Genomic DNA, 119,399 nt, shown 5'->3' with positions numbered 1-119,399 from the left:
ACCAACAGTGTAAAAGTGTTCCTATTTCTCCACATCCTCTCCAGCACCTGTTGTTTCCTGACTTTTTAATGATTGCCATTCTAACTGGTGTGAGATGGTATCTCATTGTGGTTTTGATTTGCATTTCTCTGATGGCCAGTGATAATGAGCATTTTTTCATGTATTTTTTGGCTGCATAAATGTCTTCTTTTGAGAAGTGTCTGTTCATGTCCTTTGCCCACTTTTTGATGGGGTTGTTTGTTTTTTTCTTGTAAATTTGTTTGAGTTCATTATAGATTCTGGATATTAGACCTTTGTCAGATGAGTAGGATGCGAAAATTTTCTCCCATGTTGTAGGTTGCCTGTTCACTCTGATGGTAGTTTCTTTTGCTGTGCAGAAGCTCTTTAGTTTAATTAGATCCCATTTGTCAATTTTGGCTTTTGTTGCCATTGCTTTTGGTGTTTTGGACATGAAGTCCTTGCCCATCCCTATGTCCTGAATGGTAAAGCCTAGGTTTTCTTCAAGGGTTTTTATGGTTTTAGGTCTAACGTTTAAGTCTTTAATCCATCTTGAATTGATTTTTGTATAAGGTGTAAGGAAGGGATCCAGTTTCAGCTTTCTACATATGGCTAGCCAGTTCTCCCAGCACCACTTATTAAATAGGGAATCCTTTCCCCATTGCTTGTTTTTCTTAGGTTTGTCAAAGATCAGATAGTTGTAGATATGCGGCGTTATTTGTGAGGGCTCTGTTCTGTTCCATTGGTCTATATCTCTGTTTTGGTACCAGTACCATGCTGTTTTGGTTACTGTAGCCTTGTAGCATAGTTTGAAGTCAAGTAGTGTGATGCCTCCAGCTTTGTTCTTTTGGCTTAGGATCGACTTGGCGATGCGGGCTCTTTTTTGGTTCCATATGAACTTTAAAGTAGTTTTTTCCAATTCTGTGAAGAAAGTCATTGGTAGCTTGATGGGGATGGCATTGAATCTGTAAATTACCTTGGGCAGTATGGCCATTTTCGCGATATTGATTCTTCCTACCCATGAGCATGGAATGTTCTTCCATTTGTTTGTATCCTCTTTTATTTCCTTGAGCAGTGGTTTGTAGTTCTCCTTGAAGAGGTCCTTCACATCCCTTGTAAGTTTGATTCCTAGGTATTTTATTCTCTTTGAAGCAATTGTGAATGGGAGTTCACTCATGATTTGGCTCTCTGTTTGTCTGTTGTTGGTGTATAGGAATGCTTGTGATTTTTGCACATTGATTTTGTATCCTGAGACTTTGCTGAAGTTGCTTATCAGCTTAAGGAGATTTTGGGCTGAGACAATGGGGTTTTCTAGATATACAATCATGTCATCTGCAAACAGGGACAATTTGACTTCCTCTTTTCCTAATTGAATACCCTTTATTTCCTTCTCCTGCCTAATTGCCCTGGCCAGAACTTCCAACACTATGTTGAATAGGAGTGGTGAGAGAGGGCATCCCTGTCTTGTGCCAGTTTTCAAAGGGAATGCCTCCAGTTTTTGCCCATTCAGTATGATATTGGCTGTGGGTTTGTCATAGATAGCTCTTATTATTTTGAAATACGTCCCATCAATACCTAATTTATTGAGAGTTTTTAGCATGAAGGGTTGTTGAATTTTGTCAAAGGCTTTTTCTGCATCTATTGAGATAATCATGTGGTTTTTGTCTTTGGCTCTGTTTATGTGCTGGATTACATTTATTGATTTGTGTATATTGAACCAGCCTTGCATCCCAGGGATGAAGCCCACTTGATCATGGTGGATAAGCTTTTTGATGTGCTGCTGGATTCGTTTTGGCAGAATTTTATTGAAGATTTTTGCATCAATGTTCATCAAGGATATTGGTCTAAAATTCTCTTTTTTGGTTGTGTCTCTGCCATGCTTTGGTGTCAGAATGATGCTGGCCTCACAAAATGAGTTAGGGAGGATTCCCTCTTTTTCTATTGATTGGAATAGTTTCAGAAGGAATGGTACCAGTTCCTCCTTGTACCTCTGGTAGAATTCGGCTGTGAATCCATCTGGTCCTGGACTCTTTTTGATTGGTAAACTATTGATTATTGCCACAATTTCAGAGCCTGCTATTGGTCTATTCAGAGATTCAACTTCTTCCTGGTTTAGTCTTGGGAGAGTGTATGTGTCGAGGAGTTTATCCATTTCTTCTAGATTTTCTAGTTTATTTGCATAGAGGTGTTTGTAGTATTCTCTGATGGTAGTTTGTATTTCTGTGGGATCGGTGGTGATATCCCCTTGATCATTTTTTATTGTGTCTATTTGATTCTTCTTTTTTTCTTTATTAGTCTTGCTAGTGGTCTATCAATTTTGTTGATCCTTTCAAAAAACCAGCTCCTAGATTCATTAATTTTTTGAAGGGTTTTTTGTGTCTCTATTTCCTTCAGTTCTGCTCTGATTTTAGTTATTTCTTGCCTTCTGCTAGCTTTTGAATGTGTTTGCTCTTGCTTTTCTAGTTCTTTTAATTGTGATGTTAGGGTGTCAATTGTGGATCTTTCCTGCTTTCTCTTGTGGGCATTTAGTGCTATAAATTTCCCTCTACACACTGCTTTGAATGTGTCCCAGAGATTCTGGTATGTTGTGTCTTTGTTCTCATTGGTTTCAAAGAACATCTTTATTTCTGCCTTCATTTCGTTATGTATCCAGTAGTCATTCAGGAGCAGGTTGTTCAGTTTCCATGTAGTTGAGTGGTTTTGAGTGAGATTCTTAATCCTGAGTTCTAGTTTGATTGCACTGTGGTCTGAGAGATAGTTTGTTATAATCTGTGTTCTTTTACATTTACTGAGGAGAGCTTTACTTCCAACTATGTGGTCAATTTTGGAATAGGTGTGGTGTGGTGCTGAAAAAAATGTATATTCTGTTGATTTGGGGTGGAGAGTTCTGTAGATGTCTATTAGGTCCGCTTGGTGCAGAGCTGAGATCAATTCCTGGGTATTCTTGTTGACTTTCTGTCTCGTTGATCTGTCTAATGTTGACAGTGAGGTGTTAAAGTCTCCCATTATTAATGTGTGGGAGTCTAAGTCTCTTTGTAGGTCACTGAGGACTTGCTTTATGAATCTGGGTGCTCCTGTATTGGGTGCATATATATTTAGGATAGTTAGCTCTTCTTGTTGAATTGATCCCTTTACCATTATGTAATGGCCTTCTTTTTCTCTTTTGATCTTTGTTGGTTTAATGTCTGTTTTATCAGAGACTAGGATTGCAACCCCTGCCTTTTTTTGTTTTCCATTTTCTTGGTAGATCTTCCTCCATCCTTTTATTTTGAGCCTATGTGTGTCTCTGCAGGTGAGATGGGTTTCCTGAATACAGCACACTGATGGGTCTTGACTCTTTATCCAATTTGCCAGTCTGTGTCTTTTAATTGGAGCATTTAGTCCATTTACATTTAAAGTTAATATTGTTATGTGTGAATTTGATCCAGTCATTATGATGTTAGCTGGCTATTTTGCTCGTTAGTTGATGCAGTTTCTTCCTAGTCTCGATGATCTTTATATTTTGGCATGATTTTGCAGCGGCTGGTACCGGTTGTTCCTTTCCATGTTTAGCGCTTCCTTCAGGAGATCTTTTAGGGCAGGCCTGGTGGTGACAAAATCTCTCAACATTTGCTTGTCTGTAAAGTATTTTATTTCTCCTTCACTTATGAAGCTTAGTTTGGCTGGATATGAAATTCTGGGTTGAAAATTCTTTTCTTTAAGAATGTTGAATATTGGCCCCCACTCTCTTCTGGCTTGTAGGGTTTCTGCAGAGAGATCCGCTGTTAGTCTGATGGGCTTCCCTTTGAGGGTAACCCGACCTTTCTCTCTGGCTGCCCTTAACATTTTTTCCTTCATTTCAACTTTGGTGAATCTCACAATTATGTGTCTTGGAGTTCTTCTCGAGGAGTATCTCTGTGGTGTTCTCTGTATTTCCTGAATCTGAACGTTGGCCTGCCTTGCTAGATTGGGGAAGTTCTCCTGGATAATATCCTGCAGAGTGTTTTTCAACTTGGTTCCATTCTCCCCATCACTTTCAGGTACACCAATCAGACGTAGATTTGGTCTTTTCACATAGTCCCATATTTCTTGGAGGCTTTGCTCATTTCTTTTTATTCTTTTTTCTCTAAACTTCCCTTCTTGCTTCATTTCATTTATTTCATCTTCCATTGCTGATACCCTCTCTTCCACTTGATCGCATCGGCTCCTGAGGCTTCTGCATTCTTCACGTAGTTCTCGAGCCTTGGTTTTCAGCTCCATCAACTCCTTTAAGCACTTCTCTGTATTGGTTATTCTAGCTACACATTCTTCTAAATTTTTTTCAAAGTTTTCAACTTCTTTGCCTTTGGTTTGAATGTCCTCCCGTAACTCAGAGTAATTTGATCGTCTGAAGCCTTCTTCTCTCAGCTCATCAAAGTCATTCTCCATCCAGCTTTGTTCCGTTGCTGGTGAGGAACTGTGTTCCTTTGGAGGAGGAGAGGCGCTCTGCGTTTTAGAGTTTCCAGTTTTTCTGTTCTGTTTTTTCCCCATCTTTGTGGTTTTATCTACTTTTGGTCTTTGATGATGGTGATGTACAGATGGGTTTTTGGTGTGGATGTCCTTTCCGTTTGTTAGTTTTCCTTCTAACAGACAGGACCCTCAGCTGCAGTTCTGTTGGAATACCCTGCCTTGTGAGGTGTCAGTGTGCCCTGCTGGGGGTGCCTCCCAGTTAGGCTGCTTGGGGGTCAGGGGTCAGGGACCCACTTGAGGAGGCAGTCTGCCTGTTCTCAGATCTCCAGCTGCATGCTGGGAGAACCACTGCTCTCTTCAAAGCTGTCAGACAGGGACATTTAAGTCTGCAGAGGTTACTGCTGTCTTTTTGTTTGTCTGTGCCCTGCCCCCAGAGGTGGAGCCTACAGAGGCAGGCAGGCCTCCTTGAGCTGTGGTGGGCTCTACCCAGTTCGAGCTTCCTGGCTGCTTTGTTTACCTAAGCAAGCCTGGACAATGGTGGGCGCCCCTCCCCCAGCCTCGCTGCCGCCTTGCAGTTTGATCTCAGACTGCTGTGCTAGCAATCAGCGAGACTCCATGGGCGTAGGACCCTCCGAGCCAGGTGCGGGATATAATCTCGTGGTGTGCAGTTTTTTAAGCCGGTCCGAAAAGCACAATATTCGGGTGGGAGTGACCCGATTTTCCAGGTGCGTCCGTCACCCCTTTCTTTGACTCGGAAAGGGAGCTCCCTGACCCCTTGCGCTTCCCAAGTGAGGCAATGCCTCGCCCTGCTTCGGCTCGCGCACGGTGCGCGCACTCACTGACCCACGCCCACTGTCTGGCACTCCCTAGTGAGATGAACCCAGTACCTCAGATGGAAATGCAGAAATCACCCGTCTTCTGCGTCGCTCACGCTGGGAGCTGTAGACCAGAGCTGTTCCTATTCAGCCATCTTGGCTCCTCCTCCAAAAGATGCTATCTTAACAATATTGACTATTTCAATCCAAGAACATGAAATATCTCAATTTATTTAGATAATCTTTGATTTTTCTATTCAGTGTTATGTAGTTTTCTATATCAAAATTCTACACTCTTGTTTAGATTTATGTTTATTTTATTATTTGTGGTATTTACTTCTAATTTCATTTTTTCATTACTGGTGCATAGAAAAACAATTGACTTTTGTATAGTGACCTTGTATTCTATTACATTACCATACTCATTAGTCCTGGAAGCTTTGTTTGTAGGTTCTTTGGGGTTTATTCAATAATGGCAATTGTTAATAAAGACAACACTAATTCTTTCTTCCAATCTATATACCTTTTATTTCTTTTTCTTGTCTTATTGCAGAAACCAGGACTTCTGGTAAGATGTTGAATAGAAGTGCTGAGAGGAAACATCCTTGTCTTGCTCTTGATCTTAGGGGGAAAGAATTCAGTTTCTCACCTTAAGTATAACGTTAGTTGTGGGTTTAAAAAATATTCTTTATCAAGTTGATAAAGTTCTTCTTTATTCCTAATTTGCTGAGAATTTTACTTTTTCTAAATCAGAAGTCAGCATTGGCTTTTGTCAGATGATTTTCCTGCACCAACTGACATAAACATATGATTTTTCTTCTTTATCATGTTGATTTGGTGGATTACATTGATTGGCTTTTGAATCTTGAACTAGCCTTGAAAACATGAAATAAACGACATTTAGTCATGGTGTATACTTTATCTTATATATTGTTGTATTTGATTTACTCATATTTTGTCAAAATTTTTACCTTAACATTCATTAGATATATTGTCTATGTTTTTAAAAAATATGTCTGTTTGATTTTGGTATGAAGGTAATAGTGACTTCATGGAATTACTCAAAAAACATTTTCTCTGCCTCCACTTTCTAGAAGAGACTGTGGAAAATTGGCATTATTTATTACTTAATTATTTGGTAGAATTCACCAGTAAAACCATCTGGGCCTGTTACTTTAATTTTTTGAAAGGCTAATTATTATTAAATTATTTTTTTAATACATATAAGGCTATTCAGTTTCTTTATTTCTCCTTGTGTGAGTTGTGGTACATTGTATCTTTCAAGGAATTGACCTATTTCATTTAAGTTGTTATCAAATTTCTGGGCATAGAGTTTTTCCTATTTCCTTATAATCTTCTTAATATCAGTGGGTCAGTAGTTATGGCCCCTTTTTCATTTAGGGTATTGCTAATTTGTGTGTTCTTTTATTTTTCTTCTTTCTCTTTCAAGAGGTTTATAAATTTTACTGATCTTTCCAAAGAATCAGCTTTAAACTTTGCTGATAGTCAATATCAAATGTTTTTCTACTTTCAATTTTATTGATTTCTGCTGATATTTATTTTTCTTCTGCTTGCTTTGTTTTTCTTTCCCTAGTTTCTTATGACAAGGCTTATGTTATTGATGCCAAATATTTCTTCTTTTCTATTGTATGCATTTAATGATTTAAATTTGCCTTCAAATATTACTATGTCTGCATGTCAAAAATGATAAGTTGTATTTCCATTTTCTTTCAGCTCAAAATATATTTTAAAAATTTCTCTTCAGACTTCTTCTTTGACCAATGTGTTATATAGAAATTTTCACATATGCTGGGATTTTCCAGCTATCCTCTGTTCTTGATTTCTGGTTTTAACTTCACTGTGATCTGATAACATACGTTGTATAATTTCTATTTTTAAAAATTGGTAAATGTGTGGTTTATGCTCCAGAATGTCTATCTTGGTGAATGTTTCATGTGAGCTTGAGAAGAATGTATATTCCATTGTCATTGGGTGGAGTATTCTATAAATATCAATTAGAGAAAGTGGTTGATAGTTCTGTTTAGTTCCTCTATATTCTTTCTGATATTCTGTGTTCTTAAACAATTACTGATGAAAGGGCATTTAAGTATTCACCTATAATAGATTTGGTGCTTTACCTTTTCAGTTCTAAAAGTTTTTGACTCATGTATTTTGATGTCTTTTTGCTCCAAACATACACATTTATATATTTTTTATCTTGTAGAATCAATATTTTTATCGTTATGTTATACCCTTTTTTATACTTCATAATCTTCCCAGTTCAGAATTTAGCTTTGTCTGAAATTAATATAATTGCTGCAACTTTCTTTGGATTAGTGTTAGCATGGTATATCTTTCTCCATTTCTTTATTTTTAAGCTGTGTACATGGGTTTTTATTCAGATAGAAACTATAAACAACCTATAAATGAATCCTGTGTGCCTCAACAGTCTTTTAATTAAATGTATTTGGACCATTCATATTTAAACAACCTTTAAATGAGTCTTGTTTTTTATAACCTTGACAGTCTGTCTTTTAATTGAAGCAACTGTTTTCTATTTATTGCATTTGTTCTTTGTTTGCTTTCTTCTTTTTTGTATTCTGTGGCTTATAACTCCATATTGTCTCTTAGCATACCAGTTTTTGTTCTTTTTTTTTTTTTTCCAGTGTTTGTGTCCCTGGGTACTTGAGATTAGGGAGTGGTGATGACTCTTAAGGAGCATGCTGCCTTCAAGCATCTGTTTAACAAAGCACATCTTGCACCGCCCTAAATCCATTTAACCCTGAGTGGACACAGCACATGTTTCAGAGAGCACCGGGTTGGGGGTAAGGTCATAGATCAACAGCATCCCAAGGCAGAAGAATTCTTCTTAGTACAGAACAAAATGGAGTCTCCTATGTCTACTTCTTTCTACACAGACACAGCAACAATCTGACTTCTCTATCTTTTCCCCACATTTCCCCCTTTTCTATTAGACAAAACCACCATCGTCATCATGGCTCGTTCTCAATGAGCTGTTGGGTACACCTCCCAGATGGGGTGGCAGCCGGGCAGAGGGGCTCCTCACTTCCCACAAGGGGCGGCTGGGCAGAGGCGCCCCCCACCTCCCGGACAGGGCAGTGGCTGGGCGGGGGCTGCCCCCCACCTCCCGGACGGGGCGGCTGCTGGGCGGAGACGCTCCTCACTTCCCAGACGGGGTGGCTGCCGGGCAGAGGGGCTCCTCACTTCTCAGACGGGGCGGCTGGGCAGAGACGCTCCTCACCTCCCAGACGGGGTCGTGGCTGGGCAGAGGCACTCCTCACATCCCAGACAGGGCGGCGGGGCAGAGGCGCTCCCCACATCTCAGACAATGGGTGGCCAGGCAGAGATGCTCCTCACTTCCTAGATGGGATGGCAGCCGGGAAGAGGCACTCTTCACTTCCCAGACTGGGCACCGGGCAGAGGGGCTCCTCACATCCCAGACGATGGGTGGCCAGGCAGAGACGCTCCTCACTTCCCAGACGGGGTGGCGGCCGGGCAGAGGCTGCAATCTCAGCACTTTGGGAGGCCAAGGCAGGCGGCTGGGAGGTGGAGGTTGTAGCGAGCCGAGATCACGCCACTGCACTCCAGCCTGGGCAACATTGAGCACTGAGTGAAGGAGACTCCGTCTGCAGTCTGCAATCCCGGCACCTCGGGAGGCCGAGGCTGGCAGATCACTCACGGTTAGGAGCTGGAGACCAGCCCAGCCAACACAGCAAAACCCCATCTCCACCAAAAAAAATACGAAAACCAGTCAGGCGTGGCGGCGCGCACCTGCAATCGCAGGCACTCGGCAGGCTGAGGCAGGAGAATCAGGCAGGGAGGTTGCAGTGAGCGGAGATGGCAGAAGTACAGTCCAGCTTCGGCTCGGCATCAGAGGGAGACCATGGAAAGAGAGGGAGAGGGAGACAGTGGGCAGAGGGAGACTGTGGGTAGAGGGAGAGGGAGAGGGAGCCAGTTTTCATTCTTTAAAAATTATAATAGTTATCCTGGAGTATACAATATACATTTTAAGCTAATCTAAGTTCACTTTCAAAAAACACTCTGCCTTCACATGTAGTGTAGATATCTTATAATAGTGATTATTCCCAATTCTTCCCAGCTACTTTTTGTTTATTTTATTTATTTATTTATTCCACTAACCAAGTACATTGCTACTATTATTGCTTTAAAGAAGCACACACACCCCTTAACCTAAAATAAAAGTTTTAAAAAAAACTAGTATTTTTAGTTCAGCTAAGAATAATCTACTTTCTTCCTTTTTTATGTTGATTCAAGTTTCTGACCTATATAATTTTTTCTTCATAAATATGTTATTTTAGCATTTCTTGAATGGCAAGTCTTTTGGCATTAAGTTCATTTAGTTTTGCTTGTCTGATAAAGTCTTTGTTTCTCTTTTATTTTTGAAGAATAGTTTTGCTCTCCATTCTAGGTGGCTGTGTTTTTTATTTTAACACTTTAAACATTTTACTCCACCTTCTTGTTTGCAGGGGTTTCTGATAAGGAGTCTGCATTAATTCTTATTCTCACTCCTCTGTAGTTAAGATAATTATTTCCCTCTGGCTTATTTAAAGATTTTCTCTGTCCTTGATTTTCTGAGCCTGGAATATAATATGACTCATTTGCTTAAGTGGAGTTTTTGTTTGTTTGTTTGCTTATTTTTTCATAGGAGCATTTGGTTTACCTTGCTTGGTGTTCTCTAAGATTTCTGGATCTGTGGTGTCATGCCTGTCATTAATTTTGGAAGGTTCTTAGTCATTATTATTTCAATTTTTTTATTACATTCTTTTGTTCTTCTCTTCCTGTTATTCTTATTCCGTATGTTATGCCTTTTGATATTTTCCCCCAGTTATTTGATGTTCTGTTTTATTTTCTTCTCTTTTTTTTTACTTCTTGCATTTTAGTTTGTGAAGTTTCTATTGAAAAATTTCCAAGCTCATTTACTCTCTCCTTGGTCATGTTGAATGTAATAATGAGTCCATGGAAGGCATTCTTTATTTCTCTCACTTTGTTTTTGATTTCTAGCATTTCTTTATTATTCTTTCTTAGGTTTTCTCTCTACTTACATTACCCATCTTTCTTGCATGTTGTCTACTTTTTCCTTTAGAGCCCTTATCATGTATTTTAGATCTTCATAGTTATTAAAATTCTCTGACTGATAATTCCAATATCTGTGACATATCTGAATCTGGTTTGATGCTTGACTTCTGTATTCAGATTCTGTTTTTTTCTTTTCAGCATACCTTATAATTTTTGTTGTTGTTGAAAGCTGTACATGTTGTATTAGGTAATAGAAAGTAACATAAATAGGCCTTTAATGCAAGAATTTATGCTAATCTGGTCAGAGACTTCAAATTCCTCTACTGTCCTTGTTTTTGTCTCTCCTTTTGACTTTGGGTTCCCATAAGTACTCTTCCTCAAAAAGTCTGCATCTGACACTCTCTCAGCTGTAATCCACTGCTATTATACTGGAGCCCTGTTGGTATGGTGGTAATTTAGGGTGGAGGAAGTTTTCTATTATCTACTAATTAGTTCTCAGTCTTTTAGTTGGCCCATGTCTCAAAGCTGTGACCATCACATGATTTTCTCCTTTAGTATATTTTCCCCAGTTCATCTCCTTTCCCTGCCTGCAGAATTGCCCATCTGTTCATTTGAAGTCCTGACCCGTGTTGACAATTTTTCCTTCTTAGTTGAGATGGAAAGGGTAAAGGTGACTGGATAGAAAGGATTCCTTCCCCTGACCTAAGACTCTAGCAAAGTTAGTTTTCTATGAAATACAGGCCTTTGTTATGGAGAAGGATGTGAGTGTATTTCACAATGATTAATTTTCCCTTCCCCCTGCCAGAGCCAAGAGGAGATCCTTTTTGAATCTTCACCATGAGAATCTGGTGAGGTTCCTGTATGCAAAATCCATGAAAGTGTGGGAGCTCCTATAAGACTGTGACCCCTAGGAATTTCTCACTGTCGAGCTAGTCCATACTCAGCTCCCAGCAGTTCATCAAAATTGCCATTCGAGTACTCTAGTTTATGGCTCCAGTGCCTCCTGAAAGGAGGCAGATCTCAGCTGTGTCTTAGCTGTAATATCTCCTCAGATATCCAGGTGGCAACTTGATTTGCAACCTCAGTTCTCTAATGGGTCCAAAAAAGTTATTGGCTTTTAGTTTGTCCAGCTTTTTCTGATTCTAAGGATGGAATGACAACTTCTAAACTCCTTTTGCTCTGATTAAACCTTAAAAAGACGTTGTACAGATTGAACACTAACAGTAGCATCCATTCATTCCTAGTTTGGTTAGAAATAAGAAACTTAGCTAAAATTGCCCAGTAACAGAAAGCCTAGAGTCTAAATTGTTCTGTGGGATAAACATTCTAAATCAAGAAATCAACAAATCGAATGAAAGACTAGAGAAATAAATTTGAAAAATATTTCCATTGTTTTCCTTCCTTCCCCCATTTCATCTTATATTTTACTTTCATCCTAAAGGCCTTTCCTCTCCCCACCTCCTATCTCCAGTCCACAGAATTAAACTCTGGTCACTCAGTTCCTCAATTCCTTTGAAAAAATTGAGATAATTAAAAAGCTCGAGAAACAAAAGTGAAAAATTCTTGACTTTTAAGTTCCAAAAGGTATACAATAGAAATATTTGCATGCACACTTGGAGAGCAGATTTTTTAATTTCTTAAACTAGATATAGCTTTGGGCTGGTCAAATTCAAAGGAAGGAACCACACAGGAGTGAAATTAGCAGTGAAACACTTAACAGTCTTGTCTGAACAATGCAGGAAACTTTCTGAGAGTTTAGAACCAAGATGCGATGTCCATCTTGTTGCAGTTTAGTGAGGTTTGTTGACAGCAATCAGCTGGAAGTTTATTGATCATCGAGAAGTGGCTTAGCAATTCTCCCACCCAAAATACCTTTGTGGATAGTCCCTCATGAAAGAGCAAAGAAAAAAGATAAAAGCCTCTAGAATAGAAGAAGAAGAAGAGGTAGAAATAGTACAAGAGAAGAAGGGAACATTAGAGAGAAATTGGGGGTACAGTGGGGGGTAAAAAAGTAAGCCCTTATATTTAGGCAAGTTGAGGCGATATGGAACCAGCTAGAAAACTCTCCTCTGAGCCACAATAATGCAACAACACAGCATGCCTGAGGGCATGCTTTGCTGTCATTTCCAACGAAGGCAGAAAATGTTTAAATACAGATGTGTTCGGTTATCAGGATGGAGGAATGCTGGAGCTAAACCTCAGTTGCTACACAGTAAATGAAAGGAACTTCTCTTAAGCAAAGAAGAATAGTGCAATAAGAAGGATTGGAGCAACTACCTGGGTTTAAGTAATTCTGACAATCACCAGCTATATGACTTTGACTACCTATTAGAGTTACCCATCTCTCCTCTGAGCCTTAGTTTCCTAACAGATAAAGTGCCGATGATATTATCTCTACAATACCACAGACATGTGGTGAGGGTCAAATGAAAATGCTTTATAAACTATATGCTGGTGCTGCTAACGTATTACATTAAGGGTCCACAGGCCATAAGAAGCTAGAGTAAGCTCATTTCCAGGGCAAGAGTGAAGGAGCTATTGAGGCTAGGGGTCCAGAAGCCAAATGAGGAAAAAATAAGATGGCTTATAGATGGCCAATGAGAAGACAGGAAGAAAGTCCAGACTCTGGTGGGAGCACAGCCTATTCTGAAGCTATTTTGAGGATCCTTGAAAGCCTCAAGAGTGACATCTAGAAACTGCAACATCCACTTCTAGTCTTTGATAAGAAAACTCTATCGCCAAAGAAAAATGCATACTCTTCCTGCATACTCTTTCTCTGTTTTCCCAACCCTATTGAATAGATCTTCCTATTTTCTTAATCTAATCTACTTTGTTTAAAGTATGAAAGTTTTCTCTTTTTTCTTTTTTTTTTTAATGTTTTATTTATTATTATTATACTTTAAGTTTTAGGGTACATGTGCACAATGTGCAGGTTAGTTACATATGTATACATGTGCCATGCTGGTGCACTGCACCCACCAACTCGTCATCTAGCATTAGGTATATCTCCCAATGCTATCCCTCCCCCCTCCCCCCACCCTACAACAGTCCCCAGAGTGTGATGTTCCCCTTCCTGTGTCCATGTGTTCTCATTGTTCTATTCCCACTGAAAGTTTTCTTTTAGTGAATACTGGGATCCCATGGTGAAAGTTTTCTTTTAGTGAATACTGGGATCCCATGGTGGACTTTGGTTAAGAGCCCATTTTTACCAGTCACTTCTCACAGCTACAGCATAAGGAATGGGAAGGCTTGAAGTCAGCAGACTGAATTCAAGCCTTAGCTCCCTCATTCATTAACTCTCTATTCCTGGTTGAGTTGCTTAAATGTTGTGACTCTCAATTTCAAGAGGTCTTTGTGGGTGAATCATTAACTTCTATCTCAGTTCAGTGGCCTTCAGGTTTATATTGTGTCTCCCTACCCCCACCCAGTACAAGTGCATAGGCTTTCCTTTGGGCTTACAGATGTCTCAGAGATATATGTCTGTAGATTGCTGGGGAGGAGGGAGTGTGTGTCCAACAGAAATATTGCAAAGGCATTTAACATATCCTAGCCTCAGTTCTACTAGGCAGTGAGTGAGTGAGGTACTCATGCTTTCTGAAGTCTTCGATGGCATCCACAGAAATAAGAGTTTAAAGTTTGAGTTGCTGGAAGTTTCCTTACATAAAAGAGTCCTGCACCACCATAAAGATCTCAAATCCCTCTATTGCATGATCTGTCCCTTTATTGCTAATGGTGTTTAGTGTGTGCTTGAAGAGAGGTGAGCTGGTTGACTGGCCAAGAACCTGTGTTTATTATTCTTTATTTATAATTTAAAAACATCAATTGGAACTAAAGCTTTCTTCCTTCTGTGCTCTAGTTTAACATTCATTAGTCTACCAAATATATATATATATATATATATATATATGTTATGTTAATATATATGCTACGTTAATATATATTATTTATATATATATATATCAGTCTGTCTGTCCACAGGCCAGACACTTGGCATAATTGACCACTTATTCCCAGCATCTGGCTCCAGATCTAACGCAACACAGTGTCTACTGAATTCTTGAATCTGTTTAAGTAAGGGTTAGGTTTGCTTGTGGAGCTCTAAATGCTTTTCTATGATTTGTTTTAATATTGGAGAAAATGGATACTCATGTTCCCTAAATTCTCAGCTGGTTCTGCATGAATAAGACTTTACAGCTTGTGCTGTGCTGGAGATGCTCTTCCTCATGAGTCCCCACTGGCTAGAGTAAGGGTACCAGGTGGCCCTTTTATATAGGACCTCTCTTGGAAAAGCCTTGGGGATGAGGTTTTGATTTATTTGGAATGTTTGAGGCCCCGGAGAATGTAAATTTTGCCTAGTTTGATTTCTCTAGTACATCACTATCTCCATTGTGAGTCGCCCTTGGGTGAGGATTTATTCTAGGAAAACAGAAAATGCCAGCCAACTGGTGCAAGTTCAAGTTCTGCCTTCACTCCTTTTTCTATCTCAATCTTATTATCTGTATAATGAGAGCCTTATCCTTGTCTCCCTTGAGATTGTTCTGAGGACCTAGTGAGATAATGGTTGGGAAATTGTCTTGTGGCAAGGGGCTACAGTGTGAAAGCAGTGATACAGAGCATGAATGATGACTAAAATAATTCCAAAAAAAGGGATTGTTGAAAACATTTGATTCCATAATGTCTGACTGTTAAGCTATTCTGTTCAAACAAGATTTCTGAAAAACCTGAGTGATAAATGTTCTAAAATTCCATGGTGATGAAATGTTCTGAGTGATGCCCAGCAGGAGCTACATAGCCTTTGGCCCCAGGAGATAGCACTACACACAGATCAAGGCAACCTTACTGTCCAGGTAACAGGCATTTATTTCACTGAACTTCAACGTGCAAAGTCCATTCTTAGCTTGATGAGATTTAGCTTTATATAGATCAGGAAAAAATATCCCGAGGCTTACATTTTTGTCATTAAATATTAAGCATACTTTGTTCATTTCTCCATCACATTGAATTACGGTGAGTTCTGCATAAACCCATCTCCCTTTCAAGACTGGAAACTATTTAAGGGATAGTACAGGGCTTATTTCAAGATTTTTTTATGTCTAGCATAGTATCTGGCACATAGTAAATACTTTATGAATGTTTATTGAATAACTGGTAAACATTTCATGAATGTTTACTGAATGCCTGTCAAAATCTTTACCAGCAATGTTTTGCTTTTTTCAGTTTTTTTTCTTGTCAGTTAACAACTTGTCTTAGTTACTTTTAGCCACCTTATGATGTTCTTAGAGAACTTTAGATATGGTTTTATTTTTGCCATTGACCTTGTTAATCCTGAAAAATGCCCTAGTAGTTCTATTATGGTCTGGAATGCAGATACATGTGTCCTTTGGATCTCGGCTGTTTTGTTTGTTTGTTCGTTCAAAGGCTTTTCTGATTAAAGAGTCCACACTTTCAGCCTAGTAGAAAGTGTGCCCTGAGACCATACTGCCACCAGGTCTGAGGCCCAGCCTAGTCACTGATTTGACAGCAAATCCTTATTCTTCCCTTGGTGCTCATCTGTATCTCAAACCCCAAATCTACATGACAGTCCTGGGACAGCCTCCACTCCATGTTCTCTATGACAGTCTGATTCAGCTTCATCTTAAGTACATAATTATTTCTGTGTATTCTCCCCAATACCTTAGTCACATTTTCTTTTTACTCATGAGCTTTTTGGCTTGCAGTCCAAAGTCTCCCTCCCCCTATATGGCTTTTTAGATATCTCAGGGGAGCTAAGTATGATAAAGATGTTAAGAATTCATATAGATGCTTCACAAACTGAATCCTAGTTCTCCTAAGTCCTGGGTAGTTCCCATATTTAAAAGTAAAAACTGTCCGGGTGCAGTGGTTCACGCCTGTAATCCCAGCACTTTGGGAGGCCAAGGTTGGTGGATCACCTGAGGTCAGGAGTTTGAGATCAGCCTGGGCAACATGGAGAAACCCTGTCTCTACTAAAAATACAAAAATTAGCCGGATGTGGTGACGCATGCCTGTAATCCCAGCTACTCAGGAGGCTGAGACAGGAGAATCACTTGAACCCAGGAGGCGGAGGTTGCAGAGAGCTGAGATTGTGCCACTGCACTCCGGCCTGGGCAACAGAGCAAGACTCTGTTTTTTTTAAAAAAAAGTTAAAGCTGAAATTCCTTAATTTGGCATATGAGGCCTTCAGAATATGACCCCAACCTACCCTTCTGGTTTTATCTCCTTCAATCCCCACCTCTTCCATGTCCTGGAGTCAGCACAACTGAATCATTTTTCGTTACCTGATCAGTCCTTTTGCTTTCATACCTGTAGCTACATTGTTTCTTCTCTTTGGAATTCTTTCTTATCATTCAGACAATCTCTTGTGTTTTAAAAACAGTTTGCATCACAGGTCCCCTCCTCTTAAGACTTCCCTAACATCTCCAACAGTCTCTCTCTCTTCCCCTTTCCTTTTCTTTCTTTTTCTGAGTTCTTCTTTAATTGTGTGTAAACACCACTTACCATAAAGAACTGAAACCATACTGTCAAATGCTTGTTTTTACCACTAGGCTTGTAGCTTCCTGAAGCCAGACAAGAAAGCTTTTTTAATCTTTATTTCTCCAGGACCTAGCACAGAGGCTAGTTCATAGCTCTTGCCCATTATGTGTTTTCTGATTTAGCCAAATTTGAAAGGATCCAGGAGTATCTCAGATTATGCCCTCAAAACACTGTCATGATGACTGTAGAATTGCCAGCATCTCTAATTAAACTGTGTATGCTCACCATCTTTAATAAGCAGTTTTGCTAGAATCTGGGATAAATTAACACATCCAGGAGAGAACATCTATTTCTCCTGGGCTATCTAATCCTGAGGCCACTTTCCCTCCCCACACAGTAACTTATTACTTGACATGTCATAAACATACTCCAATAGGGAATCCAGTTTCAGAAGCCCTGGTGCTCTAGTATAGGAAGAAAGGGATTATAGGAAAAAGATTTTAAGTGTGTCTTGGATTCTATTTTCTCAAGGGGCTTTCTATTGCCTTCATTAGGTGGAGATTCACAAAGAAACCAAAAGGTCAGTAAAAAATTCTCAGCCCATACTACTTTCTGGCCTTTTATTTAGGCATATCTTATCCTTGTTTGTCTATTTATCCCCAAAAATAGGGATAACACTCCATCCAGTAACTTTATTTAAAGCTTCAGACTCCCAGTTGTATGAAACTGCTATTCCTCTTTTGCCTCTTATTTAAGGGGCAGGTCTCTAGGAGCCAAGTGTTTGTGAGTTTACACCTCATATTCCTGCCTAGTGTGGATGTTGACAGCCTCAGGAGAACTCTTCCTACATGGTCAGGAAAACTTCCCACCAACAGCCCTGCACAGAGCATCTTTGACCTCTTTATTTCTCAGGGTGTATACCACAGGGTTCAGTAGGGGAGTGATGACAGTGTAGGTCACCGAGATCAGCTGGTCATGTTCTCTGGTGTTCTCTGACTTGGGCTTGAGGTAGGCAATGGAGGCACAGCTGTAGTGGACAATGACCACAGTGAGGTGGGATGCACAGGTGGCAAAAGCCTTCTTCCGGCCCTCAACTGAAGCAATCTTGAGGATTGTAGAGATAATGAGAACATAAGAAATGAAAACCAGACCCATAGGTACAACAAGCACCAGCACACTGATAATCAAAGTCAGGATTTCATTGACAGTGGTGTCAATGCAGGAGAGCTTCATCACAGGGCGGATGTCACAGAAGAAGTGGGGCACCTTTCTAGCACAGAAGGGTAACCTGAATACAGATGTCACTTGCGTTATTGCTACAATCAGCCCAATGCTGCAGGCCCCCAGGACAAGTTGGATACGCAGCCTCTTGTTCATAATAACCATGTATCTCAGGGGGTTGCAGATGGCCACATAGCGGTCATATCCCATTGCTGTGAGCAGGAAGCAGTTAGTGATGCCAAAGGTTACAAAAAAGAACATCTGTGTGGCACACCCTGCCAATGATATGGGCTGGCTCATACCTACGAGGCTGGAGAGCATTCTTGGGAGAATGACCAATGTATATACAGTCTCTGAAGTGGACAGCATGCTCAGGAAGAAGTACATGGGTGTGTGAAGATGAAGATCCATTCGGATGATGGTCACAATGATGATATTGCCTGCTAAGGTTAAGATGTATAGTGCAAGGAACACGCCAAAAAGGGTGATCTGCTGCTCATGGAAGCTAGAGAAACCTTGGAAAACAAAGTCAGTGATGAGAGTAAAGTTCTCTCTTTTCATGGATTGGTTCCCAAATCTGAAACATAAAAGCATAAAAGTCACATAGTCCCAGTAAAGCAGTAGAAGCACATTTCTGAAATTGATTGAAGTTCAATAGTTCTCAGTTACAAATCTGGTGATGTATTTCCTAGTGGATTAAGTTAATCCCTGGGTTTACTTATCTTTACTTAAAATATTTTTACTCTGTGACCATCTGTTATAATTTTCCATGCATCATAGAATCATATAGTCTCACTTTTTCACTGTATAACCATACATGCTCCTACTTCATATCTACTCTTCCTCCCTGACATCTGGAATGGCTTCTCTTTTCTCCTCTTATTTCTTTCCTACTCTTCAGAGATGAGTGCACATTTTCAGGCCTTCATAAAACCGTATTACACTCAGAGGTTCTCATGTTTATTTGGATTATTTTTACCCCATTATTGCTGCCTCACCTCATACAAACACTTAGCAACTTTATAATACCTTTTACATCTTTTCATATTTCACTAGCTCCAAATTATGCATGGATTGGGTGCTTGAAAATAATTTGTTTAGGGATGGACTAGTGATGTCTTTTCTTTCAAGACTATGAATCATCCTCCTTGCGCATCCTTTAAGAATTAGAAGCAAAGTAGAAAGGTTCATCTTGTCTTCAAGAAGAAAAAGGAAAATCTTAGCCAACCACCAGCCTCTCCCCACTTCTGTCTGAGTGATGGAAGTCTGCTGACAGTTCAGAGCACTGATTCACGTATGTTATAAACTATGCTACATCTTTACCTTCCCTAAACTAGAAGGCAAATTTATAGCCAATACAACTTTGTGAGTAAGCCTACACCCACTCTGCAGAGATAAACAATTGTATCAGGAAAGATACAGCAAATTTAAGTGTCCCTCACCTAAAGCAAAAGCAAACCCTGAATATAAAAAAACAGCTACACCAAAGATACATCATTTTGTTGAAGGAAGGGGATCAGTTCAATTTATGTAATATTTCACATTTTTATCTCTTTAAACAGTAAGCTTCTCTAGGGTATTTAAATTATATTCTGATTTGCTTATGCATATTCAGAAAGAGAAGTTTTGCATAAAGTAAATCACATCAATGATGAAGGTTAGTACGCACGGAGACTTTCTTCAAGTTCATAAAAATCTATTTAAAAGAAGTTGATGACCAGCTGTTAATCATTTACACTAAGAATGCTAAAAAGAAAGTAAAGCTGCAATAGAGAATATTTTCCAATAAAGAAAATCATTTGATACTAAAATATATGTCTAAAGACATTTGTCTTCTGTGAGGCTTCTGAGCAAAAACTATGTAGTAGTCCAGCCACGGAGTGGTATGGTGCCTCTATGGTGAAATCAGAAATGCTTGGCAGAGCTTTTAACTGTTACAATAATGAGCACAGAAGCTCTTGGCCATTCACGATGTGAAATGTCCTGCAAAACTTGTGGTGATTCTGCCCAAGGAAGAATTCCCTTCTTCCAAATACCAATAAAGTTCCCATTGAGAAACACACGGCTAAAATATCATCTTATCTGGCTGAAACTTGTCTGTCTTGAGGTAGAAGAATGGCTATTATGATTTGGTTAGCATCCTCCCCACTCTTGGAAGTCTATAATTCTTCAAAGGAAATGGAAGGAAGAGCAAATATAGCTTATGAAGACCTGTCCAGCTGTGATAGGACCTGAAATACTACAATAAATTAAAGTCAGCTCATATGTAATGAGCCCCATTTCAGTCCTTCTTCTAAAGACCACTCACATGACTCTGCTTAGCACTGAGGCACAACGGGAAAGCTGGGCTGGAGGAGGCCGAGGAGTAAAGATTGAAATGTCAGGCTCCCTTGGCCACAATGGATAGGCATAGGGTGACCAAGGTGAGCAAGGTGACCAAGAGTGCCTACGGCAGGACCTGAGGCTGAGCAGGCAGGGCATAAACACACACTAGTAGGAATATAGTCAGGTTTGAGAGTCATAGGCATTCTTGATAACCCCTCTGTGTGGAAAAGTCTTTGAAGCCAGAGGAGATGCTCTCCCAGGATCAGGCAGCTGGGCTTCTGGGGGTCACTCCCTGAAGACATTCTGACAGCCACCCCCCTGGGGCTGGGAGGATGCAGGTATCAGGTACCTGGAGGTCTCATTATGTATAGGGCTCATTTACTCAATTCCAGGCTAGCGCTTGGGGAGCCTGGGGAAAGTTTTTGCTTCAAGTTGAAATAACATTTGAGGAAGCTGGTTTATTTAGTTGATTTTTAATTGTTTGAATAAGTACATTGTGAGTGTGTATATGTGCATGTGGTTTATTTTTTATTTTTTATTTTTTTACAGATGTATCTTAGAAATCCATATTGAAAAATCTAGGCAGCTCAAGCTTAGAGCCATACCACCTTGGATTTCAGGAAGTTTAGGGCCTTTTGCTTATAGGCAGGAACTCTATCTAGTATAAGAATCTGGTTTTCTTTTTGGAAAAGAAGTATTTAAATATGGTCGTCATTCTGCAGAGGGCAGTTCATGCTGCCTGTCCTTGCCCTGTGGCATTCAGGATTGGAAGCACACCATCTTTAGATCCAAAGATTCTCTCCTGGAGGCTAGGAAACAAATTAGCTTTTGAACACTGTTCTCTTTACCCGGATTTTTCTTCCCTTTATTTGGTAAGCTTCTAACTGTCTGTCAAGACCCAACTCTAAACTTACTTCTCACTGAATACTTTCCATGAGTTGTTTACTACTTCTTTAAAAATTTCTTAGTCTTTCATGTGATATTTATTTATCTGCATCCATTCATTCTTTAAGCACTTAGCATATGTCAGGCCCTGTGCTAGTTGCTGGAAATACAGAAATGGATGAGGTGCTGCACCAACCCTCCAGGAGCTCAGGGTTTAGTTGCAGGTGATAGACAATCATAATAACTGAAATGTAACTGTAAGTGAGACAGGGAGGAGACAGTCCTTGATTAGACTCAGGTTGATTATGAAAAATTACATTGTATAGGTAAAGTGAGAACAGATTACAAAAGAGTATTTGAATGTATCACTTTTAAGAGCCTCTCAAGTGATTCTCGCTTATCTCTCCTGTTCTTAGACTCTAAAGTTCCTTAGCAAGTGGCGTCTTAAGGAAGTGATACTTTTTTTTTTTTTTAAAACCGCTAACCATTTTTTTCCCTTTTCCGGTCTTTCTGGTGATTTTCCTTCCTTGTTGAAAAAAAGAAAACACCATACCCTGCACTGGGATTTGGTACATTGACCTGTGAGTGGTGTGAAGATGGATTTGAAGTTGGCAAAAAGAGGAAGAAAAACCAGCTAGGCTGCTGATGTAACAGAGATAATTGGGACTGATCTAGAGGGGTGGCAATTGGCCCAGAGGGGAGGGATACATGTGAGAGACATTTGAGGGAAATCAATAGGGCTTGTAACTGAATCAATGTGTGGCTCAAAGGAGAGGAAAGAACCAATAATTTCATAAACTGCTCTCATCAGGTTCATTCATGCCAACTCTCTGATTATTTACAAATATACATAGCTTCTTCTTGTAACAGATGAAGCAAAGAAAATGATCTCCATATTAATGGTTCATGATCAGATATCATTGGTGGCTACGAGATCTCAACAGGAAAGGAGTGGAATTGGGCTAAAGAGCTCAAGACTTTATGATACTATTGCTTTGGGACAAATTAGGAAGACTGTAGAAATGGAGAACTGGGTTGATGATATAAAAATGTGGTATCTGGCAAAAAGGACAGGTATACCACTTCAGTAGCAATTAATATTTATCAAACACTTTCACAGATTTTTGTCTCACATAGGCCTCCAAATAACCCTCCGAAGTCAGTAGCAGTATCTAATTTTACAGATTAGGGATGTACAGAAAGTCCAATCTGCCACCAATAGCAAATATATTGGGATTTTATGCTAGAAGAAAATGAACACATGTGGAGTGACTATAGAAACAAAGCTGGCAAAACAGCCAAAAGAACCTAATGCAAAATCTTCTAGTTCTGCAGACTGCTTTATTTGGGGAACAGATTTCAGTAGTTCTTATTATAGTTTGTTTATGGCATTCAATTTAGTTTAGGATCCTGGGTCTAGACCTCTTAAGAAGGCTTTGGAATTGTCAATGGGAGTCTTTCAGGGCCCCGGATAGGGCTCAAAACAGATTTAACTGAGGTTCCTAAAGTTAGATCTACTCTCACACCATCTTCCACACTATTTCTGTCACCTAGAGCTGGCGTGTCCAAACTGTCTGTGTATGAAAACCCCTTTTTACATTCAAATATTTCTTGAATCTCCAAATTGATAATATTTGGATAATAATAGTTGTACTATTTGTACCTATTGATAGGAAAAATAAGTTCTGAAAAGGAGAACTATGAATTAGTAATTGGTGCTTTCAAATGAATTATGGTACTTTAAAAAATACTTGTAGATGCTTTTGTCAGTATTTATTCAGACTGCATGTGAGAATTGATGCACACAGGAACCCTGAGACTTCTTGCAGTGACTCTGAGGCAACTAGGAGAGAAGAGAGAATGATGTTGTGAGATGTATTTGGCAGGTCAGTAAGGAGGGCATAAATAAAGGGAATCTGGAGGAGAAATGCAGACAGGTGCTCTTAGTGGTTTATTAACCACAAAAAGAACACTCGGAGTGAAATCTGAGTGATTGCCCCATAGACATAGACACCACTTTGCTTAGGTCTAGTTCCACATAAGCAGAGCCTGAAATAATGTCCTGGGTATATCCAGGAAGTAATACTTGGAAGACCCTCGGAGAATAGTTAGTTTCCTTTTACTGGAACATAGGATCAGGGACTATAAGAGAAGCCCAGTTACAAAGTCAAGACCTCCTAGGTAAAAGGGAATTCTATTGACAAAGAACAAATGAGAATCCTATTGTTAAAGCTAGGGCTCTGTGTCCATATCAAGAGTGACTTGATGTTGACCTCAGAGTGACCCAGGGAGCAATGTCTGTGTAGGGTGGTGGTGGAGAAGGCACTGAGAGCTTTCCATGTGCCAGGGAATGGTATGTCCATAACATTGTTGACTTCTCACAGCAACCCTGGGAGTTGATATTGTCCGACTCACCATGCAGATAGGAAACAAAAACCAGGGAGGTTAAGTATCATAACAGGACACATGCTTGTAATGGCAGATCTATGATTGGGAATGCATGCCTCTCTGTTCAAAGCCTGTACTCTATCTACAATATCATACTGTTTTAGCATCTCCTACTCAAGGTCATTGGTTCTTAGAGTTGGGGTTCAGGGTAAACAATAACTGTTCTTCAGTAGTTGTTGGCCCACTTTAGACTTCCTTTCCTATTTTCCTCTTTGGGGTTGTGCTGAGTGAAAAAGGGATGCACCAAAGTATTTTATGAAAAGGAGTGTATTATAATACACTATTCCTAAACTTCCAGACTGATTCCAAAGTCCAAGATATCATGAATAGGATCTGAGATATGTGTAAATCCACAATTTGGGATGGGGTGGAGCCTTCTCCTTTTCCTAGGAGTATGGAACAGTATAAGTTAGTTATTATGGAGGAGAAAGCTGGTTAAAATGAATATCATGAGCTTACAATGCAACTACAGACTTCAGGGCTGGGTTGCACGTGTTTAAATCCTGATTCTGCCTTGAGGAATTAACTTATTTGAGGTCTCAGTTTCCTCATCCATAAAAAAGAATAATAAAATATCTATCTCATAGATTTATAGTGAAGATTAAATTAATAACATACTTAAAATAATGACTACTATCTAGGATACATTCAATAAATGTACCAAAAGGAGATGTCACAAAGAGGGACAAACAGCCTGAAAGTGTTAAAATAATAGAAGGAAAATGAGAGAAGAGCTACCTTCTAATGTATTTTAGCTTCTCACAGCAGTCTTCTTTGCTTTTTCTTTCCTTCCTTCCTTCTTTCTTCCTTTTAATAAATATCTAACATCTACTATGCACCAGACACTGTTCTACATGCAACAGATGCAAAAAGAGCACTCGCAGTGAAGTCTGAATAATTGCCCCATAGACATAGGTACCACCTTGCTTAGGTCAGGTTCCGCAGAAGCAGAGCCTAAAATAAGGTTTTGGGTACAGTGATTGACTAAGGAGTGCCCTCAGAGGAAAGGGAATGAGAGAAGCAGGATGGGGCAGGGGAATCACTATGCAAGAACACAGTCTTAGCTGGAGCATAACTTCAGCCTGATCTAATGGAGGGATCTAGAATTGTGCCCTAGAGTTGGTCCCATCTTCAGACAAGGGGTGGTGGTGGCCTTTTGTACCCTTTGTGTCATTCATGAAGTCAAGTTCACCTTACATAAACTCCTATGATATGATAGTATATATTCTTCCTATTCTCCCTGCTGGTTTACAATACCTTATGACAAGAGTAACAGGAATAATGTCTAACATTATAGTGCAGTGCATGGATATGCTTTATCTTATTTGATTTTCATCAAGCTTGGTAAACCCATATATCTGACTTGGCAAATCCATCTATTTCTTTTTTTCATTAATATTTTTCTTTCTTTTTTCAATCTATGAGGGGAATAGATTCCTAGATGCTGCCTAGATCAGCCACCTGGTGCTTTCACAGTATCTCTCATCTTATTGTCCCTCTCACTGTGACACCTCATCAAACTCTTTTTCTTTGATTGTTATTGAACTGACCAGCACCTAAGAGAGAGGCTTTCTGCCCAAAGCTCTGAGCAAGGCATCCTTGACCTCTTTGTTCCTCAGGCTGTATACAACAGGGTTCAGCAGAGGAGTAATAACAGTGTATGTCACAGAGATAAGTCTGTCCTGCAGGGAATTTTGGGATTTGGGTTTTAGGTAGATGAAAGAAGTACGGCCATAGTGGACAATGACCACTGTGAGGTGTGAGGCACAAGTAGCAAAGGCCTTTCTCCTGCCCTCAGCTGATGCAATCTTGAGGATGGTGGTGACAATTAGGACATAGGAGATGAAGATCAATACCATGGGCAGAACAAGGACACAGAGACTGATGAGCAAAGTAATAACTCCTTGATAGTAGTGTCTGCACAGGCAAGCTTCATTATGGGCCGGATATCACAAAAGAAGTGGGAGATGAGATTAGCATCACAGAAGGGAAGGCTGAATACAGAAGACACCTGAATGATAGCTGTGCTCAGGCCAATGTTCCAGGATCCACTGACCAGTTGTATACAAGCCTTTTTGCCCATGATGACTGAATACTGTAGAGGGTTGCAGATGGCCACATAGTGGTCATACCCCATGGCTGTGAGCAGGAAGCATTTATTGACACCAAAAGTGAGATAGAAAAAGAGCTGAGCGGCACAGCCTGGGATGGAGATGGTTTGTTGAGGACTGAGGAGACCGGACAGCATTTGGGGGTTGATGGCCACGGTATAATAGGTCTCAGAAATAGACAGCACACTCAGGAAGAAATACATGGGCGTGTGAAGTTGATGGTTAAGGCGGATAACTATCAAGATGATAGCATTGCTGGCAAGGGTCAAAACGTACAAGACCAAAAAGATCACAAAGAGGATGAGTCTGTGATGCCACTCAAAAATGGAGAAACCCTCAAATGTAAACTCTGTCACAGCCATGAAATTGGGCCTTGGCATTGAGGAGAATCTGAGTCTGAAAGAGATGAAGTGGGAATGTTGAGCATCCAGGCTGGAAACAGTAGGCTGGTCCAGGATCGTCATCAGCCATGTGCAGGCACTGAAATGGCATGTAGCTCTGGGTTTCAGATGCTCTCAACATTCAGACACAGGCAAGTACTGAAGGACCCATCAAGGTTCTCTGGGCCCTGAGACTGGGGGACAGATGTAGTATGTGTCTGTTGACAGGAAGTAAATGTGTAAAGGGAGTACAGATGCCCTTCAATGTATGATGAGGCTACATCCTGATAAACCCATCATATGTTGAAAATATCGTGTTAAAAATGCATTTAATACACCTGACTGAACATCATAGCTTATCCTAGCCTACCTTAAATGTATTCAGAACACTTGCATTAGCCTACAACTGGGCAAATCACCTAAAACAAAGTCTATTTTATGATGAAGTGTTGAATATCATAGGTAATTTTTGAATATTGTACTGAAAGTGAAAAACCAAACGGTTGTATAGGTACTTGAAGTATAAATTCTTCTGTATGCATATCACTCTCGCACTATTATAAAGTCAGCGACTGTATGTATTGGAGACCCCTAACTGGTTTGACTAGAAGTAGATGTAGACCAGAGAAAGTACTGAATACCTGTGCCCAGGCCTGAAACTCTACTCAGACTCACCTGGTTTAAATCACCAATGGCACATTGCTCGTCAAAGGCCAGTGCAAAGGGACATACCTAAAGAGTGAATGAGTTCAAGCCAAGGACAGATGGCTGTGTGAGGCGCACTCCTGGGAAGTCAAGAGAGGACCATTCTCCTGTGTCCCAGGACTCTGGAGTCCCTCTCCTCAAAACTTGCTCCATCTCTGTTCAGAAGGGCTTCCATTTGGTAAGTCAAGGTAGAAAGCACTGCCTTCTCTCAAGGTTCAAATTCACAGTGGCCAGTGTCTGGAATAAGGAAGTGAGAGGAGACACTCCTTTTCTCCCGTGTGGATAGTCCAGTGTGCTGACCTAGAACATTCTGTGGTGCGTAGCCACTTCTCTTTTCAGTCCTGCTTTCTTCCAATATCCCCAAATATTATGCGTTTAATACCCGAGTCTCCCCGTTCCGTGTGGAGGGTAGCTTCTGCTTCTATTTTTTAGTCTCTAAACACAATGTAGGCTTGGAAGGTTTTTTATAGATTTAAAACACTAGTAACTATAAGACAACAGCAATAGAAACAACAAAATATTTAAGTTCATAATAATCTCTGGCTTTAACCCCAGTGTAAATGGAGGGATGCCTGATTTTCTTTGCTCGTTTCATTTGTCTCCATGTGCTCATCTACAAAATAGAATAATAATGTCTACTTCATAGTGTCACTATGGAGACCATATGAATTACTGTATGTAAATTGCCAAGTGCAGTTCCTGATACATAGCAGGCAAATACTAAATTAAATTTCTGCTTTCCTCCCTTCTTCTGTCTCCTTCCCATCCCCACCCCCCATAACTCTGGGTTCCATTTGTATGCTTGGCCACCCAAACATGTGCGCGCGCGCACACACACACACACACACACACACACACCATAATTTTTTTGCTTTCTTTCTTTTTTTCATGTTCATGGATGGTTGTTGTCATTAATTTCTTCAATCCCTGTTGAAAGGTCCGGTCTTTACTTTCCATACTCACTTCTCTTCCAACTCTAGATTTTGAAATGTGTGGGAATTGGGGGCAGGGTAGTCTGGAGTTAAATACCTCTGTGATCAAACCCAAGCCCCACTTACTCATATATGACCTTGGAAACAGTTATCACCTCTCTAGGCCTCAATTTCTTCACTTGTAAGATGAAGACTGTGCTAATATCTATCTCAGAGACTGCTATGAAGAAATGCTGAGTGTCACAATCTGGGATGGAGATGGTTTGTTGAGGGCTGCGGAGACTGGACAGCATTTCAATGAGAATATGCTGGATAAGGCATTTAGGCTTTGGAAGCTTTGCCTTCCTTAAGGCTGGTACCCAGATTATCCTTTCTCGGTGATTTTTTTCACTATTTATGCTTTTGATTCCTAAGTTTTGTGACACAGCTGTATATTCATTTTTTCCACTTGATAATTATCTCAGGAGATAAAAGAGAGAGATGAGGGTCATGAGGTTATGAGATGAGGGCCACGAGGTCACATTTAGTTACAGAACAAGAATCCCTGCATCAAGTCCTGAAATGTGACTTACATATCACTGGGCAGGATGGAGGCTTATTCAGGATTCAGGAGAGTGAGGCTTGAAACTAGAATTTCCAGGACTCCCATTGTACTGTGGCAGACACAGCACACAGAGAATCTTCCAAACTGGAGGACTAGAAATAAAACAGAACCTACCAGGACCTTTCAGTTAATTTATCTCCCTGATCAGTCAGATCTGGGAGTAACAAACATACAAAAAGCAGCACCAGGCTCTCCTGCACCTCCCCATTGCCCTGTCCCTTTAAGTCTGAATTGCTGGCTGCCCAAGAGGACCATTCTCCTGTGCCCTAGGACTCTGGGGTCCCTCTCCCCAAAACCACAGTGACTGTCTGCAAGGCAGCAATAGCACAATCCAAACACTCTGATGTCTGGGGAACTCATTATAAAAGTGACTCATCAACAATCATACAACTAGTACTTCGACAATCTTGGTTTTTCCCACAGGAATGAAGTCTTTGCATCAGCATAAGGTCCTGGACTGCTCCGTGGTTGAAGAGGACTCATGCCTCATGATCGCATTATGGGGAGGGCCTCAGAACCAATCATGTTTAAGGATGCAGCGTCATGAGACAAATCACTCACACTCCAGGGTCTCTCTGTCCTAACTGCTGAAGGACCTACCTCTGAGGTCTCTTCAGTTTGAATGTTGTGGGAACCATGACTCATTCATTTACTGATTTCTTCAGCAAATACTCAAAGAATGTCTCTCACATGCTAGGAACATGGAATACAGCAGAAACTGGGAACACTACACCTGTAGTGTAAGCCAGTTTTGCCTGCTTTGCAGTACCTGGCTACCCCTGTGTGTTACCCACAAAAAGCTGAGCACCTTCTCCTTGAGGAGATCAGAAGGAAGAGCTTTACTGAAGTAATTTCTGTAGCCCCCTCTTTCTCTCTCCAGAACTTAGTCCATCAACTGACCCAACCTTGCTTTCCTTTTAGAAGGTGAGCCCAAGATGGGCCTTTCTGAAGGTTGGAAGAGAATTGGATATCAAATCCCCCAGGATACCCTAAGACTTGGGCTCTTCAGTAATTCCTAGTTCTGGTGCCCAGTTTGTATCTTTCTCTTAAGGACTCTCTAAGTACCAGCATACTGAGAAATAAATATTTGAAAGCAGGACAGTTTATTGTGGTGTCTTTGACAAGCCAAGTAAGCTGGGAGAGACTGACAAGCATGGAAGAGTTGCCAGGCATTCAGTTCAATTCCACATAATCTCTCTTAAGGCCCTCAAACATTTACCCAACAGAAACTGGAAGTACTTGAGCTCATAAGCTATTAAGATCCAAAGTCCCACAGGCAAGAGATGAATTTACGGCATATTTATCACTGCTTGAGAATGGCCAGTGCATAACTTCGTTAGGACTGTTTGAAATCCTTTAGGGAGCAGCTAAAGGAAGGCTTAAAGTTGGGCAGCAAGTCTTATCGAGACCTTGAAATAATCATTAATCTTGGGCCTTTTTTGTCAATGTCTCTTCTTTATAGTTCTCCTGGTAGCTATTTAAATATGTAGCTCTTTGAAATTAGAAATAGAATGGAATTGAAACCTATGAGAAAGAAAAGGAAACCCGATACTGAAATTGTGAACAGAAAAGTGACTGACTTTTTAAAATATAAGTTTTATTGTGTGTTTATCTGAAGAAAGATGGGTTTAGGGAGAAAAGGCTAAGAAAATCTAGGATGAATGTAGGTTTTTTTCTGACAAAGGAGAAAAATGTATTGACGACTACATCATCTGCACATTTTGACAGTTTTCTCTTTTCTGTTCTGATTTTTATCTCTCTCATTTATTTCTCTTCACATTGCATTTGGTTATGAAATATAATATTCAATACTAACACTTATAGATACATTTTTGTCTTTTTTTCGGACTTTAAATGTTTTTCATGTTTTATTAACCATTAAACATGATGCTTGCTATAGATCTCTGGCAGATATAAGGAAGTTCCCTTCTATTCCTGGTTTGTTTGCAAGTTTATCATAAATGGTCTGTTAAATTTTCAGCTAGTTTCTTTTCTGCATTCATTGACATAATCATATGCTTTTTATTCTCTAAGTTGTTAGGGGTGAATTACATTAAGAAATTTTTAAAATATTGGCTCATTCATACGTTTTAACGGAAACCCCTACTTGATCTTTGTATATACTGCTGAATTCAGTTTACTATTTTTTCATCTATCCATTATTGGCCGATAATTATCTTTTCCAACTTGGCTATTTTTGGTATGAAAGGTTTGCAATTAGCAGCCTCTTTAAATGCTGGCTAAATCTCACACCTTTCTATCCTCTGAGCATGATGTTGTTTTTTGTGTCTTTGTTTTTTGGAAAGAGTAGGTTTTTCACTACTAGCGTTTCCTGTTTTATGGGGTTTTTATTCTAGTACATTTTCTATTTCTTGTCTAATTATGGTAATATATCCTTTTCTCCAAATCTGCCCATTTTATATACCTTTTAAAAATAAATTAGTATAAAGTTGTTCAAAATGTGCTTTTATAAGTATTTTGTTCCTCCGTATCTGTCCTTGTATCCTACTTGATAATGTTTCTTGTGTCTCTTTGATTTTTGTTGATCATGGCTGTTAGGGGTTTCATTTCTAATTAATCTCTTCAACTATCCAAACTTAAAAAATAAAATATCTATTTTTTTAGTTTTCTTTATTTTTGCATTTAAATTCATCATAATTATTTGTTTTTACCTTCTCTAGATTTGCTACTCTTTTGGAAACTTTTTGAATTTAAATATTCATTTATTATTTTCCAGTAAATATATAAAGCAGTTCTGAGAACTGCTTTGGATGTAAGTCATTAGTTTTGTAGTCTTTTTGTGAAGCCGTAGTAGTATATATTTTAAAATTTTATTTTTGTTTCTTCTTTAACTCATAGTTTATTTAAATGCTTATGTTAAGAGAAAAAGCTTAATACAGGAGTCAAGAGCACTTGTCTCTCTCTGCCACTCACTAACTACATAACCTTAGATATATTGCTCAGTCTCTCTGTGCTTCAATTTTATTTGTATACTGAGAGGAATAATACTACCTATCTCAAGCAGTATTAAAGACTGAATGAGTAAATATTTCAAAGTGCTTAGAATAATGGTTAACATATAGTAAGTGCTATACACGTGTTTATTAAATATCTATGATGTATATAGATCTTTGAAGGTTAATGGAGAAGAGTTTGGCTACTTCTTTTTTGGTTGATTTCTTATTTTATTGCATTGTGGTCCATGAAAAAAATATTTACATAATATCAATATTGAGACATCCTTTGGGATCAAAAGAGTGAACATTCTCTTTATGAAGGTTTGAGCTTTAGATTAGGCCTGTTAATTATTGCTACAACTCTTTTAAGTCCTACTAAACCATTGAATGTTTTGTTAGTTTCAAAAAAAAAATGTTGTCTCCAGCTATGATTGTGTGTTTGTCAATTTATCTTAGTAGTTTTATCAGTTTTTGCATAGTACATTTTAAAACTAAGTTGTTAGGGCCTTATACATTCATAAATGGAGTATCTTCCTGGTGAATTATTTTATCAACATCATAAGTTCCTTAGTTGTTTTCACTTTAAATAATATTTTGTTTGTTATGAGCAATATTACAACAATTTTCTTTTTGTTTTCATCTGCTCGAATACCATTTTCAGCCTCTTTATTTTCCAACTTTTTGTCATTTTAATATACATTTTAAAAAATTGAAGTGGTAGATTATTAAAATTCAGTCTGAGAGCCTCTGTGTTTCCATTAATTAGCTTAATCCATTCATATTTATTGTAATTAAATAAATTTTTGAATATTACTTACACCATATTTTATATTTTTTATTTACTAGGTTTTCCTAATATCTACTTGTTTCTTAGCCAGCCTTTTGGTTAATTGTTTTTTAAAATTTGTTTCCATTGTTTACTATGCACACTATGCAGTTAGATATCCACCATTTCTATTTCTCCAGCATTCATCCTTAATTTTTACAGTTTAATTTTATTTTTGCTAAATAATCCAAATATAGAATTTAAGATGTGAAATAGCACTACATTATTTTAAAAGTTAGTTATTATTCACACATAATTCTTGCCTTTTGGAGGCAGCCACTTTCAGTTCTTTTACCTGTTTCTTATGTTATGCATCTTTATGTTTCTGTTATATTGTATAAAATATGCACATAATGATATTTCTTGATTTCTAAATGTTAGGCATTCTCTCTTGACTTCCTAGCTCATTTACAACACCATCTCTGTGTACATGAACACAAACACACCCACATACTTCTCCTGTCATCCTTTCAGTAAAAATTAAATCTATTTTCAGAACATACATTATTATGATATGAACATATTTTTCACAACTGAGCCATGCAGCTTACTATAAGTTCCTATCTCTTTCTTTGCAATTTTTTTCTTGCTAATTTTTTGTAATTGAACTCTGTTATTAAGTTTTCGAGTATCTTGAATCAATTCTCAAACTCTCCATCAGAACTATAAAGCCTTTTCTCTATAGATACAGTTAGATACAGTCAAATACATGAGATAATCTCCCCAGGTCATATTTATTTAGTTATTTATTTAGCCTTCTAGTTATTTTGTTTCTTTTTGGCCTAATACCACCATTCTGAAGTTCTTTACTCTCCTGAAATCTGAATTTGATTGTTCTTTAGGACTGCTGCATGATTATAGTGCTGGAGCTTTTCCTCACCAAAATGCTGGGATTTTCTTGTCTCTCACCTGTGTTAGTTTCCCTGCTTCCTAGATCCCTCATTTTGATGGAGAACCTCTTCAATAACTATCTGAGAACAAGAACATGGGATGTAAATTTTTTGAAACGTCCACTTCTCTAAAAATATGTTTATTGTATCCACATATGTTGTATTTTGTTGGATGTATTAATCTATTTTAGAAATAATTTTATATCACAATTTTGAAGGCATTGTTTCATTGTTTACCAAATTCTAGTGTAATTGTTGAAAAGTCTAATTTCATTTAAAGTCTCAGTCTTTTAACACGATGTGTTTTTCTCCCTTTCTTTGTCTGGAAACTCTTAGCATTTTTCTTTATCCCTAGAATTTTGATGTGACATGATGGTACTCTTCAATGTGTGTTCCTTTCTTATTTTCTTTCTTGCTATGTTAGTTACTCAATCTGGCAATTTATATTTTTCAAGTATTTTGAAATACTGTTTTCCTTGATGCTGTTCTTCCTCTATTTTTCTGTTTGGAACTCATATTTGTTGGACATTCTACCTCTTCTATCAATCTTCACATTGTTTTGTCTCTTATTTCCTAACTTTTTAATCTTTTTATTACATTTTCTAGAAGGCTTCCTCAAAATTATCTTCCAATTTGTTAATGTATCATTGAAAGAAATTGTCTTATTTTCCAAAGTTTTCTTTTTGTAGAAGCCTGTTTTTATTTCACGGACACACTCAGTTCTTTCATCTCATTGAGGATATTAAACATGTGTGCATACACATCCTATGTATATATACACACACATACATGTATTTCAATATACATATATGTATACTTATATATTTATATTATATATTTACATATTTATATATAATACATACTTAATTTGAATATATGTATATTCATGTACATGTATACACATATATGCACATATACATATATGCATATTTACATGCATTTAAATCATATGTATGTGCATATTAACACATATATAAATATTAAATTATTTCCTCTTTAATGCATTATCTCTATTTTTTTCCAACTTTTAAATTTTTTCTGTTTGCTTGTTCCAGTGTGGCTTTTTTTTTTTTGGAGATGGAGTCTTGCTCTGTCACCCATGCTAGAGTGCAGTGGCATGATCTCTGCTCAATACAACCTCCGTCTCCTGGATTCAAGCGATTCTCCTGCTTCAGCCTCCTGAGTAGCTGGGATTACGGGCACCTGCCACCTCACCCGGCTAATTTTTTGTATTTTTATTAGAGATGGGATTTCACCATCTTGGCCAGGCTGGTCTTGAACTCCTGACCTAGTGACCCACTCGCCTCAGCCTCCCAAACTGCTGGGATTACAGATGTAGTGTGGCTTTTAATGTTAGAAACCACCTTGGCTGTCCATTCATATCTAATAAAAAAGCTCTAATAAGCCAATTGAAAGTTCTGGGTGTGTTTCTTGTATTGACAGCAATACAATGGCAAGTAGTTTTCATTAGGAAGCACCCAGACGTCAGTATCTATAAGTTTATTCTCTCAGAATTCTTCTTTTCCCTAGGAAGAATTCCTTTAATGTTCTTTCTGGTGGTTGTAAACCTTGTTGCCAGAATTGTGGGAGTCAAAGAAGGAAAAGGAGACTGGAGGAAAGTCTCTCCGCATGGTTTGTAGAATTTTCTTAATCTCCTCATTGTCTACACTGCACTTCTTCTCCAACTTTCAAACCCTTCTGGAAAATGTAAATCTGCAGTATTTTACTTGAATATGGGAAGTACAGTGAGTTATATTAGAAATGTGCAATCCTGGGCTTAGGGAGACTAAATCTGCTATAATATGCAGTATGCCTGCCTGCTCTTTGCTCCACAGGGAGACACTGTCTCTGTCTCTGTGTTTCAAGGCTGTTCCCTATACAAATATCTTTGAAATCATATAGATCAATGGATCATCAGTGCCTGTCCTCACAAGATGTACAGAAATGTAAGAGGCCCACAGAGAATTGTCACAGTCAATTCAAGCATGTAAACCAAAAGCTAAATGGGAAAGAAGATATATTGTGTGTGGCAGTGGATGGGGTAAATATTGGCCTCTATAATAAAGTGTAGAAGCATTGTCATCACCTGTAGGAGAAAAGCAGCATGGCTTTTATAAGGGAGATATGTTCTTTAAGAGGCTACATGAACCATCTGTTGTATAAAGAAAAAAAATGTATTTTCGGTTTTGAAAAATTGGAAAGGATTGAAATAGAAGAGGGGCTTCAAGATGGCTGACTAGATGCATCTGGTATTCACCTCTTCCACGGAGAGGAACCAAATTAGTGAGTATATAATTACTTTGAATAGCTCATTTGAGAACACTAGAATTCAACAGAACAGTTATAGGAAGCACCAGAAGCAAGGAAAGAGAGGGAAGCAATGTAGCCTGTTCAGCTGGGATCTGCTGGCAGCCTGAAGAGGTTCCCTAATGTGGGGAAAGAGTAAGCGAAAAGCCCCCCAGTGGTCCTCATTTTCACCCAAGACTCCTACAACTCTAGCCATAGGAAAGGAGCTCAACCCTAGTAAGGTTCGAAACTTACATAGGGAACTTCCTGGGGACTACACAAAGGCACTGCTCTAGAGGGAGCTCATGCTGGGTCCCACAACCCCCAGAGTCTTGTGCAGCTGCAATACAGCATCATTTTGAGAGCCCAGCCTCCACCAGTCTCTGTCCTGCCCTAGGGCTTAACAGCTTCTGCATCTCCACATCCCTGAAGCCCCACTGACATTCTGTACCTACCGCTGCTACTCCTGGGATCAAGGTGGGAACCATGGGCAGAGACCCCTGCATCTCACCTGCGGAGGGATGGCTGCACACTTTTAAGTGCCCCAAGGAAAAATTCCACAGCTCGCAGCTGCCTCCATTGCAGGCTGGTGCAAGGTTGAGGCACAAGCAATATGCACAGTCCCCAGCAACATGCCTAAGGTTGCTTCCACTGAAAGCAACTCCACCCTCCTCAGTAGTAGGGCCACAGTGCAGTCACTGCTGCCCCATCTAAGCATTCTTCTGGGGGCCTAGGGATCACCCTGTCTCTCCCTACAAAAGCCAATACCTGAATGCACCACTGGGGAGACTGCCCAGCCCAGATCCACCAACTCCAGTACTCGGCACACCGTTTGAGGCCTGGAAATCACCCAGCCCAGCCTAACAGTGTTTGGCACCTGAGCACACTACTGTTGGGGTCTGAGGTCAAGCCCACTCAACCTGCAGCTACAACAGATAGCATCACATGAATGTGCCACCTGCAGGCCTGTACAGCGCATTGCAGCAACTGCCAACATCACCGTGGACTGCTTGGGTCCCAGAGGGTTGTCCTGCCACTATTACTGTCATTGCCCATGCCACGCCTGACGCCCAGGTGCTTAAGAACCTGCCCACCCTCCCTGCCACTGCTGGTACCCAAGCAAGTCACCTGGAGCCCCAAGAATCAGCCTGCTTGCACAAGTTAAAATCAGTGCCAGCGTACGTCACCATGGGGCCATGAACAGGCATGATTATCCCACTGCCATCACCACCCAGGCCCAAAGACTAGCTCACCTGGCATTCCAGTTCCTACCCAAACTTCACCACAGCCTCTACTAACTACTACACCATAAGCCACTGAGGAAATCACAGAAACCACTGACATTGTACAGCTAAATAAGTCATAGAGACACTACACCACTGTATGCACCCACGATCCAAGCCACAGTGCCCTAACCAACCAATACCATAGATATATCTTCAGGAAAAATTCCACACCCATGAGAACAAATTCAAAAAATTGGAAAAAGCAACTATTGCACCAGATGTGCAGATATCAATGGAAGAACACAGGAAACATGAAATTAATACAACACCTTTGAAGGAACATAAAAATTCTCCAGCAAGAGATCCAAATCAAAAAGAAATTTGCCAAATCCCCAAAAAAGAATTTAAAATATTGATACTCAAGAATCTCAGTGAGATAAAAGAGATGACTGAAAACAATATAAAAAATCAGAAAAAAATCAGGATGTGAATTTTAAAATTACTGAAGTCATAGATAACATAAAAAAGAACCTAACAGAAATTCTAAAATTGAAGAATTCATTAAATAAAATACAAAATACATTTGAAATCTTCAGCAATAGACTAGATCAAGCAGACAAAAAATCTCAAAACTTAAAAATGGGCCTTTTGAAATAACTCAGGCAAAAATTTTTTAAAAGAATAAAAAAGAATTACAAAGCCTATCTGACATATGGGGAACCAGAAAGTGACCAAGTACTCAAATTTGTGGTATCTCAGAAGACAAGAAGAAAACAAAAGGTTTAGAAACCTATTTAATGAAATAATAGATTAAAAACTTCCCAAGTCTAGCAAGTTATTTGGGAACATCAAGATACAGGAGTCTCAAAGATTCACAAATAGATACAATTTAAGAAGGTCTCCATGGCACGTTGTACTCAAAATGTCAAAAGTCAAAGAAAAAGACAAAATTCTAAGAACAGCAAGAGAAAAGCATCTAGTCACTTATAAAGGAACTTTGATCAGACTAACAGCATATTTCTCAGCAGAAACCATGCAGACCATGAGATAATAGTATGATGTATTCAAAGTGCTGAAAAAAAAAACCTACTAACCAAGGATTTTATGCCTAACAAAGTTATCCTTCATATATAAAGGAGAAATAGAGTCCTCTCCAAATAAGCAAATTTATCACCTTTAGACTGATCCCACAAGAAATGCTTAAGGGAGTCCTATGGGAGTCCTATGCCTGGTAGCAAAAGAAAGATTACTGTCACTAAAATACATGAAAATGTAAAAACCACTGATTTAGCAAACAAATAAGGAAGAGAAAATATTCAAATGTTACCACTACAAAATTCCAGCAAACCACAATAATAAACAACAAGAGAGAAAGAAAGAAACAAAGAATATACAAAACAACCAGAAATCAATTAATAAAATTACAGGAATATGCCCTCATCTATCCATAATAAACTTAAATGTAAATACATTGAACTTCCCACTTAAAAGATATAGACTAGCTGAGTAGAATAAACAATATGACCCAATGATATGCTGCCTATGAAAATTATCTTACCAGGAAAGAAGCGTGTAGACTGAAAGTAAGGGAATAGAAAAATATACTCTATGGCAAATGGAAACCAAAGTGAGCAGGAAAAAACTATACTTATATCAGACAAAACAGACTTTAAGTCAAAAACAGTAAAAAGAGACAAAGAAGGTCATTATATAATAACAACAGAGAAATTCAGCAATGGGATATAAAAATTATAAACATATATGCACCAACATCAGAGCATCCATATACAAAAAATATTATTACATCTAAAGAGAGAGAGAGACTCCAATACAATAGTAGTTGGAGACTTCAACGCCCTACTTTCATCATTAGATAGATCATCCAGAAGGAAAAGTAAAAATAAAAAATGAATTTAAGTTGCATATTTAACCAAATGAACCGAAAAGGCATTTACAAAGCATTTCATCCAACAACTACAGAATACACATTCCATTTATCAGCACAAGAAACATTCTCCAAAATAGATCATATGTTAGGACACAAAACAAGTCTCAACAAATTGAATAATACTGAAATCATATCAAATGTCTTCTGAGACTACAGTGGAATAAAACTAGAAATCAAGAGGAACTTTGGAAACTGTACAAATACATGTAATTTAAGCAACATGCTCCTTGTGTTAGTATGTTCTCACTCTGCTAATAAAGGCATACCTGAGACTGGGTAATTTATAAAGAAAAAGAGGTTTAATAGACTCACAGTTCCATGTGGCTGGGGAGGCCTCACAATCATGGCAGAAAATGAAAGGCATGTCTTACATGGCAGCAAGCAAGACAGAAAACTTGTGCAGGCAAACTCCCATTTATAAAACCATCAGATCTCATGAGACTTATTCACTATCACAAGAACAGCATGGGAAAGACCCACCCCCATGATTCAATTACCTCCCACTGGGTTTCTCCCATGACACATGGGAATTATGGGAGCTATAATTTAAGCTAAGATTTGGGTAGGGTCAGAGTCAAACCATATCATTCTGCCCCTGGACCCTCCCAAATCTCATGTTCTCACATTTCAAAACCAATCATGCCTTCCCAACAGCTCCACAAAGTCTTAACTCATTTCAGCATTAACTCAAAAGTCCACAGCTTAAAATCTCATCTGAGCCAAGCCAAGTCCCCTTTGCCTGTGAGCCTGTATAATCAAAAGCAAGTTAGTTACTTCCTAGGTACAATGGGGTTGCAAGCATTGGGTAAATACACTCATTCTAAATAGGATAAATTGGCCAAAATGAAGGGGCTACAGGCCCCATGCAAGTCTGAAATCCCATGGGGCAGTCAAATCTTAAAGCTCCAAAATGATCTACTTTGACTCAATGTCTCACATCCAGGTCACACTGATGCAAGAGGTGGGTTCCCATGATCTTGGGCAGCTCCACCCCTGTGGCTTTGCAAGGTACAACCTCCCTTCTAGCTGTTTTCACGTGCTGGTGTTGAAGGTCTGTGGCTTTTCCAGGTGCTCAGTGCAAGCTGTTGGTAGATCTACCATTCTGAGGTCTGGAGGACAGTGTCCCTCTTCTCATAGCTCCACTAGCCAGTGTCCCAGTAAGGACTTTGTGTGGGGGCTTCAACCACGCATTTTCCTGCCACACTGCCCAAGCAGAGGTTCTCTGTGAAGGCCCCACCCCTGCAGCAAACTTCTGCCTGGATATCCAGGTGTTTCTGTACATCCTGTGAAATCTAGGCAGAGGTTCCCAAGCCTCGATTCTTGACTTCTGTTCACCTGCAGGCTCGACACCACATGGCAGCTGCCAAGGTATGGGGATTGCACCATCTGAAGCTATGACCTGAGCTGTACCTTGGTCCCTTTTAACCATGGCTAGGGTGGCTGGGACTCAGGGCACCAATAGACTGTGCATAACAGGGGTCCCTGGAGCTGGCCCAGGAAACCCCTTTTTCCTCCTAAGCCTCCTGGCCTGTGGTGGGAGGGGCTGCTGCAAAGGTCTCTAACATGTCCTGGAGACATCTTCCCCACTGTCTTGGCAATTAACATTTGGCTCCTTGTTACTTAAGAAAACTTCTCCAGCTGGCTTGAATTTCTCCTCAGAAAATGGAAGTTTCTTTTCTATTGCATTGTCAGACTGCAAATTTTCTGAACTTTTATGTTGCTTCCCTTTTAAAACTAAATGCTTTTAACAGCACCAAAGTCACCTCTTGAATGCTTTGCTGCTTAGAAATTTCTTCCACGAGATACCCTAAATCATCTCCCTCAAGTTCAAAGTTCCACAAATCTCTGGGGCAGGGGCATAATGATGCAAGTCTCTTTGCTAAAATATAACAAGAATCACCTTTACTCCAGTTCCCAACAGGTTTCTCATCTCCATCTGAGACCACCACAGCCTGGATTTCATTGTCCATATCATTATAAGAATTTTGGTAAAAGCCAGTCAATATGTTTCTAGGTAGTTCCAAACTTTCCCACATTTTCCTGTCTTCTTCTAAGCCCTCCAAACTGTTCCAACCTCTGCCTGTTACCCAGTTCCAAAGTTGCTTTTACATTTTTAGGTATCTATACAGCAGCACCCTACTCCTGGTACCAATTTACTGTTAGTCTTTTCTTGCACTGCTAATAAAGACTGCCTGAGACTGGTTAATTATAAAGAAAAAGAAGTTTAGTGGACTCATAGTTCCACGTGGCTGAGGAGGCAGAAAGTGAAAGGCATGTCTTACATGACAGCAGACAAGAGAGAAAACTTGTGCAGGACAACTTCCACTTTTAAAAACATCAGATCTCGTAAGACTTATTCACTATTATGAGAAGAGTATGAGAAAGACCTGCTCCCATGATTCAATTACCTCTCACCATGTTTCTCCCATGACGTGTGGGAATTATGGGAACTACAATTTAAGATGAGATTTGGGTGTGGTCAGAGTCAAACCATATCACTCCTCAAAGGCCATTTGATCAAGAAAGGAATTGTGGAGGAAATAAGATTTATTGAAAGAAATAAAATGGAAACACAACATACCAAGACTTGTGGGAGACAGCAAAAGCAGTGCTAAGAGGGAATTTTATAGAAATAAACACATATAGAAAAAAGTAGATTTTAAATAAACAATCTAATGATTTACTTCAATGAACTAGAAAAACAAGAACAAAACAAATTCAAAATTAGTAGAAGAAATAATAAAGATCAAAGCAGAACTAAATGAAATAGAGACCTAAAAAACAAAAAATCAATGAAATGAAATGTTTTTAATAGATAAACAAAATCAATAAACTGCTAGATGGACTAACCAAGAGAAAAAGAGAGAAGACCCAAATAAATAAAATCAGAAATGAAAAAGGAGACATTACAACTGATACCACAGAATTAGAAAAGATTATTGGAGACTATTATGAGCAATACACACTAACAAATAGGAAACCTAGAGGAAATGAATAAATTTCTAGACTCATATCACCTACCAAGACTTGAATCAGGAAGAAATAAAAAACTTGAACACACTTATAATGAGTAATGAGATTGGATCAACAATAACAGGCCTCCTAACAAAGAAAATCCCAGAATTGGATGGCTTCACTGAAAAATACCACCAAACTTTCAAAAAGGAACTAACATCAATTTCCTCAAATTATTTCAAAAAAATTAAAAGAGAAAATTTTCTCTAACTCATTGTATGAGGCAGCATTACCCTAATACTAAAACCAGACAAGGATGCAACAAAAAAGAAAACTACAGTAAAATGCTCCTGATGAACACAGATACAAAAATTCTAAACAAAATACTAGCAAACCAAAACCAACAGCACATCAAAAAAAAAAAAGGACAAAAACAATATGATCATCTCAATAGATGAAGAAAAATTATTTTGCAATATTCCCCCATGATAAAAAAAGTCTCAAGAAACTAGGCAAAGAAAGATCATACCTGAGCATAATATAGGCCACTTATGACAAACCCACAGCTAACATTGTACTGAATGGGGAAAACCTGAAAGCCTTTTATCTAAGAACTGGAACAAGACAAGGATTCTCCCTTTCACCGTTCTTATTTGATGTAGTAATAGAAGTCGCAGCCAGAGCAATCAAACAAGAGAAAACTAAGATACTCAAACTGGACAAGAATAAATCAAATTGTCACTCTTTGCTGATGATATAATCTTACATCTAGAAAAACCTAAAGACTCCACCAAAAAAAACCTCTTAAATCTACAAATAAATTTAGTAAAGTTGTAAGATACAAAATCAACACACAAAAATCAATGGCATTTTTATACATGAATAGTGACCTAGTGAATTCTTTATTTCTTTAATAAAGAAGGCAATCCCATTTACAATAACTGAAAAAAAACTAGGAATAAATTTAACAAAGGAGGTGAAAGAGCTTTGCAAGAAAAACTATAAAACATTGATGAAAGAAATTTAAGAGGACACAACAAATGAAAAGATGTCTCGTTCATAAATTAAACAATTAATTATCATTAAATAATTAATCACATTAATATTTTCATGTTCTTAAAATAATTAATATCATTAACATATTACTAAAAGTGAATATTAGTCATATCGTTTAAAATTAATTACCATATTCATATCATTAAAATTACCATATTGCCCAAAGTGATCTATAGATCCAATGCAATCTCCATTCAAATATCAATGTCATATTTCACAGAATTAGAAAAAGCAATCCAAAAATTTGTATGGAACCAAAAAAGAGCTTGAATAGCCAAAGCAATCTTGAGCACAAACAACAAAGCTAGAGGCATCACCTGACCTGACTTCAAAATGTGTTACAGGGCTATCATAACCAAAATAGCATGGTATTAGTATAAAAACAGACACACAGGCCAGTGAAACAGAATAGAGAATTCAGAAATGCATTCATTTATTCACAGTCAACTGATTTTAGACAAAGGCACTAAGAACATGCATTGGGAAAAGGATACCTTCTTCAATAAGTGGTACTGGGAAAATTGGATGTCCATATGCAGAAGAATAAAAGTGGGCTTCTATCTCTCACCATATAAAAAAATCAACTCAAGATGGATCAAAGACTTGAATGTAAGACCCAAAACTATGAAATAACTAGAAGAAAACGTAGGGAAAACCCTTCAGAATACTGATGCAGGCAAAGATTTATGTATAATGAAGATCGCAAAAGCATAGATAAAAACAAACAGATAAATTGAACTCTATTAAACTAAATAGCTTCTTCACAGCAAAGGAAACAATCAAAAGTTGAGAAACAACACATTGAATGGGAGTATATATTTGCAAACTATTCATCCCACAAGGGACTAATATCCAGAATATACAAGGAACTCACCTCAACAGTAAAAATAAAAATCCAATTAAAAAGTGGGCAAAGGACAAGAATAGACATTTTTCAAAAGAAGATATACAAATGACCAACCATACATGAAAAAATGCTTAATATCACTAATCATCAGGGAAATTCAAATCAAAACCACAATGAGATATATCATCTTACCCTGGTTAGAATGGCTATTACTAAAATTAATAAATAACAGAAGATGCCAAGAAAAGGGAACTCTTATACAATATTGGTGGGAACGTAAATTAGTACAGTTGCTATAGAAAACAGTATGACATTTCTCAAAAGCTAAAAATAGAACTACCATATGATCCAGCAATTCTGCTGTTGGGTATATGTTCAAAAGAAAGGAAATCAATATATTGAAGAGATATCTACACTTTCATGTTTATTGCAACACTCTTCAAAATAGCTAAGATATGGAATTCACCTAAGTGGCCATCAACTGACAAATGTACAAAGTAAATGTGGTATGTAAACACAATGGAATACTGTTTGACCATAAAAAGAATGAAATCCCATCATTTGAAGCAACATGGATGGAACTGGAGGTCATTAAGTGAAATAAGCCAGACACAAAAAGAAAAATTTTACATGTCCTCTCTCATATGTGGGAGCTACAAAAGTTGATTTCATCGAGGTAGAGAACAGAACGGTAGACACGAAAGCCTAGGAATGGTGTGTGGGTAGGAGGGTGGTGATGAAGAGAAGTTGGTCAATGGGTACAAACATACAGTTAGAAGTTATAAATTCTCATGGTCCACAGCAGGTTAGGGTGACTGCAGCTAGTAACAACGTATTGTAAATTTCAAAGTAGCTAGAAGAGAGGACTTGAAATGTTTCCAACACATAGAAATGATAAATACTGAAGGTGATAGATACCCTAAATACGCTGATTTGATCATTATACATTCACTGCATGTAACAAATACTCACATGTACCCCATAAATATGTAAAATATTATGTGCCAATTTAAAAACCTAAAAAACCCATTAAATAAGTGTGAACTATACATACATTTAAGAAAGATTAATAAAAACAAGCAATATATTTTTTTATTTTTATTTATTTACTTTTTTATTTTATTTTATTATTATTATACTTTAAGTTTTAGGGTACATGTGCACAATGTGCAGGTTAGTTACATATGTGTACATGTGCCATGCTGGTGTGCTGCACCCATTAACTCATCATTTAGCATTAGGTATATCTCCTAATGCTATCCCTCCCCCCTCCCCCTACCCCACAACAGTCCCTAGAGTGTGATGTTCCCCTTCCTGTGTCCATGTGTTCTCATTGTTCAATTCCGACCTATGAGTGAGAACATTTGGTGTTTGGTTTTTTGTTCTTGTGATAGCTTACTGAGAATGATGATTTCCCATTTCATCCATGTCCCTGCAAAGGACATGAACTCATCATTTTTTATGGTTGCATAGTATTCCATGGTGTATATGTGCCACATTTTCTTAATCCAATCTATCATTGTTGGACATTTGGGTTGGTTCCAAGTCTTTGCTATTGTGAATAGTGCCACAATAAACATACGTGTGCATGTGTCTTTATAGCAGCATGATTTATAGTCCTTTGGGTATATACCCAGTAATGGGATGGCTGGGTCAAATGGTATTTCTAGTTCTAGATCCCTGAGGAATCGCCACACTGACTACCACAATGGTTGAACTAGTTTACAGTCCCACCAACAGTGTAAAAGTGTTCCTATTTCTCCATATCCTCTCCAGCACCTGTTGTTTCCTGACTTTTTAATGATTGCCATTCTAACAAGTGTGAGGTGGTATCTCATTGTGGTTTTGATTTGCATTTCTCTGATGGCCAGTGATGGTGAGCATTTTTTCAAGTGTTTTTCTGGCTGCATAAATGTCTTCCTTTGAGAAGTGTCTGTTCACGTCCTTTGCCCACTTTTTGATGGGGTTGTTTGTTTTTTTCTTGTAAATTTGTTTGAGTTCATTGTCGATTCTGGATATTAGCCCTTTGTCAGATGAGTAGGTTGTGAAAATTTTCTCCCATGTTGTAGGTTGCCTGTTCACTCTGATGGTAGTTTCTTTTGCTGTGCAGAAGCTCTTTAGTTTAATTAGATCCCATTTGTCAATTTTGTCTTTTGTTGCCATTGCTTTTGGTGTTTTAGACATGAAGTCCTTGCCCATCCCTATGTCCTGAATGGTAACGCCTAGGTTTTCTTCTAGGGTTTTTATGGTTTTAGGACTAACATTTAAGTCTTTAATCCATCTTGAATTAATTTTTGTGTAAGGTGTAAGGAAGGGATCCAGTTTCAGCTTTCTACATATGGCTAGCCAGTTTTCCCAGCACCATTTATTAAATAGGGAATCCTTTCCCCATTGCTTGTTTTTCTCAGGTTTGTCAAAGATCAGATAGTTGTAGATATGTGGCATTATTTCTGAGGGCTCTGTTCTGTTCCGTTGATCTATATCTCTGTTTTGGTACCAGTACCATGCTGTTTTGGTTACTGTAGCCTTGTAGTATAGTTTGAAGTCAGGTAGCGTGATGCCTCCAGCTTTGTTCTTTTGGCTTAGGATTGACTTGGCGATGCGGGCTCTTTTTGGTTGCATATGAACTTTAGAGTAGTTTTTTCCAATTCTGTGAAGAAAGTCATTGGTAGCTTGATGGGGATGGCATTGAATCTGTAAATTACCTTGGGCAGTATGGCCTTTTTCACGATATTGATTCTTCCTACCCATGAGCATGGAATGTTCTTCCATTTCTTTGTATCCTCTTTTATTTCACTGAGCAGTGGTTTGTAGTTCTCCTTGAAGAGGTCCTTCACGTCCCTTGTAAGATGGCTTCCTAAGTATTTTATTCTCTTTGAAGCAATTGTGAATGGGAGTTCACTCATGATTTAGCTCTCTGTTTGTCTGTTATTGGTGTATAAGAATGCTTGTGATTTTTGTACATTGATTTTCTATCCTGAGTATTTGCTGAAGTTGCTTATCAGCTTAAGGAGATTTTGGGCTGAGAGAATGGGGTTTTCTAGATATACAATCATGTCATCTGCAAACAGGGACAATTTGACTTCCTCTTTTCCTAATTGAATACCCTTTATTTCCTTCTCCTGCCTAACTGCCCTGGCCAGAACTTCCAACACTATGTTGAATGTAAAGACCATCGAGGCTAGGAAGAAACTGCATCAACTAATGAGCAAAATAACCAGCTAACATCACAATGACAGGATCAGATTCACACATAACAATATTAACTTTAAATGTAAATGGGCTAAATGCTCCAATTAACAGACACAGACTGGCAAATTGGATAAAGAGTCAAGACTCATCAGTGTGCTGTATTCAGGAAGCCCATCTCATGTGCAGAGACACATATAGGCTCAAAATAAAAGGATGGAGGAAGATCTACCAAGCAAATGGAAAACAAAAAAAGGCACGGGTTGCAATCCTAGTCTCTGATAAAACAGACTTTAAACCAACAAAGATCAAAAGAGACAAAGAAGGCCACTGCATAATAGTAAAGGGATCAATTCAACAAGAAGAGCTAACTATCCTAAATATATATGCACCCAATACAGGAGCACCCAGATTCATAAAGCAAGTCCTTGGAGACCTACAAAGAGACTTAGACTCCCACACAATAAAAATGGGAGACTTTAACACTCCACTGTCAACATTAGACAGATCAACGAGACAGAAAGTTAACAAGGATACCCAGGAATTGAGCTCAGCTCTGCACCAAGTGAACCTAATAGACATCTACAGAACTCTCCACCCCAAATCAACAGAATATGCATTTTTTCAGCACCACACCACACCTATTCCAAAATTGACCACATAGTTGGAAGTAAAGCTCTCCTCAGCAAATGTAGAAGAACAGAAATTATAACAAACTGTCTCTCAGACCACAGTGCAATCAAACTAGAACTCAGGATTAAGAAACTCACTCAAAACCGCTCAACTACATGGGAACTGAAGAACCTGCTCCTGAATGACTACTGGGTACATAACGAAATGAAGGCAGAAATAAAGATGTTCTTTGAAACCAATGACAACAAAGACACAACATACCAGAATCTCTGGGACACATTCAAAGCAGTGTGTAGAGGGAAATTTATAGCACTAAATGCCCACAAGAGAAAGCAGGAAAGATCCAAAATTGACACCCTAACATCACAATTAAAAGAACTAGAAAAGCAAGAGCAAACACATTCAAAAGCTAGCAGAAGACAAGAAATAACTAAAATCAGAGCAGAACTGAAGGAAATAGAGACACAAAAAACCCTTCAAAAAATTAATGAATCCAGGAGCTGGTTTTTTGAAAGGATCAACAAAATTGATAGACTGCTAGCAAGACTAATAAAGAAAAAAAGAGAGGAGAATCAAATAGATGCAATAAAAAAAGATCAAGGGGATATCACCACCAATCCCACAGAAATACAAACTACCATCAGAGAATACTACAAACACCTCTACGAAAATAAACTGGAAAATCTAGAAGAAATGGATAAATTCCTTGACGCATACACCCTCCCAAGACTAAACCAGGAAGAAGTTGAATCTCTGAATAGACCAATTACAGGCTCTGAAATTGTGGCAATAATCAATAGCTTACCAACCAAAAAGAGTCCAGGACCAGATGGATTCACAGCCAAATTCTACCAGAGGTACAAGGAGGAACTGGTACCATTCCTTCTGAAAATATTCCAATCAACAGAAAAAGAGGGAGTCCTCCCTAACTCATTTTATGAGGCCAGCATCATCCTGATACCAAAGCCGGGCAGAGACACAACCAAAAAAGAGAATTTTAGACCAATATCCTTGATGAACATTGATGCAAAAATCCTCAATAAAATACCGGCAAAATGAATCCAGCAACACATCAAAAAGCTTATCCACCATGATCAAGTGGGCTTTATCCCTGGGATGCAAGGCTGGTTCAATATACACAAATCAATAAATGTAATCCAGCATATAAACAGAACCAAAGACAAAAACCACATGATTATCTCAATAGATGCAGAAAAGGCCTTTGACAAAATTCAACAACCCTTCATGCTAAAAACTCTCAATAAATTAGGTATTGATGGGACGTATCTCAAAGTAATAACAGCTATCTATAGCAAACCCACAGCCAATATCATACTGAATGGGCAAAAACTGGAAGCGTTCCCTTTGAAAACTGGCACAAGACAGGGATGCCCTCTCTCACCACTCCTATTCAATATAATTTTTAAAAAATTGGAAAAGCTGTCTTCAACATTTGAGCCATTAAAATAATGGAGAGACTTTATCATTATGGATAGATTAGAGATAGATAATACATGTAAAGTTAAGTGGTTAATTATCTTGATGGAAATGTATAGGTAGACTCCTCAAAGTTTGTGAAGATATAAAATCAATGGAAATGAATGACCAAAATCTCTTTGCAGCTGGTTGGAAGAGGCAGGTAAGTCTCAGTGAGAAATTGCAAAATAATGTATTAGAAAAAGAGAGTACGGAGTATGCTTAAAGCACAATGTTCTGACTTACTAATTAAAAAGAAAGTGGAATTTGATGCCACAATAGGCTATTCCTAAGTATACAGGCCTAAAAAGTTAAAAACAAAGCGGAGATGGGTTTAATCGGTGAGCAGTCAAAAGAAAAGAATCCTTATGCAAATCCTTGGTCAGCTTCATGCAGCGCAGGTAAATTTCTCATTCACACTACTGCAGAAGATTCAGAGAATAGCTGCGGAAATGCCCTGGTGAGAGTCTCAAGATCTCCAGTGTGCAAGTTATCTGATAAGAAGAGACTCTGAAGTCTACAGTAAAAGAAGCAGAGAAGGGATGTGATTCATTTAAATACAGTTACGAATGGAGTGCACAGAGCAATATAGGCTCATTCAGCTCACACAATACTAGGAAGTACATGACGGACATATCAAATTCATCATTTGTGTTTTGGAAAATCCCACACACCATGGTGCTTTTCAATCCCAGGGTCATAGCTTGGTTTCTCTTTCTTCCTTATAGCAGTTCCCAAGGACTCAGCCTCTTTAATGTTGCTATGAAGCACAAAGTCCTAGATCCATTCAGAACCACTCTTTTATTCCCTAAACATGACATAATAATCTTCTCTAATCATGATAATAATAATTATGGCCAAAATTTTTCGGGATGTTACTATTTGTCAGTCACCTTGCTCAATGATTTATGTATTGACTCATTTGAGCCTCACAATATTCTTATGAGTTAAGTACTAACATTACCCATTTTATAGATGAGGAACTTGTGTTACAGACAGGTTCAGACTTTGCCCAGGTGGAATGAGAATTTATCACCAGGCCTTCTTTTTTTTTTATTATTATACTTTAAGTTTTAGGGTACAGGTGCACAATGTGCAGGTTAGTTACATATGTATACATGTGCCATGCTGGTGCGCTGCACCCACCAACTCGTCATCTAGCATTAGGTATATCTCCCAATGCTATCCCTCCCCCCTCCCCCCATCCCCCAACAGTCCCCAGAGTGTGATGTTCCCCTTCCTGTGTCCATGTGTTCTCATTGTTCAATTCCCACCTATGAGTGAGAATATGCGGTGTTTGGTTTTTTGTTCTTGCGATAGTTTACTGAGAATGATGATTTCCCATTGCATCCATGTCCCTACAAAGGACATGAACTCATCATTTTTTATGGTTGCATAGTATTCCATGGTGTATATGTGCCACATTTTCTTAATCCAGTCTATCATTGTTGGACATTTGGGTTGGTTCCAAGTCTTTGCTATTCTGTTTCTGGGTCCTCCATATGTAACCACTGAGCTACAGAGATTCTCATGCTGCTTCATCTGGATCTTAGAAATGCTGGGCCCTCATACTTGATGCTGCCTGCAACATAAGCCTTATTCACTTTTCCTTTACTATCTTGGACAATACCTCCTTTATAGTATTCTTTGACCCTAAGACTGAGTTAGGAACCCTTCTTCATGTTTCCATATCATCCTACACTAAGCTCTATCATAGCACCCCTTACTCTCTACATTGTTACTCCCATTTACCTTTCTTTTCTATTGATGTTGTGAGTTATTTAACATCAGGGACTCTTTCCCATGCTTTATTCACTCAGTAAATAATTAACAAGAAACTAAAATGTACTAGCTATTGAATTCATAGACCTTGACACATAGTATGGGAATAAGAAATATTTGATGAATAAATAAATTAAGTAATGCTCTTCTTTGGGATTCTTCTCCCTTTAAGATCAGTTGTGAATTTTATCACTGATTTCATAGAGAAATATAAGAATTAACTACATAACCACATTGAATAAGTTATAAAATTGATTGTATTCATGCACAGTTTCTGTAATTACTGTCCTTTGTCTTTAGCTTCCAATTCTTTCTAAAATCATCATTGGAATTCTTCCTGGTTAAACACATCTCCTTTAATATCTCTGCTGATGGAATGTTTCAGATTTTATGTACACTTAGAGTACCATATAGCATTCACTAGGTGCCAGAGACTTTTCTAAGCACTTTGAGATATTAATGGATTTAATCCTCACAATGACTCTGTAAAGAAGTTGCTATCATTAAGCTCATTTTAGAGATAAAGCAATTGAGACACAGACAAGTTAAATAACTTGCCCACAGTTACATAGTTATGACCTGGTGGAACCAAAATTAAATTCTGGGCAGTGTGGCTTCAGAGTACATACTGCTTCCCATTACACTCTATTTCTTCTTTGAGCCATAACAATGGAAAATTGCATTTTGATACATTCTTTGTGAGAGATCACTTGGTAAAAATTTTATAGAGAAAAACATGGCACTCTATCAAAGTTGAAGATGCTCATAACTTTTGACTCTGCATTTTTTCACTACCTGTTATTCACTTATGTGTGAAATGACATCCTGACAAAGTTTTCTATTGCAGAAATGTTTGTTATGGTAACAACTGGAAAAAAAGACCAAAACATTGACCTCTATTTCCGAAAACATGGCCACTATTGTAGTTTGGGTGGCTCGCCCACAGCCTGGCCTTGCACTAGTCATCTAAAGGAGCAGAGCTAAGGAAAGTAATGCCCAGGACTCCAAATATTTGGGAAGAATGCTTGATCTGGGATCCTCCCAGGGCAGTCTTTGCTGGCAATTCATACTGATGGAAATGAATGGATTAAACCCAGATATTTATCAACATTCACTATCTCTGCCTCCTCATTGTGTCATCAAAGGCTCAGATTAAGGGTAAGCATAGAGGAAGCTGAAGTGCCTGGCCCATTCAACATTTTCTTCCTCTCTGACCTGGACCCACCTCTTTAATGGTCAAGTAGGGTAGCTGTTTTCTTAATTTTGTTGTTCACATTATGTTGAAATTTCCTTCCCTTTGATCTCTGCCCTTAATCCAGTAGGTCATTAGATGTCTCTTAGTTTATTCCCAAGAGTGCTGAGCTCTTGATCAGTAGAGGAACAAAGATAACCCCTGTGCCTGGAACATTATCTAAGGAATCCAAAAAACTGATGCTGCTCAGACAACTGTGTAATCTGTTACATAGTTGGAGCCTCACCTCTGTCTTTCCGTTGTCCATTTCCTTCAGATTTAGACATTCTTCAGTGCCAAGGTCAAAGTCCACTGCTGTGACTGAGCTCTTCTTTGAAGGTTTCTCCAGCTTCAGGTGACAGCACAGATTTGTCTTCTTTGTTGTCTTTCTAACTTTGTACCTGCTGACTGTCTCTGGCAATGTGATTATTGTGACCATTACTCGCCTGGACATTCACCTCCACACCCCCATGTACTTCTTCCTGAGCATTGCTGTCTATCTCTGAGACCTGCTACATGGTGGCCATTACTCCCCATATGCTTTCTCGCCTCTTGAATCCTCACTAGCTTATTGTCATGCAAGGCTGTGTCACTCAGCTCTTCTATGTGACTTTTGGCATCAACAACTGCTTTCTTCTCATAGCCATGGGATATGATTGCTATGTGGTCTTCTGCAACCCCTTACGGTATTCATAGGTAAGAGGGCTTGTGTCTGGCTGGGATCTGGGTCACTGAGGATTGGCCTGGGCATGGCTATTGTCCAAGTAACATCTATGTTTGGCCTGCCCTTTTGTGATGACTTTGTCATCTCCCACTTCTTCTGTGATGTGAGACCCCTGCTGAAGCTGGCCTGCACAGACACCACTGTCAATGAGATAATCAACTTTGTTGTCAGTGTCTGTGTCCTTGTCCTACATATTGCCCTGATCTTTATCTCCTATGACCTCATCATCTACACCATCCTTAAGATTGCTTCAACTGAGGGTAGGAAGAAGGCCTGTGCCACCTGCACCTCCCATCTCATAGTGGTCATCAGCCACTATGGCTATATTTCCATCATCTACCTGAAGCTTAAGTCCCAGAGTTTCCTGGGGCAGAACAGACTCATCTCAGTGACCTACACCATTATCACTCCCCTGCTGAACTCTGTCATGTAGATCTTGAGGAACAAGGAGCTCAAAGATGCTCTGTGCAGAGCCATGAAGAGGAAACTCTTCAACCCCCAGTGTATCAAGATTGTGATGGCCTCCCTTCATGTGCTTACTTCTCCAAAGTTTTGGCAGTCAGGAATATTGTGATTCTCCACAGTCCAGGGAGCCTCCTATGGGGCCTGCTCCTGGAATGTCATCACAGGTCCTGCCGAATAACACAAAAATGGAAGATTCATGTTGGATGCCTTGTAAAAAGCTTCAGATGTGTTATTCTATTTTGAGGCTAGGGAACCTTCAGAGGTGAAAATGGAAAGTGTTAATTTAGTTGTTCCTTATACAATTTCCCCCTTAGATCCACCTTTTTTCCTCATGTCTTTATTTGTTCACAAACTTTGGTATAAGTTTACTGGTTCCTCTTTCACTGGTGTAGGCATCACCCTCACCCTATGGAGCCCATGGTGAGCCATGAGTATATGCAGTTTCTCCTCGATAGTGCTACCTCATGTCTTGCACCACCATTATCATGGGGTATAAAAACGGGGAATTACCGTTTATCACACTGAAAACAAAGTTCTATATGTTTGTACATCGCTTTATAGTTTATAAGGAAGTTTCACATATAGGATTTCACCTGATCCTTAATGAACCCTATAGAGTAGGCTGGGAAACAATTATGTTATCATCCCTATCTTAGACCTGAAAATACTAAAGCACATATAGATAGAATTTATCTGCCCAGGCACACGAAACTAGACAGTTGTAGTGATAGGATTTGGATCTAGTTCTCTTATCATTGTCACTTGCTCTTTGTAATGAATGGAGTAACATGAAGCCGACACCTCTTGAGAAAAATCATGGTCTTCATTGGATAGTACAGGCAAGGCTGTCACTGTTCTATGAAGCGTGTCTACCCATTTTAGGGGAAAAAAGCATCTTCTCTAGACATTTCTGTTGAAAACTGCCATAATAATTTTACTGCCCTCTCGTAATAAATTATCACAAACCTATGATGTTTGAGCTGTAAATGATACTCCTGTATCATTTACAAATGTGGCACTGTCGCGCACTGCACAACCTGCAGAATCCTATGCTGCAATTCTGATGATGGGTGTGAAAAAGGATACTGGAAACAATAGGTGCCTAGTTCCTTTCCCGGAGTCTATATTCATTCCTGGATTGTCTAAAAGGTGGAAGACATTAAATTCTATTGCTGGCTGAAACACCTCCAGTTTCTCCAACTCAGGCCTTTTCAAGAGACTGTTCAAGTTATTTCAAAAGGTACAGTTATTTTTGACTATAGTCATCCTGTTGTGCTATCAAATAGTAGGCCTTATTTATTTTTTCTATATTTTTTGATACCCATTTACAATCCCCACCTCCCCCTCAAGCCGCCAGCTATACTTTTCAGCCTCTGGTTGCTCTCTATGCCCATGAGTTCAATTGTTTTGATTTTTAGATCCCACAAGTAAGTGAGAACATGCAATGTTTGTCTTCCTGTGCCTGGCTTATTTCATTTAATGTAATGATCTCCAGTTCCATTCATGTTGTTGCAAACGACTGGATTGCATTCTTTTTTTATGGCTGAACATTACTACATTGTGTATATGTACCACATTTTCTTTATCCATTCATCTATCGATGGACACTTAGGTTGCTTCCAAATCTTAGCTATTGCAAACAGTGCTGCCACAAACATAGGAGTACAATCTCTTCAGTATACTGATTTCCTTTCTTTTGTGTATATATCCAGCAGTTGGATTGCTGGATCATATGGTAGATTAATTATTAGTTTTTTGAGGAACCTCCAAAAAGTTCTCCATAATGGTTGTGCTAATTTACATTCACACCAGCTGTGTGCAAGTGTTCCCTTTTCTCCACATCCATGCCAGCATTTGCTATTGTCTTGTCTTTTGGATATAAACCATTTAACTGGGGTGAGATGATATCTCACTGTAGTTTTGATTTGCATTTCTCTGATGATCAATGACGTTGAGCACATTTTCATATGCCTGCATGCTATTTGTATGTCTTCTTTTGAGAAATGTCTATTCAAATCTTTTGCCTATTTTTGATCAGATTATTAGATTGTTTTCATATAGAGTTGTTTGTGCTCCTTACACATTTGGTTTATTAATCCCTTGTCACGTGGATCGTTTGAGAATATTGTCTTCCATTCTGTGGGTTGTCTCTTCACTTTGTCGAATGTATACTTTACTATGAAGAAGCTTTTTAACTTGATGTGATCCCATTTGTCCACTTTTGATTTGGTTGCCTGTGTTTGTGGGTTATTGCTCAAGAAATTTTTGCCCAGGTTAATAATGTCCTAGAGATTTTCCCCAATGTTTTCTTGTAGCAGTTTCATGGTTTGAGGCCCTAGATTTAAGTCTTTAATCCATTTTGATTTGATTTTTGTGCATGGTGAGAGATAGGGGTCTAGTTTAATCCTTGTGCATATGTATACCCAGTTTTCCCAGCACCATTTATTGAAGAGAGTCTTTTCCCCTAGTTTGTGTTCTAGGTACCTTTGTTTAAAATGAGTTCATTGTAGGTGTGTGGATTTGTTTGTGGGTTCTCTATTCTGTTCAATTCGTCTATGTGTTTGTTTTTATGACACTAGTATGCTGTTTTGGTTACTGTAGCTCTGTGGTATAATTTGAAGTCAGGTAATGTGATTCTTCCAGTTTTGTTCTTTTTGCTTAGGCTAGCTTTGGCTATTCTGAGTCTTTTGTGATTCCATATAAATTTTATGATTGGTTTTTCTATTTCTGTGGAGAATATCATTGGTATTTTTATAGGGATTGCATTGAATCTGTAGACAGCTTTGGGTACTATAAATAGTTTAACAATATTGATTCTTCCACCCATAAACATGGAATCTTTTTCCTTTTTTTGGTGTCCTCTTCAATTACTTTCATGAGTGTTTTATAGTTTTCATTATAGAGATCTTTCACTTCTTTGGTTAAGTTCATTCCTAGATAATTCATTTTATGTGTGGCTATTGTAAATGGGATTTTTTTTAAAAAATTTGTTTTTCACATCTTTGACTGTTGGCATATAGAAATGCTACTGATTTTTGTGTGTTCATTTTTTATCCTGCAAGTTTACTGAATTTGTTTATTAGTTCTAATAGTTGTCTTGTGAAGTCTTTAGGTTTCCCCAAATATAAGATCATAGCATCTGCAAAGAGGGATACTTTGGCTTTTTCCTTTCCAATTTGGATGCCCTTTATTTCTTTCTCTTGTCTGATTGCTCTAGCTAGGACTTCTAGTACTATACTGAATAACAGTGATGAAAGTGGGCATTCTTGTTGTGTTGCAGATCTTACAGGAAAGGCTTTCAGTTTTTCCCCATTCAGCTAGTATCATTCAGTATGGTACTAGCTGTAGGTCTGTCATATATGGCTTGTATTTCATTTTGGTATGGTCCTTCTATCCCCTGATTTTTAGGGGTTTTATCATGAAGGGATGTTGGATTTTATCAAATGCTTTTTTAAGCATCAGTTAAAATGATCATATGGTTTTGTCCTATATTCTTTTGATGTAATGTATCACATTGATTGATTTGCAAATGTTGAACCATTCCTGCATCCCAGGATTAAATCCCACTTGGTCATGATAAATGATCTTTCCAATGTATTGTTGGATTCTGTTTGCTAGTATTTTGTTGAGGATTTATGCATCAATATTCATAAAAAATATTGGCTTGTAGTTTTCTTTTTTTGATGTGTCTTTGTCTGGTTTTGGTATCAGGATAATGCTGGCCTTGTAGAATGAGTTTGACGTATTCCTTCCTCTTCTATGTTTTGGAATAATTTGAGTATGATTGGTATTAGTTTTTTAAATGTTTGGTAGAATTCAGCAGTGAAGCCATCAGGTCCTGGGTTTTCTTTCCTGGAAACTTTTTGTTATGGCTTCAATCTCATTACTTGTTATTTATCTGCTCAGGTTTTTTATTTCTTCTTGGTTCAATCTTGGTAGGTTGTATCTACCTAAGTATTTGTTCATTTCTTCTAGGTTTTCCAATTTATTGGCATATACTTGCTCATAGTAGCCACTAATCATCCTTTGAATTTCTGCAGTATCAGTTGCAATGCCACCTTCTTCATTTCTGATTTTATTTATTTAGAGCTTCTCTATTTTTTTCTTTGTTAGTCTGGCTAACGGTTTGTCAATTTTGTTTAACTTTTCAAAAACCCAACTTTTATTACATTGATCTTTTGTGTTTTGCAAATTTTAATCTTATTTATTTCTGCTCTAATCTTTATTATTTATCTTCTACTACTTTGGGGTTTGGTTTGCTCTTGCTATTCTAGTTCTATAAGATGCATTGTTAGATTGTTTTTTGAAGTTTTTTCTCTTTTTTTTTTGGTGCAGGCACTTATAGCTGAAAAATTCCCTCTTAGTACTGCTTTTGCTATATCCCATAGGTTTTGGTATGTTGTGGTTCCATTATTCTTTGTTTCAAGAAGTTTTCAATATTTCATTGACCCACTGGTCATTCAGGAACATATTGTTTAACTTTTATGTATTTGTATATTTTCCAAAATTTCTGATTATTCATTTCTAGTTTCATCCCCTTTTGGCCAGAGAAGATGCTTGATATTATTTAAATTTTTTGAATGTTTTAAGACTTGTTTTGTCACCTAATATATAGTCTATCCTTCAGAATGATCCATGTGCTGAGGAAAAGGATGTGTATTCTGCAGCTCTTGTATGAAATGTTCTGTAAATATCTATTAGGTCTATTTGGTCTATAGTGCAGAATAAGTCTGAGGTTTCTTTATGGATTTTCTGTCTGGAAGATCTGTCCAATGCTGCAAGTGGGGTACTGAAGTCTCCAGCTCTTATTGTATTGGGGCCTATGTTTTTCTTTAGCTCTAATAGTATTTTCTTTATATATCTTTTATATATTGGGTACTTTATATTTAAATTTTATGTAATAAATATATATTTAAATTTTATAAAATATTTATATTGAAAATTGTTATATCCCCTTGCTGAAGTGACCACTTTATCATTATATAGTGACACTCTTTGTCTTTTCTTATAGTTTTCATCTTGAAATTTATTTTGTCTTATATAACTATAGTGACTCCTGCTCTTTTTAGTTTTCCATTGGGATGGAATATCTTTTTTCATCCCTTTATTTTCATTCTATGTGTGTCTATAGGTGAAGTGTTTTTTGTAGGCAAAGATCAATGGATCTTGTTTTTTCATCCGTTCAGTCAGTCAATGTATTTTCACTGGAGAGTTTAGTCCATTCGCATTCAATGTTATTGTTGATAAGTAAGAACTTACTCTTTTTTTTAATTATTATTATACTTTAAGTTTTAGGGTACATGTGCACACTTACTCTTGCCATTTTGTTGTTTCCAGGTTGTCTTGTGATCTTCTCTTCCTTCTTTCTTTCATTACTATCTTTCTTTAGTAAAGATGATTTTTTCTGTTGATACAATTTAGTTTCTTCCTTTTTTATTTTTTGTGTATCTATTGCATATTTTTTGGTTTGAGGTTACATGAGGCTTACAAATGCTATCTTATAATCCATTATTTTAACTTGATAACAACTTAACACTATTTGCATAAACAAACAAACAAGCAAAAAGAAAACTAACAAAAACTTGCCTTAACTTTGTCCTCCCACTTTTTAACTTTTCATTGTTTCTATTTATATCTTATTGTACTGATTATGTCTTGAAAAGTTGTTGTAGTTATTACTTTTTATTGGTTCATCATTTAGTCCTTCTATTTAGTATAAGATTAGTTTACTTACACACAACAGTTACAGTGTTACAATGTTCTGTGTTTTTGTGTTTACTTGCTATTACCAGTAAATTTTCTATTTTCAGGTGATTATTTATTGCTCATTAATGTTATTTTCTTTCTGATTGAAATACTCCCTTCAGCATTTCTTTCTTTTTTTTTTTTTTTTTTTTTTTTGAGACAGAATCTCGCTCTATCGCCCAGGCTGGAGTGCAGTGGCATGATCTCTGCTCACTGCAAGCTCCACCTCCCAGGTTCACACCATTCTCCTGCCTCAGCCTCCTGAGTAGCTGGGACTACAGGTGCCCACCACGATGCCCGGCTAATTTTTTGTATTTTTTAGTAGAGACGGGTTTCACCGTGTTAGCCAGGATGGTCTCAATCTCCTGACCTTGTGATCTGCCCGCCTCAGCCTCCCAAAGTGCTGGGATTACAGGCATGAGCCATCGCGCCTGGCCAGAATTTCTTACAGGACAGACCTGGTATTAATAAAACCTCTCAGCTTTGGCTTGTCTGGAAAAGTCTTCATTTTACCTTCATATTTCAAGGATATTTTTGCTGGATATACTATTCTAGACTTAACAGTTTTTTTTTTCTTCAACATTTAAAATATGTCATGTTATTCTCTCCTGGCCTGTAATGTTTCCACTGAGAAGTCCACTGCCAGATGTAGTGAAGCTTAATTGTATGTTATTTGTTTTTTTTCTCTGACTGCTTTTAGTATCTTTTCTTTATTACTGATCTTTGGAAGTTTGATTATTAAATGCCTCGAGGTAGTCTTTGGGTTAAATCTGCTTCATGCTCTATGACCCTCTTGCACTTGCTATTGATATCTTTCTCTAGGTTTGGGAAGTTCTCTGTTATAATCCTTTTGAATAAACATTCTACCCCTACCTCTTTCTTTACCTCCTCTTTAAGGCCAGTAATTCTTACCATTTCTCAATAATAATTCTCTAAAATAGCCTTTTTGAGACTATTTTCTAGATTCTGTAGGCATACTTTATTGTTTTTTATTCTTTTTTCTTTTGTCTCCTCTGACAGTATATTTTCAAATAGCTTTTCTTCAAGCTCACTAATTCTCTCTTCTTCTTGATCCATTCTGCTATTGAAGGACTCTTATGCATTCCTCAGTATACCAATTGCATTTTTCAGCACTGGAATTTCTGCTTGATTTCTTAAAATTATTTCAATCTCTTTGTTAAATATATCTGATTGAATTCTGAATTCCTTCCCTGTATTATCTTGAATTTCCTTGAGTTTCCTCAACACATCTATTTTGAATTCCCTTTCTGAAAGGTCACATATCTCTGTTTTTTCAGGATTGGTCCCTAGTGCCTTATTTAGTTAATTTGGTAAGGTCATGTTTTCCTGGACAATGTTGATGGTTGATGCTAGTAGATATTCTTCAGTGTCTGGGAATCAAAGAGTAATGTATGTATTGTAATCTTCACTGTCTTGGCTTATTTGCAGCCATCCTTGAGAAGGCTTTCCAGATATTTGAAAGGACTTGGGTGTTGTGATTTAAGCTGTTTCTGCTTTAGGGGTCACCCTAAGCCCAATAATGCTGCCGTTCTTGCAGACTGTTGCTATGGTATTGCCTTGATGGTCTTGGGTAAGATTACCAGAATTCTCTGTATTACCAGGCAGAGATTCTTATTCTCTTCCCTTACTTTCTCCCAAACATACAGAGTCTCTTTCTCTTTTCTGAGCCACCTACAGCTGGGGGTGTAGTGACACAAGCACTCCTGTGGCCACCATCACTATGACTGCACAGACTTGAAGCCAGGATAGTGCTGGGGCTTGCCCAAGGCCTGCTGTAGCCAGTCCCTGGCTACTGCCTATGTTCACTCAAGGCCCTGGGGCTCTATAATCACCAGGCAGCAAAGACAGCCAGGCCTGTGTCCTTTGCTTTAGGGTGGCAAGGTCCCTCAAGCCCCAGGTGGGTCCAGAAGTGCCATCCAGGAGTCAGGGACTAGAGTCAAAAACCTTAGGAGACTATCTGGTATTCTATTATATTGCAGCTGAGCTGGCACGGAAACCACAAGACATAGTTCTTCCCACTCTTCCTTTCTTTTTCCAAAGGCAGAAGAATCTCACCCCCATAGCCCCCACCGCCCATGGCCATGAGGAGTACTGCCAGACTACCATCAATATTCCTTTAAGGCCTAAGATCTCTTAAGTTAGCTTGTGGTGAATGTTGTCTAGCCTGGGACTCACCCTTCAGGGTAGTGGGCTCCCCTCTGGCCCAGGGCAGGTCCAGAAATGCCATCCAAAAGTCCAGTTCTGGAATCAAGGACCCCCAAGATTCCACTTGGTGCTTTACCCTTTGTGGCAGTGTTCTTACCTAAGGTGCAAGAAAAAGTCCCCTTTACTTTTCCCTCTGCTTTTCTCAAGCAGAATGAGTTTTGCCCCATAGCCACCACAGCTAGTAACATGCTGAGTTTTACCTCAAGCCAGCAAGTCTCAGAGGCTCTCTAAGGCCCTCAGTGTAGTACGTGGGTATCACTGCTGGTTATTCAGGGCCCAAGGGCTCTTTATTTAGCAGTCAATGGATGCTGGCAGGACAGGGTCCTTTTCGTTAAGGCAACAGGTTCCCTTCTGGACCAGGGTGTGTCTAGAAATGTTGGCTGGGGGCTAGGGTCTGAAACAGGGGCCTCCTGACTGACTGGTGCCCTAACCTGCCGTGGCTGAGCTGGTGTCCAAGAAGCGAGACAAAGTCCTCCTCACTCTTTCCTCCCTTCTCCTTAAGTGGAAGAAAGGAGTGTCTTTTGGAGCCATGAACTGTGCAGCCTTGGGTTAGGGGAGGGATGATGCCAGCACTCCTTTGGCTTCCTTAGCTAGTCTCTCAGTCTATTCCATGCCCAACCCTCACAACAAGTCCACTATCTCTGGGCCTAGTTCAGCCCTGGGACTCACCTAAATGTTGCAGTCCTTATGATCTAGACTGCCTTTCAAGTTTACTTAGTGACTGAGAGCACTTTGGCCCTTGGTGGTGAGGTTTGCAGGCACTCATAGTTCGGACTACTGGGACTGGCAATTCCCTACTGGCTAGGGCTAGTTTAAATGCTCCCTCTGTGTATGGGTGTCAGCTGAGTTTGTTGGTTTTCCCTTCTGCTCTAACAGAACAGCACTGAGTCCAATGCCTCACAATTGTGTTCTTCCTCCAGCACGTAGAGATGCTTGCGAGGGTTGGGGAGGGGTGGCATACGTGATTCAGGGCTGTTTTTCTATCTCTTCAGTGCTTTTTTCAGCAATATGAAGTTGAAACCAGGTGTTATGAGTGCTCACCTTATTTTTGGTGTTGTTTTCCTGTGAAGGTAGTTGTTAACTTGCTGTCCTTGCTATGGGGATGATTGGTGCAGCTTCCTATTCTGCCATCTTTTTCCACCTCTCTCCCTGAGCCTGGTGGTTCTTATTCCAAAGTCAGAGAAGAAAGCACTTATGCATTAATTATTGTCTATGCATTAAGAGCTTTGCTAGAAATTTTATACACATTATCTAATTTAAACTATTATTCTCCACAATCTAGTATATTAATCATTTTATTCCCTCAGTTTTCCAAGCGATGTCTATTGAGGGCTTTATTACCTGTTTGTGCTACTCTGCCACGGCTGGCTCTTAGTAGGTTGGAGACCTTCAAGGCTACCAACATTTTGATCATGGGAACTCTTTCAACTCTTAAAAATTATTGGGGACCCTATGAACTTTTGTCCATGTTATTTTACTGTAGTAGAAATTAAAATGGATAATTTTAAAACTGTTAATTTATTTGAAAATAACAATGAACCTATTATGTGTTAACATAAATAACATTTTTATGAAAAATAACCAAAACAACAAAATATTTAGAAGAGTGGCACTACTTTACATTTTTGCAATTCTCTTTAATGTCTGGTTTAATAGAAGACAGCTGGATTATTATGTGCGCTTCTATATCCAATCTGTTGCCATATCACATATTATGTAGCCTCTGGAAAACTCCTGTCTCATGAGAGAATGAATGAAAAAGGTAAATAATATCAGTATTATCATGAAAACAGTTTGATCTCATAGACCCCCTGGAAGAGATCTTCCCACTACTCTTTGAGCACACTTAGACTAGTGTTTAAGTGTATTGCTTGCTATGAGCTGTATTTACTAATGCTCCCACTCTTTACACTGACCACACTCAGTTTTAGAATAAAAAAAAAGAAAAGAAAAACAAAATGCAAAAAACTTGAAGTGGGGATGAGGAAGCATCACTTCTTGGGAGTTGTGAGCAAACAAAACTAATAAGAAGGTCACAGACCTCTATTGTCTTTGAGCATTTCTTGGCCTGTTAAAAGAAGCATCAGAAAGAAGAATGCCTGAGTGGAAGATGGGGAAGAAATGGGATTTGGGTCAGGAGATTCTAAGAGGGATTTCTTACCCATTAGTGCTCAGTATATGAGTGAGAGCTGGGCTTTCCAAAACTTGTTTTCCTGCTGATTTTCTCTTGTTCCTTGACCCCAACCAGCAAACTAGAGTCTACGTTTTGCTTCATAGCATCAGCTGATAATCAGTTGAGACCCTTTCTTCGGACTGCTGATGTCGAGCAGGGAGATAAACAACTGGATGGATTTTTTTTTTTTATAGTTGCATGTTCTAAGCACACTGGAGTTCAGAGCCAAAAAGTTCATTTAAAAAAATCTATTCAAAGAGAGATTCATGTTCGCACTTATCAAAGCAGTGTCTATTTAATCATATTCCTTTTCTCTTTCTCATATGCCAAATTAGTGTATGTGTACACATCTGTTTTTGAGTTACATTCTGTTGTATAAATCTATTTTGGCTATTTTTGTGCCAGTTTTATGCTTCTTTAATGAATATTGATTGATTATATATATCTTGATATCTGCTAGATCAAGAAACTCATTGTAATTTTTTTCTAAAAGTCTTGTCTATTTTAGTGCATTACTAAATATAAGTTCCATGAAAGCTTATTATTTCAATTATTATACTCTTAACAACTTTAATAATGCTTGACATAGTATAAGTACTCAGTAAATACTTGTTAAAGGAATGAGTTTACACTTCTGAACTAATTTTAGAGTTAGTATTCATGCAACATCTCACATGGTTTATTTTTTAGGGTTGCACTGAATTTGTAGATTGATTCAGAAAGAGTTGACATCTTTGTCTACTTTAAAGAGAAGCCATCAATGGATATGTCTCTTCATTTATCTCCTTCATTAAAGTTACATAATATTTTACATAATGATATTGTGTATTTTTGTTATGTTTTCATAAGATGCTCAGGTGTTCTGTTGTTATTTAAATGGGATATTTTAAAATAATAGCCTTATTGAGTTGTAATTCACCTAACATAACATTTAACTTTTTAAAGTGCAAAATTTAGTGGTTTTTAGTACATTCACAAAGTTCTATAACTATTACTACTATCTAATTTCGGAACATTTTCACCACCTCCAAAACACCCTGTATCCATTAGCAGCCATCCTCCATTTCTCTCCTGCCTTCAGCCATTGACAAACACTAAACTATTTTCTGTTTCTGTAGATTTGCCTGTCTGGACATTTCATATAAATGGAATCATAACACACATGGTTCTTTGTGACTAATTTATTTCACTTAGCATAATATTTTCAAGGTTCATCCATGTTGCAGCATGAATCAATATTTCATTCCTTTTTATTGCAGAATAATTTTTCATATGTCACATTTGCTTATCCATTAATCAGTTGTCAGAAAATTGTGTTGTTTACATTTTTTGGCTATTACAAATATAATGGTGCTATGAACATTTGTCTGCAAGTTTCTGTGTGGAAGTATGTTTTTATTTCTTTTGGATATATGCCTAAATATGGAATTGTTACTGGGTTCAGTTTGCTAGTATTTTATTGAAGTTTTTATATCTATATTCTGAAAAAATATGGATCTACAGTTTTTTTTTTGTGATGTCATTGGTTTTGGTATCAAGAAATAATAATGGCCTCATAGGATGGGTTGGGAAGTATTTTCTCTTTTTTTTTGGAAGAGTGTATGAAGGATTGATATGAATTATTTAATGTTGCTACACTTTGCAAGTGAAGCCATCTGGGCCTGACCTATCTTTATGAGAAGCTTATTCATTACTGATGCAATGTCTTTACTTGTTAGAGGACTATTCAGATTTTCTATTCCTTCTTAAATGTATTTCTATAGTTTGTATTTTTTAAAGATGATGTCCACTTTTTAGTATTTATTTACTTATTTGTTTTTAGTAACCACACAGGAAACTTAAGATGTACTCTCTTTAATTCCTTGTTTTAGTGATTTGCATCTTCTCTCTTTTCTTCTTGGTTAGTCTAGATAAGCGTTTGTCTTTTTTTTTTTTTTTTTTTTTTTTTTTTTTTTTTTTTTTTGTGGAAGAATCTCTGTCACCTAGGCTGGAGTGCAGTGGTGCAATCTCAGCTCACTGCAGCCTCCGTCTCCTGAGTCCAAGTGCTTCTCCTGCCTCAGCCTCCTGAGTAGCTGGGATTACAAGTGCATGCCACCACCCCCAGTTAATTTTTGTATTTTTGGTAGAGACGGGGTTTCGCCATGTTGGCCACGCTGGTCTTGAACTCCTGGCCTCAAGTGATCTGCCCGCCTCAGCCTCCCAAAGTGCTGGGATTACAGGCATGAGCCATCCCGCCCAGCCCAAATCTGTCAGTTTTTGTTTCATGTATTTTGATGCTCTATTTTTAGGTGCATATTTAATTTACAAGCGTTAAGTCTTCCTGATGAATTGAACTTTTACAACTATAAAGTATCTTTCTTTTCTCTTATAACATTTTGGCCTTGAAATCTATTTTGTCTGATATTAATACATAGCCACAGATCTTTTTAAGTGACTGTTTACATGACATATTTTATTCCACCCTTTTACTTATAACCTGTTTATGTCTTTGAATCTGGAGTCTGTCTCTTGTAGACAGACATACAGTTGAGTCATATTTTTAAATCTATTCTGTCAATCTCTGCCTATTAATTGGATGATTTAACTTATTTCTCTTTAATATAGTTACTGAACAGGTAGAATTTACATTTACCATTTTATCATTTGTTTTCTGTATGTCATGCCTTTTTGCTCCTCTAGTCTTCCATTATTGCCTTTTTTACATTTAAAAAGATATTTTCTAGTTTCACATTTTAAGTAACTTTTTTACTACATTTAAATATTTAAATATTTTCTTAGTGGTTGCTCCAAGGATTATAATTAACTTTTTACCTTACAATAATCTATTTCTTATTCCTATTCCTATTAATTTGCTTAGTGTACAAAAACTGCTCAAATATGACTCCATTCTCTCATCTTTCTTTGCACAATTATTGTCATACATATAACATCTTTATACAAATTTATCAACACATCTTTGTAGTTATTTCTTTATGCAGTTGTATTTTTAATCAAATAGAAGAAAAGAGTAGCAAAAAAATTATACTGTCTTTTTTTACCCATGTATATATATATTTTTGTCTTTTTCTGACTTTAGTTGGAATGCTTAAAATGTTTTGTCATGAAGTATGATATTTGGCCTAGATTTCTGATAGCTACTCACAGGTAAAGAAAATCCCTTTCTAGTCTCTGTTTGGTAAAAATGTTTAAAATCAATTGTGTGTTGAGTCTATAATATTTTTATGTTTCTTCATCCTTTGAGATAATCGCGTGTTTTATTCTTTAATTTTTGACATAGTAAATTATGTTACTATATTTTTAAATGTTGAGTCACCCTTGTCTTTCTAGCTTAAACACATTTGGACATGCTTAATTTAACTATAGATTACTTTAGTTAAAATTTTATTTAGAATATTTGCTCCAATCTATAAGTGACATAGGATTTAATTTCTTATTTTTAACTGCCTATTTCTGGTAAAATATAAGGTTTTTTGAGGCTAGTGTCCCTATGATTTGAGTTAGGGAGATTATTCTCTTTTTGTGAAACCTGAAATAATTTGCATATCTTTCTCTTGAAAGGTTTGATAAACTAGCCTGAAAAACCATCTGTTCTCATGTCTTTCTCTTGAGTGGGTATGCAAAGTATGTTTTAACTATTATTTTTATTTGTTTCGGCTTATTGGCGTGTTCATTTTCTAATTATTCTCAGGTCAATGTAGTAAATTTATATTTTAAATAAATTGTACATTTCATCTATATTTTCTTTTTTTTATTATACTTTAAGTTTTAGGGTACATGTGCACAATGTGCAGGTTTGTTACATATGTACACATGTGCCATGTTGGTGTGCTGCACCCAGTAACTCATCATTTAGCATTAGGAATATCTCCTAATACTATCCCTCCCCCCTCCCCCTACCCCACAACAGGCACTGGTGTGTGATGTTCTCCTTCCTGTGTCCATGTGTTCTCATTGTTCAATTCCCACCTATGAGTGAGAACATGCGGTGTTTGGTTTTTTGTCCTTGTGATAGTTTTCTGAGAATGATGGTTTCCAGCTTCATCCATGTCCCTACAAAGGACATGAACTCATCCTTTTTATGGCTGCATAGTATTCCATGGTGTATATGTGCCACATTTTCTTAATCCAGACTATCATTGTTGGACATTTGGGTTGGTTCCAAGTCTTTGCTATTGTGAATAGTGCCACAATAAACATACGTGTGCATGTGTCTTTATAGCAGCATGATTTATAATCCTTTGGGTATATACCCAGTAATGGGATGGCTGGGTCAAATGGTATTTCTTGTTCTAGATCCCTGAGGAATCACCACACTGACTTCCACAATGGTTGAACTAGTTTACAGTCCCACCAACAGTGTAAAAGTGTTCCTATTTCTCCACATCCTCTCCAGCACCTGTTGTTTCCTGACTTTTTAATGGTCGCCATTCTAACTGGTGTGAGATGGTATCTCACTGTGGTTTTGATTTACATTTCTCTGATGGCCAGTGATGATGAGCATTTTTTCATGTGTCTTTTGGCTGCATAAATGTCTTCTTTTGAGAAGTGTCTGTTCATATCATTTGCCTACTTGTTGATGACATGATTGTATATCTAGAAAACCCCATCATCTCAGCCCAAAATCTCCTTAAGCTGATAGGCAACTTTAGCAAAGTCTCAGGATACAAAATCAATGTACAAAAATCACAAGCATTCTTATACACCAATAACAGACAAACAGAGAGCCAAATCATGAGTGAACTCCCATTCACAATTGCTTTAAAGAGAATAAAATACCTAGGAATCCAACTTACAAGGGATGTGAAGGACCTCTTCGAGGAGAACTACAAACCACTGCTCAATGAAATAGAAGAGGATACAAAGAAATGGAAGAACATTCCATGCTCATGGGTAGGAAGAATCAATGTCATGAAAATGGCCATACAGCCCAAGGTAATTTATAGATTCAATGCCATCCCCATGAAGCTACCAATGACTTTCTTCACAGAATTGGAAAAAACTACTTTAAAGTTCATATGGAACCAAAAAAGAGCCCGCATCGCCAAGTCAATCCTAAGCCAAAAGAACAACGCTGGAGGCATCACACTATCTGACTTCAAACTATACTACAAGGCTACAGTAACCAAAACAGCATGGTACTGGTACCAAAACAGAGATATAGATCAACGGAACAGAACAGAGCCCTCAGAAATAATACTGCATATCTACAACTATCTGATCTTTGACAAACTTGACAAAAACAAGCAATGGGGAAAGGATTCCCTGTTTAATAAATGGTGCTGGGAAAACTGGCTAGCCATATGTAGAAAGCTGAAACTGGATCCTTTCCTTACACCTTATACAAAAATTAATTCAAGATGGATTAAAGACTTAAATGTTAGACCTGAAACCATAAAAACCCTAGAAGAAAACCTAAGCAACACCATTCAGGACATAGGCATGGGCAAGGATTTCATGTCTAAAACACCAAAAGCAATGGCAACAAAAGCCAAAATTGACAAATGGGATCTAATTAAACTAAAGTGCTTCTGCACAGCAAAAGGAACTACCATCAGAGTGAACAGGCAACCTACAGAATGGGAGAAAATTTTTGCAATCTACTCATCTGACAAAGGGCTAATGTCCAGAATCTACAGTGAACTCCAACAAATTTACAAGAAAAAAACAAACAACCCCTTAATCTACATTTTCAAATTTATTGATTTAAAGCTTCCCATGCTATTCTTACAATTTTTAAAATTTTATTTGTATTATTAATTATGTCATTTTTGGGAAGTATTTATTTTTATTGTAAGTGGTCCTTTTGCCATTTGCTCTTCATCATACCTACCGAAGGTTAAATTTCAATAATCTTTTCAAGACCTATTTTTGTTGTAATTTTTATTAAATTATTTTAAGGTATGTTTATTTAATTTTTATTTATTTATTAAATTAATTTTCATGTTTTTATCATCTTATTTCATTTTACCTTGGGTTTATTTTGTTCTTTTTCTATGTCCTCTTTTTGCTTAAATTTAAAAAATTTTAAAACTTTTTTATTTGACAGGTAGATCGCAGGCATTTGTCTTGTACATGATGTTTTGTACTATATGTACGTGTGTAATGGGTAATTTTAGTTAATGAACAGTTGCATTCCCTCACAGTTATCCTTTCTGTGCTGAGAACACTTAACATTCTCTCTCATTGCATTATATAAGAATACAGTAAATTGTCATTACTATAGTTGCCTTGCTGTACAATAGATCTTTAAAATGTATTCCTCCTGTCTAACTGTATTTATGTATCCTTTGCCCAAACTCTACCCATCTTCCCTTCAAGCTCACCTTCCCCAGCCTCTGGAAGCCACTCTACAATCCACTTCTGTGAGATCAATTTTTTTAGATTCCAGAAATGATTATATGGCATTTGTCTTTCTGTACCTGGCTCATTTTAGTTAACATAATGTCTTCCAGGTTCAGCTGTATTGCTGCAAATAACAGGATTTCCTTTTTTTAATGGATGAATACTACTCCATTGTGTATATATGCCACATTTTCTTTATCCATTTATCCATTGATGGACACTTAGTTGATTCCATATCTTGGCTATTGTGAACAGGTCTACAATAAACATGGTAGTGTAGCTATCTCTTCAACATACTAATTTCATTTTCTTTGTTTATATGCCCAGTAGTGGGATTGCTGTATCACATGATAGTTCTATTTTTGATTTTTTGAGGAACCTTTCAACTATTTTCCCTAATGGTTGTACAGACTAATTTACATTCCCACCCTCAGTGTATAAGGGTTTCCTGTTTTCTGTATCCTTGCCAGCACTTGTCATTTCTGACTTTTTAAATAGCAACCATTTTAATATAATAAGATAACATCTTATTGTGATTTTGATTTGCATTTTCCTGAAGATTAGTGATAATTAGCATTTTTTTCATATACTTGTTGGACATTTTTATGTATTCTTTTGAGAAATGTCTATTCAAGTCTGCCCATTTAAAAATTACCATTATTATTATTTGCTATTGAGTTGTTTGAGTTTTCTATACATTTTGGATAGTAACTCATTGTCAAATGTGTAACTTTCAAACATCGTTTGTTTCCATAACTCTTTTCATCTTGTATAAATGAATCTCTATATCCATTGAACAATAACTCTTCATGTATTAGTCTGTTCACATGCTGCTAATAAAGACATACTCAAGACTGATTAATTTATAAAGAAAAAAAGGTTTAAAGAACTCACAGTTTCCCATGGCTTGGGAGGCCTCACAATCATGGCTTAAGGTGAAGGAGGAGCAAAGGCATGTCTTATATGGCAACAGGCAACAAAGAAGTGCTGAGCAGAAGGAGGAAAAACCCCTTATAAAACCATCAGATCTCATGAGAACTCACTATCACAAGAACAGCAGCATGGGGTAACCTCTCCCATGATTTAATTACATCACATCGTGCCTCCCATGTGCCTCCCACAACACTTGCAGATTATGGACACTACAATTCAAGATGATAATTAGGTGGGGACACAGAGCCAAATCATATCATTCCACCACTGGCCCCTCCAAAATCCTATGTCCTCACATTTCACAACAGCATCATGCCTTCCCAACAGTCCCCCAAAGTCTTCACTCATTCCAGCATTAACTCAAAAGTCCAAGTCCAAAGTCTCATCTGAGTCAAGAAAAGTCCCTTCTGCCTATGAGCATGTAAAATCAAAAGCAAGTTAGTTACTTCCTAGACACAATGGGGGTACAGGCATGGGGTAAATACACTCATTCCAAATTGGAGAAATTGGCTAAAATGAAGGGACTACAGGCCTCATGCAAGTCCAGAATCCAATAGGGCAGTCATTAAACCATAAAGTTCCAAAATGATTTCCTTTGACTTCATGTCTCACATCCAAAGTGTGCTGATGCAAGTGGTGGGCTCCCACAGCTTTGGGCAGCTCCTCCCCTGTGGCTTTGCAGGGTGCAGCTTCCTTTCTGGCTGCTTTCATGGGCTGGTCTTGAGTGTCTGCACTTTTCCAGACACCTGGTAAAAGCTGTTGGTGGATCTACCATTCTGGGGTCTGGAGGACAGTGGCCTCTTTTCACAGATCCGCTAGGCAGTGCCCCAGTGGGGATTCTGTGTGGGGGCTCCAACCCCACATTTCTTTTTCACACTGTCCTAGCAGAGGTTCTCTATGAGGTCTCCAACCCTTTAGCAAACTTTTGCCTGGACATTTACTTGTTTCCACACATCCTCTGAAATCTAGGCAGAGTTTCCAAGCCTCAGTTCTTGACTTCTGTGCACTTACAGGCTCAACACCACATGGAAGCTGCCACGGCTTGGGGCTTGCACCCTCTGAAGCTATGGTCTGAGCTGTACCTTGGTGTCTTTTAGCCACAACAGTAGCAGCTGGGATGCAAGGCCACCAAATCCCTAGGCTCCACACAGCTGAGGGGTCCTGGGCCCAGCCCACAAAATCATTTTTCCTCCTAGGCCTCTAGGCCTGTGATGGAGGGGGCTCCCATGGAGCTCTCTGACATACCCTGGAGACATTTTCCCCATTGTCTTGGTGACTAACATTTGGCTCCTTGTTACTTACGCAAATTTTATGCAAATTTCTGCAGCAGGCTTGAATTTCTCCCCAGAAAAATGGTTTCTTATTTTTTGTTGCATTGTCAGGTTGCAAATTTTTCAAACTTTTGCTTTCTTTTGAATGTCCTGCTGCTTAGAATTTTTTTTTTCTGCCAGACACCTTATATCATCTCTCTCACGCTCAAAGTTCCACAGATCTCTAGAGCAAGGAAAAAATGCCATCAGTCTCTTTGCATACCAAAAGTGACCTTTACTGCAGTTCCCAACAAGTTCCTCATCTCCATCTGAGACCATCTCAGCCTGGATATTATTGTCCATATCACTATCAGCATTTTGGTCAAAGCCATTCAACAAGTCTTTAGGAAGTTCCAAACTTTTCCACATTTTTCTACCTTCTCCTGAGACCTCCAAACTGTCCCAACCTCTGCTTGTTACCCAGTTTCAAAGTTGCTTCCACATTTTTGGGTATCTTTACAGCAGCACCCCAATCTACTGGCACCAATTTACTGTATTAGTCTGTTCTCACACTGCTAATAAAGTCATACCTGAGACTGGGTAATTTATAAAGGAAAAGAGGTTTAATGAATTCACAATTCCACATGGCTGGGGAGGCCACACAATCATGGCTGAAGGTGAAGGAGGAGCAAAGGCACATCTTACATGGTAGAAGGCAAAAAAGAAGTGCCAGGCAAAAGGGAGAAATCTCCTTATAAAACCACCAGATCTCATGAGAACTCACTCACTGTCATGAGAACAGCAGCATGAGGGTGACCTCCACTGTGATTCAATTACCTCCTACTGGGTCCCTCCCATGGGATATGGAGATTATGGGAACTACAATTCAAGATGAGATTTGGGTGGAGACACAGCCAAACCACATGACTCCATTTCTTCCTTTCCCTAGTTCCTGGGAACCACCACTCTACTTCTGTTTCAATGATTTTGACTACTCTAAGTACCTCACATAAGTGGAGTTGTACAATATGTGCCTTTTTGTGGCTTACTTATGTTACTAAACATTAATGTCCTCAAGGTTCATCCATGTTATTAATATTTTAATAATAATAGAAAATAATTTAATAATAAAATGAAATAATAATTTCCTTTTAAAGGCTGAATGATATTCCATCATATGCCTATAACACATTTTGTTTATCCATTCATGCACCAATGGACACTTTATTGCTTCAGTGTTTTAGTTATTGTGAATAATGCTGCTGTAAACATGGATGCACATTTGTTTTTTTGGGATTCTACTTTCAATTCTTTTGGTTATATAATTTGAAGTGGAATTGCTGTGTCATATGGTAACTCTATCTTTAAATTTTAAGGAAATTTAATACTGCTTTCTACAACAGGTGCCTCATATCACATTCTCACCAGCTGTGCTAAATTGTCCTATTTCTCTATATCTTTGCCAATATTTGTTATTTTCTGTTTTTTTGTAATAGTCATTCTAATGGTGTGAGAAAGTATCTCATTGAAGTTTTTATTTGCATTTCCATAAAGTTTAGTGATGTTGAGTGTATTAGGCTGTTCTCACATTGCTATAAAGAAATACCTGAGACTCAGTATTTTATAAAGAAAAGAGCATTAATTGGCTTATGGTTCCACAGGCTGTACAGGAAGCATAACACAGACATCTGCTTCTAGGAAGGCCTCAGGACACTTAAAATCATGGAAGAAGACAAAGGGGAAGCAGGTGTCCCATGTGGCAGGAGCAAGAGAGAGAGATACACACACACACACAGAGAGAGAAAGAGAGAGAAGACACCACACACTTTTAAACAATGAGATCTTGTGAGAACTTATTCACTATCACAATGAGAGCACCAAGAAGATGGTACTAAACCATTCATGAGAAATCCACCCATCCATGATCCAATTATTTCCTATCCAGCCCCACCTTCAACATTAGGGATTACAATCCAACATGAGATTTGGCCATTGACAAATATCCAGACTATATCATACCACCCCTGGCCCCTCCCAAATCTCATGTTCTCCTTACATTTCAGAATACAGTCATTGACTGATATAGTTGGCTGTGTACCCACCCAAAATCTCATCTTGAATTGTAATAATCCCCACATATCAAGTGTGGGATGAGGTGGAAATAATTGAATCATGGGATCATGTTCCCTCATACTGTTCTTGTGATAGTGAATGAGTTCTCACAAGATCTGATGGTTTTGTAAGGGACTTCCCACTTTGCTCAGTTCTCATTCTCCTTCCTGCTGGCATGTGAAGAAGAACATGTTTGCTTCCACTTCCACCATAATTGTAAGTTTCCTGAGGCTTCCCCAGCCATGCTGAACTGTGAGTCAATTAAGCCTCTTTTCTTTATAAATTACCCAGTCTCAGGTATGTCTTTATTAGCAGTGTGAGAATAGACTAATGCATTGCTTTACCAATAGCCCCTCAAAGTCTTAACCCATTTCAGCATTAACTCTAAAATCAAAAATTCAAAGTGGCATTTTAGACAAGGCAAGTTCCTTCTACCTATGAGCTTGTAAAATAAAAAATAAGTTAGTTACTTCCAAGGTATAATGGAAGTATAAGCATTAGGTAAATATTCCCGTTCCAAAAGGGAGAAATTAGAAAAAAGAAAGGGGCTACAGGCCCTATGTGTGTTCAAAACCCATCAGCACAGTCATTAAATCTTAAAGCTCCAAAATAATCTTCTTTGACTCTATGTTCCACATCCAGGGTACACTGGTGAATAAGATGGGCTCCTAAGGCGTTGGACAACTTTATCCCTGTGTCTTTGCAAGGTTCAGCCCTCACTGCTGCTCTTATGAGCTGGAGTTGAGCACCTGTGGCTTTTCCAGGTGAAGGGTGTGAGCTGTGAGTGTATCCACCATTCTCGGATTTGGAAGATGATGGCCCTCTTCCCACACCTCCACTAGGCAGTGCCCCAGTGGGAACTCTATGTGGGAGCTTCAACCCCACATTTCCCCTCTGCACTGTTTTGGTAAAGGTTCTCCATGAGGGCTCCCTGCAGCAGATTTCTGCCTGGACACCCAGGCTTTTTCATACATACTGTAAAACCTAGGCAGAGACTCCCAAGCCTCAACTCTTGCACTCTGTAAACCCAAAGGCTTAACACCACATAGAAACTGCCAAGGCTTATGGCTTTCATGCTCCAAAGCAGCAGCTGGGTCTGTATCTGGGGCCCTTTGAGTCAATGCTGAAGACAGTGCAACTGGGATTTGGAGAGCAGTTTCTTGAGGCTGCACAGGGCAGCAGGGCTCTGGGTCTGGTGTATGAAACCATTTTCCCCTTCTAGGCCTCTGAATCTTTCATGGCAGGAGTTGACGTGAAGGTTTCAAAAATCCTTTCAAGTCCTTTATCCCATTGTCTTGGCTATCAGCACTTGGCTTCTTCTTATTTATGAAAATATCTCTAAAATGTCGTTTCTCTAGAGCCTGTTTGAACTCCTTTCCTGAAAAAGCTTTTTATTTCTCTGCCACATGGCTAGGCTGCAAATTTTTCAAATTTTACTCTCTGCTTCCCTTTAAATATAATTTCCAACTTACTTTTTTTGCTCCCACATCTGAGCATAGGCTGTTAGAAGCAGCCATGCTACTTCCTGAATACTTTGCTGCTTAGAAATTTCTTCCACCAAGCCTTTAAGTCTTTGATCCATTTTGAGTTAATTTTTGTATATAATGTTAGGTAAAGGTTCAGCTTCATTGTTTTGTTGTGGAAATTCAGTTTTCCCAGCACTGTTGGAAAGACTGTCCTTTTCCCAATGAATGGTCTTGGCATCTTTATAAAAATTCAACTACATATGCTGGAGCTGTTTTCTGAATTCTTTATTCTCTTCCATTTGCCTGTATGCCTATAATTATGTCAATACCACAGTGCTTTATTATAGCTTTGTAGTATAGTTTCCAAATCAGTATGTGTAAATCCTCCATCTTTGATCTTCTGTTTCAAGATTGTTAGGTTATTTGGGGTTCCTTAATATTTCATATAAATTTTAGAATGAATTTTTGTTACTTTTTCAAAAAATGCCATTGAAATTTTGGTAGGAAATGCATTTAATCTGTAGATGGCATTGGGTATACTGACATCTTAAAAATAGTAAGTCTCCCATTTCGTGAATATAGAATATGTTTCCATTTACTTATGCTGTCCTTAATTTCTTTCAGGAAAATTATGTAGTTTAATTGTACAAGTCTTTCACTTCCATGGTTAAATTAATTTCTAAGTATTTTTTTCTTTTTGAGGTATTGTAAATGAAATTGTTTTTATAATTGTCTTTTCAGATTATTCATTGTTAGTATATAGAAATGTAACTTCTTTTGTGTTTACTTTGTATCCTGCTACTTTGCAGAATTTATTTAATAGTTCTGACAGCTTTCAGTGGAATCTACAGTGTTTTATACATATACAATTATATAGTCTGTGAATAGAGATAATTTTACTTCTCTCTTTCCAATTTGGATGCATTGTGTTTCTGTTTGTTGCTTAATTTCTCTGACTAGGGCTTCTAGTACTATGTTAAATTGATATGTCAAAAGTGGGTATTCTTGCATTGTTTCTGATCTTAGAGAAAAAGTTTTCACTCTTTTACCATTGATAATGTTTACAGTGGATTTTTTACGTACAAATTTTATTAAGTTGAGATAGTTTCCTTCTGTTAATAGTTTGTTAAGTTTTTATTATGCAAGAGTGTTGAATTTTACCAAATGCTTTTTCTTCATCAATTGAGGTGTTTGTGTTTCCTTCCATTCATTTGTTAATGTGTTATATTATATTGATCAATTTTTACGTATTAAACCATTTATACATTCCAGAAACAAATCTCACATGGTCATATTGTATAATCTTTATAACATGGTGCTGATTTCAGTCTGTAATCACTTTATTGAGGATTTTTGCATCAATGTTAATAAAGGATATTGGTTTGTAGTTTTCTTTTATTCTGCTGTCTTTGTCTGGCTTTGGTATCAGGGTAAAATTGGACTTAGAGAAGGAGGTAGGAAGAGTTTTCTCCTTTTCAAATTCTTGAAAAAGTTTGAGAAGAATTTGTTTTAGTTCTTCTTTAAAAAGTTACCAATGTAGTGAAGGCCTCAAGTCCAGAGCTTTTCTGTGTTAGTTGATCTTTGATTACTGCTTCAATATCCTTACTTTAATAAGATTTTCTGTTTCCTTTTAATTTAATTGTGATAGATTTTGTGTTCACAAACCATTTCATTTAAGTTATCCAATTTGTTGATGTACAATTGTTTATAGTACCTCTAATCCTTTTTATTTCTATAGAATGAGTAGTAATGTCTCCACTTTCGTTTGATTTTTAGTAACTTGAGTCTTCTTCCTTTTTTCTTAGTCCATCTAGCTAAAGGTGTGTCAATTTTGTTAAATTTCCAAAAAGCCAACTTTTAATTTTATTGATTTTCTCTATTGTTTTTCTATTGTTTGTTTCACTGATCTCTGTTCTAATCTTTATTATTTTCTTCCTCTGCTCACTTGGAGTTTTGTTTGTTTTTCTTTTTCTAGTTCCTTAAGTTGTAAAGTTAGATTGTTGATTGAGATTTTTCTTGTTTTTTAATGTGTTTATAGGTAGAAGTTTTCTCCTTAACACTGCTTTAGCTCCATTCCATAAACTTTGGTATGTTTTGTTTCCATTTTCAATTGTTGCTAAGTAATTTCAAATTTTCTTTGCTATTTCTTCTTTAATCCATTGATTGTTTAAGAGCACGTTTTTTAATATCCACAAATTTATGCACTTTCCAATTTTACTTTTGTTATTGATATCTAATTTCATCCTGTTTTGGGCAGAGCAGATACATTGTATGATATCTATATTTTTAAATCTACTGAGACTTAGTTTGTGTTCTAATCTGGAAAATGTCCCACTTGCACTTGAGAATAATGTGTATGCTGTTATGGTTGAGTACAGTGTTACATAAATGTCTGATAGATCTAGTTGGTTCATTGTGCTGTTCAAGTATTCTATTTTCTGACTTATCTTTTGTCTGGTTTTTCTATCTATTTTTGACAGTGGGATAGTGAAGTCTCCAACTATTATTGTAGAACTCCCTATTTCTCCCTTCAATTCCATCAGCTTTTCATACATAAATATTTATATATATTAGGTGCTTAGATGTCATTAGGTGCTTAAATGTTTATAATTGTTACATCTTCTTGTTGCGTTAAATCTTTTGTTAATATATAATGTCCTTCTTTGTCTCTCGTAATTTTTTTTTTTACTTAGAGTCTATTTCATCTGAAATTAGTACAACCATATTTGCTCTCTTCTGGTTACTATTTGCATAAAATATTTTTTCTCTCATTTTATTTTTAATGTATATTTGCCTTTGGATCTAAAGAGAGTGTTTTGTAGACAGCATACAATTGGAGCATATTTTCTTAATCCATTCTACCAATCTGATCTTTTGATTAGGAAGTTTAATTCATTTACATTTAAAGTAATTGCTGATAAAGAGGAACTTACTCCTGTCATTTCTTATTTGTTTACTATATGCCTTATAGGCTTTTTGTTCCTCATTTCCTGCACTGCAGTCTTCTTTTGTGTTTAGATAATTTTTTATAGTGAAATGATTAAACTCTTTTCTCATTTATTTGTGTATATATTCTATACTACAGGCATAATTTATTTTACTGCACTTTGCTTTATGGCACTTCACAGATATTGTGTTTTTTATAAATTGAAAGTTTGTGAATCTTGTATTGAGCAAGGCTATTAGCACCATCTTTTTCAACAGTGTGTGCTCACTTCATGTCTCTGTATCACATTTGGGTAATTCTGACAATATTTTAAACTTTTTCATTATTATTATATCTGCTATGGTGATCTTTGATAAGTGATCTTTGATGTTACTATTATAATTGTTTTGTTTGAACCTATATAAGACAGCAAACTTAATTGATAAATGTTGTGTGTGTTCTGACTGCTCCACTGACTGGCCATTTTCCCATCTTTCTGCTTCTCCTCAGGCTTCCCTATTCACTAAGACATAACAATATTGAAAATTGATGAATTAGTAACCCTACAGTCAACTTTACGTGTTTAAGTGAAAGAGTTGAGTGTGTTTCACTTTAAATCAAAATCTAGAAATAATTAAGCTTAGTGAGGAAGCCTGGTCAAAAGCTGAGATAGGCCAAAATCTAGGCCTCTTGTGCCAAATGGTTAGCCAAGATGTGCATGCAAAGAAAAAAATTCTTGAGGGAAATTAAATTTGCTACATCAGTTAACACACAAATAAGAAAGTGAAAATGCCTTATTACCGATATGAAGAAACTTTTAGAAGTCAGTATAGGAGAGCAAACCAGTCACAACATTCCTTTAAGCTACAGCCTAATTAAGAGCAAGACCCTAAGTCTGTTTAATTCTATGAAGGCTAAGAGAGGTGAAGAGACTGCAGAAGAAGATATTAAGCTAGCAGAATTTCGTTTATAAAATTTAAGGAAATAAATTGTCTCCATAACATAAAAGTTCACGGTAATTCAGGAGTGCTGATGCAAAAATTAGAGCAAATGATCCAGAAAATATAGCTAAGATAATTGATGAAGATGGCTACATTAAACAACATATTTTAAAAATAGCCTTCCATTGGAAGACAGTGCTGTCTAGGACTTCCATAGCTACAGAGGAGAAGCCAATGCTTGGCTTCAAAGCTTCAAGGGACAACTGACTCTCTTGCTAGGGGATGAATGCAGCTGTTGACTTTAAGTTGAAGCCAATGGTTATTTACCACTTTGAAAATTCTAACACCCTTAAGAATTATGCTAAATCTACTCTGCCTATGCTCTATAAATGGAAGAACAAAGCCTGAATTACAACACATCTGTTTAAACCATGGTTTGCTGAATATGGTAAGTCTGTCTTAAGATCTACTGCTCAGGAAAAAAAAAAAGATATCTTTCAAAATATTGACAATGCACCTAGTCACCCAAGAGTTCTGGTGTAGTCATGGTAGGAGAATAATGTTTTCATGCCTGTTAACACAATATTCATTCTTCAGCCCATCTATCAAGAAGTGATTTTGACTTTCAAGCTTTATTATTCAAAAATACATTTCATAAGGTAATAGCTGCCATAGATAATGATTCCTCTGATGGATCTGGGTGAGGCAAATTGAAAACCTTCTGAAAAGAAATTGCCATTCTATATGTCATTATGAACATTCATTATTTATGAGAAAAGGTCACAATATTAGCATTAACAGGAGTTTAGAGGAAGCTTATTTCAATTCTCATGGTGTAGATGTGGTGGAAATAGGAAGAAAACTAGAATTAGAAGTGGAGTTCGAATATATAACTGAATTGCTGCCTTCTCATAATCAAACTTTAACAAATGAGGAGTTGCTTCTTATGGATAAGCAAATAAAGTAGTTTCTTGAGATAGAATCTCCTCCTAGTGAAGAGGTTGTGAACATTATTAAAACAACAACAAATGATTTAAAATATTCCCTAAAACTTAGTTGTTAAACAAATGGCAGGGTTTGAGAGAATTAACTTCCAATTTGAAAGACATTCTATTGTAGGTCAAGTGATATCAAACAGCATTGCCTGCTACAGAGAAATCTTTTGTGAGTCAATTAAGCCTGGACGAGGTGATTCACACCTGTAATCCCAGCACTTTGGGAGGTGGAGGCAGGAAGATAGCTTATAGCCAGAAGTTCAAGACCAGCCAGGGCGATGTAATGAGACCCCATTTCTACAAATAAATAAATAAAATTGGCCAGGTGTGGTGTCTCACACCAGTAGTCCCAGTTTTTTAAGAGGCTGAGGTGGGAGGATCTCTTGAGCTCAGAACTTTAAAGCTATAGTGATCTATGATCACAGCACTGTACTCCAGCTTGGATGACAGAGCAAGACCTTGTCTCTAAAAAAAAATCAATTGATGTGGTAATCTTTATTGTTGTCTCATTTTAATAAATTGGTACAGCAAACCCAATCTTCAGCAACCACCACTCTGCTCAGTAACAGCCATCAACATTGAGGCAAAATGTTCTACTAGCACAAAGATTCGCTGAAGTTTCAGATGATTGTTAGCATTTTTTAAAACAGTAATGTATTTTAAAATTGAAGTCTATACATTGTCTTTAAGACATAATCCTATTACACACTTAATAAACTACAGTATAGTTTAACATAACTTTTATATTCATTGAGAAGCCAAAAATTTGTGTGACTCACTTTATTGTGATATTTGCTTTACTGCAGTGGTCTGAAATCAAACCCACAATATCTCTGAGATACGTGGCTACCATGGGGATTACATTTAATGCCCTAAAGTTATAACACTCTAATTTGAATCTATGTCAGCTTAATTTCAATAACATACAAATCTCTGCTCCTTTAACAGTTCCATTTTCAAATCTTTTGTCTGTTGATGTCATGAAATTTTATCTTTATACACTGTGTATCCAAAACAATAAATTAATAATCATTTAAAATGCATTAGTCTCTTAAATTATGTGGAAAACAAATTGCAAAGTTATAAACCAAAGATACAATAATACTAACTTTCAGATAAATATTTTTTAATGTATTGTTTAGTTAAGTCATGTACATAGCAAAAAGCAGAGTTACAAACCATTGTTAAAATAATAGTTTTTATAATTGTCCATGTATTTACCTTTATTGAGATTTTTAATTATTTTGCTTTGAGTGACTATCTAGTTTCCTTTCATTTTACTCTATAGGACTACCTTGAGCATTTCTCACAGGTTAGTCTAGTGGCAACCACCTCTCTCAGCTTTTGATACTTTGGGTATCTTTGACAAAGCAAACAAAAACATAAAGTGGGGAAAGGACACCCTACTCAACAACTGGTGCTGGGATAATTGGCAAGCACCATGTAGAAGAATGAAACTGGATCCTCATCTCTCACTTTACAAAAAAATCAGCTCAAGATGGATAAAAGACTTAAATTTAAGACCTGAAACCATAAAGATTCTAGAAGATAACATCACAAAAACCCTTCTAGACATTTACTTAGACAAAGACTTCATGACCAAGATCTCCAAAGCAAATTCAACAAAAACAAAGATAAATAGATGGGACTTAATTAAACTGAAAAGCTTCTACACAGCAAAAGAAATAATAAGCAGAGTTAAAAGGCAACCCACAGAGTGGGAGAAAATTTTGACAATGTATACATTAGCCAAAGGGCTAATATCCAGAATCTACAAAGAACTCAAACAAATCATCAAGAATAAAAGAAACAATCCCAACAAAAAGTGTGCTAAGGACATAAACAGACATTTCTCAAAACAAGATATACAAATGGAAAATAAGCATATGAAAAAATGCTCAACATCACTAATTATCAGGGAAATGCAAATCAAAACCACAATGCAATACCACTTCACTCCTGCAATAATGGCCATAATCAAAAATTCAAAAAATAATAGATGTTGACATGGAAGCGATGAAAAGGTAACACTTCTACACTGTGGGTGGGAATGTAAACTAGTACTACCACTATGGAAAACTGTGTGGAGATTCCTTAAAAAACTAAAAGTACATTTTTCATTTGATTCAGCAATCTTACTACTAGGTATTTACCCAGAGGAAAAGAAGTCATTATACAGAAAAGATACTTGCACACACATGTTTATAGTGGCATAATTTGCAATTGCAAAAATATGGAACCAGCCCCAATGCCATCAATCAACAAGTGAATAAAGAAAATGTGGTAAACTATATTACACATATATATATATTTTATGTATACACACACACACACACACACACACACACACCATGGAATACTGCTCAGCCATAAAAAGGAACAAAATAGTTGCATTTGCAGCAACCGCGATGGAATTGGAGACTATTTTTCTAAGTGAAGAAACTCAGGAATGGAAAACTAAACATCGTATGTTGTCACTCATATGTGGGAGCTAAGCTGTGAGGATGCAAAGGCATAAGAATGATAAATTGGACTTTGGGGACTCAGAGGAGAGAGTGGGAGGTGGTGAGGTATAAAAGACCACCCACCGGGTACAGTGTACACTGCTCAGGTGATGGGTGCACCAAAACATCATAAATCACCACTAAATAACATATTCATGTAACCAAACACACCTGTCCCCTCAAAATGTACTGAAATAAAAAATAAAAAGTTTTAAACATTTTTTATTTTACTTTTGAAGGAAAGTTTCCCTGGATATAGAATTCTGTGTTGATGTTCTTTTCATTTAGCCCTTTGAATATATTGGCCCACTACCTTCTGACCTCCAAAGTTTCTAATGAAAAGTCTGATGACAATGTCATTGAGGATAGTTTGTATGTGACAGTAGCTTTTTTCGTGCTGCTTTAAAGATAGTCTTGTCTTTGGCTTTTGAAAGTTTGATTATAATGTGTATTGGTATGAGTCTATACTTTTTTAAGCTTCTTGGATATTTATATTAACATCTTTCACCAAATTTGGAAAGTTTTCCATCATTATTTCTGAGATAGTCCCCCAACCCCTTTATCCATTTTCCTTCTGGAACTCCCAGCATGTATACTGGTCCACTTAATGGTGTTTCATAGGACTCTGAGGCCCTGTTTACCGTTCTTCAATTTTTTTTTCCAGACTCAGTGATTTTCATTGTCCTATCTTCAAGTTGCTGATTCTTTCTTTTGCCTGCTCAAATCTTTTACTTCCTCAAATGGATTTTCATTTTACTTATTGTAATTTTCAACTCTAATATTTCTTTTTCCTTTTAGGTTTTCTCTTAATATTTCTAATTTTTCATATGGCATTTTTTGACTTTCCCTATATCTTTCTTTAGCTCTTTGAGCATGTTTAAGACAATTGTTTTAAAGGTTTTGTCTAGTAGACCTGCCATTATGTCTTTTTCAGAGAAAGTTTCCATTATTTTTTTTCCTTTGAATGGGACATACTTTCCTGTTTTTTTATGCCTTTTCATTGTTTATTGATTATTGGACATGAATCTAATAATGTGGTAACTCTAGAAATTAGACTATTTTCTTTCCCAGAGTTTGCTGTTTTTTGTTATTTTTATTATTGTTGTTGTTATTGTAAGCTTTGTCCCAAAGATCAGCCTGGGGTATAAACTTAAGGTCTTCTGAAGTCTTTTCTGAGCCTGCACCCTTCCCTGAGCATGGATGATTACTTTCTAATTTTCCCTGTAAATGCAGTTGGTTTTGAATGCCCTAGTCTTTAATGTCTGACTCTCCAAAGGAAAAACAAAGAAAAATGAAAGAGAAGGAGAGGTGCTGACCCTTTAAATCCCCTGGAAGTCACATCAGCTGAAGGAGGAGCTTGCAATAACACAGGGGAGATGGAACAACTCTTACTTCTTTGTTTGTATGTCTATGATCAGAAGTAACAATCAGTGATCAGAGCACAGATCCCTGATATTTGCAAGACAGGGTAACCCTGGCTCCTGCAAGCTGTGTGCAGGTTGCTCCCGGCACAGGTGCAAGGTTGTCTTCCAGGTGGCTGGTTGTGGGCAGGTGGGTAGCTGCTACTGTCCTTAAAGCTGAAATTGACTAGAATTAACTATAGTTCATACCTTCCTCTGGATGTTGCAAGCCTTTAATAGACGCCATAGTTCCCAAATATTTACATCAGACAGATTCTGCCAGCATAGTTGTTTTCTAGGTGGGAAAACACTTTCCTAGTACTCCCTACTCAGCCATCTTCCCCTCACACTGTCTCTGCTAACGTATTTTTTTAATTTGTAAAATTTCTTTCTGCGTCTCAGAACTTGGCTTTTGTATAATATTCTGCTTTATTTCACCATTATCTTGTCTTATCCTTTTAAAAATGTTAAATACTTATCTTTCAAAAGACTTTATACCATGCACTATAGCTTATTCTCCCACGTTTCTTTGTTATTTATTTATTACATTGATTTTTTTAAGTTAATGGCTTTCTTCAAATTGTGGTGATCCTTTCAAGTCCATTAATAACTAAGAGTGATGTACTAACAAATTGTTAGAAAGCTCTGTGTGCATGTAGATGTGTGTGTGTGGTGGGGTGGGATATGCAGACTGCTGGGCTTTATTTACTAGCGTGATAAAACCAAGCAATGTGATGAAGCTAGTTTTATTAGGGTAAGGTTACTTTTCCAAAATAGGACTTCAAAGTGTCTAGATTTGTAAGTCTTTGCCCTTGAAATGCTAATTTCCACAGGGCAAAATTCTGTTGTTTTTTTTTTAGTCTGCAAATTTATTTTTATTTTTTATTCTTTTTTTTTCACACAACACACAGATTGAGAATTTAATGTTTACCATGTTGCTAGTGACATTGCTTTTTTGGGATGATGTATTCTGAGTTTTTTTTTTCTTTTCTGAGACAGAGTCTCCCTTTGTTGCTCAGGCTGGAGTGCAGTGGCACCATCTAGGCTCACTGCAACCTCTGCCTCCCCAGTTCAAGAGATTCTCCCATCTCAGCCTCCCTAGTAGCTGGGACTACAGGCACGTGCCACCATGCCCAGCTAATTTTTGTATTTTTAGTAGAGACGGGGTTTCACCATGTTGGCCAGGCTGATCTTGAACTCCTGACCTCAGGTGATCCACCTGCCTCAGCCTCTCAAAGTGCTGGGATTACAAATGTAAGCCACTGTGCCTGGCTGTGTTCTGAGTTTTATTTATTTTTTATTTTTATTTTTTGTAGTTTTTTTTTTAATACTTTAAGTTCTAAGGCACATGTGCACAATGTGCAGGTTTGTTACATATGTATACATGTGCCATGTTGGTGTGCTGCATCCATTAACTCATCATTTACCTTAGGTATATCTCCTAATGTTATCTCTCCCCCGTCCCCACACCCCCACAACAGGCCCCGGTGTGTGATGTTCCCCTTCCTGTGTCCACGTGTTCTTATTGTTCAGTTCCCACCTAAGAGTGAGAACATGCAGTGTTTGGTTTTTTGTCCTTGCAATAGTTTGCTGAGAATGATGGTTTCCAGTTTCATCCATGTCCCTAACAAAGGACATGAACTCATCCTTTTTTATGGCTGCATAGTATTCCATGGTGTATATGTGCCACATTTTCTTAATCCAGTCTATCACTGATGGACATTTGGGTTGGTTTCCACAGGGCAAAATTCTTCACTTTCCTAATTGATAGCTATAACCCTTATTGTCAGTATCTTGTGAGATTTGCTGGTGTTCTTTTACCTCTCCTCCACCTTTTTAAAAATTATTATTCCATAGCACCCTCTGCTTCACTTCATCTCTGCAAGTCTTTCCGGAAAGTAACTCTCCAGCCTTCTGCTGAGGTTGGGGTGAGGTTCTGATTGTGCGACGTGTCTTAAAAACTTTCAAGCAACTCTGGTTTGTTATGCCAATTGCACAGTCTTATGTTCAGAGATACTACTTTCGGCTTTTGAATACTTCTGGCATTCTGGGTGATAAATTGGCATTTTTGTTGTTTTCTCTGCCTCAGGCTTTAATCAGCATTCTCCTATGTGCTGAGTCAATAATGGTTTATTAATGGGCTTTCCAGATTCCAAAATTTTGTTGAGCTCCATTTGCTTTCATCTTCTATTCTCTTTTGCTATGGAAGTGAGTCTATCTTCTTTCTTAACTCAAGTTTAACAGGGTTCTTAAGAAAAAGAAGCAAATAATGGGCATTTAACATCTGTATTTAATCAGAATTCTCTCTACCTTTAAATTATATTGAACATAATTCCTATAATTTTGTTTGTTCTAAATAATGGTATTATCCAGTATGTGTAGCTTTATGATGGATGAGAGATTTGAGTTTACTTTTCTTATAACAAATACTTTTATAAAAAATAAAATAATAATACTTTTTAGCTCAATACTTCTAGTATCTAGTTGTTTTCTCCTGCATTTTTGTCCTGTTCTTTATCCCCTACATCTTTGTTATTGCCAAACTCTTGTGCTCTGCCATGCCCCTCTTTCCAAGCATAGTTCTCAACTGGAAACCACCAACACTGTCTATTTCTGCTTGTCTGGGAGCAAGATGTGATGGGGAGGACTACTTTCTCTGGGCTAATATCCCCTGTTAATTTCCCCTGGAGTCCTAAATTATTTTTTATTTTTCTTCACCTCAGGATATGAAGAAACTTTTGTGTTGGCCTCAACTTTTGTTACTGGACTCCACTTTTAACTCTCATATACTTCTGAGATGGCTCATCAATCTAACTGCATTGTTTTGAGTCTTCATTTCTTACCTCATAGTTGCTGGTTCATTAGGAATTCCGTTTTTGTTTTTAAGCACTGGCCAAAATACTACTTAAATCTTTCCTATCACTTCTAGGGTTTGGTAGGGGCAGGGTTGGGGAGTACAGAGAGAAGAAATGATATCTGTACTCAGTGTGCCATAGTAAACATCCAAAGCCCAGAGTTTCCATTTTCTTCCTTACAGTTGTCTGAATTTTTTCACAGAGAATGTACGGCTTTTGAATCAGAAAAATACTGATTAATATACCATCATTTCAGAATAAAAGAATAAAAAGAAGAGGAGGCCTACTTCTCAGATGCTTGCCTACCATTTCAGCCAACTCAGTGAATCACTCACTTGGAATATTCTCTTACGGCGTCCATATTCTTTGTTTTCCTTGAATGTAGTGGGTCATGCTAGGGATACATCAGTGTAATTTGCTTTTGGTATTTAGAAAAAAATCTGCTATTTGTTTGCTATATTGGCTTCACCCTTTAAACTCAATGGCTGAAAACCTTCTTCCGTGGCATTTTTTGGGCATCTCTAAATATTTAGATGAAAAAATTATCACGTGATACCATAGGTTATTAGCTCTAATCAGTCTAACAGCATCAGTAATCTGAATAAAGAGAGTCATTTGGATTTTTAAAAATTTGAACATGCATTGTCAAATATAGTTAGTCATTCTCTCACTTAGAGTTAGCTTTATATGCTTTATTTGTTGAAATTTTATCAGTCAATTAAAATATACATTATATTTATTATTGAAAGAGCAAAATGCAATAATAAATTTATGATAATTGTGAGAGTTGTTAATTTTCTGGACAAACTTAAGAGTTTTATGTAGTAAAATAAATGGGAAAAGAAATGACTACTTCACTTAAATATAAGAGATAGTGTGTTGGTTATTAGATAGCTTTAGAAAGCATATTATATCCTTGTAGACTCAATAAATATTTATAAAATTAAAATTGTTTGGCAATATTGAACTAGTTTTAAACACTGTATTAATTTTTAGCTTCTTAAATCCACTTAAGCCATGAATCTTTACAACTTTTCCAGATGAATTTACACAGGATTCTAATTTTGCCACCAAAATCATAAAAGATAATATCCAAGATAAATTATTTTTAATCCATATTTACAAAAAAAAGAAGAAAAAAAGCTACAGAAAAATAAGCTATTTCCCCCCAAGATATTTTGCTGTGCCACCAATCTCAGTTTCTCAGTTGAAAAGTGAACATGTACCTGGTATCATGAATATGTGTTTTAATGACTGTTAGAAGACTCTAGAATCTGACAATGAAGACTAAATGTTCTTCCTCAAATAATTCAAATGTTTAAACTCAATTACTAAATGTTTAATAATTAAATTTCATTGTTTTAAAATAAGATTTCAATTTTATTTTAGTAACACAGGAAAACAGTCTGCTGATATTGGGCATCAACTCTGACTTCAGCTGAACACAGATTTTTAACTCTCACTTATTGAGCATTTGGTCAAAATGTATATTAGATGCACTTCTATTCATTAACATTATTACAAAAATAAAAAGAATTGAACAGAATAGACTTTAATGAGAAACATCAGAATGCATTGCATGCTGTAAGGCTAAGTACTGTTTTGTGAATGTAGCATTTTAGTTTGTATATGTGTGTATAACACACATACTGGGTTATGTGATAACATGCATTTTTGTATTGGGGGCCATGGATCATGATAAAGAGATTAACATTCACTGATCTAGTAGGAAAGAAAAAAGATGCTCAATTTGGAGCAGGAGGATAGGCATTAAATTCTGGAATTGCTAACAAAATATAATAATGAAAAGTTTTGGAAATGTTATTTTGTAAGGAACCAAAATAATATGACCTGCAGAGTTAATGAAAAATGCGATAGCAATTAGAACTTAAAGGTATGTGGGAGGAAGGTAAGAGTCAAAAATTAATTAATAAAATAATATAAAATGGCCAAGAAAAATCAGAGAGGCAAACATATATGGACTATGTTAGCTAATAACAGTGGCGATAATGATAATCATACATAATATTTCTTAACACTTTTTGCGTTATCACAGCAGTTTCTACTGTGGTTATTCTAAAGTGGTTGATTCTTACAAGAACCTGACAGAAAAAAGCAGAGTAAAGATTAGTAAATCCATTTTGCAGATAAGAAAAGATTCACTTTATGGGGAGTGTAGCTGTTTTACTCTAACAAGAATAAAGAATATCTGACCCTGCTTCATAATATTTTTATACTTATTATTTAATGTGTTTGACAACAAACTTTGAATATAAGTTTTACAGGTGAGAAAACTGAGGCTCAAATAAATTAAATAGTTCATTCAAATATATATGGTTTATAAAAAATAGAGCCAGGCCTGAAAATAGAGTATTTTTCTTCAAATGTTTATGTTCTTTCTGCTTCATTCTGCTGCTCTCTCAAAACTTCTGCCTAATATTTTAAGTAGCTAAGTTTGCAAATATAGATTATCTATTACTGAGAAGGCTGACGGTATAGGGCAGCATTTTTGAGGCTACAATTTGAAATAAAAATAAGATATTTTTATTTACTGAGTAAAAGTAAAAGCGACCACTGGCAATTACAGGGTAACTTCATTTTGGATTCTCTTGGATTTCACCATAAATTTCCTCAAAAATGTAGTTGAATCTTTGTAAGACTAAACCATAACGGACTATTTGATAAATTAAGATATTTGAACATAGCCCTAACTTTTGAAATTAACATAAAGGAGAATGTGTCCTATGAAAAACTCATCACTTGGTACAAGTGAGACACTAAACAGCAGGTGTAACTGTCCATCTAGGTAAGACTTCACCCAGTTACAACATCACACACTACCCATTTCATGCTTTCATCCGTTAAGACATCATGGGAAATGTTCATTGTGGTCATTTATATCAATATGTGTTTGGAGGTTGTGATGTGAAGGCGTGGAAGGAGTGCTTTTGTTTCTTTGTGGGTATCTCATCAGAGGGTTCATAAAAATAGAGGTGTTCAGGTTATTTCAAAGTGAACCAGAGAACACTCTGATGAGTGGGCAGTGAGGGCATCAGTAAGAGATTTTCATTACCAACAAGCTGTATTAAGGCATAAGAATAAAATGGGAAACGATCAGTCACTAGGTATTGTTGGATTGTGCGCTATGTGGATGTGGACGACAGACTGTAGGGAAAGGAGTTGCTGGAAGTGGAGATGACTGGTGAAGCATGGTGTATTAGTTCACATCCTAGAGGATTTTAAATGGTAGGATTGATGGTTTGATGAGTCTTTTTCTTTTGTTGAATTACTGAGTTACTAGATGGCTACATTTTCCTTACCCGTTTAATCCTCCCAATCCTCTCATTCCATTAATCCATGCTCTAGATTCCCTGTTTGACTCTCATCCACTAGTTGCTTCTTTCTGTTCTGCAAGGATTTCTAAAGGCAAATTTTAATTTCTTTACCCTGGGTTTAGACACTCACATACAATATCACCAACAACCTTTGTATATTCTCATAAAATAAATGCCAATATTATTACTTGGTGCTACCTCTTTTACTCTATCACCAAGGGGTTTTAGTTACTTTCCAAAAATATTTCTAAAACAGGATCCTGAAAACTTAGATATCCATTTTCTCACATGGTCAATTTGGAACTTATATAAAAAAGACCTAGATTTCAAGGGCTGCTGAATTTTATAGATTGCTATTATCTCTGATACTCATTTTATTTATAGTGTCTAGTCGATTTAAAAAATCTTAAATTTCCCATAAAGAAATTAATTCAATTAGGTGTTAAATCTACTTAGCGCTAAATGGGTAAGGGGAAACACCACATCCAAAAAACAGTGTTATAGAATATATTTAAAACTTGAACCGGCAAGGCACGCTGGCTCACGCCTGTAATCCCAGCACTTTGGGAGGCCAAGGCGGGCGGATCACGAGGTCAGGAGATCCAGACCATCCTGGCTAATACGGTGAAACCCTGTCTCTAATAAAAATAAAAAAAATTAGCCAGGCATGGTGGCAGGCACCTGTAGTCCCAGCTACTTGGGAGGCCAAGGCAGGAGAATAGCGTGAACCCGGGAGGCAGAGCTTGCAGTGAGCCGAGATCACACCACTGCACTTCAACCTGGGTGACAGAGCAAGACTCTGTCTCAAAAAAAAAAAAAAAAAAAAAAAAAAACTTGAACCTTGCCCTAGAGCAGCCTCCCCTCATTAACTCTGTCTCCTCTCCTGATTTCATTCTGTCCCAGGCTGCCCACACAACGCTTCTACTTTCCAACACCACTGAGTTCTTTCTTCTGCATTTGTAACCTATAAAATCCCTGTTCTCTTATGAGATGGAGGCCCGCTGTGCTTTGGAGAACCTTCCCCCTTCTCAAGTGGCTGAATCCTTTTGTTTTCTCTTCCTCTCGCCCAACCACTGCTTGATAGGCTTGAAATTTTTAACTCTATTGACCATGCACACTGTTCCACTGTTTCTTCTCTAGAAAATCTTCTAAGACACTATTTGAAATGGGCCTATTCTCTTAGGAGAATTTTTGACCTATCACTCTGCACAGAGCATCTTTGACCTCTTTGTTCCTCAGAGTGTACACCACAGGGTTCAGTAACGGGGTAATGACAGTGTAGGTCACTGAGATCAGCTGATCCTGATCTCTGTGTTCTCTGACTTGGAATTGAAGTAAGCAATGGAGGCACAGCCATAGTGGACAATAACCACAGTAATATGAGAAGCACAGGTGGCAAAGGCCTTTTTCCTGCCCTCGGCAGAGGCAATCTTGAGGATGGTAGAAATGATGAGGATGTAGGAGATGAAAACCAAGCCCATGGGAATGAGGATCACCAGCACACTGATGATCATAGTCAGGATTTCATTGACTGTGGTGTCAATGCAGGAGGGCTTCATTACAGGTCGGATGTCACAGAAGAAGTGAGGCACCTTTGGAATACAGAAAGGCAGCCTGAATACAGCTGACACCTGTGTCATTGCTACAATTAGGCCAATGCTGCAGGCCCCTCACACCAGCTGCATACACACTCTCTTGCTCATGACGACTGAGTACCTCAAGGGGTTGCAGATGGTCACATAGCGGTCATACCCCATTGCTGTGAGCAGGAAGCAGTTGTTGATAGCCAAAGTAATGAAGAAAAACATCTGAGTGGCACAACCTGCCAAGGAAATGGGCTGACTCAGGCCTATGAGGTTAAACAGCATCCTTGGTATAATGACAAGGGTGTAGACAGTCTCTGAACCTGACAGCATGCTGACGAAGAAGTACATGGGGGTGTGGAGGTGACGATCAATACTAATGATACTCACAATGATAACATTGCCTGCCAGGGAGAATATGTACAACGTAAGAAACACAACAAAGAGGGTGAGCTTGTGCTCACGGAAGCTGGAGAAACCTTGAAAAATAAACACATTCATCAAAGAGTGATTCTCTTTCTTCATTAAATCACACATGATATCTGAGAAAGAAAAAAATAATGTAAGGAACCTAGATGGATGATTTCTGTCAAATAATAGGCTGGGAAAATTCCTGTGATTAATACACCTTAGGTCTCTGCTTTTTTACATTCATACTTATTTCTTTTAGGAGTAGAGAGTGGAGAAACGTTCTTTCCTCATTCAGAAGAAAGTACATGGCTTTTAAAGTCAAATGTTGTAAACTAATTTCCTACTTCTTGCATATGCTAACTTATCTTGGGCAAGGACTTATAATTTATAAGACCAGTTTCCTCACCTTTATGGATGTAGTGGTGATAACATCATAGAATTGTTGATGGAAAAATTGTATACTAATTATAATACTCATATTTGAATTTTAAAAACAACATTGAATAAATGCGAGTTCAGTGGTGTCATGCAGAACTCCAGGCTTCATAGCTACCTGATAATTTTTGAGCTTCTAAAGTTTGAATAAAGCCTGTGTTACTGTAATTTCCACACTGCATTTTCATTCCATTATTTTGACTCTGATGATATTGCTCCTCTCAACTCTGTTCTACACTCCTCTTCCCTAGACACCACTCATTTTTCAAAGACAAATAAAACCCATGTCCTTTAGAAAATCTTTTTTCCTCATTGGAACCCAGGAGGTGGAGATAGCAGTGAGCCAAGTTCGCACCACTGCACTCAAGCCTGGGCAACAGAGCAAGACTCCATCTCAAAAAAAAAAAAATCTTTTTCTCCTTACTCTCTCTCTCTCTCTGGGGCCTATATGTCTCATGTCTCTGCACATGTAGGTGGCATAGAACTGTTCAGTGTTTTTTTATTTTTATATTGTAAGCCCCTTACAGTGAAATTGTGATTACAAAATATTTTTGCATACATTATTTAATCTTATTACCATCCAACAGAGCAAGGAGGACAAAGATGAACTGTCTCTCTCTAGATGCAAAAACTGAAGAACAGCTCTGGTTAGGCAATTATTTTTGGACAGACAGGGGTCAAAGGACTAAACCAAGACTAGAATTCATATCTTTTGACCCTATGTCCATTGTTTCTTCCACTACACAAAACTGCATTATAAAACTGTCCCCTCTATAGCTGAACAGGGACCATGTATTCCCTCTTTTTATGACTCCAGGTTGGCCACTCCACTATGGGGGACAAATATCTGCTGGTAGAATCATTACGAGTCATTGCTCCTTCACACAAATTGTCCATTAGAAAGTAGAATACCAGAGCATTACAATGATATTTTCTTCAAAGAGAAGGCATAAATGTTTTTAATCTTTGACTTTTTATGATGTCTAGGTCTGTGATAGCAACAAACAACTAAATAATTGGGCTAAATTTTAACACTGGAATTATAACACTAGAAGAAAGTATGACATTATTAACAAGTAATTGAAAAATACACTGGTAATAAAACTTTTCTAGTAGCCTTTACCTTATCAGTAATCACTATATAATACATAATAGGTTCATTGTAAAAAAGATAAATTTAGAAATATAATGATGGAATTACTTCAAAAGTACAATTTGTTGGAAGTAAAGCAAATGAATCCACATCACAAAATGATTTACTATTGGGTGAATTTCAAAGGTAAGCTTCTTTAGTGCTTTTAAAATTAAATTCAATTTATCTATTTTTCAGAAATATACCCCTTTTCATAAGAAAATCTACAAAGAGTATTTATAAGAAATTGGTGCATGGCTGTGCTTCAACTCCTCAGTGCATGATATGAAAGAAAATCAGATGAGGTTGCAAGAAATAAATTTTGTGTTAGACATCAGAGACCATTTCTTGACAGGAAAAGTTGTTTGTGATGTGTGCAGCATGGTAAGTAACTGTAAACATTCTTTATGAAGCTTTCTAAACTGTGTCTCTGTGGACCATGGATTGTCTGAAGATAAGAATATAGACAAGAGAGCATGCATAGCTGATAAGTGTCAGAGCCACATTCCTTATTATCATGCTAATCAAGGCACTCTTTAATCCTGAGAAATTTTAGTTCCTTAGGATTAACAGGAGATCCTTGAAAGTAATAAATCAAGGAAACCCAAATATTCATAGACATCAGGATTCTTCCCAGCTTAATATAGTTTGCCCTTTAAAAATGATTTAAAAAAACTTCATGCATGTATTTTATTCCTTATAAGGCTCCCTCTGCTAACCATTGAAGTCTCTTTCCAAATCACTTACTTCTCTTTCTGCAAATCTGTGGCTCAACCGAAAAGTTGAGGTAGAGGTCAGAGATGTGAAACCTTGACCACAAGTATTCACAAATCAAGATCATGAAGAAAAGACATCTGAATGTGGGCCTTCCATCTGCCATAGGACCAGTCTAGGGATGGAGGTCAAAGGAAAGTTACAGGGGGCTCTTTGGATACTGGATATTTCCTCCAGCTTGAGGAGGACCTTTTGATACCAAAGAAAGGCTCTCTGATGAGCAGCTTTCAAGGTTTCAGGGTTTCTCAGTGTCATTCTCTGAGCACTCTTGAGAGTCGCCCTTTGACTAAGAGGAAGCAGACAGCCAGTACCAGGGGACCTCGTTAAGTGTGCGGCACATTTACCAGATGATATGGACTTGTGCTTTGGGAGACTTGAGGCAGTTTTCACAGCAAGTAGAAACAGCAGTGGCTTATTTGTCATGTTTTATTTTTTAAATAAATATTCTATTTTTATGCAGTTGAGCCTTGGAAAACCATGGTTACGAAGCCCAAGCGAGCTTTAGCTAAGCGCACTGTCTTGGATTCCAGGAAACCCTGCAGCTCTTTCTATCGTTAAAAACCTTGTTCAATATTATAAGCTGTGCTTTTTTTTCTGTTCTCTGAACTAAAAAAAACTCAATTTTGGCCAGTTTTTGTCCTGTAGGATTCAGAAAGGGAAGATCAAATCTCATTAGACAATAGAAACCTCTCTAGAAGGCCAGGAGGCCATTTTAGAGCTCCAAAAACATGAACCAGGACTTCATCCCAAGGGACCATCTGGCAAACAGTTAAATACACTGGGTTTCATGAGCCCAATCTGGGGTTATCCTCCCACTGGTTTTCCTGCCACAACCCTTGGCACTTTATTCTATTTTTTTAAAATTTATGTCTATCTCATCACGAATTCTGCCAATTCTCCTCCAAGTTAATTTTTCCGTACTTGGCCAAAAATAAGGTACCTGCATTAATATCTTAATAAACTTGAAAAATGCTCCTCATACTGATTTTTTCATTTGTATTTTATATTTCCTATTTGTCATAACTTAAAAGAAATAATTTTTAGGGACAAAATCTTGCTCTGTTGCCCAGGCTGGAGTGCAGTGGAGCAATCATAGCTCACTGCAGTCTCAACCTCCTGGACTCAAGCTATCCTCCTGTCTTGGCCTTCTGAGTAGCTAGGACTACAGGTGTGTGCCACCATACTCAGCTAATCTAAAAGAAAATTAGAAAGGGGATCTCATTATACCGCACAGTCTGGTCTCAAATTCCTGGCCTCAAGTGATTCTTCTGCCTCAGCCTCTCAAAGCACTGGGGATTACAGGCATGAGACACCACACTCAGCCTGTGGTAACTTTTGGATCGAAAAAATTATAAAATCAAAAACTTTATAGCAAATATAAGAATGTTAATTACATTTGCTTTTATTCCTATTAGTTCACAGACATAAGAAAATATTGGCCAAACTGGAGAAAACTCCAATATTTGTAATTAAATTATCATTGATAAAGTTAACATCCCAACTTTTTTCCTTATTGTTTGCAGCTGAGTAGTACCTTCGTATGCATTACAACCTGCACTGTCTTGGGGGTCGAATTATGATTGGATCATTCATTTTTGTGCCATTCTGTTGATTAAACATGTACTTTTCTTTATCTGCTCTAGTGAGAGAGGGGCCAAACTGTTACCCTAGTTATCATTAAAGACACAAATCTGCACTGAGGCATAAAGAGGCTCCCTCCCCTAGACGGGAAGTAGATATAAAGACCCTTTCAGCAGAGAAAATTAGGACAGCTTTATCAACACAGAAAAAGGATAGAGAGAACTTTGTATTGTAGCAATCTGAACTTCCTGTCAACAGATTAGGAGGACATCTTGGGGGTGAATGTACTAATAACCTTATTTGCCAGTAAAGGGGTGTCCTTTCATGTTTCAAGGGTTAAATATGAAATCTAGCCGAATTCTGTGTTTATAAATAACCAGGAAAATGAAGGACAGTAGGCTGGGGTCTGTTAGGAGTTTGATGGTCAAATAACTTCTAACTCCTGGTTGGCAGGTTTCTCAAGATCTGGCTGTATAAACAATGGACAGGGCTGAGAACCAGGAAGTGCAGTGTCTCTGGGATCTATGCTTGATGCCTCTAACTCTGCTTAGCACTGAGTATGTAGGATAGTCCCCATGTGTAAGTATAGCTGCCTATGTCCATAATTGCTTGTACTGAAACCCAGACGTTCTAGTCTAGTGTTGCATAACACAGTACCCCAAACTTAGGAGCATAAAGCAACAACAATCATTTGTAATTACCTCTGTATGGGTGATTGATTTCAACTGGGCTATTCTCACTTAGAGTCTGTCATGCAATTTTGTTCAGGAGGTAGATGGAACTTGCTCACTCACGTGCCAGTCAGTTGATATTGCCTATTGACTGAAATACCTACACATCATCTTTCCATGTGGCCTGGGCTTCCCCACTGCTTTAGTCAAGAAGTAACAAAGGTCCACTCAGTTTCAAGGGGTGAGAGTACAGACCTCACCTCTTAATGAGGGAATGGCACACTCTAAGAAGAGCATGAGGAATAAAAGAGATATGTCCATTTTTTGAAAATATAGTCTGCCACAGTAAATTAGTAGATGGCCAGTATCTTCTCTTGGACAATTTAGATTAGATGCCCTCAAAGGGAAATAGGAAAAAAAAATAGACAACTCAAACTCTAGACTCTCCCTTCTTAAGTGTTTATGTCAACTTCATCAGTCTATTGTAATACTTAAGTTACAGGGATTAGAAAAATAAAGGGAAAATGTAAGACACCAAAAAGGGAGGTTCTAGATCACCTGCTAACCTATTAGAAACTCAAGATGATATCAATTTGAGTTGGTAAATGTAAAAGATATACATTTAGTGGACTAGATGATAACTGTAAAAGGCAAGACTAAAGTTTCTAAACAACTTTCAAAGTTAACAAAGCTCTGGCTAGGCAGACAAGAAGCCACCAGTTATGATTTGCCTAAGCATTCTGTGTCCACGTATAGGTTTGGCATATGTTATTATATTTTTTAATGTACAAAATATATATATTTTTGTTATTTTTAATATAACACTTGATGTTTACAAAACACTGTGTTTAAGTTGTGGAGCATAACAATAAGATGAACATTTAGGAATCTATCACTCAACTTAACTCAAGAGCTACACTTATGTATTTTTCATTTTTCCCACCTCCCTATTTCTTCACACTGTACCCCTCACCCCCACCAGTGGTTACTATTATTCTAATTTTTATATTTATTGTATCTTATTTATTGTTATATCTTTATGACATATGTATGTATGTTTAAAAATACATTACTTAGCTATACCTACTTTTGAGCTTTATAAAATGTAATACTGTATACACTTTTCTAAGACTTGCTTCTTTTTATAATTCAGTTACACTAATAATATCCAGAAAGAGCTATAGTTCACTAGCTGCCTTATACTATTCCATTATGTGAATATATCTCGATATTTTTAATCCATTCTACTGTTGAGGAATAATAGAATTGTTCATATATATTTGTGTACTTCTGGCAGCTCATCTATAGAATACATTCCTGAAAGTAAAATTCCTTGATCAGTAATATGTGCCTTTAAAATCTTAATAACTATTGCCAAACTGAAACCAAAATAGGATACATTCATTTACACACTCGGCAACACTGAGAATGCTTCCTCACCCACACTTTCATCAATGATGGGTATTACCAACTCCTTAAAAAATGGGCAAACTTAAAGGTAAAAGGGGTTTATTATTTTTTCCTTTGAATTTTAATTTCTTTAATTACAAATAAGGTTAAGTATCTTTTCATATGCTTATTAGCAATTTCTACTTTATATGCTGCGAATGTCCATTTACGTATCTTGCTCATTTTTCATAGTGTTAGTTGTCCTTTTCTTGTGAGTGCTAAGATAAGAAAATATGCCTTTTATCATATATATTGCAAATATTGTTCTTCCATTTATCATTTTTACTGGATTTGTGTGTTTGAAATTTTTGCAATATTATATTCATGTATTTATCTCTTGAAATCAAACTTTATTGCTTATGCGTTTTGATTAGTGCTTAAAAGGGACTTCCTAACTCCAAGATTATTTTTAAAAAGCACCATGCTGTCCCATATACTTCGTATGCTTCAATATTGATTCATCTGAAATTTATTTGGTTGTAAGAAACAAAGTAAGGTATACAGTGGTCCTTCAGTATCCACGTAGATTTGTTCCAAGATGCACTACGGCTAGTAAAATCTGAGGATGCTCAAGTCCGTTATATCAAATGGCATAATCTTTGCATGCAACCTATGCACATCCTCCCATTTACTTTAAATCATCTCTAGATTACTTATAACATCTAATCAAATGTAAGTGTTATGTAAATGAGTGTTGTACTGTATTGCTTAGAGAATAATGACAAGAAAAAAAGTCTGTGCATGTTCAGTACAGACACAACATTCTTTTTTTTTTTCCTAAACAGAAGCTTTTTAGTTTGTTGTAGTCCCACTTATTTATTTTTGCTTTTGTTACCTGTGCTTTTTGTGTTATATGAAAAAAAAATCATTGCCAAGACTGTTAAGCATCTTTTTCCTATGTTTTCTTTTAGGAATTTTTATGATTTCAGGTCTTAGGTTTAAGTCTTCAATCTGTTCTGAATTAATTTTTGTGTATGCTGTAAAATAATAACCTGTAGTTTTCTTTTCTTCTGCATGTGGATATCACATTTTACCAACACAACAAGAGATTATCTTTTCCCCATGTTATGTCCTTGGTGCCTTTATTGAAGATTGGTTAATTTTGTACATGTGGTTTTATTTCTGGGCTCTTCATTCTGTTCCATTGGTCTATGTTGCTGTTTTTATGCCAGTATTATACTGTATGATTACTACAGCTTTGCAATATATTTAAATCAGGATGTGTGATGCCTTCAGCTTTTCTCTTGTTTCTCAAGATTACTTTGGCTATTTGGGATCTTTTGTGGTTCCATACAAATTTTTAGAATTTTTCCTTTTATTTCTGTAAAAAATACAATTGAAATTCTAATAAATATAGATTACATTCAATCTATAAATCACTTTAGGTATTATAGACATTTTAATAATATAAATTCTTCCAATCCATGAACACGGGATATCTTTCCATTTATTGGTTTCTTCTTTAATTTCTTTCATCAATATTTTTTGGTTTTCAGTATACAAATCTTTCACCTCCCTGGTTAAATTTGTTCTTAAGTAATTTATTCTTTTTTATGTTATTGTAAATGAGATTTTTAAAAATTTTCTTCGTGTATAGTTTATTTTTGATGCAAAGTAATGCTATTGATCTTTGTACACTGAATGTGTATCCTGTACCTTTAGTGAATTTATTTATTCTAACAGTTTTTTTTTCTTTCATGGAGTTTTTAGGGTTTTCTACATAGAGGATCATGTCATCTGCAAACGGAGATAATTTTACTTTTCCCTTTCTAATTTCAATGCCTTTTCTTTCTCTCTCTTTTCTATTTGTCTTTCTAGGACTTCCAGTACTATGTTGAATAGAGTGGCAAGGGTGAGCATTCTTGCCTTATATTGGATTTTAGAGAAAAAGTTGTTTTTCCCTATTGATTATGATATTATCTGTGGGTTTTTCATAAATAGCCTTTATCATGTTTATGTTACTTCTTTCTTTACATATTTTACTGAGAGTTGTTATCATGAATGAATGTCAAACTTTGTAAAATGCTTTTTTCTACATCTATTGAGATTATCATGTGATTTATTTTCATTCCGTTAATGTGATGTATCATAATGATTAATTTGCTTATGTTGATTTCACCCTGCATTCCAGAGATAAATCCCATTTGGCCATGGCGTATAATCTTTGTGGTGTACTATTGGATTTAGATAGCTGGTATTTTATTCAGGATTTTTCATCTATATTCATGGGAGATTTTGACTTGCAGTTTTCTTTTCTTGTGGTGTCTTTGGCTTTGGCCTTATCAAATGAGTATAGAACTGTTTTCTCTTCTATTTTTTAGAAGCGTTTAAGAAGGACTTATATTAAATTTTCTTTGACTGTTTGCTAGGATTCATTCATAAAGCCATCTGGTCCTGGGCTTTTCTTTGTTGGAAGGATTCTAATACTGAGTCAATCTACTGATTATTTTCATCTGTTCAAGTTTTCTATTTCTTCTTGATTAGTTTTGGTAGGCTGCATAATTCTAGAAATTTATCCATTTCTTCCAGGCTATACAAATATAATTTGTTGCCTTTTAATTGTTCATAGAAATCTCTATGATCTTTTTTATTTCTTAGGCATCTGTTGTAATGTCTCTTTCTTCACTTCTAAATTTATATGAGTCTTCTGTCTCTTATTTTCTCTTTTATTCTAGCTAAGGGTTGTCCATTTAATTTATCTTTTTTATAGAAAGAACTTTTAGGTTTGTTAATTTTTCTGTTGTTTTTCGATTCTCTATTTCTGCTCTAATCTTTATTATTTTATTTTTCTGTTAACTTTGGGTGTAGTTTGTTCTTCTTTTTTCTTGTCCCTTGAGGTGTATAGTTAGGTTTCTGCATCTGAGATCTGTCTTTCTTTAAATGTAGGCATTTATGATCATAAACTTTTAGGACTGCTTTTGTTGCATCCTATAGTGTTGGCATGTTTTAATTTTGTTTTCATTTGTTTCAACATATTTTTTAGATTCCTTTTTGATTTTCTCTTTGACCCAATAGTTATAGTGTGTTGTTTAATTTCCATGTAATATAAAATTTTTCCATTTTATTGCTGTTATTGATTTCTAATTTCATTCCATTGTGGTATTAAAAAATACTTGATATGTTTCCATTTTTTTCAAATTTGTTAAGGTTTGTTTTGTGATTTAACATATGATCTATTCTAAAGAATTTTCCATGTTCATTTGAGAAAAATGAGCACTCTGCTGAAGAAAGTTCTTCAAACCCAAAGGAAAGAATGCTAACACGATTGTTAATATTAATATTGTGATTGTGGTGTTTGACCCACTTCTATCTTTACTAAGAAGACTGAAAGAGAAAATAAGACAAATTAAGAACAATAGCTACAGCAATTTAAGGTATAGGCAATATAAAAATTTTAAATTGTGACATCAGAAATTCAAAATATGTGGGGGAGAAGGTAGTCTGTACACATTTTTTTTTATTTTGTTTTTGCTTTGTTACTGTTATTTTCTTGTGATTAAAGCTAAGTTTAAATAAGTTTTTAATTGTGTGTTATAACTATAGGATGTTTGTGTAAGCTTCATGTTAATCACAAAGCAAAAGCATATAATAGATACACTAAAAAAGCTATAAATTAAAATACTCTACCAGAGAAAATAACTTCAATATAAAGAAAGACAGTTAGAAAAGAAGAGAGGAGTTACACCACAACTGGTAAAGAAGTAACAAAATGGCAGTAGCAAGGCTTTACCTATCATAATTACATTGAATGTAAATGGATTAAATTCTCCAGTTAAAGACATAGAGTGGCTGAAAGGATAAATAAGGAAGACCTGACTATATCCTGCCTACAAGACTCAGTTCACCTATACAGACACACATTTATTGAAAGGGAAGAGATGGAAAAAGATACTCTATGCAAATGGAAATCAAGAAAGAGCAGGAGTAGCTATACTTGTATCAGATAAAATAGACTTTAAGTCAAAAACTGTATAAAGAGACAAAGAAGATCACTATATAATAATAAGAAAGTCAATTCAGCAAGAAGATATAACAATAATAAATATACAGTACCCAATACTGGAGCACCCAAATATATAAAGCAATTATTAATACATCTAAAAGATAGACTATAATACGATAATAGTAGGGGACTCCAACACTCCACTTTCAGCACTTGAAAGATTATCCAGGCAGAAAATCAACAAATGGACATCAGAATTAAACTACACTCTGGACTAAGTGGGTCTGACAGACATTTACAGAATATTTTATCCAACTGCTGCAGAATGTACATTTTTTTTCTCATCAGCACATGTAACATTATCCAGGAGACACCATATATTAGAGCATAAAGCAAGTCTTGAAAAATTCGAAGAAATCAAAATCATATCAAATATATTTTCTGATCACAACAGTGTAAGATTAGAAATCAATAACAGGAACTTTTAAAACTGTACACATACGTGGAAATGAAAGAACGTGTTCCTGAATTACCAATGAGTCAGCAAATACATTAAGAAGGAATTTTTTTTTTTTTTTTTTTTTTTTGAGATGGAGTCTTGCTCTGTCGCCCAGGCTGAAGTGCAGTGGCGCTATCTCGGCTCACTGCAAACTCCGCCTCCCGGGTTCACGCCATTCTCCTGCCTCAGCCTCCCGAGTAGCTGGGACTACAGGTGCCCACCACCACATCCAGCTGATTTTTTGTATTTTTAGTAGAGACGGGGTTTCACCGTGTTAGCCAGGATGGTCTGGATCTCCTGACCTCGTGATCCGCCCGCCTCGGCCTTCCAAAGTGCTGGGATTACAGGCGTGAGCCACAGCGCCCAGCCAAGAAGGAAATTTAAAAATTTATTCAAATAAGTGAAAATGGAAGCACAGCATACCCAATCTTTTGGGATACAGCAAAAGCATTACTACGAGAGAATTTTATGGCAATAAATGCCTGCATCCCCCAAACAGAAAGACTCCAAGTCAACAATTTAATGATGCACTTTAAGGAACTAGAAAAGCAAAAATAAAAAAAAAATAGAAGGAAAAAAAATAAAGATCTTAACAGAAATAAATGAAATTTAGACTAGGAAAATAATCCAAAAGTGCAACAAAACAAAAAGTTGGTTTGTGGAAAAGATAAAATTGACAAACCTTTAGCTAAAATAACCAAGAAAAGAAGAGAGAAGACCCAAATAAATAACATCAAAAATGAAAAAAGAAATATCACAACTGATACCCAGAAATGCAAAGGATCAATAAAGAGCATTGTGAACTACTATACACCATCAAATTGGAGAAACTAGGGGAAATGCATAAATTCCTGAACACATACAACCTACCGAGATTGAACTATGAAGAAATAGAAAACCTGAACAGACTAATAATGTGTAATGATTTTGAAGCAGTAACAAGTCTCCTATCAAAGAAAAGCCCAGGACTTGATAACTTCACAATAGTTGTATTGGACACTCTGAGGAGCTGGCCCTGTGCAAAAAGAGGAATGTCCCCCTAGGAGGAGGTGAAAACTTTACCCACTATGTAGGAGGTAGATACTGCTGGTAAACATAAGTATCTTCCAGTCTAGGAAGGTAAGAACCCCATCCCTTATGGCTGAAGATTTATCTGTTACTGGAGAGTCATATTTTGAAATCAAATTTTATATTCTGGGGAAGCAAATGTTTTATGAATCTCCACAAAAAATACTCTTGGAAGAAATATTATGGAATAATGTTATATGATAATAATCCAATGCTTTCCTTCTTTTTAAAATTCTTATTATTCCAGGGGACATTTATTTGCCCCAGTGAAGGATAAACCCAAAAGAATGCAAGAAAAAGTCAACTGAATTTCAAAAATATGTTTATAAAGCTCATAACTGAAACATTTGTATTGAAAGCTGAAATAGTTTTTAAGTTTAGCAAACTTTTCTAGAGTGGAAAACCTCTTAATTTACAAAGAATGGTTTTGAATATCAAAAGCCTAAGTACTAAAGTACTTTGTATATGAAATGTAAACTGTGCATTGTGGAGTTGGAAATAATTAAGGTTTTTTTTTTTTTCCAAAATAAAACAAAGCCATCCAGCCTTTGGAGAAGATGGCACCAGAGTTATATATTGTGGAAAGCCCACTCTTGGTCCTACCCCAAATAAACCCTGATGTAAGGAAGGAAGGAAAGAATCTGATTGAAGCAGAGAAGGTATGCCCCTCACTTTTCAGAGAAGCCTCTTAGAAAAGGCTTGAATACTGATGGAGTAGAAATGGGTGAGTAAGGCAGCAGGTGATGGCTCAATGATACCTCACTGAGTTTCATCCACTCCTCTACAGGGTCAAGGGTGCAGTTAAATGTCCAGGTGCCCTCAAGAAGTGGCAGAGAGAAGTACAAAGAACCTAGAGTAGCCTCAAAATGGTCATAAGGAAGATATGAAGTGCAGGGACTATATTGATAAGGACCATGGCAAGACTGGACTCATCTCAATTAATGGCAACAGATACATGAGCCATTGGGGCTCATGTATCTCCAGAGAATCCAATCTGAGGAGGTAGAAATGAACCTGGATAAAGTTCTTCTTCTTCCAGAAAGCTGGAAATCTTGACCTGAACTTGATTCACCCCAAGGATAATGGGGAAGTGGAAGAAAGGGGAGAAGCAGAACTTTTAATGTTATTGTTTTTACTCATAACATGACTTATTAATCATTAATTGCTTGAGTTTACATGAAAAGGTTTAGATTACTTTTTTTTTCATCAAGCAGATTCGGAGCTGAGAATTACAAAGTAAAATGAATTGCAGAACTTTCTAAAAGTAACCTTTGTATGCACTTGCATAGATAGCCTATATAATTCACAATTGGTTTACACATTTTATTTGACATTTCTGCATTTTAAAAATATTTTACAATGAGAATCCTGTGTACTCATGTATTTCTTGTATGTCTTTTTATAAATATCTTTGTATTGTGACATTAATTTGGTCAGTAATTATAACTGTTAATCATTATAGTTTTAATCATCACATATTTTGTCCCACAAATTGAGTCTAAAATTCACCCTAATGTTTTTAACATTTTTTTGAAGTGAGGAACAGTACATAGTCTTTTTTTAATCTACTTTTAACTCAGTTGCTTTAACTTTATGGAAGTTTTCATGTCAAAAGCCCTTACTGTTGACTTTGTTCAGTTTTTCGGGAGTAGTGAAATTACCTACTTTTTCAGAAAGGTGTTATGTTGACTCTTTCACGTTTCCATTTAATTGTCTTTCTTTGCATTTGTGACTTGGCCTACAAAGGGAAAGAGAGGACCCAATCTGAAATGATTTTAAAAATGATTTTTGGTCGTTTTGACCCTCGCCTTGTCCTTCCCTTCTCATCTATCACTCCCATCTGCATCTGCTTCTGAAGTGTCTTTCTTCCTAACCAATTTCATAACATTTTGTAGCATTCTGCTTCCTGAGCCGTCTCCTCTTCTGATCCTGTTCATGAGGAAGGCATTTCTGTCAGCCCCACAAGGCCTTCTCCTCCATGTGGCTTATCTTCAGCCAGAAGAAGCAAAGAATCAGACCAAGTTACGTGTGCTCTGTTCACAAGCCTCAAGTCTCATAGCTGTCATATGCTGATTAGGAGTCTTCTCCACTCAATGTCCTTACTACTCCCCACTTTCACCACCTAGTTCCCCTTCATTTGGAGTCCCACATGTGGGTGGCAGGAAATGTGCAGGGGATTGCCTGAAAATGTTCTTTCTAAAAAGTTTTTAGCTCATTCCAAACCCATGTCTTAAAAAATGTTCTTGCTTTGCTTATCTTATTAAAACACAAGGCAATTAGATTTTTGCACATATCCTTTTCAGTAATAGCCACTTGTTCAAGCATCCAATTTATGACAAAAAATTCAGTTGAGTAATTTCATATGGTTTGCACTTCAGCAAGATGGACTGGTATCTTTAAATTTAAGCTTGAGATGAACACTAGCTCATACATTGGCCTTGTCATGATCTCCTTGAGTAGGGCCAATGGGTGTCTGTCTACAGGTGTTTCAAGTGACCTGTGTTTTTATTCTGTTTTGAAAGAGGTTCAGAAAATGATCCTCAATTATTAGAGGCTAGCTCCTAGTTTCTCTCTTGCCTTGGCACTGACTGTGATGTATGAGGCTTCACTGATCCCATAAAATTCTGGCTCTATGACTTTACCAATAGGCTTCCATCTGGAAGGCACCCATAACTATTTAAGAAAAGATTATCGTCTTAGGAGAAGAATTTCCTACCCAGCACTCTCTGCAGAGCATCCTGGACTTCTTTATTTCTCAGACCATACACAACAGGGTTTAGTAAAGGTGTTATGACAGTGTAGGTCACTGAGATTAACTGATCCTGATCTTTGGTATTCTCCAAATTGGGCTTGAAGTAGGCAATGGAGGCACAGCCATAGTGGATAATGACCACAGTGAGGTGGGATGCATAGGTGGCAAAGGTCTTCTTCCCGCCTTCAGCTGAGGTGATCTTGAGAATGGTGGAAATAATAAGGACATAAGAGATGAAGAGGAAGATGGCTGGGGCTGTGATGGCAAGGAGGCTCATAATTAAGGTCAGAATATCATTGATCATTGGGGTAGCCCAGGCCAGGTCCAACACAGGCTGAACATCACAGAAGAAATGCTCAATCAGTGGGGTGCAAAAGAGCAACCTGAAAATGGCCACAGTCTGAACCAGTGAGAGTGAGAACCCTGTGGCACAGACTGATGATGCCAGTATAGCACACACCCTCCAATTCATGATGACTGAGTATCGAAGTGGGTTGCAGACGGCCACGTAGTGATCATATTCCATTACTGCTAGCAGGAGGCAGTTGGTGATGGCAAAGCCAAGAAAAAAAAAGATCTGAGTCCCACAGCCCTCCAGGGAAATGGATTGGCTCAGGCCTACAAGGCTGGAAAGCATGCGTGGGATAATGACCAGGGAATAGAAAGTCTCTGAAGTGGATAGCACACTTAAAAAGAAGTACATAGGAGTATGGAGGTGATGGTCAACATAGATTATGGCCAGAATGATGAAATTGCCAGCCAGAGTTAGGAATGTAGAGGGCGAGAAAGACCACAAAAAATGTGAGCTGATGTTCTGGAAAATTGGAGAAACCTTGGAAAACAAACTCTCTTAACTCTGTGTGATTGGCTCTCTTCATTGAGAATCTCAGGTCTGAAAGAATAAGACAAAGTCCACAACATCTTTTAGCAAAAAATAACTGTGCTCTGGAGTACACTACAGAGAGCAAAAATGCAACACAGCAGAGACTCAGTTCAAAACTCAGTGAATCAACTTTCTTTTTTAGGGACATGGCAGATTAAGTCCTTGGACTGAAAATAAAGACACACAAGATTTGAGCACTATTATTTAAAATTTTGATATAAAGCATTCTTCTTAAGTACACCTGGGTCATTTTAAAAAATGATCATCAATGGTCCATGAAATTGGTCCCAACATTTTTTTAAGGACTGGATCTTCTTAAAAGGTAATCACATTCCCAGACTATAGTATAATTAAGACAGAAAATTTCATCTTGTCGCAATTTCATGGATCAAAAATATTGGGAAAAATGCATTTGTACTGAACGTGTACAGACATTTTCCCCACTATTTCCTAAACAATACAGTGTAATAACTATTTATATAGCATTTACATTGTATCAGGTACTATAAGTAAGCCAGAGATGATTTGAGGTATAAGGAGGATGTGCATAGGTTATATGCAAGTACTTCACTATTTTGTATCATGGACTTGAACATCTGTGAATTTTGATATCCATGAGAAGTCCTGGAACCAATCCCTCATGGATACTGAGAGACAGCTATGTTATCAAACCAAATCCAGCAATGTATAATAAAATGGGTACATGACCAAGTTGGTTTTATTTCAGAATGTAAAGTCTGTTTAACATTTAAACAGTCCAATTATATATTTCCTCAAATAAAGTACCTCAAAAAAGTCATATGATTATTTTAATAGCTGCCACAAAAGCATTCTTAAAATTCAATGTCTATTTTGAGAAGAACCCTTAGTAAACTAGGACTAAAATATTTTCTTTAACTTAATAAAGCATATGTATGCAATTCTACATCCCACATCAAACTTAATGGTAAGATATTGAATGATTATCTTTAAGATTAAGAAGAAGACAAGGGTGACGGCTTTATCCACTTCTCTTTGACATTGTATTGAATATACTAGCCAGCCTAATAAAGCAATAAAAAGACATTAAAGGTACAAGGATTGAAAAGAAAGGAATAAAACTTAACTTTCTTTTTATTTTAGTGATTCCAGGACATTTTATTCCTTTACACTTTCTTTCTTTTTTCTTTTTTTGGTGCTTTATTTTATTTTATTTTTTATTATACTGTAAGTTCTGGGGTACGTGTGCAAACGTGCAGTTTTGTTACATAGGTATACATGTGCCATGGTGGTTTGCTGCACCCATCAACCCGTCATCTACATTAGGTATTTCTCCTAGTGCTATCCCTTACCTAGCCTCCCACCGCCTGATAGGCCCTGGTGTGTGATGTTCCCTTCCCTGTGTCCATGTGTACTCATTGTTCAACTCCCACTTATGAGTGAGAACATGCAGTGTTTGGTTTTCTGTTCTTGTGCTAGTTTGCTTAGAATGATGGTTTCCAGCTTCATTCACATCCCTGCAAAGGACATGAACTCAACCTTTTTCATGGCTGCATAGTATTCCGTGGAGTATATGTGCCACATTTTCTTTATCCAGTCTACATTGATGAGCATTTGGGTTGGTTCCAAGTCTTTGCTATTGTGAACAGTGATGCAATAAACATACGTGTGCATGTGTCTTTATAGTAGAATGATTTATAATCCTTTGGGTATATACCCAGTAATGGGATGCTGGGTCAAATGGTATTTCTAGTTCTAGATCCTTGAGAAATCGCCACACTGTCTTCCACAGTGATTGAACTAATTTACACTCCCACCAACAGTCTAAAAGTGTTCCTATTTCTCCACATCCTCTCCAGCATCTGTTGTTTCCTGACTTTTTCACCATTCTAACTGACATGAGATGGTATCTCATTGTAGTTTTGATTTGCATTTCTCTAATGACCAGTGATGATGAGCATTTTTTCATGTTTCTTGGTTGCATAAATGTCTTCTTTTGAGAAGTGTCTGTTCATATTATTTACCCCCTTTTTGATGGGGTTGTTTTTTCTAGTAAAATTGTTTAAATTCTTTGTAGGTACTAGATATTAGCTCTTTGTTAGATGCATAGATTGCAAAAAGTTTCTCCCATTCTGTAGGTTGCCTGTTCACTCTGATGATAGTTTTTTTTTTGCCTTCAGAAGCTCTTTAGTTTAATTAGATCCCATTTGTCTATTTTGGCTTTTGTTGCCATTGCTTTCGGTGTTTTAGTCATGAAGTTTTTGCCCATGCCTATGTCCTCAATGGTATTGCCTAGGTTTTCTTCTAGGGTTTTTATGGTTTTACATGTAACATTTAAGTCTTTAATCCATCTTGAGTTAATTTTTGCAAAAGGTGTAAGGAAAGGATCCAGTTTTAGCTTTCTGCATATAGCTAGTCAGTTTGCCCAACACCATTTATTAAATAGGGAATCCTTTCCCCATTTCTTGTTTTTGTCAGGTTTGTCAAAGATCCGATGGTTGTAGATGTGTAGTGTTATTTCTGAAGCCTCTGTTCTGTTCCATTGGTCTATATATCTGTTTTGGTACCAGTACCATGCTGTTTTGGTTACTGTAGCCTTGTAGTATAGTTTGAAATCAGGTAACTTAATGCCTCCAGCTTTGTTTTTTGCTTAGGATTGTCTTGGCTATGCAGGCTCTTTTTTCATTCCATATGAAATTTAAAGTAGTTTTTTCCAGTTCTGTGAAGAAAGTCAATAGTAGTTTGATGGGGATAGCATTGAATCTATAAATTACTTTGGGCAGTATGGCCATTTTCATAATACTGATTCTTCCTATCCATGAACACGGAATGTTTTTCCATTTTTTGTGTCCTCTCTTATTTACTTGAGCAGTGCTTCATAGTTCTCCTTGAAGAGGTCCTTCACATCCCTTGTAAGTTGTATTCCTAGGTATTTTGTTCTCTTTGTAGCAATAGTGAATGGGAGTTAACTCATGATTTGGCTCTCTCTTTGTCTATTATTGGTGTATAGGAATGCTTGTGATTTTTGCACATTGATTTTGTATCCTGAGACTTTGCTGAAGTTGCTTATCAGCTTAAGGAGATTTGGGGCTGATACTATGGGGTTTTCTGAATATACAATCATGTCATCTGAAAAAAGAGACAATTTTACTTCGTCTTTTCTTAATTGAATACCCTTTATTTCTTTCTCTTGTCTGATTGCCCTGGCCAGAACTTCCAACACTATGTTGAATAAGAGTGGTGAGAGAGGTCATCCTTATCTTATGCCTGTTTTCGAAGGGAATGCTTCCAGTTTTTGCCCATTCAGTATGATATTGGCTGTGAGTTTGTCATAAATAGCTCTTATTATTTTGAGATATATTCCATCAATACCTAGTTTATTGAGAGTCTTTAGCATGAAGGGCTGCTGAATTTTGTTGAAGGCCTTTTCTGCATCTACTGAAATAATCATGTGGTTTTTGTCATTGGTTCTGTTTATGTGATGGATTACATTTATTGATTTGCATATGTTGAACCAGCTTTGCATCCCAGGGATGAAGCCAACTTGATCGTGGTGGATAAGCTTTTTGATGTGCTGCTGGGTTCGGTTTGCCAGTATTTTATTGAGGATTTTCACATCAATGTTCATCAGGGATATTGGCCTGAAATTCTCTTTTTTTGTTGTGTCTCTGACAGGTTTTGGTATCAGAATGATGATGGCCTCATACAATGAGTTAGGGAGGATTCCCTCCTTTTCTGTGGTTTGGAATAGTTTCAGAAGGAATGGTATCAGCTCCTCTTTGTATCTCTTGTAGAATTCAGCTGTGAATCTGTCTAATCCTGGACTTTTTTTGGTTGGCAGGCTATTAATTAATGCCTCAATTTCAGAACCTGTTATTGGTCTATTCAGGGATTCGACTTCTTCCTAGTTAGTCTTGGGAGGGTGTATGTGTCCAGGAATTTATCCATTTCTTCTAGATTTTCTAGTTTGTTTGCTTAGAGGTGTTTATAGTATTCTCAGGCAATACAGAGAACACCACTTTTTTTTTAGATGATGTGACTCTATACACAGAGAATCTGAAATAAATTTCTGATAAATTATTAGAATTATTAAGAAAGTTTAACAAACTTTTTGGTACAAAATTTATATGTAAAAATCCACTTTATTTCAGTATTTCAACAAATGATAGCAAAGTATAAAGCCACTATTATTTATAATAGCTTCAAAAAAATAAAGTATCCATGAATAAAGAACTTTATATTAAGAATTACAATATCAAGAATTACAATACCTTACAAAAAAGACAGAAATAAACGGTTATGCTTATGTATTCGAAGATACAATATTATGATATTACAATTAGTGCACAATTGACTGATGAGTTCAATGCAATTCAATCAGAATCCTAAATAGATTGTTTTGTGTTATTTGTTTTTTAGATTGACAACTCATATTAAACTGTATATGGAAGCACAAACATTGAAGAATAGCCAAACATTCTTGAAGAAAAGAAACAAATGGAGAGAACTTGTCCTTCAAATATCATTTACTATAATAAAGCTGTAGTAATTAAGAAGGCATGGTTTTGGCACAGGGATAAGCACTCAAACCAATGAGAGAAAATGGAATTCTAAAATATGAAAATTATTCAAACGGGGCTGGCATTCCTGATTGATGGAAAGCACAGACTAGTCAATTAATGCAATAGTTGGTCATTCATATGAGGAAAAAATGAAATTAGGTTAGCTTATACCATACAAAATTCAATCACAAATGGATTAAAAACCTATAAACAAACAAAAAACTCTATTAAATATTTAGAAGACACTATGTGAGAATATTTTTAAAACTTGAGATAAATGATTCCTTAAGGTACAAAACAGCAAAAAATGACAACCTTTATTATATAAAAATTAATTTGTGTTTTCCAGAATCACAAAAAAGAAAAAAAGCAAGGTAAAAATAGAGAAAAGATATTAGCAACAAAAATTAGATAAAATACTAGTATTTGGAGTATCAAATGGATTCTGAGAATCAAAGAGAAAAAAATCAGTTTAATATAATGATAGATAAGAGGAATAAATAGGAATTTCATATGAGAGGAAGCACAAATCTCATATAAACATGTGAACAAGCCTTTAACATCATTAGTAGCCAGGGAAAAACAAGACCACACCCCAAAAATTAAGAACATAGACCATTTCATTCTCATAAGATGGTCAATAGTCAAAATTGTGCCAAATATAGAGCAAGGGAAGCTCCAGTCTCCTACTGGTGGGAGAGTAAATTGATACAATCATTTTGGAAAACAGTTTGACATTACCTGCTACAGCTGAAAACAAACATGTTCTATAAACCAGGAATTCTACCGTTAGATATTTAATCCATAAAAACTCAAAAGACAAATGCACAAAGTTTACAGTTTTGTTTGTTTAAACAAAAAGAAAAAAAGGAAAACTGAAGCAAGTCAAATGTTCTTCAGAAGTAGAAAGAACATTTAAATTGAAACAAAATTTCACAATGAACTGTGATAGGGCATTGAGTGAATTACTACAGAGGAGGGGTGGGTAAACCAAAACCTACAGAGCAGTCAAATGTTTTTATAAATAAAGTTTTATTGGAGCACAATCACATCAATTTGTTTATGTATTGTGTATGGCTGCTTTCGTACTATAATAGAGTTGAGTAGGTGCAACAGAGACCGCATGGCCTGCGAAGACTAAAATAATTACTAACTAGTCCTTTACAGAAAAAGTTTGCTGACTCATATTAAAGATAATTAAAAGGACTAATAACATTTTTTCAAATCAACATGAATGAATCTCAGAGTTATTATGATTATATTGAATAATGGAAGCACATCATTTATATATTATATAGAGAGATTATGATTGAGTGATTATATATAAATTCAATATATTATATATGGTGTGTGTGTGTGCATGCATCGTGTGTGTATCCCATTTATTTAACATTCAAAGGAAGGCAGGATTAGATAATTTATTATTTAGGGATACCCTATTTTTTAAAAATATGGAAATGCTGTAACCTAAAGTTCATGACAGGGACTAGTTGGCATATATTTAAAGTTTCTGAAAGGAGCATTTATGAGGCTTCTAGATTCATGATGATATTCTAATTCTCAGCCTGGGTAGAGTGGACCTAAGTGTTTGTTTTGTTATTCCTCTTAAAATGTATGTTTTTGCATACATTTTTAAATGCATTCCATATTTTACAATAAAACTTATAATGTTACACATCTAGAAAACTCTTCACGATATTGTTAAATGGAAGAAATATTATAAAATGGTAAAGGTCATATGATCCCAATATTGTAAACAAAAGAAAGATATATATCCATGTATAAGTAAATATGTGAACATAGAAAAAACACTCAGAGAATTCATAAATGAATATATGTAACATTTGTAAACAAAAAGTAATGCAACATTATTTTAAAAATATGTATTATGCAGCTTTAAACATAATGCATATGATAATTTTATAATTCAGTGGAAAATAGTAAGTGAAGCAGGATATGATATAGTATGTACAAAATAATCTCAATTATATGAATATCTGCATAGAGAAAGGCTGAATGTAAATGATCTAAATGTTAGTAGAATATGGTTCTGCATGGTGTAATTATGGGTAAGATCCCACTGTCTCCTAATTTTTCCCTAGTGTCCATGATAAGTATGTATTACTTATGCAGTGGGGTTGAGGGTATGTTCAAATTTTTAAGCCTTTCTTGAGGCCATTCTCTCAACCATCTTTCCATCTAGATATCCCTCCCTCCTTGGTTCTCTTTGCATTTCATTCCTTCTATAATAGCACTTGTCACATTCAATTGAAATTATTATCTGACATTTCAACTACATTTTAAGCTTCCTTATTATAGAGATCATTCTCAATTCCATATCGCTAAAGCTATCCTAATTTTTGCCACATTTTAAGTTTTTGATAAGTATGTGTTAAATGAACTAATGAATAAGGGAATGCTCTTGAGATACTTCTAGTCTGAAGAAAGAGACCCTCACTTCTGCCAGATATACACAGAAACACTTCTTTGGGCACACAGAAACCAAGAAATGTATTTAAGTGAAAATCTAGACTATAGAACTATAGGGTAGTGAGAGGTAGAGAATATGGACTCTTCCTTTAGGGAAATTGCAGGCATGTGGAGCATATGAAGCACCCAAGCAAAAGAAAGACAGAAAAACTGGCATACAGATAGATAGGAAAGGATAAAATCCACAAAGCTCTTTAAGTTGCAGAAGCTGAGAAGCTGCTAGAGCTAAAAGACATGAAAGGGCAATATAGGAAAAGATGGAGAGATAAACTAAATGCTGACAAACGATTATCATTAAGAAGGGACATGAATAATTATTCTGAGTTAGTTTTCCAATTCTTAAATTAAGTTTTTGTGAATAGCTCTTTTCTCTAAAAAGATGGTAAAAACGTATATGAATGTTTTTTGCATTTTACAGTTTTCTTTATTCTTCAAAGTCATAATAAATCTATCAGAAATAACTATGTGGTAGAAAAGTGAGAAAACTGAATTCCAAAAAGGAAAAAGGAATATCACACATTTAGTTCATGGCAGAGCTAACTTGGAAACTCAGCTCTCTTGACCCTGAACACTGAGTCCTTTGCTATTAAAAAAATTTCATTACTGGAAGAAAAAAATATTTTTATCTCAGCTGAGATACTGATACATGAAACACTGATATACAGAAGTGAATGAACCTTCTTTAGGAAGACATTTTTTAAAAAGGGAATCATTGTATCTTATTCTGAGTTGCTTTTGATGTCTCTGTGAAGAGGCAGGAACATGGACTGTGTAATTGTTACCTAATTTCCTCATAGTTCCTGACGTAGCTACTATCATCTGATAGGAGGGTGAGGCTCAGAGGAAAATGGTGTTCCTTTTAATTGTTCTCTGCTATGGCAAGTCTAGTATCTATCTGTCTAGAATCCTTAGCCTCAGTCTAATTCACATCCACCTATCTCTCTCTCTTTTTCTCTCTCTCTCTCTTTCTCTCTCTCTCTCACACCCCTCCGCCCGCCCCCCCCCCACACACACACACATTATGCTGAGTACATTTTTCTGAAAGTAGTGATCCTGATGCCCCCATGCATTGTTGCTGAAAAGGGGCAGGAACAGTAATCTGACCAGGACTGTGCATGATAGATAAGGGGTGTCAACGGAGCATATAGACTCTCAAAGCTGATGGAAAAATGAAGGTAGCCCTTATACTCTAAATGGCTGAGGAGTTAGAAAATAAAATGCAGAAACAAACATTTGGTTAACATACACCAGCCTAAAGGCTAGTGATTACTCTGCAAGGAAATAAAATACTCCCATTTGGTAGGTGGAGAATTTGAGGCTCAGTGGGATAAGCTACTTCAGTGGGATAAGCTACTTAAGTCCGACTCACAGATCTAGTAATTGGCAGTTGCAGGTGTGAAACAAAGATATTTCTAACTCCAAATCCCATGCATTTCCAACAGATCAATGCCCTACTGAATGAATTTTCAGGCAAGGTGTTCAGGTAAGAGAAGAAGGAGACAATAGCTGTATGAAAACTGCATCTCAGCCTTATTGACTCAAAAGATGCCAGGGACATCAGGAACAGATGACAATTCTGGGAGTTATGAAAGTTGTCTTATTCACTCTTCCCTCCAAGATTTTCTGCAGCTGATTTTATTATTTAAACATAAAGCTTGTAAGAATACTATATTTCACTTTATAAGTCATCAGCTCTCAATCAGCCATCATGCAAGATACAGGGAAATTATGAAATTCTAATATCACAAAAATAATCAGAAAACTGAAGAGAAAAAGGAAGTATATCAGAAAATTTAAAATCAAGTTTCCTCTCCTTTTTTTCCTATCAATAACCACTTACTTTTTGCAAACTTGGCAGAGGAAATGAGAGAAATTCTCCTTTTAGCTGGTGTATTTGAACATGAAAAGAAAATAAATAAATAAAATAAACAACAACAACAAAAAAACCCTGAGATTAGAACCTCTCCAAAAGGTCTAGTAGGAGAAATTGAAAGCTTCAAGCCTGGATGATCAGCACTTCCTGAGTGTCTGAAGGAAGATTCGAGTATGGTGACTAATTCAAGGTCCAGAGCATTGACTCCTCTGGCTTGGGAAGTCTTCCTGCAGAGTTGAAATCTCTTGCAACCCCAAATCCAGGAACTCTGTTTACTCCTGAAAGAGAAGCAACTTCATCTGCTCTAGAACTCTGGGGACTTCCCCTTGAGAATCATTCCAGGGCACGGAGGGAAGCAAAGTGTATGACTCTATCCCAGGGATCTGATTAGGAATTTGGGCAATTAGTAAAACAAAACTCATTGCCTTTGGTTATTGACTCACCAAAGCAGCTTGCATCTTAGAATGTAAAGTCTATTTTGTTAACAAACCAATGAACCTAGAAGAAACCTGCAAAATAAAATGGCCTATTTATTATACGTTTGAGGATCATTTCTTTATTTATTAAACCAATAAATATTAATGGAGAGCTTAAGTGCGATGAATTATGCTGAGTATTGAGGACACAAGCATGACAAAAACAGTCATGGTGTTTGCTCACATAGAGCTTATCAAGGAGGGAGGCATACAAAACTATAGCTAATCCATTATTATCTTTGTGCAAATTAGCAAAAGGAGACTCTTCATGTAGATGCAGCCAATGTACACACTCCTTTGTGAGCAGAGACTGTATTTATACAATTAGTAAAAGGGCACTCCTGCTTATAGACAGAGGGAGATCTATAACAGGATGTATGGCTTGTCAAGTGCACTGTGAGCTAGATTTTACCCCTCATTCTCTCCCTGATTAGGTGTTCTTGTCCTTGTCCAGTGAATAGCCTTCCCACCTAGGCATATTTCAAATAAATCATCTCACAAGTAAATACATTATTATGAACAAAAATAAATGCTATAAGGAAAGGTTTGAGCCATTATGAGAGCATATAACAGAGAGGGCAGGTTGTCCTAGTCTGGGAAGACTTTAAATACTTTTCTGAGGAATGATGTTCAAACAGGAATATTTAAGATAGATATAGGTCAACCAAGAAAGAAATTTTAAGATAGAGAGAAAACATGAGTGAAGGACTTGAGAGATTAATGATAATAACTCATTCTGAGAAGTGAAAGAAGGCAAAATTGTACACACAGTCTGAGGAAGAGATGATGTTAGAAGGTAATAGGGGATGAGATCATACAGAGTCTTGTGCCACTTTGTAAGGCCAATGTGGAGCCAGCAAAGCTTTTAAAACCGTGAATAGCACAATCAGATGTGCATTTCAAAAAGTCTAGTTGAAATGAGAAAAATGAATTGGAGAAGTAAATTTGGAAGCAGAAAATTTAATTAGGAAGATACTGCAGTTCTCCAATGGAAATATGATGAGAGCTGGAACTAGGGTAGTAGACATGAAGATGATTTTGGCTTGTTGGGACACATAGAACCAGCTCACAATAGGCATCCTAGGATACATGGTCAAGAGACCTGCCTTTACCAGCCGTAGCAGTGATTTGAGTCGTTTCTTAAAAGATGTTTGTCTAGAGAAAGTGCAGCTTTTTAAAGAAGTCTGAAGGGCCTGCATTGTAATCCTCCTATTGTAGCTTCACAGAATACCAACTTAATTCTCCACATGGAGAATCATTATAGCCTCTCACCCAATTTCAGACTAGAACCCTTGAATGAAGAGGTGGCCATATACCTTTAGGAACAGACCTTGTGATATTGCCACAAATATATATTATAAACACACATATCAGTCACTATAAAAAATAAACTCTCATTGAACACGTGGAATCTACTGAATTGTAAGGCTTTAGTGGTAGAGCTGCTTACACTGTATTCTTGACTAACTTCAGAGCCTTCCCTTGTTTTGGGCCCTACTCAAAACTGATGGTATCATAAATTACTTAGGAAATGGGTTGAAGTAGCTGATGTGTAATACGTTGCCAAATGTGTCTATTTCAAATAATACATTTAGAAATAGGGAAATAAATAGGATACATTTGGGAATCACTGGACATGTCATGAAATAAATTCAGACCAACATTTGCTAATTTTAGTTGACCTTCCTGACCCTCTATGCTACATTGTTGCTATGGTTTGAATGTTTCTGCCAAAACTCAGGTTGAAATTTAATTGTAATTGTAACAATGTTGAGAGGTAGGACTTTTAACAGGTGATTAGGTCATGAGGACTCTGCTCCCGTGAATGGGCTAATACTGTTATCAGCAAAGTGCATTAGTTATCATGGGAATAGGTTCTTGATAAAAAGGATGAATGTGGCCCAGTTTTCTCTCTGCCTCACATGCATGCTTGCTTCCTCATTCTACCATGGGCTGACCTTTGTCAGATGCCAGTGCCATTCTCATGGGCCTCCCAGCTCCAGAACAGTGAGTCAAACTTCTGTTATTTATAAATTACCCAGTCTGTGGTATTCTGTTATAGCAACAGAAAATGGACTAGACAATTGTGTTTGGTATCCATAGATAAGTCAGTTCAGAGGCAGTGTCCAGTAATCTCTCCAGCATATACCCTTATAATCAGTTACCTTGGTGAATGGATGCAGAAGACCATAAAAGAATTTATATTATGTATAATATAAATGTGGTCTTAGAGAAGACCACAAAAAGAATTTATATTATGTATGTACAGCAGTGTCATAGGGTGCATCCTCAAGAGGATATCACCATTCAAGAGGTTCTGGGAATATAAACTTGAGCTACTCTGGAAATTAGATGAGAGGTATAATTCTCCATTATGATGACTCAAGTCAGGATTACGCTCATGAGTCCTAGAGATTTTAGAAACATATTATTACTATTATATGGATCTATTTTTCATTCTATTTCAGTCTCAGGAATGTCATGGTCAATTATGTAGCACCAAACAGTTCTGCAAGCAAACAATTCTAAAGACTACTCCTACCCATTTTATTAACCACATATACTCTTTATTATCTGATAGGCACATGGTGCCACTTGGTTCTTAATGGGATTTCATTCTTCCTATTGAAATCAGTGAACCATTCAATGGCAACATCTCACATATTCAATTACAGTCTGTAGAAAATAGTTACTGTTAAGATTTCCCCTGGTTGAGTCCATATTTCAGCAACTGAGCAAACAG

General features: G+C 37.1%; 1 protein-coding gene, 1 long non-coding RNA gene and 4 pseudogenes across 6 annotated transcripts, besides 1 other annotated feature; 2 read left to right on the top strand and 4 right to left on the bottom strand.

Moving 5' to 3' along the window:
- Positions 1-17,396: 17,396 nt before the first annotated feature.
- On the bottom strand, positions 17,397-60,899 carry OR10J1 (olfactory receptor family 10 subfamily J member 1). Of its 4 annotated transcripts, NM_001363557.2 has the most exons (5): positions 60,834-60,899; positions 52,968-53,059; positions 51,951-52,117; positions 26,893-27,102; positions 17,397-18,588 (listed from the first exon to the last, which is right to left on the bottom strand). In NM_001363557.2, the coding sequence occupies exon 5, from the start codon at positions 18,570-18,572 to the stop codon at positions 17,643-17,645; it is 930 nt and encodes a 309-aa protein (NP_001350486.1). In that variant the 5' UTR covers positions 18,573-18,588; positions 26,893-27,102; positions 51,951-52,117; positions 52,968-53,059; positions 60,834-60,899; the 3' UTR covers positions 17,397-17,642. The 4 variants fall into 4 exon arrangements, with proteins under 4 accessions (NP_001350486.1, NP_001350487.1, XP_047273749.1 ...); NM_001363558.2 differs by lacking the exon at positions 26,893-27,102; XM_047417793.1 differs by lacking the exons at positions 51,951-52,117; positions 52,968-53,059; positions 60,834-60,899 and having other exon boundaries at positions 26,893-27,103.
- OR10J4 (olfactory receptor family 10 subfamily J member 4 (gene/pseudogene)) lies at positions 25,226-26,160 on the bottom strand (annotated as a pseudogene). Its single transcript, NR_145510.3, has one exon. The product of NR_145510.3 is annotated as an olfactory receptor family 10 subfamily J member 4 (gene/pseudogene), transcript variant 1, non-coding (transcript).
- Positions 28,631-28,925: a silencer, noted in NCBI's record as "tiled region #7346; K562 Repressive non-DNase unmatched - State 24:Quies". NCBI's record gives its function as "represses a minimal TATA promoter and a strong SV40 promoter by Sharpr-MPRA in K562 cells {active_cell/tissue: K562}" and the evidence as "EXISTENCE:reporter gene assay evidence [ECO:0000049][PMID:27701403]".
- Positions 51,956-52,942, top strand: OR10J9P (olfactory receptor family 10 subfamily J member 9 pseudogene; annotated as a pseudogene).
- OR10J8P (olfactory receptor family 10 subfamily J member 8 pseudogene) lies at positions 91,278-92,203 on the bottom strand (annotated as a pseudogene).
- On the top strand, positions 93,855-112,866 carry LOC124904433 (uncharacterized). The gene is made up of 2 exons (XR_007066672.1): positions 93,855-94,040; positions 111,675-112,866. It is a non-coding gene; the product is annotated as an uncharacterized LOC124904433 (long non-coding RNA).
- OR10J7P (olfactory receptor family 10 subfamily J member 7 pseudogene) lies at positions 106,341-107,313 on the bottom strand (annotated as a pseudogene).
- Positions 112,867-119,399: the final 6,533 nt, after the last annotated feature.

This window comes from Homo sapiens, chromosome 1, assembly GCF_000001405.40.
Source record: "Homo sapiens chromosome 1, GRCh38.p14 Primary Assembly".
Taxonomy (NCBI): domain Eukaryota; kingdom Metazoa; phylum Chordata; class Mammalia; order Primates; family Hominidae; genus Homo; species Homo sapiens.
The sequence above is the reverse complement of the archived record's forward strand: the minus strand, read 5'-3'. Positions and strand labels throughout refer to the sequence as shown.

What these genes read in the sequence shown, in the direction of transcription:
- OR10J1 (NM_001363557.2), bottom strand. Translation starts at nt 18,572, where the DNA reads ATGAAAAGAGAGAACTTTACTCTCATCACTGACTTTGTTTTCCAAGGT.